The 144,179-nt window shown below is 37.2% G+C and overlaps 1 protein-coding gene across 1 annotated transcript; it reads left to right on the forward strand.

Annotated features, from left to right (window-relative positions):
• Window positions 1–37,541: 37,541 nt before the first annotated feature.
• On the forward strand, window positions 37,542–74,164 carry LOC129247139 (MAP/microtubule affinity-regulating kinase 4). Its single transcript, XM_054886090.1, has 7 exons — window positions 37,542–37,905; window positions 61,279–61,378; window positions 62,735–62,846; window positions 65,955–66,111; window positions 66,393–66,501; window positions 69,955–70,197; window positions 72,312–74,164. The coding sequence occupies exons 3-7, from the start codon at window positions 62,791–62,793 to the stop codon at window positions 73,094–73,096; spliced, it is 1,350 nt and encodes a 449-aa protein (XP_054742065.1). The 5' UTR covers window positions 37,542–37,905; window positions 61,279–61,378; window positions 62,735–62,790; the 3' UTR covers window positions 73,097–74,164.
• Window positions 74,165–144,179: the final 70,015 nt, after the last annotated feature.

The following is a 144,179-nucleotide window of genomic DNA, read 5'->3' on the forward strand; positions in this document are numbered from 1 at the left end:
TTCAGGCCCATTAGCCTAACCTCTTTTTGCTTAAAGGCTTTTGAAAAAGTCTTAGATGAGCAAATCAAAACCCAATTTGATACTAAGTTGATCTCTGAGGCACAACATGCCTACACTAAAGGGAAATCGACTGAAACGGCACTTTATTCACTGGTGCAAACAGTGGAAACTTCCCTTCACAATAAAGAGTACTCTTGTCGCATTTATGGACATAGAAGGTGCTTTTGATAATATTGAACCCAACGCTATTCTGTCTGAAATTGCCAAATTGGGTATTAATTACTCCATCCGAAAGATGATCGAACAAATGCTCCAAAATAGAATAATCACTTCAGAGCTTGGGTTAAGCCGCATGAGAATGTACGCCGTCAAAGGCACTCCTCAAGGCGGAGTACTTTCACCCCTTCTCTGGAATCTCGCTGTAAACAGTTTGCTTCGAAATCTCGAAAAAGCAGGCTGCAAGGTTGTAGCCTAATCAATCAATATTCTGTCAAAATGGTGCACCGAATGCGGACTAAATGCGAATCCAGCAAAGACAGATCTTGTTCTCTTCAATAGGAAACAACAATCTCCTCCACTGCAAACAATAACTTTAAAAGGGGAATCACTGCTCCTATCTGATTCAGCTAAATATCTAGGAGTTATTCTTGATAGAAAGTTGAGTTGGAAATTGAACATCGAAAACAGATGTAAAAAATCTTTAATAGCTCTCTATACTTGTAAGAAAGCTATAGGCAAAACCTGGGGTTTTTCACCTCGGATCATTTATTGGATATATACCTCGATCATCAAACCGATACTCTTCTACGGTGTGGTTGTATGGTGGACAGCACTCGAAAAACGGTGTAGAGTAGCCACAATTGATCGAGTCCAAAGATCAGCCTGCCTCCTGATAACAGGATGCTTAAGTACAACACCTACTAAGGCTCTAAATACGTTGCTTCACTTGTTCCCTATCGATCTGGCTGGCAAAGCGATTGCAGCGAAAGCAGCGACACGCATGAATGCTATATCGAAATGGAATAAGTATCTTGGCCATTCGGCCATACTGAACAGGAACACTGTTATCTCTTCCGACATAGACTATCATGTAAGTCTTCCATCACCACCCTTGCTATTCTCCTGTTCACTCCCAACTAGGGAAGAATGGAAGACAAATCTTACCGAAATCGATGGCCCTCTGATTATATATGTATACAGATGGTTCAAAACAAGACGGTAAAGTGGGATTTGGAATCTTTTCCAATTCCCCTCACATCAATCTATCATTTAGATTACCCGACTACTGTAGCGTATTCCAAGCGGAAGTATGCGCTATCTGGTATGCTGCGAAAACTCTCTTAGAAAATAGAATATCACTAGAGGATATCCGCTTTTTCACCGACAGTCAAGCGGCCGTTCGAGCACTCAGCTCCTCTTATACCCACTCAGATGTGGTTCGATCCTGTCTCTTATCTCTTAACGAGATAAGTATTCAGAATTCTGTCCAAGTTATCTGGATACCGGGTCACAGTGGATTCGAAGGTAACTGCAAAGCTGATGAGCTCGCAAGAGCTGGAGCTGCGCAATCAAATGTTAGTAACTTACCCACAATCCACATTCCGCTCTCAACATGTAAAATGCTCATCGATCGAGAATTTCACAGCATTGCTGATCGGAGGTGGCGAGTGGAAACTACTTGCGTTACGACCAGACAAATCTGGCCATCCTACAATCTGAAACAGACAAAAACCCTTATAAGTCTTTCGAAACACGAGTGAGGGCATATCACCGGCCACTGCCTTTTGGGCACTCACGCACGTCGGCTCGGGGTTCCTCAAAACGACCTGTGCAGATACTACGAGGACGAAGATGAGGAAGTATCGAGCAGACATTTGCTGTGTAGTTGTCCCGGTCTAGCCAGAAGTCGACTCGCTCTTCTAGGCTCTCCAACAATTGACAATCTTTCAGTACTCTCGAACCTGAAAATCGAATCTCTCATCAAATTCTCGAAACGAATTAATATCTTTGACCAAAATCAACAATAAAAATCTCGGTTAGGTGGGGAAATCACATAACATAATGAGCTCTAGGGCAACACAACGGACCTAACTTGCGGTCTATGTGGCACTCCGATGCGGGGTCACCCTTAAACGAACCAATCAACCAAATAAAGAGAAACAATTAAAAAGAAAAATGAAATAAAATAAAAAATTTAATTAAGTTAAATTAAAAAATTAATTAACTTAAATCAAAATAAAATTAAAAAATACAAAAATAAAGTCAAATAAATAATAAAAGAAAATAAAGTAAAGTGAAAAAATTAAAGGAAGAATGAAATAAAATAAGAAATTAAATAAAATAAAATAAAAATTTTTAATTAAAATAAATCAAAATAAATTAAAAAATAATAAAGTAAAACAAAAAATAAAGTACCGCAAAACCGGAATGAAATATTAAATCAAATTAAAAATATAATAAATTAAAAAAAAATTAAATTAAATTAAATCGAAATCAAATAAAATAGAACAAATCAATGCGAAATAAAAAAAATATTAAGTAAATCAAAATACAATAAAATATAAATAAAAGTGAAAGCAATAAAATAAAAAGAAATATAAATAGCATAAACATAAAATTTAATTAAATTAAATCAAAATAAAATAAAATAATAGAAAACATAAATTCAAATAAAAAATAAAGCAAAATGAAGTGAAGTGAAAAAATTAAAAAGAAAATAATTACATTTAACAAATACATAAAAAAATAAAATAAAACAAAAAAAAAATAAATTTAATAAATCAAAGTAAAATACAAAAGAATAAAATAAAGTAATATAGAAAAATTTAATGAAATCACAATACAATAAAAATAAAAAAACTGTGTGTAGCGCAGTACACATAACAGAAGTGAAACTTTCAAGGCAGACAAAGAAAGAGCGAGAGATCCGAGAGAGAAAGGTACAGAGAGAGAGAGAAGGAATATATATGTAACTAAATTAACAACATTTGCAGAGAATACAAATAGACAAAATTTACAAAAAACGGAGAAGGGTTGACCGGTGTAGGTAAACGCCGGACACAAACCGTGGCAATAACGGGCACTATTCCGAGCATTTATCCCCCGCACAAACGCAGCTATTCCAGGACCGCAGCAACGGCACAAATTACCGTAAGGCAATACCAATAAATTCGACGCCGGAATGGATAGCACTTAATAGTACGCACAAGCACTAGCCAGAAAACGGATATAAGCGCCAAAAAGTAGGCACCAAAAAACAACGCCAAAAAAATTGGGACCAAAAACGCCCCAAACAGTAGGCACCAAGGAAATATACCGGCAAAAGTAGCACCAAAAATTTATTTCCTTTATTATTTATTACGTTTGCATATATAGAGCAGGATAGTGACACAGAAGGTGACTGTCCACATTTAGGGGGAAGCCTGGTTTATAAGGTCAAAAAAATCAATTTTTTTTTTTCATTTTAAGCGATTCCTAATATATTTCAGAATATTCACACAAAGTTACAGAGCCTAATTCTTAATATTTCCGTAGATACAAAGCCAAAGGTAGGCGAGCGTTAGGTAGTTACGCTGTGACCGGACAGCTATAGTACACACTTTATCCTTTTTTCTCGACTTTTCATTTTTATGATTTCTTTGAATTGGCGTACATGAATGAAAAGAAAACTAATGAACCTCTTGAAATGAATCTTCTAACAAAATAGATAAAAAAAAATTTTTCAAGATTTTTATACCAAGTTGAAGTGAATTTTTTTTTTATAGAAAGGCATTTTTTTCTTTAAAACCTCCAAAAAGTTGAAATTTTGGAATTTTTCTCAGTTTCCTTAGTTCATCTAGAATAAAAAATCATGATAATTAGAAATCCATTTGAATTTTTTGCTCTAGATAATATGATGGCGAGCTGTATCTTGTACGCCAGTTGGAAACTCCAGCGTTGCAGCGCTTTACTAATTTCTATGTTAAACATTTTTTTGAACTTATTTTAACCAGTACAAACATTTTTTATACTTTTTAAATGTTCATTAAAAGATAGAAAAAATACCAGTCTAACGGTTAGACGCGATAGAAGTGAAACCTTCCGTAAAACAAACTGAGAGAGAATGAGACGAAAGCAGCATTAGGGGCGGGATAATTATAGGTTCATTATAATATTGCTATAAAGTTCATATTTTATTTTCTTCATTTTATTATTATTCATCCTCAATGTTTTCAATTTCAACAAATGATACGAGTGGCTTATGATAGCTAAAATATGATACAAATGCTTTGGTTTCGATGTTGTCAACATATCTTTGAAATACCGCGTCAATTGTTGTTTTTGATCGCGTTGTCGATTCAGTGCGATTGTTACACATTTTTAAATTGAATGTTGTATTGAGAACGTCAATTAAAGGAACCGCTGTGTCCAATGCAAAATTTACGTTAAAATCGCCACTTAAAATCATTGGAACTTTATTGTAATCTTTTCTAAGTATCCGCGATACTTCTGGTGTATACTTTATTAAATTTTCGTGAATGAATTCCGTGATGCTATTTATTGATTTTTTTTCTGTCGATATTCACGACACTTTTCTGCATTATTTTTCGGCATAATTGCGGTAAATATTTAAAAATGAAAATATTTACGAATATAAAAATACACACGCGGTTGCTATTATGAGCGTCCCCAGCAAAACCTGCGTGACCGAAACTCTAACACAATTACATTTTTTTGAATGTTACAAACACATATGCACGCAGGTTTTGCTGGGGCGTGACCGAAACTCTAACACAATTACACATATGCACTCGTATTTGTTTGAAAATCCAATTTTTTTTTTGGTTCTCCGTCACCTTTGGAAAATGTGTAAACAGTAAGCATACTTTATTCAAATATTTTGCCTCATTTTTGCATCAGTAAAATTAAACAAACGCCGTAGCCGAATGGGTTGGTGCGTGACTACTATTCAGAATTCACAGACAGAACGTCAGTTCGAATCTCGGTGAAAACACCAAAATTAAGGAAAACTATTTTTCTAATAGCTCTCACCCCTCAGCAGGCAATGGCAAAACACCGAGTGTATTTCTGCCATGAGAAAAAGCTCCTCATAAACATATCATAAAATAAAATAAAATAACTGTATAAAAAAAATTTTTTTCTTGTGATTCGAAACAAGGATTTTGGATCGGAAGCTCACATTGCTAGTCGCTCGGCTACCGCGCCATGCTGTCGGCGCTGGCCTAAAAGTTATTTAGTTCGTCGCTACGTTTATATCAACATATAATATAACGCTTCGTAGCCAAGAGTGTCGCTTTTTTCGTTTCACTTTTTCTCAAATCACTCCCAACGATTCTAAAGAAGTTTTCACTTCAAAAATTTTGCAGTGCTAAATTAATTTTTTCCTTAAAAAAAGAAAATCGCAAAGAGATGCAATTTTTAAACCTCATAAACCAGGCTCCCACCTCTCTGAGCGTGACAATCTATAAGACAGTGCCCCGTTATAACCGAAATCAGTGTGCTAAAGCTATGCTTATTTGGCTTCGCAGAGTTTCTATGCGATTAGCATTGAGAGTTGCTTAAAATTGTCGGCCGATTCTGCAGATGTGCTCGTTACGCAATTTTTTATTAACTTTTCTTCAAATTTATCTATACTAATATTATAAAGAGGAAAACTTTGTTTGTTTGTAATGAATAGGCTCAAAAACTACTGGACCGATTTTAAAAATTCTTTCACCAGTCGAAAGCTACATCATCCACGAGTAACATGGATTATATTTTATTTTGGAATAGGGCTCGAGATATAAGTCAAAACGTGGACCCGGGTAACCTTCGGATGTGTATGTACAATATGGGTATAAAATAGAAGCTGTTGGTGAATGCTTTAGTTACAAATAAATAACTTACACGTTTGTGGGCGCATACCAATACCATTTTAAATATTATCGTTAGGGAGTGTGGTGTCGAATCTCGCTAGTTCAACGGCCCTACACTTTCCCCCGATGGCACAATGGTCAGGAGTCCATGTTACGTTTGTGCGAAATTACTCAGGCATCTCGTTAAAAGATGTGCGGCATTTCATAGTTATTTTGAAGATTGCAGACTAATGTAACCGCTATTTATAAAATACAATCCTGTTCATGTACTTTCCACAGTAGTGAATCCAATTTTTCAATACTTTGTGGCTATATTCCACGCATGGCTTAGTCGACATTTGTTTTAAGGACCTAAATCATTTCTGAATTGCTTGATTAACGTAATCACATCTTTCAGAGTACTCCACAGAAATCGCTGTTCCGTGCTGTCCCTTGATATCGTCAAGATGACTGATAAAATTATAACTTCATTTAGCGCATAATGGATCTCTGAAACATTGTGAGGAATTTTATTAAGACCACTTAGAGACTAATTATCAAACCTATTTTTTTCAATTTCGGCCTAAAAATAATTGGTAGACATAGCTTTTTCTTGCTAATTGTTGATCAAAAAGTCAATTTCACTACTTTAAAATCTGCATCAAACTGTCACTCTAGGACAATTTTAGATTAGATTAGATTATTAGATTTAGATTATAATACAATATTAAAACAAAAAATTTATAGCTATTGAGTTGAATGGCTACAAAAAAATATAATAATATAATAAAAAAATTAGCAAAATTTTAAGCGATAACGAAATGGATCGCTTTTTGTCCTCAAATACGGAATTAATCAAATCTTTTAATCTATTAGCAAGCCAACTCCATGCAAAATTTTCATCCATCTAGTAAGTGAAGGTTTAAGGGGTTAGGTGGGTTTCAGAGGTTGAAAAAAGAAGATTTTGACTATTTTCTTTTTAGTATAGAAAATCATATATTTTATTTAAACAATTCACTATATCTAAGATACATATATAAACAGTATCTTGTGAAATTTTTGTTTAAAAATTTCGAAAACTCAGCCGTTGGTACCTCATTTTCCTTAACGTCTCAAAAAAATGCTCTTGCCGTGGACAGCATAACTCATTATTGGTTCATCTAAAATCAAAAAACCAAAAGAATTTCGAGGGTACATGGATAAATCTCGTTGCTGTACGAAGGAAAAAAAAATCCAAATTTCAATTTTTTACATGCTTTGAACCAAAAAACACATTTTTTAGTGAAATTTTCGACATACATTGGCTCAAAAAAAATAGATCGGATCGACTTAAAATTTTAGGAGAGTATTTTAAACATACTGTACTATTTAATGAGACAAAAAAACAAAAATCGATTTTTTGAAATTTTCAAACCCACCTAACCCCTTAAGTTGCTGAAATGGATGGCCTGGATTGAGTTCACACTACTGGCAGCAGTAACCAACCACAATATTTATATTTGGGAAGCAACCAGCGCCTACGGAGGACTGTACGTGTTGTCCATCAGCAAAAAAAATCTTATTACATTTTTAAAAAGAAGCTGCGGTCATCACTTTGTAATTTTTTTAGTTCCGCTTTGTCACTTTTTTATATTCAATAAATTAATTTTCCAATATTTTGAATAATATTCGTTGAATGCAATATTTCTAAACTGTTTTCAAGCGCACGACTCAGAATTTTGAACAGGAGAGGCCTATCAGCGTCAAAACAATCTGCGATACATAAACATAATTTTTATTTCGACCACCCTGTATATTTTCGGGCACAAGAAAATGCAGCCCATCAGTGACATTGGTGTCGTGCACTCATTGCTGTTTAAAAAAGGAAAATTTATATTTGCCACATTTCATTTGCCTTCAAAATTTTCCTTCACATCCTTTTGCATGCCTTTTCTACGCAAACTCCTGGGGCAGGATATCACTTCCTTTCGCATGCTGATATTACTTTTTCATTTCCCCCGCATATCTGTATGTCGATCTGTATATGTATGTAAGTACTGAAATTCTTTTTCGTATGCTTGCGCAAACTTTTGTTGCCGCATTCACTTTTTTCCTGACAGCCAATTTGTATAATTTTTACCAAAACAAAATTTTACATGACTGCTGTGGGTAAATTTGTGGCTTCGATTGTTGATGATGCTGTGGGCTGTTCGAAGTGGCACACATACTAACCTATTAATTTAAAATGTGTTTGTGTAAGCACGCACACATTTCTAAAATTCCCAAGCTCAAAGTGACAATGTCATTTGGCTTGAAGCATTCGTCATTCCGCTGTTATTGAAGTGCTGGGGCGGAACTAAATAAATGAGAAACGGCACGTGGCAACTGAATTCACGTATTTTGCTTAAATTCTAAATGAATGATAAATATTTAGCTCGTAAGTAATTTTGTCCTCTTCAATAACTTCTAATTTATTTGAAATGTTCGAGGGTCGTTTTCATATTAAAAATTGGCTGAATTTACGCTCGAATAACTTCAGTTCATTAATTTGGTATATTTTGTTGCGCGAAATGGTTTTCATTATTCGACGAGAATTAACAGTAGCCAACCTATTTTCAAATTCGGATCATATCTGACATCAAAGGGGCTCAGAGGCGGTACTCCATTGTTTTGTTGATAAAGTGAAGTCAGCAGAAATGGTACACCAGATGCGGCAATATGTTGGTGACTAATTTGGCGTAAGCGGCTCGCTAGAATATAGAGAATTGTTAATTGATTGGGAGTAGTATAGCTATGGAATAGTTACCTGAGTTTAGGCCAGTGCACAATTAGAGTGAATAGCGACATTTCAATACTTTTTGTCTTGGAAACTTCCTTAGCTTTTGATATCTTCAAACCCCTGCGACTGGTCAATAAATCTACTTCATTATGTTAATAAGAAATCACTTAGAGAACTCCTTTAGAGTTTGCTTTGAGAAGCCGTCTAGTGTTTCCTACTTAGTGCGCCTCAAGGTTAGACAGACGTAGTGATAGTTAATAATCATTTCTTTACTGTTCTCGATTGGCCAGCTATCCCAGCCAGTGTTGTACGAGAGGTACATTTTTATCCCTCGTTCATCAATTGGTCAATAAACCCCTATTATTAAATATTCCTTATTCCAATATCCATATTCTTAACCTTCTAGTAGTAGGTCCTCAGTTTGGAATTTGTAGATTTGTCACGATGGGTCTGCTGTTTCGTCTTGATTCAAACATTCGCGTGAATGTGAATTGTAAGAGTGTTGAGGGATTCCGTTGCAAATGATCCAAAGAATTTGGGCATTGTCGACAATTTTTATAAAAATATTTTTATTTGTAAGCTACACTAAGAAATAAACTGCGGCTACCAAAGCAACAAAGATTACTGGAATGCTAAGCAATTAATGGCAAACATCGGTGGGCCATCACAGAGCAAAAGAAGGCTAATCATGGCGGCCACAAACTCAATTTTCTTGTACGGCAGCTAAGTATGGAGAGATACACTAAACTGCAAAGCCAAGCGCAAAGCACTGGAAGCTGTGCAAGGAACATCGGCACTCAGAGTTGTTTTAGCCTATCGCAATATCTCTGACATACATAGAGGACGTACTACGAAAAAAATATAGACCTCAACACAATGCAACAAAGCGAAGCCTCACAGACAGAGACACAAGAAGACAAGTCTATAGCATAGAAGCTGGCTACAAATACGGTGGACTTAAATGTGGGTGAATAGAATTTGTCCTTTATGGATGCCGTTACAGGCCCTCTGGAAGTAATGCAGAAGGTAGTTTCTGGAAGAGTATCTCCCCAGAAGGAGAGGAGGGATTGTAGACGACAGTAGGCGACGGTCGCTGTGAGTGCGAAGGAATTTTGAACCTAACTTCACCCACCAAAAAAAAAAACTGTTTCGAATTATTTAAAATTGACTTTGCCACTGGTCAATTCCTTAGTGATTTCGTTACCTTAATGGTGGACGTTTATTTATGTGAGGTGTCTGTTTATTTGCCTTTGAAGCCTAGCATCGATTTTCAATCTCCCACTATTTCATATTTTATGATTGTTGATAACAGCGACAGGAATGCTGCTTGGCTATCCGAAAAGATGCTTGAACTCCACACCCTTTCGCGGTAGTCTTCCAATACTCTACATACCCAGCTGGCACAGTTTTGTATTCCCAAAAAGATAAAAATATATGAGAGGTCAGAGATCGCACCCGTCGTGACGCCATTTTCCATTCTAGACCCATCGCCATAGATAGCAGTGAAATCGTTCTCATTTACCTATCTCTTCTCTAGCCTGTCTTTTTTCTAGCCCTTGATAAAAGAAAACCCACTTGAATGAATCTGACTATCCAATAAGATATTTATTCGGGCCTCATTTATACTTCTGCGGTTTTAGGGCGCGGATTTCAAATGCAACTACCTCCATCTGGAATACATTTCCTGACATCGTTGCATACATATTTTATTAGCTGATTGTGGTTTGCTAAAGCAGCTTAAAGAAATTGGAAGCCACCCTAAGAATGCGACAATCTGCAATGTGCAAATGAAACCACGTGGGCACGTAAGCAATTTTATGTATGCGCATAGGCAGAAGAATGTACAGTTGCCCACGTTGAGATTCGGACGGATAAAAAAGAGAAAAAGTAACTTGAGAAATTTTTGAAAAATTTATTATGTGAACTTTAAACGATAATACAAAACTGAAATATTGTTGGAAGGATTGTTTTTATTATAATCTGGTGGATAATTTCAGGGAATTTATTTTTTGAAAATGATATTTGGTATGTATCCACCGATCAGTCTAATTTTTGACTACTTTTTCTAATAATATATATATATAATTGGCGCGTACATCCTTTTTGGGGGTTTGGCCGAGCTCCTCCTTCTATTTGTGGTGTGCGTCTTGATGTTGTTCCACAAATGGAGGGACCTACCGTTTCAAGCCGACTCCGAACGGCAGATATTTTTATGAGGAGCTTTTTCATGGTAGAAATACACATTGCCTGCCGAGGGGCGACCGCTATTAGAAAAATGTTTTTCTTAATTTTGGTGTTTTCACCGAGATTCGAACCAACGTTCTTTCTGTGAATTCCGAATGGTAGTCACGCACCAACCCATTCGGCTAAAGCGGCTTTTTCTAATAAATCTGAATAAAAAATCTAAATGGCCCTAAACAGCACAAATGCGATGCAAACGATGACCATTTGATTTCAATTCTTGCACAAGCTGAATATCCGAGCTGGTAGGTAATATAGGCAGGTAATCGAAGATCCTTAGGTAAAATTTTCCACGTGTTCGAAGGACAAAGGCCAACAAGTTGAGAATGACCACGAACCGACCACATTTCGCCGTTTCCTCAACACTTCGCTCTATGAATATCATGAACAGATTTTTTTTTTTCAAACTAAATTTACACAATTTGGAAACGCTGCTTTGGCGTTGAACGATTCCTGATAAGTTGCCAAACCTTACTGAACAGAAATATGAACACAGTTTGCTGTATTCAGCTGTCAAACCATAGCTATCGATATCGATGGTTTTCATGCAGCTAAAAAAACACCCGATAGTTATTTGTTTTACAAAGTATGAGTAAAAAAAGATAAATCATAGAACTGAACAAAATAGAAAAGTGAAGTAGAAAAGTTGAGTATCTACATAAATGATTAGCACTAAAGTTATATTCAAGTTTGATATCCGATATCTAACAAAAAAGTACTGGGAGCCGTATTTCTTATAAGCAAACCAAGCTCAAGATTTATGAAAACGACTAATTCAAAGAAGGTCTTAAGAGGTTTCATACGTCCAGCAGCGCCAAAAATGCGCTAAAGGGAAAACTGTTTTTAGAAGGGATAACAATAGGAATAAATATAAAAAAATTGGATATTAATACTTGAACTTTATAAAAAAAATTTATTTTAAATCTTTCTTTACAAAAATTGGTATATACAATAAAAATCACGCGACCCAAAGTACAATGAAAAAAAGTTGCTCCACGGTCCGCATCACTTCTCCTTGAAATGTTGACGGATCTGTAAAAAGTAAAGAAAATTCTTATAAAATGAAGTTGTGGTTAAAGTCTGTCGAGCCGGATTTTTTAATTTCGAAAAATTTTCCAATTTACGGCATTTTAGAAAAGTATGCGTTTTACTTCATAGATGTCACAATTTAATTATGTTTAGAAATTTTTTTCTTAAAAATATCGAAAATCAAATCTTTAGAGAAAACACTCTCGAATATTAAAAACAAACCGCATAAAGAAATATTGAAAACTGTTTGAGTTATCTTGCAGACCGTTCCGGAAAAAGTAGTTTTACTTTCAAGTGTATTTTCGCTGCCTCAAACCAAGGACAGCTACTTGTTTGCATCAAACTCTCGTCGGGCAGTTATATCTTCTACCATAACTTTGTATCTGTGGGGAATTTTTACAATCGACTTCCACAGAAATACATCTAGAACTATACAGAATAAAAATTTGTAAAAAAAATCGATTTTTTCAAAATTCTGGATGTATGTAACCCCTTAATAGGAGATCATATCACTGTACACTGGATCTTATCAAATCCTCTTTCAGTTGTCTGGATTTCTCTTTAAGCTACTGTATATACACTTTAGTGCGCACAAATATTAAACGCGCCTCAAGTTTGCGTTTCTCAGTTGGCGTGCCACAGTTACCCAGGGGTTTTGCCATTGCTGCACATTTCGCAGTTCATCGTTACTTATCTACAGCACATTTTGAGTGTAATAGATGTATGCACGAGTACATAAGTATATTAGTATGTGTAGGTATACATTGAATATTTCATGCTTACATCCTTAGTGTTAAGTTTTTGGCCCACCTTTTCCTACGCCATGTGGTGTACGCCTTAAAGCTTGTTTTATAAATGGAGAGCCATAAAGTTGTATGCCGTGTCCGAATAGTAGGGGGTGCTTTAAGAGTAGCTTTCTTATGGTAAAGATACACACAAAGATTTACAGAAATTTGCCATTGCCTTCAGAAAGACTACCAGCAACTTTTTCTATGTTTTTTTTTTTTTTTTAATTTTATATATCCGCACTGTGCGCCAAACGCGGAACCCAAGCAATGGTAGTTAGGCACAAGCCAACTTGGCTACTTCTCATACTCAAGTGTATGTATGTATTTGTATACATTTTGTAGTACTACACATACATATGTACATATTCCGTTGCTTGAGTAAATGTAAGCATGTGTGTCAAGAACGGGGTCACATTTGGCGATAAGCTTTTTAGCGTGCTGATATTTGCAATAAAATGCTTTTAAGTGACAGCAGTCGCTGATATGAAATATTTTTCAATGTCTCAGATATTTCTTTGAAATATTCATTTGATTGCATTTTTATTACTAAATTCAAAGTCGAGAGCAAAGGACATATTGCCAGTTTTTGATGTTCCTTTACTGTTTCCTAGTAAACTGTGCTTTGCGTTTACGTAAATGTGTCCACAGTCATATAAAATATTCCAATTTTAAGCTGAATATTTATAATTTTAAGGGTTTGAGGCAACTAACTCAGTATTTGTTTAAATTTTTCATTTTTGACATCATCTTTCTTGTGTAGCTGATTCAATTTTTTATAATTTTATGTGTTAAATTGTTAATTTTTGTTTATTTTTTACTTGGTTGTTGTCTAGAGAATGCAAGCATCAACAAAATACGCGCCACTGATAAATTTGACTTTCTAGAGACTTTTAGTAACAACAAAATACGAGTCATTATAGTTTTTGCTCTACTGCTGTCACCTTATAGATATACCTTGGCTTGAACCTATTTGTAGATTTTCGATGGAATTCAAGTAAGAAAGAGAATAAAATTTTTGCAAAAAAGTTGATGTGTTCACTAATCTAGCACCAGCTTCGATAGCTTAACCTCCTCTGAAGTTTAGGTGAGGTAAGATTAGGTATCAGATCAGCCAGACCTAAATAGATCTCACATAGACCACAATGGTCCGTAGTGTTACCAGTGTTGTTGGAGTCGTGTTAAACAGACTTCGTGATACATGTCTTGGCCAGTTTTAATAAACAGCTTAATCTTTTGTCAGCAATGTCCTTCAGAGATGAAAAGTTTACCGATCCCAGGCAGTTGTAACGAACTCTGTTTAGAGCAGGACAGTGGTAAAGTACCCCAGTGGCAAAGTGAAACAATGTCCCATCAGTACTCTCACCAATATTTCACATTATTTCCTTGGTATTAATAAAATATAGTTGTTTCCTTTCGTGTTGCGACAATCCTGTAGGAGGCCGAGGCTTCCCATATAGACTGTGCTTCCGGAGTTAATTCCTCGTCTAGTTCCATCTTCAAAACTGAGAGTGAGGAATATATGTCCGACGCACTCATCCTAGGCAAGTGGGTGCCTGCCTTAGCAATCTCGTCAACTGTCTAATTTCCCGCTATTCCTTTGTGCCCTGGTACCCAGTAAATTGTGGTCTGTATCTCGGTAAAAGACCAAAAATGAAGAAAAAGTTTTTTCTAAAAGCGGCTGCCCCTCGGCAGGTAATGTATTTCTGCCATGAAAAAGATCCTCATAAAAATAAAAAAATATCTGCCGTTCGGAGTCGGCTGGAAACTGTAGGTCCCTCCATTTAATAGGAGGAGCAGCTCGGCCATACACCAAAATAGCGTGTACGCGTCAATTATTATATATATAGGGTGGGCCATGTAAAATTTGTAAAAAAAAAAAAATTATCAATATTTTTTCAAACTTTTTTTTTATTTTGAAGATTGAACATTGTCATTTACATATGAATAAAAAATAATATCGTTCGAATGACTGCCACGACTGACTTTACAGTAGGCCATTCGATCAATCCAATTTTTAAGCACATTTTCGATTGTTTGGGCTCCAATTTCATGAATGGGAACTTCGATATCGTGTTTTAAAACATCAATCGTCTCTTAATGGTTCGCATAGCATTTGTCCTTAACGGCTCCCCACAATTTTGCTTATTGACGTAGCCACCGATGCGAAAATGAGCTTCATCAGAAAAGATGATTTTTCGGTAAAAATGCTCATCTTCGGTCAAACGATTTCCTGCCCATTGAGCGAACCGAAAACGCATTGGATGGTCATTCGGCTCCAGTTCTTGCACCAATTGAACTTTGTAAGCCTTCATACCGAGGTCTTTATGCAAAATTCTCCTCAAAGAAGTGCGTGAAATGTTCAATTCTTGAGAACGATGACGAGTTGAGGTTGTTGGATGTTCACGCACATTTTAAGTTCGTCCATTTTGGATCTACAATGTTGCAAGCACTCCGAGCTAGTCATTACAACCAATATTGCTTTAATAGCAACTTGACTATCGATGAATATGTTTGTGCCAGTGTCGAGGGAAGTAAATTCCAACGCTAATGCAGCAGCTTTGGTTGCAACATAGATCTCAGCTTGAAATATGCTACAGTGTTTAGGAAGCCTGAAAGACTTTTGGATATCAAACTGCGGGCAGAAGACAGCCACTCCTACGCCTTCCGCCATTTTGGATCCTTCTGTAAAGAAATTGTGTGTATGGTGATCGGATTCTAAGCCCTTCTGCCAGCCACTCTGTTTTATTACAAAACCAAACAAAATTTGTGAGAAATGTCCAGTCATCCTCATTCTTAGTGCAGATGTTTTGGCTGAGTTTCTTACTACTAAGTTGATTGGATGCCAGTCGAGAAGTCTTTCTATTGCCGCTGTTGAAGTTGTGCTCATAGGCCGGTTACACATATTTGCTGATCCCTTCCGAATAATAGAATTTGCCCAAGTATTTATCAGCCATTCGTTTCTGAAATCACCTCCTCGGTTAAATAAAGTCTTTTTCCCGCCAGCCGTTTCTTCAAATTGTGGAACAATTAGTAGTTCGAGGGATTTTAAGGATACAAGTCTGGAGAATAGGAGGCATATAAAATGAACTGGAATCCTATGCAACCACAACTTTGCCACTACTGAGGCGAGAGCTGGTGCGTTGTCGTGATGCCAAAGGACTTTTTTGAAAATCACTCGACTTCTTCGATTCAAAGGAATGCCACACATAAATAAATATACCGATGTGGCTGAAGCTTGGTGTGAGTTCTTCCAAGTGACACTACTAACTAAACATAAACTCGATACATGCGAGTAGTGTCATCCCTCTGACTTTGCATGGACTTTTCAAACGACCGTCGTATGTAAATCAGTTTAAAGACATACCGCACAACCTTTATTATTTCTAAAGTCACATAAATTCTGAAAAAATATAAAAATAAGTTACATCCGTTTTTCCGCTTTTTGGCGTGGTTTACGAGTGTTAAAAATGCATTCAAGAATTTCGTCTTTTATTGAGTCTTTGGCCGAGTTCCTTCGACAAATTGTGTTGTGCGTCTATTGATATTTTTATAGGTACAAATGGAGTGACATATATTTTTATGCCGTCTCCGAAACCCAGATGACTTCGAAGATTTACTATCGACTACCGAGAAACGACCGCAATTAGACAAAATCTTTTGTTTCATTTGATGAGCCATGCCCACCACGAGCTTTTTATCCGAATGGTAGTCATACACATTGGCAGATATTGGCAGGCGCCAATTAGTTTGGATGAAACCCTATTGAAAGGTTATTTTAAGGCCCCACGGAGTGGAGGAGCGGGTTACAATACGCAGGATACATTTTGCCAAACATATTCCAACATACCATTGAGCAATCATGATTTTTTGGCGAATCTAGTCAGCCCTGCCAATGAAACTGTGTCCAGATTATACTGGTTCTCAAACTAATAATCCCTTAGAAAACTGAAACGCATTCTTCGAAGTGTCAAGCGAGTGTACAGTGTTCATCTCCTATATTATCTGATAGTTCCTGCAGAAATCCTTATGCGAGACTCCGAATCTGGTACCAATATGCTTCATTAATCAATATCCACTTTGTGTGCTCGGGAGCCGCCTATGCTTGTTTTTTGGAGACTTAGTCCGTTCTGCGATTTCCGTTCGCCGGAGGCTAGACAAAGTGGCCGCGATGTTCTGCAGTTGGTCAAATTAGTACATCTGTTATTAGTAGTTGATCTGGCATTTTTCTAAAAATGTTGATAAAGCCCAGTGTGACTTGAATGCTTCGACTCACTCTCGTCCACGGCGACCCCAATTGAATTACGTATTTAGTCAAGGGCATGCACATTTATTCTTTCATAAAATGTCGCTATTAATTCGTACATTGTCGAGCGTACACACATATATATATGCGTGAACACATACACATTATATGTCCAAAACGTCGAAGCTGAGTGTGAATAGCTCATAAGCTTAAAAACAAAAATTAAGTAGAAGTAAACAGTTTTACTTGTGGCCAGCAACTTAAAAGCTTAGCATGTGACAGTCTTTAAATTATGAACGCATAGAATTTATGGAGCTAGGCAGATGGCTGTTGCTTGCGGTTGGTTTTGCCACTGTGGGCACAGTGAAGCCGCATAAAATATGCGAAACCGCAAATGGCAAGACGCAAGGAAAATCCTTTAAGCGCCAGAGCGTATAACAGCGAAATGGGTGAAAATGTTGATGAATATATATATTAGGGCGGTTTGATTTAAAAATCGCTCATTGCTCTGTGAAAATCGTATTCTAGGGATCAAAATAAGAAACTTTGCCGAAGCAACCATACCTCTAAAACGAATTCTGATGTCCACCAATTTGGGTCGAACGAAAAATCCCACTTTGACCCATTTAGAGTGCTCCAATTGAGTCCAAATGTATGACCAACCCCCGCTAACTTTGGACGGCCGATCCACCCATGCCAGTGGCACACCCTCTGGAACTCCCCTGGGGGGTTTCCCATGCAATCATTTCAAAATATCACAATTTTTGGCCTTTACATGAGAAAAGAAGCTAAAAAGTTCGACCCAAACTGGGGGACATCAGAATTCGTTTTAGAGGTATGGTTCCTTCGGCAATGTTTCTTATTTTGATCCCTAGAATATGATTTTCGCAGACCAATGTGCGATTTTTTTGCCTCCCCACAAATCGACCCGGCCTAATATATATCCATGTACCGTGATGCTTATATACGTGTGTATGTGTATGCATGTGAATAACGCTAGGGGAGGCTTGAGTAGCCCTATGGGAAAAAACTAAGTAAAGTATATCAATTTTCACTTGGGCACACGATTTATCTTAAGCAGTTATTATTAGCAGATATTGACAAAATCGGCCTTAACATCCGCGCTGTTTGTTCTGACTGGAGAATGGATCTGGCGGTGAGCCTAGGGCAAAACGAAGTATCTCCTGCCATCAAACAAACAGGGTACGCGCACTAGCCTATCGGCACCCACATCACTGTTGGCACTTATGATTTTGTGGTTGTAAGAGACTTCGTTTATCTGGGGACCAGAGCTATAATGTCAGCGATAATAATGTCAACCTTGAAATCGGACGGAGTGTCTCTCTTGCCAAGTAGTGTCACTTTGGACTAAGTAGACAATTGAGTAGTAAAGTCCTCTCTCAACGAACAAAACTAAGACTCTGCAAGGATTTCACCATGCCCATTCTATTGTATAGCGCAGAAACTTGGACGATGACAATATCCGATGAGGCGTCCATTGGAGTGTTTGAGGGAAAAAATCTGTGAAAGATTTTTGTACCTTTGCTCATTGGAGACGGCCAGTATCGAAGACGATGGAATAATGAGCTGTATGGGCTTTACGACTGCATAGACATAATGCAATGTGAGTCGATCACTCATAACAATATCAGACAGAAGACAAGACGATAGTTCGTGAATACTTCGCTATCGCAAATTTTCCGATGTTCCATTTTCTCCAGAACCTCTTTATGAAAACAGTGGATACAGTGCAGTTACCTTGTGGTGCCAATAGACTTAAACGCGGACCCACCTTGATGAACTTCTTACAGTGATCCCAGAGTGGAAATCAGCCGAGGAGGAAGTTATGGTGCTAGTGGGAGCATGCCGACCGTACCACTGGTGCGATAGCGTCTTTGCGATGGGTGGGTCATGTCGTCCGAATGGATATAAACGCTACGGCTATGAAAGTATTCGATGCGGTACCAGCTGGTGGTAACAGAGGAAAAGAAAGACCTCCTCTGTTGTTGTTTTGAACTGGGGCCAGTTAGCACAGGAAAGAAGCGACTGAGAAGAAGAAAAGGAGAGAAATTGACTTAGAAATCTTTCAAAAGCTATTTCATTTGCTCTTTTGCTTTAAGATAGGATGAATATATGTTCCAAGTCGCCTCTTTTCGTCAAATTTTAACGGCTTTGCAAAGGATCAGTTTACTACAATGATTTGTATGTATATCTGTTGTGGTCTGGAATCTCTAAGATGGCAAGCAAAAATATGGAATTCCATATGCAATGTTTTCATTGAATATTATTCACTTTTAGTCTCATGATTAGAATCGAAATCTTTCATTTTTAAACGTCTTCGAGGCAAAACTTGGGGACAAGTAGTCTTAAGAAAATTAATAAACACAGTGAGTTTAGAATAAAGAAACTAAAGCAAAGAATTTTCAAAAATTGGTTCTCAACTTTCATTTCCAGCAGGGCAGCGTATATGCGCCTGTAACTATACTCAATTGCAGTACACAATCCATGTTTGCTCTTTTACTTTGCAGCCACTTTGATTTACTGGTATTTGTAGGATGCTCGAGATTCTCTTGTTTCCATTTACTTTTCCTAAGTTGGTACTTTTTTACTGAAATGCTTTGTTTTGTGTGCAATACCCAAGCACTGAAGTTCAGCTAAAAATAGGAAGTGTCCCTTTTCGCAGTCCTTGACAATAAGTTGAGAGGAAAGAAGAAGAAAATTAAGAGCTTTCGTTCATGTGTCCAGCGTTGTGGCATGCCGTGTAAAAGGATAGAAAATCAAAAATACAAAAAGCCAAAAAAAATGTAATGCTGTCACAGTAAATGTTATATTTAGCACTGAAGTATCACAAATTTAGGGCCTAACAAGAACGTGTTTTGCCATTTGATTGGCATAAGGTAGAAAAACTCGAATGGCATTGGATTTCTAGATGTAAATTCTGGATATTTTTTTTTTGGCGCACAGGACTTTTAGCAGGAATATCTGGCAAGCAATTGTCAAAATAAACATATAACATTGTCACTGCTGTACTACTTTTCATATAATATATTATTATAAATTATTATCATGCAAAGATTTACATCCAAACAGCCTGAATGTACTAAACTCTCTGATTATGTTCCCTTTTAATCGTTCATCTGAGTAGTCGGGCGCACTCTCATAAATAATATGTAATAAGAGATGTGTCTCTGTCTTACTGTTTCGTGTCTGTGTATACTAAAAGTCTTAGCCGTTGTGTCAGTATGAAGTTAGCGTATGTGTCAGTCCGTATCGGCACCTTTCTCAACAACTCTGTCATTGCCCAACAATCATGCAGAAGAATTTTAGGAAAGATCTTTTACTACATTTGCATCCATAGTATACAACTAGTGTAGGTGAACTATACCTGGTCAAGTGATCCAGTGATGCAAGTGCCAAGTGATTTGGAGCAGCCTCGTAAATTTTTCTAAAAATTTGTTTATTTGTAGGCTGCAGTATAATGAGGAGTGAACTGGTACAATTTTGATTAAACCTTTATAATTTTGAGATTTATTCGATGTTAAAAATGCATTTTTTAATTTAAAAAAAACCGCACTATTTCAAAACCGCATAAAAAAAAGCCGACTAAAAACAGAACCTACTGTAATTTTTTTAGGATTAAATGTATTAAAAAAAAAATACCAGTCTAACGGTTAGACGCGATAGAAGTGAAACCTTCCGTAAAACAAACTGAGAGAGAATGAGACGAAAACAGCATTAGGGGCGGGATAATTATAGGTTCATTATAATATTGATATAAAGTTCATATTTTATTTTCTTCATTTTATTATTATTCATCCTCAATGTTTTCAATTTCAACAAATGATACGAGTGGCTTATGATAGCTAAAATATGATACAAATGCTTTGGTTTCGATGTTGTCAACATATCTTTGAAATACCGCGTCAATTGTTGTTTTTGATCGTGTTGTCGATTCAGTGCGATTGTTACACATTTTTAAATTGAATGTTGTATTGAGAAAGTCAATTGAAGGAACCGCTGTGTCCAATGCAAAATTTACGTTGAAATCACCTCTTAAAATCATTGGAACTTTATCGTATCCGCGATACTTCTGGTGTATACTTTATTAAATTTTCGTGAATGAATTCCGTGATGCTATTTATTGATTTTGGTTCTCCGTCACCTTTGGAAAATGTGTAAACAGTAAGCAAACTTTATTCAAATATTTTCCCTCATTTTTGCATCAGTAAAATTAAACAAACGCCGTAGCCGAATGGGTTGGTGCGTGACTACTATTCAGAATTCACAGAGAGAACGTCAGTTCGAATCTCGGTGAAAACACCAAAATTAAGAAAAACATTTTTCTAATAGCGCTCACCCCTCAGCAGGCAATGGCAAAACACCGAGTGTATTTCTGCCATGAAAAAAAGCTCCTCATAAACATATCATAAAAAAAAAAAATAACTGTATAAAAAAATTTTTTTTCTTGTGATTCGAACCAAGGATTTTGGATCGGAAGCTCACATTGCTAGTCGCTCGGCTACCGCGCCATGCTGTCGGCGCTGGCCTAAAAGTTATTTAGTTCGTCGCTACGTTTATATCAACATATAATATAACGCTTCGTAGCTAAATAACTTTTAGGCCAGCGCCGACAGCATGGCGCGGTAGCCGAGCGACTAGCAATGTGAGCTTCCGATCCAAAATCCTTGGTTCGAATCACAAGAAAAAATAAAAGTTATTTAGTTCGTCGCTACGTTTATATCAACATATAATATAACGCTTCGTAGCCAAGAGGGTCGCTATTTCCGTTTCACTTTTTCTCAAATCACTCCCAACGATTCTAAAGAAGTTTTCACTTCAAAAGTGCGTGTAGCGTAGTACACAAGTAAAACTTTCAAAGTAGACAAAGAAAGAGGGAGAGACCCGAGAGAGATTGAGAGAGAGAAGGAATATACATCTAAATAAATTCGCAACATTTGCAGAGAATACAAATAGAAAAAATTTACAAAAAATGGAGAAGGGTCGACCGGTGTAGGTAAACGCCCAACACAAACCGTGGCAACAACGCGTACTACAGCGAGCGTTTGTCACCCGCACAAACGCAGCGATTCTAGCGCCGCAGCAACGGCACAAATACCGTAAGGCAATACCAATAAATTCGACGCCGGAATGGATAGCACTTAATAGTACGCACAAGCACTAGCCAGGAAACGGAAATAAGCGCCAAAAAGTAGACACCCAAAAAAAACGCCAAAAAAATTGGGACCAAATAACACCCTAAACAGTAGGCACTAAGGAAATATAACGCCAAAAAGTAGGCACCAAAAATATATTTCCTACAAGTTTGCGCCAACAAACAAGCGCCAAAAAGTAGGCAGTGTTATATCTCACTAGAAATTAGCAACCACAAGGAAAAACTAAAATGTATCTCGCCCATCGACGCCTAAGAAGTTTCACTTCAAACATTTTTTTGAAAAGGAGATTTTTTACTTTTCTTGAAAATTTTTAGAAAGAAATTTATTTTTGTCATTTGTGAAAGACAGCCTCAATTAATTTTTTTTTTAATTCTTGTCATTAATAACTGAGACTATGCTCAATAGTCACTGAAAGTTTCATGGTAGGATTCCCATATCTTCTCGATAAAATAAGAAAAAAAGAAAAAAATAAAAAATAAAATGTACCAAAAATGTTTAATAAAAATAAAAAACTCATTTAAAAAAACAAAATTTTTGGTTCACAAATCATGGGAAAAATTTAAATAAAAAAGTATACCAAAAAGTATAGCAATGGGATCGTTGTAACCACTGATTTGGAGTTGCATTCGATAAAGTATTGAGTCTATAAACAGCACAAATATTTTTAGACGCCTGCTCTTGATATTTCATGAAAAATGTGTCGAATTTTCTCTTTTTTACCTCCATTATGGTGGCAACACTCTAATACACAACTGGCAGCATCAAACAAAAATACACACAAAAATGGTTGCATCAGCTTTAAATCGCCATATAAACCGATACAATCTATGTATACATCGTGAGCTATGCCTCACTCAAACAACTTCTTACAGAAGGCGCCCACACATACGAACATCGCATACGTACTTGGTTTATCAATACAATAGAACTGCTTTTTCCATAACATCGAAATGATTTTCTGTCATTGGCGAAAATTTTACATTCGTACATTTATTATCATGAGCCCAAACTGCCTTGCTTCGTAAAGGGCATCTTGAATATCAAAGAAGCTGAATTATTTCCTTTCACTAGAAACATTCACTACTGGAATACAATGCGTTTAGTCTATTTTTAGTTCTATTGTTGTGTTGATTAACTTACGTAGGTATAAAAATATCGTTTTCTATGAGCTTCATTAGTATTTGCAAAGGGTAACCAAAGAAGAATGATAGAAAAAAATTAAATTAAATAAAATAGCAACGGTTTGAGATACGAATTTGGAGACTGCAATGAGGTCAATATGTATGGTATAGGGCCTCTTGCAAATTACCATCTCAGCTCCATATGCAGTACTGCATTCGCTGAGCTCAATATTTTAACCATTGACCTAATAATAGTTAGCTGCTGGCAATAGTTTCTCGAATGTTGGCCTCAAGCTCGTCTAAAGTGAATAGCCTCTTGACTATAAATCAAGCACTTCTTGCTTTGGCCCCAAAGAAAGTTTTTAAAAACGGCTAATTCTTCTGACTATAAATCAAGTATTTCTTGCCTTGACACCAAAGAAAGTTTTCGAGCACGGCGAAGTCTCATGACCGCGGCAGCCAATTGACAAAGTCGCTTTGCGGGATGATACAGTAGAAAAAGTTCTCCTTCAACAAGTTGGTTGTAGCCATTAAGGGGTTAGGAGTAGTCGAAATTTTCAGATTTTTTTTGCATTTTCTTAAAGTATAATATCTTTAGGTGTCTTTTGGTGTCTGAAAATTTGAAGTGAATCCGACAAATACTTTTCGAGTTATTCAACAATTAACAAAGGGTCCTTGGGCACTCCGGAGCGTTCGAGAGCAAGTAGCTAGCAGCAGCTGCCAGCAACCGACGTATGAAATCCGAATTGAAATGTCAATAATATTGTATTTTTAGAGGATTATTTTTTAATGATTCCCAAACCTCCGGAAAGTACGAAACGAAGCATAACCTAAAGCATCACTGATATGATGGTCACTGTTGGCAGAAATATTCGGCAATACTCACAGGAAAGCTTCTATACATTCTTAATGTGAAAAAAAAAAATGCTAGAGTCGTTTGTATCCTTTGTTGTATTTCCTTCATTTTTTATTGTCAGATTTATAAAAGACAAATTGCTTTACTATCACAAACTTTCATTTTTGCTGAAGACATTTGTAGAAGTATTAGACTTCTTTGCTGTAGGCAACGAAGTAAGTGTTCAACACATTTGATAAATCATAACTGGTAGAATTTTAGTCACAGTTGACTAATCAAACTTGATGTAAATTTCCTTTACATATAAATAAAATTAAACAATTCTATCGGAAAATTAAACAATTTTATTTTTCCCCTTAGTTTTCTTAAAATTCTAAGTAATCATTTTTATTTCCAAAAATCGATTCCAATGGGATTTTACCCAAAAATCTTCCATGCAGAAATACATTCCATTGATATACTTGTATGTGTGAAGGATTGCATCAGCAGGAAAATGGGAGGAACCCAAATTTATGTACATACTTTCAGTTAGTTAATAATGGTATGTGACTGCCTGAGCCCTCATAACATATTAGGGAACTTCAAGCCAGTATTATTTTTTGGGTTGTGTATTTATTGTTGGGTTTGGACATGAGGGATATGAGGGAAATGAAATGGCTATGGACATTTCAAGAGCCCAAAGGAAAATTCTGGAGGCGAATGCAAACACAAATAAAGCAAGAGGAAGACTAAGATCGTGGTGGATAGGTTAAGTCGAACAGCTTAATCTAAGGAACTGGAAGGAAGTGACAACGAACAGAGCAGCATGGAGGTGTACAGTTCAGCAGGCCAAAGCTCACTAGAAGCTATAGCTGCAAACGATGATAATGATGATGATCGTCTAGCTAAAAAAGAACCAAACATGCCTCTACTCGGTCGTGAGTCTTTCTGTGGACTTACAAAACGCAACATTAACGAATTTCTCAGAAAGGGGTAGCAGAAGAAATTCGTTGAACACTGGCGGAATTCTCTCGGTTAGCGAGAAGCGAAATCACTCCTAATGCCGGAGAGAGGAGTTTTTGAATAGCTGGTTTCGCTCAAAAGAGTAGACTTTTAGTAAGAGTTTTAACTGGTTTCTTTACGATATAACTTAAACAAAATTGGTCTCTCTGCGGTCATCCTCTGCCACTAGGCAGTAAAAGACTTCAAAAGGCTTGGTGCGATTGCCGAGCATCCAAATAAATTATGGGACAATAAATAACAGAAAATGCTAACATTTTTAAAAAGCCTTAGAATATATCGTTCCCTTAGTATTAAAATAGCCTATACATTTTTTGATGTTTTGAGAAAATGAATTTCACACTTTTTGTCGAAAGTGGCTCTCACTCAAATCTCGTTATGTCTGTAAATATTTATTATTTTTTGACTGACGTTTTGACCCACTTTGTGGAACTAGAATTTGACAAAATTTTGACCACATATAAAATCGACGATGGAGAATCCAAAAATTCAATAAAAAAAATAATAGCCTATGAGCACATAGGCTATTGTTATACTAAGGGGACGATATGGCACCTCAGTAGGTTTTGCACAGTAGATCTCTTTTGGTCTCCTTATAGTAATAATAATAAAATTTCATAAATAATAAACTTGTATTTGAGTGTTCTACTTTTCGGATGGTCACCTTGCATTTACGAATTCAGCGAACTTATCAGCGAACTAAAAAATTTAGTTTTTAATAATTTTTCTTAGACATAAACACTCATAAGGCTCTAAAATACCAAGATCAATTTCCAATTCTGAGGGCACACGCGCGGTTTTAGGCTGCATGAATAATTATCTATTTTGAGTTCTGGCCTTATTAGATTCTTTTTTGTTGGGACAGACTAGCAAGAGCAGCACACAGACACAATTAAATCCATTGTACTGCACTTGGATCCCCTTTTTAATTTTCTTTAAATCTACTTGACTTCCGAAGAAATCTGAAATTTGAGTAGATCTTGTGGTGCCAAGGAGCTAAGGTGGTACCTTTTTAACACAACAGTGCCAAAGACCTCAAGCCTACTTCGCGCGAAGGCGGGGCAGACGCACAGAAAGTGGTCCACCGTCTCATCCTCCTCTCCACATGCTGGGCAGAGTTCACTGTCTGAGATGTCCACCTTTTCCATGTACTCTACGCATAGAAAGTGGCCCGTCATCAGTCCAACCAGCTTCCTACAGTCCTCTCTGCTTAGTGACAAAAGGAACTGCGACAGTCGGTCGGACATGACAGGTAACATCAGTTTTGTCCATCTCCAGCCTCTCTCAGCCTGCCAAATAGCTTGGGGGTTAGAGTAACCCGTTTGTTACGAATTAATCTTCAAAAAACCCCTCTATAAGCTGCAATTTGCTTAACAACAAGGGAAATCCACCGTCACATCACTGCACACACTCGTTGTCAATATAGAAAAGGCTTTAAATCAAAAAGAAATAGCCCTCTGTTCCTTTATGGACATAGAGGGAGCCTTCGACAACGCAAATTACAAATCCACGGAAACAGCACTCGAGAAAAGAGGTGCAAACCCTGTATTAACACATTGGATAAGGCCAAGCTGAACTTAATGTAACAACAGTAAAGGGATGTTCGCAAGGAGGAGTTCTTTCTCCACTGCTATGGTCTCTACTAGTTGATGACTTGGTGCAGCACCTAAACAATAAGGGATTTATAACCGTTGGTTATGCAGATGGCATATCTGTTATAATAAAAGGCAACCATGAAAGGACACTAACAGACTTAATGCAAAATGCCTTGAACGCAACATGGGAATGGTGTAAAAAGGAGGGGCTGTCGATCAACCCTAACAAAACCACAATTATCCCCTTCACAAGAAAAAAAAAATGGAGTTTCCTGTATTGAAAATAAATGAAACAGTGACAGAACTAATGGAAGAGGCCAAGTATCTAGGTTTAACCTTAGATAAAAAACTCACTTGGGAATCACTTATAAATAATATAACAAAAAAAGGCACGAAATCCTTGTGGACAACCAAACAATTACTAAGGAGATCCTGGGGCCTCAGCCCTAGTATGGCCCTCTGGATATACGCCCAAATGGTTAGACCATTCATACTGCATGGGGCACTAGTAAGGTGGAGCAAATCTATCCAAAAAACAGCGATAACCAAACTGTGAAAAGTACAAAGGCTTGCTTGCCTATGCGTCACAGGGTCTATGAGAGCTACCCCAACAGCTGGCATGGAAGCACTTCTTAATCTCCCACCACTTCATATAGCAATCCAAGAGGAAGCAGCTACGCAAGCACTCATGCTACACATGAAAGAAAATTTCAAATTAGGCAACCTCACCGGTCACCTAAGTATCCTAAATAAAATCAAAAACACCATAAGCATGGCTCAAGTTTCAGATCACATTGACCCAACCCTCCGTTTCACAAAAAAATACACAGTTACCTTTCCTGAGAGGATCGAGTGCAAAACAAACCCAAAATGGATGAATGATCATTCACAAAAATGGTATACTGATGGATCAAAAACACCTTATGGTGTAGGAGTAGGAGTAGTGTGGCCCAGAATCCACAAATCATTCACTCTCACCAGGGACACCAGCATCTTCCAAGCGGAATTATACGCAATAATGGAAGCAGCAAACATCATGCAACATAGAAACCTGAAGAGAGTAAAGATTAGAATACTCTCGGAAAGCCAATCAGTTATAAAAGCTTTAGATAGCTATACCTACAACTCAAAAACTCTCTTAGAATGCCACAAGGCACTCAATAACGTGGACATGAGGGATATGACGGCAACGAAAAGGCAGACTTTCAAGCCAAAAAAGGGGCAGATGTAAATTTCATCGGACCTAGTCCCATGTTTGGATTTAATAAAAACAGCCTAAAACAAAAAGTAAAATACTGGGCCAAAACTCTATTAAATCAGCATTGGAACAACGTAGAGGGTCTTAGACACTCCAAAAAGTTCCTAAGTTTCAACGCTAAAAGAGCTAACATGGCCCTCACGTTAAACAAAAAGAGCATTCGCACTCTCACAGACGCACTCACGGGTCACTTCACCTGCCACAAACACTTACATAAATTAAGCATAACTAACACCAGCACCTGCAGATTTTGCTGCGAAGATGAGGAGTCTATAAAACATCTCATCGTCGAATGTCCGGGGTTGACGCATAGAAGGAAAAAGTTTTGAAACAAGTTGATGCTTACAGATGAAGACCTTCAATCATTCCCTCAGAAGAAGCTGGTACAATTCATAAGCATACTTAGCAGTCAATAGACAGCATAGGGCGCACAATAGATCAATATGGTAGCAGTGCTAAAGTCCCTTACATTAACCCTTTACTACCATTAACCATTAACCCGTTTGCTAACCGTGGCTTTGATGGCTGCAGAAGGGAGTGCCAGAACGGGCTCCGGCCCAAAAAAGTTGGCCTCAGAGCCCAGCCCGGCTAAAGAGTCAGAGATCTCATTTCCCGCGATATCCACGTGTCCCGGAACCCATGTTAGCATCAGGCTATTATGTCTACCGACATAGGTCAGCCTGGATTTACAGGACTCGACTACCCTGGTTGGGGGGCTGTCTAAGGCCATGAGCGCAGCTTGGATGTCGCTGCAGACACATATAGATCTGCCTCTCCATCTGTTTCCGACAACAAAGTTCATCGCTACTTGAACAGCATACACCTGCGCTTGAAACACTGACGCATGCATTCCAAGAGCAAAGTGCAGTTTTGTCCCGCTTGGATTCACTCATTCATATATAATATTGTATATTTATTAAATTCCAGAAAAAGAGCCACAGGGTCCTTTTTGCGCTAGTTTATATCCAAAGCAAAAGTATTGAAAGCATTTGCATATGTATTAGTTCAAAAATGTTGTTTGCATTAGTTTCCATAGTCCAATTCTTGTTGGGTAATGAAATGAAAGTTTTAATAGTTCGAAGCCACACGTGCGAATACAGTGGCTGTTATATCGCGGTTGGAAGATATTACAAAACTAATTACTCAATCCTTATATATTATTTGCACATGCACATGTGAGTTTATATGTATGTATATGTAATCAATAACATGGAAATGTGTCAATCACCAACGAACATTTTCCGAATAAAAAATAAATTAAGTGCAATTATGATGAAGGAGGAAAAGTCTGTACAATAAATGAGGGTCACTTCGCAGTTGTTTTTTATTTTTATTTTTATTTTTTGTTGTTGTTACGCGAGCAAAACAATAAGTGGTTTGTATTTGTTCGAACAATAAATTGCGAGTTTTCGTCGAAATGGCGAATTTCAAGAGCATTAGTTGAAGTGGATGAAAGTGGAAGTAAATAATAAAACAATTCGTGTGGATGTCAAGCTGCAATTGGTATTTCAAATAGCATTCCAGTGCTTCAGATCGTCGTAAATAAAAAATACCTGCTTCTGTGGTTGATTAAATAAAATTAAATGGGGAATAAAGCAATGAGTCGAAAACAAACGCACAATATTTTTGTTTATTTATAATTTATTTCTCTCTAACAAAGTTTAATTGCCCTATATACGAAAATATAAAATACAAAATTCCATAAAGTTCATTTCTTGAATTTCTTTAATATTTCCTGAATTGCTTTAAAATTTGAGAAAATTAATTTAATTTGCTGCCGCAATACAAAATACATTTTTAAATTCTTCACATTATACTTCCTTGAATACGGCCAATTCCATCAGAAATAAGTTGTATATAAATCTGCTTCTCTACTCAGTTGCTCAGTCAATTGTAAAAATTTAGCTCTAAAATTTTGCAGGCAGACCTTGGAAGTCTTTGCCGTCCATTCGTAACAAAACTTCAGCCACGTCTGTATGTATGCATGTTTGCGTATGTGGGTTTTAGAGCAAAGTTTATGTAATGGAAATTTTAATAAAATTAAACGCATTCGTATGTGAAAGTATACAGTGCGTCGCTAAAAATTAGAAACAGTGAAGACTTAGGAGTATATCTTCGGAATGAAAGGGAAAATATAAAGTAAAAACATCGTTGCCGGTGGTTTGAAACATAACCGTTATCTAAATTTGTTTTGTATGACAGTCCATTTGTTCAGGCTAATCTCTGGCAGAATCGATTTTACTGAGACACTTTAACGCCGACAGGTAGAAGACTCTTGAGGAGCATTTTTAAGGCTATTTTTATTAGCCGTTTAGTAGAGCGGATGTAGAGCTCTTTTAAAAAACCACGTGAATGGTCTGGCTTATATCCAGCCCTATAGCACCTACTAGCAATTATTCAGAGTTAAATCAATAACCAAGCGGCAGGCGTGGCCTTAGTGCGATGGAAATTGGTGATGCCCGACTTTGCTTTCAGCTGCTTCAATCAAGGTTATATTGGATACCAGGCCACAGCGCACAGTGCGGCCGATTCCCGAAAAGCTGGCCAAAACTCAAAAAATTAAGTAATTGATTCAAAATTTCTTACTCGGGGGTTGTCGGGGTCGCTGATTACGAATTTGATCTTAAAATTTTGAAAATCCACCCCCTTCCACCTCTATTGGCCACCCCCTCACGTGAAATAGCGTATATTCTAGAACATAATCAAGATGCATATAAATTTATATGTTTTCGGGGTCGCTGATTACGAATTTAATCTTAAAATTTGTATAGAAACCTACGTTACTTATACACGCAGATCCCCTCTTGAAAGTATAGTCTTTCACTGTTTTCTCTCATTCTCTCTTCGTATTTATTTCTTGTGCACAAAAAATAGCATAAAAGCCAAGGTAGCAAGTGGTAGCAGCTGAATCTTGTTTTATTCAGTAACCATTACTTTTTTGAGTAACCCTTAATAGGTTTCAAAGCAGCATATGACGGCGTTGTATTACTATACAGTTTGAAAACTCAAATTTTATAAAAAAAATTGCAAAAAATGTATCTACGTATTGCTGCAGCTAAAAATTTTGTGTCGAGGTATTGATATGTACTAAAGATTTCTCGTATTTTACTAACCTTCCGAAGATGATTCCATTTGGTTTTGTTCAATTTACTCCATTACAAAATCTTTCAAATGTGTACAACTTTCACTATTCATCGACAGTAATACGATGCTCAAACGAAGGCCACGTTGCGACTGAAAATACAGAGGATACTTAGGGTACAGGACGTTGCTATGAACGGTTTTCACTACTCAAGGCATTACTGTAGCCAACCCAAAGACAAAAAAACTCTATCTAGAAACTTTTTTTTCGACTTTTGGCCAGCTTTTTCGGAATCGGCCGCACTGTGCAGCGGTTCTACAGGAAATTACAGCTGGCAAGGCAGAGTACACTTCAGCTAACATCTCGGTCACCGCGAGGGATACCTAAAATCAGCTTTCTGGATACCTAAAATCAGCTCAGGAATGGTTCTCGTGACAACTCAGCGAAAGCTGTCCGAAAACATTGAAATGCAGGGTTTGTAAGGCCTTTCGGATACAGATCGATCGAAGGTGATTGAGTGGTCTTAAATCCATGGATAATAAAGCCACATCTCTCGTTAGTGGTGGAAGTCTTAACCAGACAGATTAAACTCTATTGGAAATCATGCGGCCAGACTCTACGCAATTTCGAGTCTCTTTTTCGAAAGCTGTATGGAGGATGTTAAAGTGAAATCGTTACAGCATTTATTATTATTATTTCTTGCCGCACAGGCTGGGGGTGCAAAGAACCGATAGAAATAAATTCCATGTTTATCGATTTTCAGCTTTTGACTTCATCTGCGGCCAAGTCCATTTCCATATTCGTTTGCGTATTTTAATCTCAACCGACCTTTGTTCGCTTCGAGTAAGGAGCTCGTCATTAGAATGTCCAGCTATTCATACATCCGTACTGACTTCACATTCGAATTTAAAATCCTTTGCTTTTGTTCCGGCAACTAGCTACTAAGAATACCACAAGCTTTTACGCATAGGGAAGGATGGTCTGGCTTTCGTTATTCTGTACTCAATGACAGTTTTAGCGCCGCCGTCACGATTGATTCGGCTACCAAAGTAGACAATTTTTTTACAATTTCGATGGGTTGTCCATACATTGTGACTGCGCCAGATTGAGTGCCATTAATGCCCATATACTTCATCTCTCAATGTTAATACGTAACCAAACGCGATCTGCGTAGTTAGCCACTTCGTCTAGTTTGAGTTGCATATGTCCCCGTTATTGTGACAATAGAGCAATGTCATCAGCATAATCGATATCATCTAGATTGGGTTCCAGAGGATGCCTCTACCAAGGGGAGCGTCAAAGGCATGGCTTAGCACATCATTGATTACGATTATAAACACGAGTGGCGACAGAATGCAGCCTTCTCTCACTCCTGCAACTGGTTCAATTGGGTCGAATAACGCACCACATTGGGTGCCACATTCACACTAACAATGGAACAAAAACACATTCAAATGCGACTCTCTCAGCAACATTTAGAGCGTTTTCGAAAGAATAAAGTGGCTTTTGTGCGCCTAATTCATCACTTTGGATGAGACTGGGGTCTAGCACCACGATCCTTAATCAAAATAAGATTCTTAAGACCTGCTGAAGGGAAACACTTCGTGAAAAAATACCCAGTTTGTAAAAGAAAAGAATTTTTTTCATCAGGACAATGCAGCGTGCTACAAGAGCATTTTGACAATGGCTAAAATCCATCAATTATAGTTCGAATTGTTAGAGCATCCACCATATTCACCAGATTTGGCCCCTAACGACTTCCATCTGTTTCCAGACCTAAAAAATACATGCGAGGAAAGCACTTTTCATTAAATCATGAGGTCTTAATAGCTATGGAAGCGTACTTTGCTGCCCTTCCCGATGCTCACGTCGGGAATTGAACTCATAAATTAGAATCTCGTTGGAACAAGTGCATTGATGTTCAAGGAGACTATACTGAATAATATTTAAAGTGTATTTCAAACTATAAAATTGTGTTTTTCTTATCGAACCGCAAAACTTATTCAACATTCAGTATAACATTAGACACTTTTCTTCGCAATTGGACCAATTTTTGACTTTCGTGCAAGTGTGCCGTCTTTATGGGCAACCATTTCAACGTAACTAACCTTCGTGATTTTCGAAGTATGCCCACTCCTTTTTCTATAGGACAGACATGTAAGTAAAACTTTAAGTTAAAAGTTCTTCGCGTATACAAAAATCAGTTTCACCTAGACTTAGACTCCTCTACATTTACGATTTATTTTACTAATATCCTATTTTTATAGTACTTACGAGTACATAAATAGGTTCCACAATCCGCACGTATACTCACATATATGTATTTGAGCATATACATATTTACACGTACATATGTATGTATGTCTTTTTATAAAATTATTTCAATAAGGTTTTATGCCACTTTTTTCCATATTTAGATAGCTGCCATTCGCCGCTGGTGGTCAACCTATTTTTAGTTACACTCTTGAGTAAAGCTCTCGTATTATCATTCCCATTCCAGTCGATTTCGATGCGCTTGCACTTTTCTACAACTCAACGCTCAGCTAAAACAAAAAACAAGTGCGCACAAACTTTAGCAGAAGCTTTACACATACCAATACAAGTATATTTTACCATACAGATGCATGCAGTTAGATGGTCGCTGAAAATAGAATCCATGTTTCACAAAATTATAAATAGTAAAATCAAATTTATGTGGCTCACATAAATTATTCTAACGAGCGCAATTCATAACCACAACAACTGGTTGGTGCTTACACCGCATCCCTTACGACTATACAGTTGTGCTGCGCTCGCTGACTGTCTGTTCGCAATGTTGGTTGTTTGCCTGCCTCCCTGACTTTACTGGTTGGCACTGGCATCTTTTCGCTCTCATCTTTATTGTCCTTGATCGACTTACAGGCAAGATTATGCCACAGCTTTAGTGCCTACTCAATTTTCCGGGATTCAATTTCCGTCCACTCCACTCTGACCTCGTCTACGCATTTGCCTGCACCACTCGTTTTTCACTCGCTAGTCAATGTTTATTATTCATATTCATGCAATTTATCCAGCTATTGCGTGTGTAATATCTTCTAACGCCGGCGTACAAAAAATCGAATTTTCTTAGTAATACAGAGAATGGGGTGCAATTTTGCTAACGTTTTTTGTGGGTGAAGAGTTAAAAAAATTTCGTTTGCATAGACGCATAGCTTTTTCACCTGTCACACTGCAATAGCGTTTTAACTTTTTTAATTCATTGGCGCTTTTTTAATTCATTTTAGTTCCCTACGAGGCGTCGCAATGGGCTATGAGTCTGAGTGGACAACAGCTTCAACCTAACCTAATCTAATTCATTAGCATTCATCAATGCCTTTGTGCCACAACGGAATAGGTTCTTTACTATTTTCTATGAAATAAATTCAATCTAATACTTTGGAATTGTTAAAAATATTTTATACACTTGGAAAGAAAAAAAGCATTTTCGATTATTCAGTTATTTTTATGTATGGAAATTTGTTCTTAATCGAAGCCAATTACCGGAAAACACGAACGGATTTTATTAAATTTCAATTCAATTTGGTTGTGCGAAGTGCACATTTTCTGCAAAGCTTATAAAAGTAAGCGCACATATGGTGCTAATGGTGCTAAATGGTGGAAGAAGACCAAAACATGTTAAACTGCCTTTTCATGTCTGATGAGGCCCATTTCGATTTAAACGGCAATGTGAACAAACAAAATTGTCGAATATGGAGTACTTCTAACCCACAGATACTCCACGAGACGGAATTGCGTCCTCTTCGCGTGACAGTGTGGTGTGCGGTTTCTTCACGCTGTATTGTCGGGCCTTATTTTTTTGAAGAAAATGGTCACACCGTTACGATTACTGGAGACCGTTATTTGAAAATGCTGAAAGAATTTTTCTATCCAGAACTACGCCGAAAGAGAATTCCTTTCAACTCTGTGTGGTTTCAACAAGATGGGGCAACGTCTCACATAGCCCAGACTGTTATGACAGAGTTGCGACGAAAATTTCCCAATAAACTGATTTCAAGAAACTCCGAATTTCGTTGGCCCCCCAGGTCGCCTGACCTTACTGCACCTGACTTTTTCTTGTGGGGTTTATGTAAACAAGAAGTTTATAAAACAAAGCCAACAAATTTGGATGAACTAAAACAATCCATTCGGGCAACAATTGCGGCTATTCCTGTCGCAACTCTCAAAGCAGCAATGAACAACTTTTTACTAAGATGCCGCACTTGTGTCAACGAGCATGGGGGGCATTTAAATTCAATTATTTTTAAAACTAGTTAAGCTACATTTAATAAAATTTAATGACCTGCAACTTGAAAAAAAAATAAATGAATTCCATACCCTAAAAAAAAAGTTATTTGAGTTTCTTAATGTAGCAAAATTCATCAGCCACCCTGTATAAAGAAGACGGCAACCATGAGTGCATTTAGGTTAAATGAAGCGGTTCGCTGAAAAGAAAAAAATTATGGTCCGCTAGTCTATTGTTGCGACAAGCTCAGTTAATCTCGGTGAGGACTGACTACATCGTCCCAACGGTAACTTTCAATAGGAATTTTCCCACTCTCTTCTCAACTTCGACACTACAGTCTATACGGATGGCAGTAAAATGGATTGTGGTGTTGGAGCTGTATATATTCTCACAGACTTGGAATTGAAAAATCTGTGCGTCTCCCTAATACCAGCAGCGTCTTCCAAGCGGAAGTACTAGCAATTGGGGAAGCCTGTAGGTTACTAATCGCAGATTTCTCTTTTAAGGGCAATATCGCTATTCTTTCGGATAGCCAAGCTGCAATTCAGGCACTGGAATCGGCTACAACAACCTCTAAAGTGGTGGAGCAAAGCAGGAATAGCCTCACCACTTTGAGTGAAAACCATAAAGTAACCTCAATTTGAGTCCCGGGATACCGGTACATAGAAGGTAACGAAAAAGCCGATGAACTGTCAAGAGGGGGATCTGCCATGAATAACGTTCTTGCAGAATCGGTACTCACTCCATTCGGTGCAGCCAAGAATGCAATTTCCCTAAAATACCTTCGAATCGCAGATTGTAGATCGAGCGACCAGACGAAATGCAAAATCAGCAGAACGTTATGGCCCACCTACAACTTCAAGCAATCGTCGTCATTGATAAACATGAAACGACGGGATGCCTGTAGACTAACGGCAGTCTTAACTGGTTTCTGGTATATCGGAGAACAAGCCGCAAAAATGGGCATCCCTCACAACACATACTGTCATAGTTGTAAACAACCGCAGAAAGAGGAAATAATCTTCCATTTCCTCTGTGAATGGGTTGCCCTATGGAAGGACAGAATGCTTACCCTGGGCAAACCGCTATTCGAGAGTCTCGAGCAACTATCTGGCATAGGCGTCAACAGCCTAATAAGCTTCCTAAACCGCACAGACTGGATATAGTCCTGCTGCAAATAACTGCTAAACAAGTTGGTAACGAGGATGTGGCAACAAAATGGTGCGGAAGCGCTACTTGGATTCTGGATGAATCACCACTCTAACCAACCAACCAACCAAGCGCACATATCTTACCAAATGAAAAAAAAAAATAATTTTCCCAAAAATGTTTAACCAAAAAAAATATTGTTTTTCCCAAAATCTTAAACAAACAAATTAAATTGTTTTCCAAATATTAAAAAAAAACAAAAAACAAAAAAAAGCGGTCGCCGTAGCCGAGTGGGTTGGTGGGAATCTCAGTAAAACACCAAAATAAAAAAATAAAATAAAATATCTTATAGCAGTCGCCCCTCGGCAGACAATGGCAAACCTCCGAGTGTATTTCTGTCATGAAAAAGCTCCTCATAAAAAATATCTGCCGTTCGGAGTCGGCTTAAAGCTGTAGGTCCCTCCATTTGTGGAACAACATCCAGACGCATACCACAAATAGGAGGAGGAGCTCGGTGTCATTTACAACCCAATTACCAGTATAGCTTCTTCTTCTTCGTGAAGCTTAGCTAGTATATAAAATTAAATTATTTGCATCAAACACTCTATTATATGCTAGAATTCCATTGACGTATTTTTAATTGATTTTTCTTATTTCTTTTCAGTTCATCAGAAGTGAAGTAAAGAAGAACCACATATAACTTTTCACACCAGAAGTGTAAGGGTGTAGAGGATATGTATCTGAAAACGGAGCAGCGCCTCAGCCATGCAAGAAACTTGGTATTTTACCAGCGTCCAACTCACAAAGTAAACGACCAACCGTAAAAAGCATAGAACTCGCTGAGCTGTGGTAATGACTTGCCGAAAACGTCAAAGGACTACCCGCAGAAAATTGTTTGTCGTACGAGAGACATTGAGCCAAATTGAAATTAACCGCTAGCCGTTGAACGTCAACAAGTCCAACGACGAAACTGTCAGTGAAAAGGAATGCGGCGAAATTGTCAAATAAAAATCGCCAAATTATTCTAAGTCAACAACAACAGTCAACAGTGACAACGCAAAAATAAACAAAAACAAAATAAAACAAATAGCAGCCAAACAACTACAAAGTAATGCAAAAACGCCTGTAATAAAAAAGGACCATTGTAGCGATACTTAGCAACAACATTAAGGAAGTCAACAAGCAATTTACATCAACGTCCGAAGCGCATAGACACACAGGCGACCTTCCTTGCCAACAACAAAAAAAGCCAACTTGTTATTCTTTGTCTGCTGCGCGCTTATCCGCTTAGAAGAGTTTTTTCATCTCGCTCAACGCATTCCGTTAGACGGTATCTTGGTTTTTGTATTGATATTGTGTATTTTGGTGTAAAAGGTGCCATCAACAAAACAGCAGTCGTGGATACCACCGGTGATTATCAGGAGTCAGTGCTAGTGCCGCCGCCTTGTCCACCCGCCACACCGCCCTACCAAAGGCTAACGAAAGCGCTGCAGTGCGATCCAAGATGCGGGCACGAGGTAATTATTAAGCGCCATAAATGGGTGGGAATGAGCAGAAGAAATTGTTAGCGGAAGTGGGATGAGTAAATTTGGGATAAATTTGAATTTGAAGTGCGCCAGTGGGTGAGGTTTTATGCTTGGTGAACCATCAGGTGTGGCAAAGCAATTTTCTGTTTAAGTTTGCCTCAACCCTTGTAAATAATTTATTTTCTAAGTCAAGTGAAATTTAATGAGATTAGTATAAAAAGAGAGATGATAAACAGGCAAGGATATGGGACGGCTACAAAGGATAGAGCCATTAATCAGTTTTTTAGCTATTAGTCAGTTTTTTGGGGCTTAAATGTGCCAGCAAAGCAATCAATTCATATTTTCCCAAATATTTCGCCTGGTCTATGGAAAGATGACTTAGGTATCAAAAAATCATTTTTGACTTTTTTGTGAATTCGGATGGAGTTTGAAATGCTCTTTCGCATGGTGAAAACCAGAAATTCATAATTTGTGGCAAAGTAAACTAAAAGGAATGAAAAGGAAGGAAAAGAAGAAGAATAGGAAGAAATGAAACGAATTACTTATCTTGAACACTTCGTTGGGCAGTCGGGCCTGGACAGACCTTTTTCGACTTTGGCCGTGAATTTGACATATCTCTATTATAGCTAATGATTTGAGTTGTCAGGTAGCTTTCTAAAATTTAATTTTCTATCGATTTATTAATATATAACCTTTTAAAAAGGGTCCTCGAATAGGTTGAGAAAAAGAATTTGAAAAGTTACATTTTCGGGTGGCACCTCAGGTCTGGCATTTATATGAGATTAAGTCGCAAATGCGCCACATTTATAATTAATTTTTAAGTATTGCAAGCATATATTTTTAATTTCTTACCTTTTTAATTGAGCTACCTACAGAAATAGTCGCTGAAAATATATTGATTTGTAAAAAAAAAGGAATTTTTTTTTTATCTTTATTTTGGCTCATTTCGATGAAGGTTGAATAAAAAAAGTTCATTACAATGAAATATATGGTAAAATGTCGACATACTGAATTATTGCACACAATACAATAGAAAAGAGTTTCACGACGAAGTTTTTCGCCTCATTGTAGGCAAAGGCGACAATCTCTCTTCATTGTGAGTGTTTCGGCTCCGGTTGGTTGGTTGATGACAGTACAGGGTTGCCCCTATTCGACGGACCCATGTGTTTTTTTTTTTAAATCAAAGAAAAACACAATTTTTTGTTTTTTGATGTTGACGATAATAATCATTTTATTTGGTTCAAGTAGATTTATTGACATTACTTTTTGAATATGATATCTCTCAAATGGCCGCCTTGAGCCTGTACGGCGTATTGTGCCCGTTTTGCAGCATTTGCCATAGTTTTAGCTAAGATTTCGGCTGGAATAGCGGCTATTTCCTCACGGATGTTGTTCTTGAGCTCTTCTATGGTCTTTGGCTTATTAATATAAACCTTTGATTTTAAATATACCCACAAGAAGAAGTCAGGTGGCGTTAAATTGGTCGAACGCGGTGGCCAGTCAAAATCGCCATTTTTCGGCATCAAACGACGAGGAAACAATTTCTTCAAAAAATCGATTGTGTGCGGTGGAGCGCCGTCTTGTTGAAACCAGAACTGCCTCATACACTTTCGACGAATAATTGGCATCACAAAAGTGGTTATCATATCGCGATAACGCTCCTGATTGACGGTAATAGCTTGACCATCTTCATTTCCGAAGAAAAACGGCCCAATAATCGTTTTCGCACTAACGCCGCACCAAACAGTGACTTTTTCGTCGTAAAGAGGTACCTCTTGAATTTCGTGAGGATTTTTAGTGGCGTAATTACGGCAATTTTGCTTGTTTACCGTCCCATTCAATAAGAAATGAGCCTCATTGGACATGATGATTTTGTTCTTCTTCTTTTGACTTCTTTTGTTGAATGTAAATTTTAACAATTTGGGAGCGCTCGCGTGGCGTGTACCGTTCCATGGTAAAAATCTGCTTGGACTGACGCTTCCAACGCGGTATGTCATTAAGCGATCTGACGTCTCTGTCAAAAGATACAGGGTTGCCAAATGGGTCCGTCGAATATGGGCAACCCTGTATTCCCAGGGATAGTAACTGGTTTGTTGAAAAATTATTCCATAGTCAAATGAATAGACAATTGAGAAATAACGGCTGGATTATTTGCAACGGATATGTTGCAAAAGAAATGAAAGGTCCATTCATTCTTAGGTCCCACTAGGTACACTCTAGTCAAAACGGGAAAGCTATCGACTGTTACACTACATAATCTTGTTTGCAAGATTTCAACCCACTTCTTTATTCAAGCAAGCCACTATAGACTTGATGCTTGCTACCCGTGGCCACAATGTACCTCCTTTAGTGCATCCAAATAGAGAATTTCTCTGTGATAAAGGGATCAAATAATTTTTTTCTTATGAAAGCCGATGCATCATCCCGATTGTTGTCATCATCAAAAATAATATATACGCTAAAAAGAACCAAACTTCATCATAAATAACATTTTCCGATATATAATTGGGGTTTCCCTGAGAACTTGTAATCTTGGCCTAGTGCGCAAACGTGCAAAGTCGCGAGATCCTTCGGGACATGGGTAGATCGGTGGCTCTCGAGACAACTTCTAAGGTTATTAAAGCCGCAGATCAGGAATTTGATGGGCATCCTTACCGGACGTTGTCCGTTAGGTGTTCATGTGGGGAGACTTGGGATTGCTTCAGATTGATTTCTGCAGAAGATGTCTGCTCTTGTCGAGCAAAGATTAAGACATCTCACAGAATGATTTCCAGCCCATTTATTTCGGTTATCAATCCACTTTCGGCCAAGAAGAAAAATTAACGAACTTAATGAACCATTTCGATCCCTATGACAATCTTTTAAATCTCATTCTGGCACATTTGATATATCGGACCCACTTTTTACTATCAAGTAAGCAGTACTGTCTTCTCTCTATATATGAATGAGGATGGTATGTCTCTAGGTTTTTATTCAGCTGATCAATTTTTTTTTTCTGTAGCTGAAGATTTTCAGATCTCGACATTTAACAAACTTCTGCCTTTCTTGGCCCATCACCAAAACTAAAGTTATCCCTATGTGCACTCCACTCACGGAACATCGAAGAACGGGTAAGGAAAACAGAAATTGCTCTGTATGCCTGCAAAACGTATGCTTGGAAGAAGATGGGGTATTCAACCTAAGTATATTTTATGGTTGTATAAGGCAGTTATACGACCAATTTATCATACGGATCGATAGTTGGGTGGAGAGCTCTTGGAAGGGATTACAAAATCAAACAGAATACAAATGTCAGCCTGTTCAATACCGGTCGGTGTAATTATATCGTGTTATAGGGAGGCCCTTACTGCTCTGGCACATGTTTTTCCGGTAGATCTCCATATCAAGAAGATGGCAACCATGAGTGCATTTAGGTTAAATGAAGTAGGTCGCTGGAAATAAGAAACTTTTGGTCATGCCAGTCTTCTATTGCGACAAACTCAGTTCAAATCTGGGACGACTGATTACATCATCCCAACGGTGACATTCAACAGTAATTTTCCCATCTCGGGAGGAATGGAGTAAGGGACTTTTATGATACTAAATAACTTCAACCCTACAGTCTATACAGATAGCTCTAAAATGGATTGTGGGGGTAGAGCAGGTATATATTCTCATACACTCATGGACTTAGATCGGGAAAACCTGTGCGTCTACCTAATATTAGCAGTGTCTTCCAGAGAAACTTGTAGCTTACTAATAGCAGACTTCTCTTTTAAAGGCAATATCGTTATCCTTTCGGATAGCGAAAATGTAATCCAGACACTGGATTTGACTACAACAACTTCTAAACTAGTGGAACAAAGCAGAAATAGCCTAGCCAACTTGCGTGAAAACCATAACTTTACTTTAAACTGAGATGCCTCGGAAATCCGAACATTGAAGTAAACGCAAAAGTGGACGAACTGGCAAGTAGTGGCTCTGCGGATAATCGATATTCACACCACTGGGTAAATCAATAATACAATTTCCTCAAAAATCTACGAATTGCGAATTGCAAGGTCAACAGAACGTTATGGCTCACCTAAAACCACAAGCAAACGTCAACATTGACAAATTTGAAACGAAGGGATGTCTGCAGACTTACACAGTGATAACTGGCTTCTGGTCCATAGGAAAGCAGGCAACCAAAATGGGTATCCCTTGCAATATATACTGCCATAGTTGTGATCAACCTGAGCAAAAGGAAACTAGACTCCACTTCTTCTGCGAACTCCCTGCCCTATAGGAGGAGCAAGGATGTTAATCCTAAATCACCACTTCAACCAACTAAACATCATTTTTTTTAATTTCATCGAAAGTGCCACATGGCGCTTTTTTGTACTAAAAAAATTATTCCCTTTAACCTGCTCCGAAAATTCCTCATCTACCTGTGCTAGTCTTGTCAAAATTCAGTTCATCCGTTTCGGAGATGAGCGTGTTCAAATAGATAGCCAAAGTTTTTAAAGATTTTCTTAAAATTCTGCTGCATTCCCTACTTCTTCCACAATCTTTATTTCTTATATACTATATATCTAATAAACGGAAACGGCAGTCCTACAATTTTAGTATAAGGAGTATTGGTGTTTTACCAATTTCAGGAATTTTAAAACTTTTTTTTAATTTTTTTAGTTTTCTAATTATTTTTTTAGAAATTTCCCCTCCACTTCGCAACAATAATCGTTCATACAGAGTTATCGCCGGTACATAGAAAGTTATCGTCAAGGGATATTTTATAAAATTTTCGAAAATTTCCACAGCACCAATATCGTCCACCTATTCCATTTATTTACATACAAAGGGACTAAAGAGATAATCTGGTAAACAACGATAATCTTGCATAAACTTATTATGAAACCACAACCACCGGTTTTTTATTTCCACACCCTTAATTCTTTCACAGAAGCGCATGCAAAAACATTTCTTGCCCGTTTGCGCAATTTCTATTGCCGCTATTACATTTTGTGGCGCCTATTCGCTTTTACCAGGGCAATAACCAAATGTGTTTACAAAGCATACACACCTACATGGACCTGTGGAAAAAGGGTTTATGAACTTAATAGACGGAACTTGTGTACATAGGTAATGATCCGTAATGGCGACGACCGCCACGAAAAGTGTTGCCCGCCTAATCGCTCACGCCCTTTGCTCGTGCATATGCAACATTGAACTTGGACTTGGAGCGTGCATGCCTACGAACTTGTAGGGCTTGCTTAGTTAAAGGGTGCACTGTGTGGAAAAAATAGAAAATATTCAAGCAAATGCTTAGGTTATTTATTTGTAGTACACCAAAAATCCAATTGCGGCAATCGGCGGCAAAAATAAAGCATAAGATTAAAATATGTTATTTGAGCCAATTTGTAAAGAATTCATGCGCATGCAAATCGACAGTGTGCCTCATATATTCTATTTATATTATTATGGCATATTGTATTTTCTTAAATGAAAACGCGAACTCTTGTTTAGCATTAACCTAATTGCTCTTTTACTGCAAAAAATGTTTATTATATCCAAAATAGATAAACAGAAAACCCGAATAAGTCATTATTTCCACAAGCAGGTAATCAGCAAACTAAATTGATTGATCTCAATACCAAATAGCTTTCGATGTGTACTTACATGATTGAGCTTCCAAAAGCTAAATCGATCTGCTGAAAATTACGCAAAGCCAAGAGGTCGTGAACACATCGGTGTGGGTATATTGGTAATCTGCCAATTTGGTAGATGCTATGAATATTCATTGCAAAGGAACTCTAATTTACATACCACCAGAGTGCAAACTGAAGCTCAAGTGTATAACCATGTACGTAGAAGCATAGACCGGTGCTCATCTGCTCTTCGCTGGTTTCCCACTAGGAAATTGAAGCTTTAAGGAATAATTTATGCATACTTGTACAAAAGGCCCGTGTAGGTAAAAAGGATTTTAGGTGGTTTTAATTTATTGATATCCTATTCAGCTACCCACTGTGACAATGAATATGAAATCATAGCAAACTTTTGATTCTTATTCTTCTTGATTGCCGCGATAAGCGATTTTTCCGAGCTTAACAAAGCTAGTCGTGCTAACCGGCGCCAGTTGGACACACCAAGTGAAGCCAAGCCCTTCTTCACCTGATCTTTCCAACGCAAAGGAGGTCCTCCTCTTTCTCTGCTACCAGCAGCTGGTACGGCATCGATTACTTTAAGAGCCGGAGCGTTTGTATCCATTCGGACGCTACGTCTATGTCGTCGTAAAGCTTATACGTCGCATTGTTCTATCACCTACGATACTCGCCGTCGCCAACGTGCAAAGGTCCAAAAATTTCCGCAGAATCTTTACTGCAAAGGACGCCTCATCGGATATTGCCGTCCAAGCGTCTGCGCAATGCAATGAGATGATGAGAGACCTATAAATGATTTGGTTTTAATAAATAAAAATAGATTCTCCATGAAATAGTTGCTTCAGTAATATTTTTGTTCTAGCAAGCGAATCCATGTCAACGGATTTAAATATTTTGGACATTGTCGTCAATTTTCCTAAAAATTAGTATATTTGTATTTGTAAGAAGTCAACTTGAAAAATTGATAAAAAAAATTTGGAAAAAACTTTATCATTTAGAGAGTTATTTTCTGGATTCACAAATTTTGGTATAGAGTTTTTTGAAGTGGTAACTTTTTCGGTTATTTTTTAAATTTTCATACACATATTTCTTTTTAATTTTTCAGTATAAAATATATTAAAAAAAAAAAGTTTTGGGGAAAAAAATGTCCTATTTTTGGCCCATATTTTTGGGAAAGCCTTTTCTTGTTATGCGTTGTTTTTCTTATTTTGGTCATTAGTAGCTGTTATTTTTCGGTTTGTTTATTTTTAACATTTTCCTAGAGTTTTTTATTGTATTTTTTAATACAAAATATACTTTTGAAACAAAAAATGTTTGGAGAAAGAACGAGCTCTTTTTGGCCCATATTTTTTTATTTTCTTGTCCCTTCAGAAAGGCCAACAAATTTGGGAAAAACCTTTTTTTTTTGTTTTGTGGCCCCCTCAGATATTTTTCATAATTTTTATTATTAATAGCTTAGTAATCACTGCAAATATAAGTTGGATTCCCAAAACGTTTCGAGTTATATTTAAATACATACAGCGATCCAGTGAAGAATCAATAAATGAACCAATTTTTAAAATTGTAAGAATTGACGGCAAAGTCCAAAGACAAAAGTTTTGATATTTTTGACATGGGATCAATTTAGTATTAAACCTCATAAATGTGTGCCGTTACATCACCAAAACAGTTCTAAATGTATGTACTAATAATAGTTTATGAGAAACATCAAAACCCACACCACAAATTGAGGGAAGAGCTCGGCGAAACACCCAAAAATGATGTAAGCGCCAATTATATATATATGGTAAATATAAAAATGAAGCGGCAACACAGAAAGGTTAGGTTAGGTTAGCCTGGTTGGCAATAAGCCACGCATAAGCCTTTTGTCCCTAGCGATACCAGATGGAGACCGACCTCTATGAATACAGAAAGTAGACATCATGTAGAATGTCAGCGCTTTAGGCGAATTTAAGCAGCGCTGGAAGATCCGCTTTTGAGACGTCCTCCAGACCCTCAACCAAAAGGGCTCCCAGGCATTTAAGCGCGTTTTTCATAATGCCGGACAGACGCACAGAAGGTGTTCTAAAGTTTCCTTAACGTACTCCCTGCGTTTTCTGCATTTTTCCGTGTTAGCAATACCTATCTTGTACGCATGTCCAGCTAATAGATTATGACCTGTTAGCATACCTATAATAGTTCTGCAGTCCTTTCTCGAGAGCGTAAGTACGAATTGAGTCAGCTTTTTGTCGTTAGTTCTACACATAACTTTTGCTGTTTTGCATTTGGTCAAATTAGTCCACTCCACTTGCTTTTTCATGCAGTCGGCCATTTCGATGTATATAGTATGTAGCGGTATGTTTAAATGGTAGTCTAACAGCACTTTTTGCTATCTCATCTACTATTTAGTTCCTTATAATGCCTTTGTGACCAGGTACCCAATAGATATGCAGCCTACTGTTTGCGGCTAGGCTTTCTATGGCCTCCGTGCTCCGTTGAACATTTTTGGACTTAATAGAATATGAGCTTATTGCTTTTATTGCTGCTTGACTGTCCACGTCTATATATATTAGTGGTTGAGTTCTTTCTTGCTCTTATATAGGCTAGCTCCGCGGCTTTCCCCACAGCAAAAACTTCCGCGTGGAAAATACTGCTGTGGTCTGGCAGCTTGATAGGCTGGTTTAGCCCTAGTTTTGAGCAGTAAATGCCAGTTCCCACTCCGTCCAAAGTTTTAGAGCCATCTTTATAGATGTGAAAAGTTCTATGGCCAGGCTTCATGCCTTTGTGCCATCCCTTCTCTTCAATTGTACTACATGGTCCAATAAGTTCATAAGGTAGTACGAAACCTTCTCTCCCAATTAAAATACGGAGTCATGTAGTCCGTGCCACCTGAGCTCCACTATCCTATTGAGCTGTGACCGAAGGTTCTGCAGGTGAATACCCCCGCAGCCATTAGCCTCCTCGCGGATTTCGCTGCCAGGTTTTCCGCCATAGGTGGACATTGTGCTTTCACAGCAATTTACTGTCTAGTATTACTCCGAGGTACCTCACATGATCTTTGAGAAGTAGTTCGTTGTTCCCTATCTTCGGAAGGTTCTACGCCGGGACCTTGTACTTCGTGGTAAAAACACAGAAAAATATGGATTATTTTAAAGTTTTCATAATAATCTTTTGTGGGATTGCTACTACTTATTACATAGTTCAAGTGCCATTTTTGCTTTTGTCAGGTGGTGGCGCCATGCACAAATTTAAAATATAAATTAAGTGGCAACGCTGTAATATTTTTTTTGTATAATATTTTTTTTTTTTTTGATTACAACATATTGAACTTTTTATCAATTATACATTTTTAGCTAAGTTCTATTTTTCTACAAAATATTATATGGCAACACCACTCAAAAATAATTTTTTAAACTTGTCTTAAATATATTTCGTCAATTTGTGCAAATTTCCTGAATTCTTTTTTTTTGTAATAACAATTAGGTGGCAATCGAAAATGTTTCGTTTTTTTTTTGCATTTAAGTACATACATTTCATTTGGTATCCATATAATAGTTTGAAAATGAATGTTATAACATATTTTTATCATTAAAAACTAGGTGGCATTGTTCTTTCACAAATGGGTTTTAAGCTCCTTTGTGTAGTAGCTACGTATATCTTGGTCCTAAAATCTAATGTGTGGCAAGCTCAATCAAAATTAAGTGGCAACGCTATATAACAGCTTTATTGAATAATTTCGTTTGCCATTCACATCTTAATACTTAAGTCGATTTCAAAGTTAATTTTTATTTTTATATTAAATATTAGATGGTTTTTCCTTTACAAACTTTTTTCAACGCCTTTTGTCTAGTATTCAAATCATACAATAGTATTTATTTCAAATTCTAAATTCCTAATTTTCTTTCTTTACAAAGACAATTAGGTGGCAATGCTTTCGTTTTTTTTTTTTGTTTTTGTTTGTATTTATGTAAATTCCCTTCATTTGGTACCCATATAATAATTTTCAAGTGAATTTGTTAATAATCTTTTTTCGCTAAAAGCTAGGTGGCAACGCCCTTCGACAAAAAATGTTTTTTTTACAAACTGCTTTTAAACACCTTTCGTCCACTCAATATCATGATATTCATTTCTAATATATAGTATGCACCTATTATTACAATCAATATTAGGTGGCAACGCTATCAATTTAATTTTTATAAAAGCTTTCTTAAATATCTTTCGTTTTTTATCAAAGTCATATTGTTTTAGGTAAATTTCTTCATTAATTTAAATTTTTCCATCAACCCTCCATCGGACACACCTTTTTCAAAACCTTCGGTCTTTGAAATACAAATTGAGTGGCAATGGCTTAAAATTTGGTTTTGCATTCAAGTTTTTGTAAATACTTTTTTTTGTATTCGTGTAATAGTTTTAAAGTAAATCTCGTAATAAATATCCATCTTTGCATTAAAAATTAGGTGGCAACGCTAACAAAAAACTTATTTTCTACGAAGGTTTCTTGCTTATTTCCCTTTTTAATAAACTACTGTAAAAAATTCGTCTCATTGGCCAGAGGGTTGAAATATTCACCCAAAGCACCACCTTCTAACGAATTAAAAAAAAAACTCTCCAACCCTAAATAATAATACATTGAAACTTATTTTTCCTGCCAGCCACTCCACCCCAAGGCTGCCAGTGTGCGCGCACGCTTCACATCAAACACATGCATACCCTTAACAGAGCTTTAACAGCAATCAACTATTCCTGGCTTTTATACTTTAAGCCAAGGCTGTGTGTGGTACTATAACAAAAGTGTTCGGAAATTCTCCGAAACGCCAATAAAGCGGCAAGTCAAGTTGCTTGTTAATGAACGCAGAGCGCTGAAACGTAAGGACTACGAATTTTAGCTAAAGCTCCTACAGCAATAAACAAACACATGCACAGGTATGCGTTTATAGTAGAATACGTGTCCCTATGAATAAAGAGAAGTAAAGATTATGTGAGTGCCATGGGAAGTGGCTGTCTCAAATGTATTCATAGTTTGATCCTTGCGGCACTTAAAGCACTCACTCTGTGTGTATTCATTCAGGCATTCCGCTTTGCTATTTGAAAAGTTGTAGTTACTTTGAACTTACGAATTGATTGATATATGTACATATGTATATATGTATTTCCTTATATTTTTAATTAAATGTAAAACAGGCATATCATTTATGAGTTGTTTTACCGAGCTTCGGCTGTGCATCTTGATGTTGTTCTACAAATGGAGGGACCTTCAGTTTTATGACCATTCCAAATGGCAGATGGTTTTTATGAGAAGCTTTGCCTATGCGAAATTGTACTCGGTGGTTTTCCATCACCTGCAATGCCCACCTACTAACGCAAATATTGTTGTATCGACATTCGACGTATCTGGTCTCATACAGCCAACAACAGCAAATTGCATGAAAGACGAAATATTTCCAGATGACCACTTGCTTGTTTGACATATCACTCGCCTGGCACACCTGATGACATTTCTGCTTGCAGGCACGACTTACCTTTACTGCAAGTGAAACTCAATATACGAAAAATGGCGACTAAAGCAATTAAGGCCACAGGCAACTAGTGACTACACACAGAACAAAGAAAACCGGTGTAATAGCTACAAGCAACGAATATTCCACAAAATATGGTTGAAAAGGGAATGTGGCAATAAGCAATAACAATCAAAGGAAAGCAGCATGCTGAAGGTGGTAACACCTGCTTTATTGACAGCCTTCGGAAGGTAGATTGCAAGTACCAATGATTTCGAAATGCGAAATATAAATTCAGTGCACCCACAATACAGGTACAATTTGTGACCAAAGTAGGAGAAGTATTTAGTGTAAATGTGCACTATAATGAAAATTGGGGCGACCTCACAAAAACACCAGTCCAGTAGTGTTATTTTCAAACTGATGTTAAACTTAGTGGGGTTTTGTAAATTAGTTAAGTAAGTAAATTTATTGCCGTACCACCCTGAGTCTAGTTATGATCTTTCACTTATGTGTATACAGAAGCAAAAAGCTTATAAAATTTTAAAACTAAAAAAATAATAAAACTTTCTTCTGATGTTCGGAAAATTTTAGCTGCAACCGAACCCAATCCAAGCTGAAGTTTTTCGATCCAAGTGGGGATTTTTTCTTTGACACATTTTGTTCAAAAATGGCACCAGAATCCAATCTTTGATCAATTTTAATAATCTTTTTTCTTACAAAAATGCTCATAAATGATTTTGCTAGAGATTTTCTAAGGCTGAATTTCAATATAATAGGACTATGAATAAGTTCGTGCGGTTTTACAACAGATGGCGTAACTTGATTATTATTCCATCGATCCACATTTCCAAACATTCATTGGAGAGCTACTGTCGTAAGGCACAAACGTCAGTATAAGTTTTTTATTTGAAGCGTAAACAACAATATTTTTACCACACTTGAAAATGTCGAATTTCGTGCCAAATAATGTGTTTTTGCGGGGAAATTTTTTAATATGAAGAAAAAAGCAGCCGAAAGTCATCGTATCTTGGTGGAAGTTTATGGTGAGCATGCTCTAGCTGAGCGAACGTGCCAGAAGTGGTTTGCACGCTTTAAAAGTGGTGATTTTGGCTTGGAAGACGAAGAACGCGAGGGTGCGCCGCCAAAGTTCATGGATACCGAATTGGAGGAATTGCTCGATCAAGATCCGGCTCAAACGCAAGAAGAGGTTGCAAAAACTTTGGGAGTTGATCAATCAACCATTTCCAAACGTTTAAAAGCCATGGGAATGATCCGAAAGGTAGGCCATTGGGTGCCGTATGAATTGAAGCCAAGAGACGTTGAACGCCGTTTTATGGCATGCGAACAACTGCTTCAACGGCACAAAAGAAAGGGTTTTTTGCATCGAATTGTGACTGGCGATGAAAAGTGGGTCCATTACGACAATCCAAAACGTCGGGCAACGTATGGATACCCTGGCCATGCTTCAACATCGACGTCGGCGCAGAATATTCATGGCCTGAAGGTTATGCTGTGTATCTGGTGGGACCAGCTGGGTGTTGTGTATTATGAGCTACTGAAACCGAATGAAACGATTACGGGGGATGTCTACCGACGACAATTGATGCGTTTGAGCCGAGCACTGCGAGAAAAACGGCCGCAATACGCCGATAGACACGACAAAGTTATTTTGCAACATGACAATGCTCGGCCACATGTTGCACAAGTGGTCAAAACATACTTAGAAACGCTCAAATGGGATGTCCTACCCCACCCGCCGTATAGTCCAGACCTTGCGCCATCCGATTACTATCTCTTCCGATCGATGCAACATGGCCTGGCTGACCAGCACTTCCGTAATTACGATGAAGTCAAAAAATGGATCGATTGGTGGATTGTGGCAAAACCGACCGAATTTTTCACAAAGGGAATCCGTGAATTGCCAGAAAGATGGGAAAAAGTAGTAGTAAGCGATGGACAATACTTTGAATATTAAATTTGTAACCATTTTACGTCAATAAAGTTTCAAATTTCGAAAAAACCCGCACGAACTTATTAATACTAGGAAACCCGGCCCCCTTCGCTGGGCACACTAAAATAGAATAGATATGGTTTAGAACAGAAAATATATGATTTTCATATTATTTATTTCTTTATTCTTTATTCAAGCGCTTTGGCATAAACAATATTTTTTGTTTTTCTATTTGTTTTTGAGTAAATATAAAATATAAATTGAAAATCAGGAAAAAAGAAGATTGTTTTTAAATTTCAAATCAACGCATATGAATAAACAATTGTCTTTTTTCCTGATCATCCATGAATTTTTCGTTTCAATTTATATGTTTTATTAAGCATTGGAGCTTTTTTAACCATTATCCATTTATATTTTTCAAAAAAAAAAACGAAAAAAATTTTTTTTTCCACGAACACATAATTTCATTCGGATTTCACATTAAATTCTCAAATTTCGTAAGAAATTATTCCCTGTTCCAAAATCCACTCCAAAAAAATTCACAAACAATTTTTACATATTGCACTTACGTTTTTTCCTTATGGCATCCAAATCAGAAAGAAATATTGACACATTGTAACTCACACTGTCAATTTGACAGTTCAGTTCCGCCCCAAGCGTTAAAAAAGTAAGCGACATTATGGCTGGTTCAAAAGAACGCTGTACCCGTTGCCGGTGCTCCGAATTACAACCAAACTTTACGAAACCCATTTTCAATACTTACTTAACAATGTGCATAAGTTTGGTTTAATTCGGTGCAAAGACACGGCGGGTCCACGTTTTGGCATATATTTCGAGACCCTAGTCATCAATAGGTATGAAAATTACCCCGTATTAAAGCACTTATCAACAGCTTTCATTTGATACCCATATTGTACATACACAACCAAAGGTTACCCGGGTCCACATTTTGACCTATATCTCGAGACCCCAGTCATGGAGTGGCATGAAAAATACTCTGTACTAAAGCATTCACCAACAGCTTCAATTTTATATCCATATTGTACAAACACATTCTAGGGTCCACGTTTATGTCTCTATCTCTTTAAAATCGGTCCAGTAGTTTTTGAGCCTATTCATTACAAACAAACAAAGTTTTCCTCTTTATTATAATAGGACTATGAATAAGTTCGTGCGGTTTTTTTCGAAATTTGAAACTTTATTGACGTAAAATGGTTACAAATTTAATATTCATAGTATTGTCCATCGCTTGCTACTACTTTTTCCCATCTTTCTGGCAATTCACGGATTCCCTTTGTGAAAAATTCGGTCGGTTTTGCCTCAATCCACGAATCGATCCATTTTTTGACTTCATCGTAATTACGGAAGTGCTGGTCAGCCAGGCCATGTTGCATCGATCGGAAGAGATAGTAATCGGATGGCGCAAGGTCTGGACTATACAGCGGGTGGGGTAGGACATCCCATTTGAGCGTTTCTAAGTATGTTTTGACCACTTGTGCAACATGTGGCCGAGCATTGTCATGTTGCAAAATAACTTTGTCGTGTCTATCGGCGTATTGCGGCCGTTTTTCTCGCAGTGCTCGGCTCAAACGCATCAATTGTCGTCGGTAGACATCCCCCGTAATCGTTTCATTCGGTTTCAGTAGCTCATAATACACAACACCCAGCTGGTCCCACCAGATACACAGCATAACCTTCAGGCCATGAATATTCTGCGCCGACGTCGATGTTGAAGCATGGCCAGGGTATCCATACGTTGCTCGACGTTTTGGATTGTCGTAATGGACCCACTTTTCATCGCCAGTCACAATTCGATGCAAAAAACCCTTTCTTTTGTGCCGTTGAAGCAGTTGTTCGCATGCCATAAAACGGCGTTCAACGTCTCTTGGCTGCAATTCATACGGCACCCAATGGCCTACCTTTCGGATCATTCCCATGGCTTTTAAACGTTTGGAAATGGTTGATTGATCAACTCCCAAAGTTTTTGCAACCTCTTCTTGCGTTTGAGCCGGATCTTGATCGAGCAATTCCTCCAATTCGGTATCCATGAACTTTGGCGGCGCACCCTCGCGTTCTTCGTCTTCCAAGCCAAAATCACCACTTTTAAAGCGTGCAAACCACTTCTGGCACGTTCGCTCAGCTAGAGCATGCTCACCATAAACTTCCACCAAGATACGATGACTTTCGGCTGCTTTTTTCTTCATATTAAAAAATTTCCCCGCAAAAACACATTATTTGGCACGAAATTCGACATTTTCAAGTGTGGTAAAAATATTGTTGTTTACGCTTCAAATAAAAAACTTATACTGACGTTTGTGCCTTACGACAGTAGCTCTCCAATGAATGTTTGGAAATGTGGATCGATGGAATAATAATCAAGTTACGCCATCTGTTGTAAAACCGCACGAACTTATCGATAGACCTATTATTAAGTATAGATATCAAAACACCCATCCTTGAATATGGGCATCTTTATGAAAAATACAGAAAAATTTTAAAAAATAAAAGTTTGTATGTAGTCAAATTCGGTTTGGCATTTTTTATTGTAGTTCTAATCAATGTTAATATATTCCGGCAAGGATGCAAATTTCCAATCACCTATAAGAGGTGAAATCATCCCCCGGGTTAGGTTAGTCAAGTTGCTTGTTTAAGACAAACACTCGGTGGCCCTAAACCCCATTGTGATACCTTTATTTGTTTTCCTTCCCCTAACTAAGCTGCTTAAGCCACTTAGATCCTTTCAAGAAGGTAACTAATCCCTCCAGTGTGACATTTTGCAATTTACCTAGATCTTCAAAGAAATAAACGCCAATGTATCTGGCACGGCTTCTTTGAAGTGCAGGATATTCACAGAGGCGGTGTTGTACCGAGTCAATTTCTTCCTCATCTCCACAGCTCCTGCAAAAGACAATGCGAGGTACACCCATTCTACTGGCTAGGATGCCAATAGTGCAGTGACCCGTTATAATACCTGTAAGGGCGCTGGTAGTTGATCTGTTCAATCAAAGCAGACATTTTGTACTTTTAAGATTCCGTTGTGGGCAGAGCGCTTTGGAGACCCTACAGTTAGTAGCCATAGTTCACCTCCTATTGGTTTCCGCGATTACGCTCAGGTCAATCGCAGTGTATAACTCGTTTAATTAACATCAAAAAAATCATCCCCTGGCTACGTGAATATAAACTTAAAATCTAATTTTTTTAAGTACAACCTAGAATGTTCACTGGAAAATTTTCAAAAAATTTATATATACTCGTATGCTTTTGGGGTAGCTAAGTCTGCATTCGCTATCCATTTGGCCTTGCGTGATCAAATTGAAGGTCAGCTCAAGGTTAAACATATAATATTCACCGGAAGAGTTAAAAAAAAGATTGATATCTATTCTTGTGAGATTACTGAGTGCGAATTCGTTGCCAGTTTGTTTTTGTGAGGTCAAATTGAAGGATAGTTTAAGGTCAAACACAAAATATTCACCGGAAATATAAAAAAGGTGATGCTTGTGTTTTTGAGGTTGCTGAATTAGAATTCGCTGTGCCTTTGTTTCTTCGACGCCAATCCTAGCTCTATATCCAAGGTAATCAATGGCCTTGACATCGGGGAAAACACTCCTGAATTAGAGTGAAAGCAAAGCAAACTAAAAATTCCCGGAAATATATGGGAAATATTTATGCTGCTACAACAACAACGACAACATTCGAGTTCGCAACGTTGAACTTGTATGAACTTGCATATACATATGTGAATTGCGTATTTTTTATAATTAATATTTAAGTGCATATAAGTCCATATGCAGATGAATGTATGATAATTTTCGGCAAATACCCTTTCGCCTGCAAGAAACATGAGCTCACTACTCGTGTTAACTATTTGATATTCTGAAGCTTCCAGCAGCTGAAGATTAATGGCAATAAGATGAACGTGCGCCATTCTATCGATTTAACATGTGCCATTTGGGGTGACAGTGGTGCGTATGAGTGACATTGACATTGGCATAGATTTGCATGTTGTTGCATGTGTGTTAGGGATGTACATTTTCGGGATTTCCCTGACCCCGGGGTTTTCAGCATATTATTTTGTATTCTCGTGTGCTCCCTGGTCTGCACTGAAGTTAAGAAGATTTTAAAGTTTATTATTATACAACAATGATATCCAGTTTTTAGTAACTCATATATTTTATAAGACAGTATGTAAATCTTATTTATAAATACCAAACAAATATATAGTGCTACAAATTTAAATCTGCAGTAATTTATAACAAAGTTTTTCCACCTCAAGCACAAATAGATTTCGTACAACAGCAGCTGCCTATATAAAAAGTAATTTAAGTCACAAGTCGAGATTGATATCAACCTTTGGGCACGTATTTTTTTGATTTTTGTTGCCCATATTTTTTATTTCCGTTTATTTCCGTCAGTTGAGCAAAATCGAATACGAAATTGGAACAAAACACCACATTTTGTTACATTCAATATGGAAAGGCTGTAAATATACACAGCTGCTGCGCGTATCGGTAATTTTTGACTGTTATTTTTACGCTTTACATGCTTTTTTATGAAAAGGGTTTCCAACTCTTAAAACTCTAGCAACATTGCACGAAAAGGTTTGCGTTTTGTTAAAATGGGGACTTGTGGATTGAAAATTTAACTAATTGCATCTGATATTAAAAACCTATTCTCAATAATCTTGTGAATCATCGTTAAAATGGACTAGTCCCGACATATTCGGAATTCGAAAATGTTTCAAAGTCCCGGGATCGACATCCACTAATCCATGCACATATGTGGATTTCGCTCAGTAAATGTAGATGATAATCAGTAGTTACACACCTAAATACTATTGAAACATCAACTTACACATACACATTCACGTACACACATATGCAATATATTTCCACAACAACCACTCATAAATTCTCACTTAAGCTTGAATTTCAGGCAATCTGCTGCAGCTAAAATTCAATTAGTTCAGCAAAGTTGCAGCAAAGTTACTAATTATCAAATTTTGTAGATGTGTTGATAAATGAATTAACTTAATAACTGGTAATTGGAGTTATAATGAAATTGTCCAAGCATTTGCTGGTTAAATGAGCCAACAAAGTGATTAACATGTGAGACATATGAATATGTGTATGTACCGGTATATGTGCAGGTATATGTAAGTATTTATGTACGTAGTTAGGTGCTTCTATTTATTTGGTATTTGGTTACTTTGCAACTGATGCAATTCTATTCCCAGCGCTAGTGCTCGACTAACATCCATTGTGTTCTAGTTCTTCTCAATGTGATTGGCCGTAAACTGAAAGCTAAAGCAATTGCTAGCAGCGGAGTTGGCGTGCGTGAACACGATCTTACAGCGGCTATAAAAGATGACATGAAAGAATTATATAAACCCATCAGTTCCCCTGTAGAAGATGAAAATGACAGGTTGACAACGGCTAAAGAAGAACAAATTGAAATATGGAAAAGAAGCTTTGAGAGAACTTTGAATATAGTGCAGGGTATCCCAGATTTCATAGCGCGTAGACAATTGAACCCAAACCAGTGAATAAACACCACTATGTCAACAGAAGAGAAAATAGGGTCTGCAATAACAACCATGAAAAATTAAGAAGCAGCAGGAAATGGCCGACTGCCTGCTGAATGCTTTAACGCCGACTCGAGGAAGACGAAGAGAGAGAAAATATTTAACAAAATTATTTTAGAGAGGCTATGAAACACCTCAATCGCCGGTATGCAAGCAGCCCTCTGACCTCGACAATATTGTGTCGACCAAATTAACACTGTGCGAAAAAGCTTCCGATGTTCTCAAGGCATGCAAAAGGAATGCCTACGAAAATTATGAGTATTCTTATGATTAATTATGATGGAATAAAATTCCGAGTGTTACATGGCGGCGAGCTAAGCCATAGCTTTGATTTCCATAGCGGAGTTCGCCAAAGATGTGTTTTCGCTTTTTATCACCGTTCCAGAAGTGCTAGATGAGAACGCAATCGGCTTGAATTGCAAGCTTAATCAAAAACTAGCGCATTCTAACGATATTGTACTTCTAGCTAACAAGCATTCAGAAATGCCGACCGCCATCAGCAAACTCAGTGCAGAATCAAGAAAAGTCGGCTTGAACATTAATAGAGCGATGGCAAAGACAATTAGAGTAAATGCTAGCAATGAAACTAGCCTGTGCATTGAGGGTAATGTTAATGCTCTAGAAGAGATAGAGAACTTTGAATATCTAGGAAACAATGACGGCTTTGACGAAAGAACTGCAACGCCTCAGAAAGACCAAAAATGTATTTGCGCAACTAGGTAAAGATGGGTGGAGGTCAAACTCAGTATTCTTGACCACAAAGCTCCAGGTTTTTAATGCTTGATGGAGAGAGAAATCAAAGAAGAAGAAGAGAAAGTATGGTTGGCTGGGCCATACGTAAAGAGCACTGATGTGGTGCCACATCACGCAGAGCTTGAATGGAATTCACAAGGACAACGAAAAAAAGGACGGCCAAAGATACTTTCCCATAAATGATATTCTGTCTCCTAACGATGGCATTCTTCATTTAAGAAATGCACTCGGAAATTTCTTAATTATTAGTTGCTAAAAAATGAACTTCTGTATGAATTACAACATTTGTCGAGAAGTTTGGATCCGAACTCATGTCCATTTCTTTACTAGCTGCATTGCCTGCAATACTTAAATTTTGATAGGAAATAACAAAACCTGCATATTTCTTAAAATTGCCTTCTGAAATGCCTTGCTGCCTTCTCAGCGTGCGTGGCACTATTCCTTTGCCTTTGCATAAAGTACACATTTAGGCGTTAGAATTACTTATGCACACAGTTTGATAAGCACTGTTGTTATTTAGTGCATATAAAACAATCAAATTGCGTTTGCGGTTAAGGGAGAACACCACTGTGACAACTTCAAAAAACCGATTTTTTGAAAACCATCTAGAAAAATCTAGAATACATTTAAGAATAGAATGCCGTTTGTCCCAGGTCGAAAAAATAATTATTTTCGGAGATATTAAATATTTTGTGGAGCGGTGCAGCGCAATTTATCGCATAACTTCAAACTTTGAACACGTTTTTCTCAAAACCACTTTTTTGAGTGCGGCACGCAGTAGAACTCGAGCAATTCTTATCCGATCGACTTCAAATTTGGACTGCATCGATAAAACTAGATTATCTAAAGAAGTACATAGGGTTTTTTCGATATCTAAAAAAAAAAAAAATTATAGCCTTTTTTCGAAGAGAAATTTTGCTCGAAAATCGACCTTAAATTTGAAAAGCGTTCCAATTTTTTAAAAATCCATATTTTTTCAAATCCCTATGTACTTCTCTTCAAAATATCATATTATTAACGAAAACACTCGGTATTTTTTTTCAGATCGACTTTGAAGACAGTTCTGCTGCGTGCCGCGGATCACTGCAGAAGCCACAGCACCTGACGCGGGAGCTTCCCCAGCGCCACCATCGGGGTTGAAAATTTTGAAAAAGTTTGTTATGTATCTTTAATAAACAACAAACAAAACAAAACAAAAAAATTTGAAATATCTCTTTTTTTTCCCACAAAAAAAATTCTTGAAAAACGGCATAAAAAACAGGGGGTCACAGTGGTGTTCTCCCTTAATAAATAAGTAGCCGCCACACTGGAAACTATGAAGGCACTCAAAGTGCTCTAAATTATCAATTTGATAGGCGTGCAGTAATTAAGATACAATACCCTCATAAGCTATTATCAATTAATAACACAATTCAGTAAATTGATTCTATCTACTGAGTAATTAGATACAATAGGTGGCTTATTAGTGACTCTTAGCTTATTAGTAACAACCAATGAATGCTGCAGGTCTGAGCTTTTTTGCTGACATTTTTAGCCACAATTATTGTTGCAGGGAATTGTTTAATATTTTTAAGTTTAGAGTTAATAATAAAATTTATAATTTTTTTTAAGTAATTAAATTATTATATAAGGATAAGCATATTTTGTTATTTTGTTTTTTTTAAGTTAAAGGTTTAAAAATATAAAAAAATATTAGAAAATTAAAATTATTTTATTGAAAACTACACCAGACTTATCTACTCTCAATGATTAGAGTATAGCGAGTAAAGACTAATGCCTACATTCCGATATTAGTATGGCGCAAATCTACAAGGGGCGCAAAATTAATCATTTTTCAATTTTGTTTTTGAATAACTATTTTACTAAATAAACAAAATGATTTTAAGTCATAGAAATCTTCGTTTTGCTGCATTGCTTATCTGTTTGTATACTGCTGCTGATAGAGTGATTAATTTTGCGCCACCTTACACGAGCAAGTCCATACAGGCATTATTCTGGACTTAATATTTTACAGAGCGTGTTGAACAGAGAGTAGTAGTTGAGCCGCTGAATTTATTTTTTTCTATTACAGAGAGTATGTAGAACTTAAACATAAACATATTAACAACAACAACATATTAAACATTCTGAGCAGCTGTAAAAGAGCATTAGGGGGCTGCAGCAACTGCATTTTGAATGCACTCAATATTAGCCACCCTAACTGCTTTGCATACACATAACCACGCATAGTGAAAGTAGCTGTGATTTTTTGTTCTCGTCTGAGTTGCATTGCAAAACGCTTTGTTCGCGATTGCTTTTTGTCAGACATTCATGTATGTGTAATTTGCCTTCAGATTCGAGTCCAGCATGGCAGATTAATAGTGGCCGCTTTTTGGCTTTGCAATAATTAGCCAATTTAATAATTTAATTATAACAGCAGACGCAGTGGAGTTGCTCTGCTTATGCAGTCGAAAGGCGGAGGCGCTGGCATATTGAGAGTATGACACAGGCTACCAAAAATATTAGCAATATTCTCACCATCCCTGTGCAGCAAGCCGTTGTTGATGAGATCGGTGGAGATGGCTTGATTTTGGCACTCATCCAGCTGAGTCTTCAGTAGCGCGATTTCACCCTATAGTTGAACATTCAGTTGAATTTTTGCCTCAGCTTTCCCCACACGTTCTTCCAATATTGTCATGGCAGATGCGCCATCTCAGCCGCTATTTCGCCAAAACGTTGCATTACTCGCTCTTCAGAAGTTTTCACTCGTTCGGAAATCTCTTCGATGATACTCCTTCTCTGCAACTCGAGTTGTTCCTCTATCCCCTTAAGCCAGATAGGAGGTGGCGAGCTCCCTTTTTTCTCCGCTTTAATTAGAATGCTCGCGCTGCTTTTCGGAGTGGACACCGTTTGGTGTGTAATTTTTCCTCTTGTCGTCATTTTTGCTTGTTAATAAAAAAACACGTATTTTCTGAATTACTCTAAACTGAATATTTACTTATTGATTTTGACTTTCTAGAAGCTAAAAATGAAACTAACGTGCATTGCTTTTGCTGTTTTTGCTCTACTTTTACAATTTTATTTTTTTATGTTATAACACAGTGCAACAAAATTAAAAAAACTGTAATCCCTGCAGTCTCATAGAATTATTCTCATTTTTTGTCAAATAAGAATAAGTAATTATATTATTTTTTTTAATTGGTCGCCCCAGTATTCATTTTATAGGCAATAGTGAGTTATTATAGTAGAAACCACGTCTGAAATTCTCCAAAACTAGTTTAAACATTTTTAATTAAATTTTGAATTCTTGCTTATGCCTTTACTTTCAATATGAACTGTAAAAATCTGCTAAATAGTTTTTGTTATATAAGCAAAACTGTAAAAGTTTGGTTATTTCTATGAATAAATTATTAATATATAATTTTTACGATTTTTTTCACTTTGTTGCACAGTGTTATATATCAATATTTTTTAATTAATTACACCAATTCTTCTGAGTGTAATTTATAATAAAACTATAAAAAATAACTAATTTTTCTAAAAAATTCGGAAAACTGCTCCGGCGCAAAATTAATCATCCGATTTCGTTTTTCAACTACAATACTTTTTTAACAAAAAAATAATAAATCACTTGCATTTCTTAGAAATTCAAAAAATTTCACTTGCGCAGAAATTATCATCCAATTTCGTTTTTGAATAACTTTTTTATTAAATAAGAAAAAAGGTTTTGAATAATATAAATCTTATTTTGACCTATTGCTTGTCTGTTTGTATACTGCAACTGCTTATTTCACAAAAATTATAAATCCTCCGATGGGGTGTTTCATTTTGCGCTACCTTGTCTAGACTCAAAGGTTATGCGCTCAGCGAAAATTTTATTTGTAAGTAGTTGAATAAATAAAAATTCTAAATACCCTAAATAAATTCATTTAATCACTAAAATTAAAATTAGTTTTCCATTTCTGCAAAACTTTCCTTAAAATTTTTTAATCTGCTTATTTTCAGGTAACCATCGGCCGACGCATCGGTCTTTACAGATTTTGTGGCGATATTGGACGTGGAAATTTTTCCAAAGTCAAATTAGCTGTTCACCAATTAACGCGCGGTAAGTGCTTACCTTAATATTCTGAAAAATAATAATTACGAAAAGGTGACAAGGTCAAGTGATAGCAATAAATAAAAAATTAAAGAATTGACGCGTATACTTCTGTTAGGTGCTTGATCGAGCTCCTCGTCCTATTTGTGGTGTTCGATTTAATGTTTTTTCGCAAATATAAGAACCTAAGCCGACTTCGAACGGCAAATGGTTTTTCATGAGGAGTTTTTTCGTAGCAGAAATACACTTGAAGGTTTGCCATTGTCTGCCGCGACAGCACCAAGACTTACAGCAGAAAATGTAGAAGAATTTTGTCCTCCACACCCATTTGCTATTATTCCAGCTATCATAAAGAAAATGCTTAATAGCTGAAGAAGCCTCAGTAATATGAGAAATATCCCTGCTAGACACGACGCCAAGTAAACTACTTTTATGGCATAGAGAAAATTCGTGGCAGAATACAGAAACTCCTAACTTTCCCGTATAGCTCCAATTTATGAGTTATGGAATTTATTGGTTCCCATATAAGTTTTGAATATCAAACCCAGCCCAAGACGGAAGTATTTTTAATGGTGTATATTTTCAGAAATACGTCAAATGTACGCTTGGAGCCGAAACAGGCACAAAACAATTTTGAGCAATAAATAGAGTCATCTCTATAGACATCTCATCTGTGCAATCTCTCAGAGAGATACTTAAAGTGACATTCCATACTTCAAACCACACTGTAAGCTTCAACAGAGTGCATGCCATAGAACTCCACCTATATCTCCATAGGAAATAACTGTACGTACTCACTTCAATGACTTTTGCTGTTAACAACAGAACACTCTGCTGGAATACAATTCAAACTATTGCTTCATACCAGAAATGATATCATACAAGATTACCCCTTCCCCTGTGTCATAAAGTTAATACAGCAACTAAACAGGCAAAAAGTAGTGGAAGAGCCAAACGAATATATGTAGAATAAATCGTAAACACATACATCTGCACGTGTACACAAGTGCACAAAAAGACTTGTTTTTTTTTTGCCTGTATTGACGGCACTCAATTGTCAAATTCGCCAAAAATGAAGTAGCGGTTTCCTGAGGCGCCACCTTCTGTATTCTCTGCATCGTGACTTCATGCAGCTGGCGCTGTTATATACATGAAAGCCTATTTGTACACACTTTTATACACAGCAATCCACAGAATCGTATTTGTATTAACTTCAATGGCATTCATGTGGAAGAAAAAGCCACTGCAATCAATTGTTGTTCGAGAGTCTGTAAAAAATATCCTCTTTACTAACTTTTGACTTTGTTCACAATACATTTCGCTCTCTTATTTTCGATCACTTTCATTACCATTTCCTTTTCACAGACAAAGTGGCCATCAAAGTAGTTGACCGTGGTGGTTTGGATGCGAAGGCGCTGCGTATGCTCTCCAGTGAAATAGCGACACTCGAATGTGTGCATCATCCCAATATATTAAGGTAAGGGACGGGTAAAAGAGGGGAAATTCAGGCATAATACTAAATGGCCTATGAAGAGTGGAATACAACTGAATCTATTTACACACATTCACACATTCATGCATGCAAACATGCATATATTCTGTGTAATAAGTTCCGGCATCAATGAACTAAGAGCAAAAGTCATCCTTTCGAATGAATGAACAGTGAGTAATTTTAATACTTGGAGCTGAATTCAAGTTCTGTAACAGGAAAAGCTTTATCGGACGGATTGTTCGATGTAATTAATTAATAATAACTGGAAATATTCATTTCGCCTACTCAATACAAGTACTTATTTCTCATAATGTGTGTGTGTTGCAGTATTTCGATACATCCATGTGTTTAAAGCAAAAAAGGAGTACAGGGTGAATACAGGGTAAATACAATGTGTTTTTGGAGAAATAAGAGAAATGGAGAAAACGAAATAAAATAAGTTAATCAAAAATGCATAAATGAAAATTAAAAAATAAAAACAAAAATGTGGAAAAAATTAATAAAAGTAAAAAAAACGTCAAATAAACATAAAATAAAACAATAAAATAAAGAAATAATATAAATCAAAATCAAATAAAATAAAACGCAAAACCACAAAAAATCCTAAAATGATAATAATAAATAATAAAGTAAAATAAATTGGAACTAGCATATATACATATATTTTCTTTATTTTATGTAATTAAATGGGATCCAATTAAATAACACAAAATAAAATAAAATGAAAGTAAAAATACATAAAGTAAAAGCCGGAATAATGTAAAATAAAATTCATATAAAATAAGATACCTACAGTATATTCAAGAAAGAAATTATATATATTAAATTAAATTAAGGTAAATTAAATAAATAAAATGAAAGAAAATACAAATAGCAAAGCAAATTTAAACAAAATAAAAATGAAATAAAGTAAAACCAAATAAAATAACACAAAAACATGAAATAAAAATAATAAAGCAAAATAAAATTACACAAAAAAAAAATTGAAAAACTAAAATAAAATAACAAAAAAAAACAACAATTAAAATAAAGTATAATAAAACTTAACAAATAAATAAAGCACTACATTAAATAATACATAATAAAATAAAATACTGAAAGAAAATAAAACAAAGATAAAATAAAAAATTTAAGGCAATAGAATAAAATAAAATAAAAGAATTAAGAAATTTTCATTTAAATTACATTTAAAAAAAATAAACTCAGAGAAAATCAAAGATTACCAAAATTAAATCAAATACAAATAAAACAAATAAGCTAAAAACTAAAATAAAATCAAATAAAATAATTTACCTAAAATATATACAAAGAACTAAAAAAATTAAATTAAATTCACTAAATAATATTAAATGAATTAAATAAAATAAATTGGAATAAACTAAAAAAAAAATGTCAACAAAATAAAATGAAATAATCCAAACTAAAAAATAAACAAAATGAAATTACAATAAATAAAAATTTTAATTAAATGAGGGAAACAAGTGAGATTAAAAAACAGAAAATAGTAATAAAAAGTAAAGTAAAAAAAATTAAGCAAAAAAAAACATAAAAATAAATAATATAAAAGACGATTTTGTATAAAATAAAAAAAGTTAAAAAACTTAAAATAAAATAAAATAAAATTAAACAAAAAATAAAAAACTAATCTAGAACTAAATAAGATACGGAAAGTAAATAATTATAAAACAAAACAAAATAACTCAAAAAATTTTGTAATTTGTAAAATAAAATAAAAACTAAACTAAACTAAAAAAATAAATAAACAATTAAACAAAATAATTTATGATAAAATAAAATACTGAAAGAAATACAGATAAAAAAAGTACGTGTAGCATAGGACACAAAACAGAAGTGAAACTTTCAAGGCAGATAAAGAAAGAGAGAGAGACCCCAGGGATAATGAGAGATAGAGAGAGAAAGACTATATATCTAAATAAATTCACAACATTTGCAGAGAATACAAATAGACAAAATTTACAAAAAACGGAGAAGGGTCGACCTGTGTAGGTAAACGCCCAACACAAACCGTGGCAACAACGCGCACTACTCCGAGCGTTTGTCACCCGCACAAACGCAGCGATTCTAGCACCGCAGCAACGGCACAAATTACCGTAAGGCAATACCAATAAATTCGACGCCGGAATGGATAGCACTTTATAGTGCGCACAAGCACTAGCCAGGAAACGGAAATAAGCGCCAAAAAGTAGACACCCAAAAAAAAACGCCAAAAAAATTTGGACCAAATAACGCCCCAAACAGTAGGCACTAAGGAAATATAACGCCAAAAAGTAGGTACCAAAAATATATTTCCTACAAGTTTGCGCCAACAAACAAGCGCCAAAAAGTAGGTAGTGCTATTTCTCACTAGAAATTACAACCACAAAGAAAAACTCAGGAAAAATAGCCTAAAGTGTATCTAAGATATATATAAGGTATAGCTCTCTCTCTCCCTTTCCTCTACGTTAGATCTTTTTTCTATCTCGCGGTACGAAAATGCCCAAAACGTTGCATGGCCTTGAAATTTTACTCTCTATTCTCGCTCGTCCATCGACGCGTAAGAAGTTTCACTTCAAAAATTTTTAAAATTGAATAAAATAATAAAATAAAGTAAATTACTAAATATAATATTGTAATTTCCACCATATAAAATATGGGATGTAACTGAAATAGGGAATATTCCCTACAGCTAAGAGCTTTCGGTGCTGAAATAAACTACGATTTAAAAAGAGACTTTTATATGGATCACCCATTACAAATGCTTTTCATTGCATATGTGCAACGCAAAATATGCATGTGTGTGTGATTGTTTGTATACTCACATTTGTATACCATTTTCAATCCATTGCAAGCCACAGCATCAAGTACTTAAGTTAAAAAACAAAAACAAAAATGGAAAATACCAAAGTAACAGCAAAGTGGCACCAAGCATAAAAGCTTGACTCTGACTTTGCCACTTTGCTGTTTCCGCCGTTTTTTGCCAATTTGATACCATATCACTTTGCTCTCAACCACTGCTGTTACATTCTTGTTGTTCTTTTTTTTTTTAACTTTTATTTTTACTTTACTTGTTTTCCTTTTTATGCGTCGGAGCAGACTCTTCGAAGTGGTGGAGACACTGGGACGTGTTTATCTGGTCACCGAATGGATACGCGGCGGCGAACTTTACAATCACATCACCCAGGGTGGTCCGCTGCGGGAGATACACGCCGCACCCTTGTACAAGCAGCTGTTGCTGGCCGTAAAACACATGGTAAGCAGTTGGCAATTACATTGCACTTTATGCGCAGGCCGGTTGAGCACAGACAACAGCCGCCCAGCCGGCGGCGACGACGAAAAAGGACACTCTCCGAATGCATGGCAAAGTGGCAGTGTTGTCGACTGCCGTTGTCCATTAAATTGCGATTTGTGTGTTCTGACACTGCACTTATTGTCCTGCCTACTGGCGCTTCTTTACTCACTTACACTCACATGCATACCTATGAAATACATGTTTTACTTTGTTTTCTTTTTTTCACTCCCTCTCTGTAACAGCATAACTTGGGCTTTGTACATCGGGATATTAAGGCTGAAAATGTGCTACTGCTGTCAGAGGATCGCTTGAAGCTGGCTGATTTCGGTTTTAGCACACAACTTATCAATGGTAAGTGGCAATGGTTATGGCTACATGCGTTTGTGTGTGCGTATGGAGACGCTTGTGTACAAAGTTGTATAAAATATGGCGGAATGTTTAGGAGGAAATGAAGCGTTGCTAAGGGTTACAATTTTTGAAATATTTTATAAAGTTTCGCGGTTGCGAATATTTCATTTAAAATGCAGAAATATTCAGTGGGCGGTATTAAAAAATATTGTAAATTAATTATTTTCTGCATGCACCCAAGGGCATTTTGGCAATCATTAAACGGTAGTACTTTAAGGAATTCAATAAACCAAAACCTCTTTACTTCTTTAGGTAGACCAATTTTAGGGTACGCATCAATGGTGTACAGCCTTAAGTATCAAATGGTGGACTAGCATCTGTGTGAAAGCAATTCCTGTTATTCGCTCTGTTGTCTGTACAAAAACGGTTTGAGGCTTCTAAACTCGTTTATTTCGTATGCCGTTTATGCTTGACACTTGCTGAGTGGGTTGGTTAAGAGTCCCCCTCTACTTGTTTACTATGCAATTAGTCGCATCAGTAAGGGGGTGATGAGTCATTTGATGTTACATTTCATTACGAATTTCATAATATAGGGTTTTTCAGTAAGAGCGCTTCAACTTTTGAACTTTTTTGAATAAAACACAAACGGTTTGACTTTTTTAACTAATTTTTTTTATTATCGAGTTTGAACATATAATATACATTTAAGTATGAAATTTGATTTCTTTTGCATGACCACCGCGTGCACGTTTTACCAAGTCCAATCGTTGAACCCAATTTTCGACCACTCTTTCGCATAAATCGACCGAAATTCCAGCAATTTCGCGTTCAATATTGGCTCTGAGCTCACAAATCGTCGCCGGCTTGTTACTGTAGACCAATGACTTCACATAACCCCAAAACGGGACGGCTTGTTAAATGGACCGTAAAATGGCCGTAATGCTCTTAAAGTAGCAGCAACAGAACGATTATTTTCATAAAAAATTTGCACGATTTGCAATCGTTGCACAAGTGTGTAGCGTTCCATGATGAAATGTATACTAATGAAGTTTACAAATGACAAGCGAAAAATAAAAAATATTGCGTCGTTCGCCCTCCCTATCGGAAAAAAGTTGAAGCGCACCTATTGCAAAACCCTATAGTAGAAAGTAGTAGAAGTGCTTTATATTGCAAAGTTTTGACTATTAATTTTTTCCATTTTCCATAAAAATATAGATTGTACTACAAGAAAAATTATAAAATTAAAAGTCTCGAGTTTTGCAGAAAATTAAAAAAAAAATCATCACATTTTTAACAAACTTGCAAACTCTTTAAGCAGAATTTTTAGAAAAAAATGCATTTTATAGCCCATTAAAATTTGGTATAAGACAGTGCAAATTTGAAGTAACTCAAAAATCGCGTTGATTTAAAAAAAGTTTTTTTTTTGTTGGTGTGAATTTTCTGCATATAAAAAATATCTCGAGCTTCCGTTATATGGACGAAAATGCATAATACATTTACTTAAGTGGTCCAGAGCTCGAAAATTTAAGGTATTTTCAGGATTTTTTTTTTACAATAAAAAAAAATGAAAAACATTATTAAAATTTTTTAGGCTTTTTATTTAACTTTTTTTTTTTAATTTTAATAATTTTAAAAATTACGCTGCAGCTGACTCTCTCCAAAAATTGTACCTGGACGGTGTGGTCCATTTTGGCTCTTCTATTTATCTGAAACACAAAAACCCAAAAAACATTATTAATCAGTATGACTATGTCTCGTACTATAATAAAAAAAATTGACAAAAAATTGATTTTTTAATAAAAAAAAATACGAAATAATTGGAATAATATTATGATTCTAGTACGGGCGATAGCCATTGATGTTTTGAACAACAAATTAAAATTTCAGACGATTCGGTTAAATAGTTTTTTTTTTGACAGCATCAGGCCGAAAAAAGTCGTTTCGAAATAAATGAGTTTAAAGTTTGAGGTACAGAAGCGCGCGAACCGCTCTCTACCCAGTTAATGGGCTGTAGAAGCTATAATATTGAGAATTTTCGCACCAAAATTTCACAGTATATTCTTAAAATACTATACTTTCGAAATATCGAAAAAGCAAAAAATTGATTTTTTTTAATTTTTAGACCAGCCCAGGTCTCCTTAACTGCAAAACTGGATAATCAGAATCTTTCTGAAGATTCTAGCAAAAAAGTTTGAGATTTGAGATCGAAATTTTTAGAATTTCATTTTTTAATTTTTACAAAGTTTGAATCTTTCATTTATATGGTTTTTGCTGTGGTATGAAATAAATTAAACAAAAAAGTAAAAAGAAAAAAATTGCTTAAAATATATAAATAGCCAAAACTTTAAGCTGCTATTATTGCAAATGGAAGTGTATGTAGTACTGAAAAACCTTTCAGCAGTAACCGTACTATTTACCCGGATACCAATTTTGTTGGAAATTTTAGAAATTTGATAAAAATTTGAAGGTGTACTCGTTTCAATTGGTCTAAAAAAATGCGAAAAATTCAATAGGGGTATTCGTCGGCGACCGCCGTAGCCAAATGGGTTGGTGCGTGACTACCATTCGGAATTTCGAGAGATATTGTCGGTTCGAATCTCGGTAAAAGATCAAAATTATGAAAAATCTTTTTCTAGTTGCGGTCGACCCTCGGGAGGCAATGGCAAGCCTCCGAGTGTATTTCTGCCATGAAAAAGCTCCTCATAAAAAAATATATCTGCTATTCAGAGTCGAGTGTAAGCGCCAATTACATATATATAAAGTGCTGAACAGTCTTTAATGATCGTAGCATAGTACAGACGTATCCTATTGCACTATAGATGTGGTTATTCCTAGTCAGAGTTCTGTTAAAAATTATTCCAATCTTCTTTGCAGAGTCCACAATTTTTTATACCAGAATTGTTAAGTTTTACTTTATTGTAGTCGTCAAGTTAAAACGTATTTTTGTAAATAACGATACACTGTGATTTGTGATCATTAACATACAATTCCAACAAAAGTGGGCCAGGAATCATCAATATGGTAATACATCTCTGTTATCATTGAAGAAAAATTCCAACACTAGGCTTACAAAAAATTTCAAAACCGTTCGGTGATATGCCCACTTTTAGGTAAATGCGAGTATCTCGATGACGACTTAATTGAATTCGTCAAGACTTGGATGAAAGCCATGCCCACCTTTTATACTTGCATATTAAAACTAAATTTCGGCCGTTCCTTAGTTAATAACTCTTATAGAATATGCGTTTGTTTGAATCAAAAAATTAACAACTAGCTCACATTAAATGTTCCTAAAATGTGCGCGAGTATACGAAGTTGAGTCCAAACCAAATTTATCAAAGTTAGACTTAATTGTATTTAATAAAAGTTATGTCGTATAAAAAATGGTTAATTTTTCCTCGCAAATTTTACTTAATATTGTAGTTGCTCATTTTTTTTATTTATCTCTGTTTTTAGGTGCCAATCAGAAGCTGGACACATTCTGTGGTTCCCCGCCTTATGCAGCGCCCGAACTCTTTTCGGATGATCATTACATCGGCGCGCCAGTGGATATTTGGGCGCTCGGCATATTGCTTTACTTTATGGTTGTCGGCAATATGCCATTTCGAGCGCCCACAATACCTGGATTGAAGGCGGCCATTTTAAAAGGTGACTACCTGCTGCCTGGACAATTGAGTTTGCCCTGCATAAGACTTATACGTAAGTAGTTGGCAAATTAATTATTTACTAATATCTACAAGTGTATATACAGTCTATGTCAGAAGAAAGGAACCGCGATTATTTATGAAGTATATTATAAAAGATATATATTTAAAAAATTTTGACATGAAAGTATGTACAAAAGTCGCAATTACTCAATAAGCCGTGTAGTCTTCATCGTTGTCGAGTATAGCCTGGATTTTCTGCATAGTTCGTCGACAAAGAGGACCAGATTTTGCGAACTTGACAAACGAGTTGCTTTAAACCATGGACTGGCCTTCCGGCAAAATGTGTTTTCATAGTTTCCCACACACTTTCAATGGGGTTGGCGTCTGAGGACTGGGAAGGCCAGTCCACTACTGTGACGCCATTTTCTTCTCTTGTTATTTCTCAATGTGTTTTTGTGAGAGCAGTGGTTTTGATGATGTGGGGCGGTAGGATATGTTCGCCTCCTTCAGTCGAGGTTCAATGGTGTTGATACTCACATCTATTCCCCTTTTAACAAGATGGGTCCCACTTAAATAGTTGGTCAATCACTTTATCTTGCTTTTTTGGCGTTACTCGCTTCAAGCAGCGCTCGAAAAAGTCATCAACGTTTTGTACACCTTATACCGCTAAATCCACATCCCAACAAACTTTTTTGATTTTTTAATTACTTTTGCAGCCGCGGCGTAAGATAATTTCGGCCCTTTCGAATGTGTGCATAAAAATATCGCCTCAAAACGCTTCGCGTACTTCTCACTCATTTTTGTTTATTTACGTTTACGGGAAAGTTTCGAACGACACTAACCTGAGTTAGCACTGGCGTCAAAAATCCAGTTATTTTCTTCTGCCATAGACTGTAAATATCTGCGATTTGAAGATATATTAGCAATTATATAAATCGCTTGAGAGCCAAAAAAAATTAATACAGACTAGCTTTATTTATATGACTATTTGTTTAGCTTTTTATTTTTCAAACCCGTCGCTCGCGCATTTTATTTAATTTTTCATGGAAATCGCATGTGAGTGATAATATTAAAATAATAAATATAAACATTTCGAGCTGTTCACGATTTTAAATTTAAAATTCATTTCCCTTCACTTTTTATCATCACAAAAGATGGTGCGCGATGGTCTTGTTTGTCTCTCAAACTTTTCCAAATTCCTGGCATTAGGGCTATTTACATATAAATTCCATGTTGTACTTCAAGCATAATTTCATTAAAAGAAAAAACATCATAAAAAGGCGTTACGTGCATTTGAGTCAGTTGGGATTAGACTTTAAATTTGCGAGTTTTATTTTTTCACACAAAATTCTCCTTTCCTGCTCAAATTGTGAATTTTCTCATTCAACTAAGTTTTTTCTTCCTCTCACACTTTTTTTTCTTGTTCACTCCTCTAGGGAGCATAGGGCCTCGACAAGACTTAGTCTTGCGTTGGTTTCGTTAATCTATTTGATATCTGACAGGTTAGGTGATTAGCCTGCCGCTACCAGTCCTAAATAGTGGGAATTCCCACCTGTCATTGCTTAGGAACAAGGCCTTATTATTGCTTGCAGCGCCGTCTGCGTTTCCCATTTTTCTGCCAGAAGGATCGCACAGATGGTTGAGAATTTCGCTAAAGTGGTTGTTGCTGCTTGTTTTAGCAGCCACAATGCAAATAATGCGCTGACTATTGTACGGGAGTAAGGATGGAAAGAATGGAAAGGATAATTTTTTTTTGGGTTTGAGGAATGAAACAGGGAAAGAGGTAAATTTGGAAAAGTGCGAGGACCGAGCTTTTCGTGGGATTGCATTTTTTTACAGTTTGCGAATCTCAGTTTTTGATTTGGATATTTGAGTTAATCGAATTTAATTTTTGATTCCGGATTTTAATTTTTTTCACACACAATTTTCTTTTTGCATTCAACTACGATTTTTTTTTCTTGCTTTTATCTCGTTTTTTTTATTGTTTCTAACTGTCTGCGAGTCTCAGTCTTTAATATTTGAGTCAATTGAGTTTATTTATTACTTCATTTTAGTTTTGATTTATTATACCTATGTTTCACATTGTATTTCTACTTCTCAGTACGTGGCGTATAGATTCAAAATATCTATTTTTTTAAATTTTTCTACCATTTTTTATTCTTTCAGAACGCATTCTCATCCACATACCCGCACGTCGCCCCACCATCGATGACATGCTCAACAGTCAATTCGTTTGCTATCCGAAGCTCAGCGCCGAACTGATGCAGTACGAGATCAATTTGCGTACGAAACCCGTCAAACGTTCCGGTTTCTGGGTGCGCTCCAAATCACGACGCATGCGCAAATCGTATTCACTGCGCGAACGTTACATGGAGGTGACCAACAAGCCGCCCATCAACATGAATACCCGCAAAAGTGATGGGGTATTCGTAGATAATTTCTTACATCCGATCGAAATCAATCGTGATCTGCCCAACGAGCTCACCAAAGAGCCATCGAAGCCCAACACACCGAAGCGTTCGTTCTTCTGTGGCACGCTGAAAAAGAAAGTCAGCCCAATGGAGTTGGAGAAGGAGCGACAACTGGCCAATGGCCATGGTTGTGAGAATCGCCAATGGAATTTGGATGTGGCTATCGATTGTCCGCTTTTCAAGAACTACGATGTGGAGACGGGAGATTTTGTTATGCTGCCAACAGATACCGATGATTTGACATTGGTGAAACCGCTCGAGTACGAAGCACGTCAACTGCTCGACGAACTGGGCATCAACTCGGAAATGCTACGTGAAGCGCTACAAAATGGGCCACGTAGCGATATAATTGGCGCATATCGGATTATTGTGAATCGCTTGCAAAAACAGTCGTGGCTGGCGCGAAAACACGTCGAGCTGGCGCTACAAGAGATGCCAAAGATCGAGAAGAAAATGGAACGCTCCTGTTGTATACTCTAAGGCGTACAACGTGGAAGCGTGCCGGCAATTCTCGCCCTTTCACTATACAAACACGCAATTCTTGCTACTCGTAACTTAACAACTTCCATAAACTCTCTGTCTCTCTCTCCATGTCTGACTTTCTGTCTCTAACTCTCTACATAGTTACTACAACACATATATACACACACATACATGCATGTAACTCTGCCTATCTAAGTAGTTGTATTTATTAATGAATTGTAACAAGTGACAAGTGGCAAATGACAAGTGACTACGTGTATTTATGTAGGTGTAGTTAAATTACAATTATATAAAGTATCGTAGATGTGTAAGTAGTGGTTTTGATCTCTGATCTTGAAGAAGCAGAATACTACTCAAGAATTGCATTAAGCAAGAAAATGCACGAAAATGTAAGAAAGTGAAGATGTGTAATACTTTAGTCGAATTTCATAGTTGTAGTTGTAATGTAATAAATAATGAAATGATAGTCAAATTGATAAATATTTGTTAGCTGAATAAACTGTTCGCCCCATATAAACTCCAAAAGGCGAATGTTCACCCAGAGTTATGTACTCGAAAAACTAAAACAAAATAAGAAAACACACACACACACACAAATATATTTATTACAATTAGACACAAGCGAATGTGTTTAAATTTTGTTATATTTTGTAATTTTCTAATTTCTAAAATTTTAGTATTAATTGACAACAAAAAAAAACAAAAAACGCTGTACTATTTTAGTTATGAACTGTGACAAGTGTATCTTATAAAAAGTGAAATCCAAAGAAACAAAAAAAATCTTTTAACATTGTTGGTCCATTTTTACTCACAAATTCGCGCCGACGAGAAAAAATATATTAAATAACAATTTCAAAAAACAAAAAAAACGAAAAAGGCAGCATGAATTTTGCATATTTGAATTGTCTCCCATGGAGTCATTTACATATAAACAAACAGATAACATACATGAAAGCCCTTTGTGTATTATTTGAATAAGTTTCGATTTGATTTACTACGATGACGAATGCAATTAATTAAGTCCAATAAATAAATAGTGAAAATATTATGAATATTAGTTACGAATACGAGTTTCATTTTCTTCGGGCAGGAAATCGTTGTGGAATATGCGGATCTGCGAGGAGCTTACATGTTTAGTAAAAATATTTGTCATAGGTGGGCACACTGCATTATAAATTTACTGCATTACAAATAGCAGTAATCAGTAAAATTTTACTGATAATGAAGTTTAATTTGCATTACCAGTAAACTTTTACTGATTATTGAAAGAAATTTGCAGTAAAAATATTTTTTTTACTGATTACTGAAAAAAATTGCAGTAAAAATATTTTTTACTCATTACTGAAAAAAATTGCAGTAAAAATTATTTTTTTGCTGATTACTGAAAAAAATTGCAGTAAAAATATTTTTTTACTGATTACTGAAAAAAATTGCAGTAAAAATATTTTTTTACTGATTACTGAAAAAAATTGCAGTAAAAATATTTTTTTACTGATTACTGAAAAAAATTGCAGTAAAATTACTGATAATATAATTTGATTTGCATTATCAGTATAATATTTACTGTTTATGGGAAGTCAACATGTAATACACTCTCATCACGAAATTCAATCATTTATGTACTCAATAATTCTTTCTTTTTTTTGTTTCTCTTATTTTCCTAAATAACAAAATAATAACCCCATAACTGTAACTGTCGTACAATCCAAACCATTCTCAGTGGTGAGCTTGAGTACTTAGAGGAATACGTAAAGCTTATGAGACCTATTGCAGAAGCAATAGATATTAGCATACAATGTGGTTCCACTGCCTCGGAAAATTATCTTCAAGAAACGCTCTTATACCTGGCCGAACGACAAGAAACAACAAGGCTATTAAAAACGTATTTTTAAAATATAATACCCCATTACCGTCATCTGCACCTGTAGAACGGTTGTTTTTATTCGCTGGAATTGTAAATCGGTCCAGAAGGCAAAAACTCAGCGATGCAAATTTTGAAATGCTTGTGTTAAGAAAGGCTAATAGCTAATAGCAAATCAAATTATATTAACAGTATTTTTACTGCAATCAGTAATCAGTAAAAAAATATTTTTACTGCAATTTTTTTCAGTAATCAGTAAAAAAATATTTTTACTGCAATTTTTTTCAGTAATCAGTAAAAAAATATTTTTACTGCAATTTTTTTCAGTAATCAGCAAAAGAATATTTTTTTCAGTAATCAGTAAAAGTTTACTGGTAATGAAAATTAAATTGCAATATCAGTAAAATATTATATTTACTGCATTTTTACTGTTACTGCAAAGTGCCCACCTATGATATTCGTTTGAGCCTTTTTGAAACATAAATGTGAAACTTACTTACCTCCTTTGATGGCATGTCGTCGACAAAGTCAAGGAAATGGTGCTGAAAAACCATCACTTAAGTTTGAGGGAGGTAGCTCGTGATTTTAGCGTGTCTAACGAATCAATTTGCAATCATATTTTACACCATCAATTGGGCATGCGACGCGTGGCTGCTGGGCTCGTTCCGAGAGAGTTGAGTTTCTTTAAAAAAATTCATCGGAAGAAGGTGGCTGAAGACATGCTTGAGCAAGTCAATTCGGACCCAGCGTTAATCCAGCGCATCATAACAGGTGATGAGACATAGGTACATAAGTTTGGCATGCAAACCTGTCAACAGGCGGCTGAATGGCGCTATCCACATGAGCCGAAATCCAAAAAACCACATCAAAGTCGGTCAAAAGTGAAAGTGCTGCTACTCGTTTTCTTTGATTATCATGGTGTTGTGCACTCCGTGTAAGATTGAGCAACCTGGGGGCCCAGAATATCTCACCGCACGGCTTCTCAGTTTGTTAGGTAAGAAATCACGCAGTATCGCTAAGGTCTCTCTGGCCGTGTGCGGTGTGGCGCCATGTTCCTGAAGCCATATCCCTATACTGAAAAAAGGATGTCCTCTCATTATTAGCTGAAAAATCATTCGGCATGCGCCGATATGAAACACCGTCCACAGAAATTGCTTGCCCTCAATGATTTAAAAAAAATATGCTTGACTATGCTCTCTAAGTAGTCACTTTTTATTTATTTATTTACTTTTAGTACAGGGTTCGGCACTCGAAATGTAACCAATTATAAAGTCCATAAATTTAGTTTGAAAAATTACTTTTATACAATTCAAAGTAAAAATTGTGCGAAAATAATGCAAAATTAAGAATCACTTCACTTTGGCTTGATACGACCACTTTTTGCCTTGACTATGGCCTTGAAGCGGTCCAGAAACGAATCGCAAGCTGCCCGAATATGACTTGCAGCTATTAAGGCCCTCTCGCGGACAATGGCTCTTTCAGCGCCTCAAGACTGGTGAATATTTTGGTTCGGACTTTACTCTCGAAAATGGCCCAACGAGAATAATTCATCGGGTTCGCGTCTGGTGAAGTTGAGAGCCATTATGTGGACGTTATGAAGTTCGCAATGTTGGTTTTTAGCCATTCTTGATTCACTCGAGCTTTGTGAGACAGTGCCGAGTCCTATTCAAACGTCCATGGTCTGCCACCGAAATATTTATCCGCCCACGACTTCAAAGCAAACACCATAATACTTTCCCGATAATATTTCGCACTTGCCTTGACGCCTTGACGGCTCTATATCCCTGGCAACGTTCCCTCTCTATATCCCTGGCAACGCTCTCTTATATTGTGCAAGCCCGTCCGGACTTCTTAATATATATATAATTGGACTTCTATATATATATAATTGGCGCGTACACCCTTTTTGGGTATTTGGTCGAGCTCCTCCTTCTAATTTGTGGTGTGCGACTTGATGTTGTTCCACAAATGGAGGGGCCTACAGTTTCAAGCCGACTCCGAAAGGCAGATATTTTTTATGAGGAGCTTTTCCATGACAGAGATACACTCGGAGGTTTGCCATTGCCTGCCGGGGGGCGACCGCTATTAGAAAAAACTTTTTCTTAATTTTGATCTTTCACCGAGATTCGAAACGACGTTCTCTCTCTGAATTCTGAATGGTAGTCACGCACCAACCCATTCGGCTACGGCGGCCGCCTTAACGTACTTAGAAAATTTAAAAAAGCAAAAATTGATTTTTTGAAAATAAGTTCATAAAGTTCGTTAAAAAGTTTCCTTTGTTTGAAGTTTCCCTAACTAGACAAAAGTCAAATACCTCCGTAGGTGTAAGGTCGCAACATTGTACAATACTAATTTAGAAAAGAAAACCCAGTAATTTATTTATTAATGGATCTAAAATTAAATATTCTTTTTCCATTTTCGTCACCTACAGTAGCCAAGAACACGAATGCACATTTTGGTTTTACACGGAGGAGATGCGCAACACCGTAAAGGGGGAAAAGTGATCAAAAATCAACGAGAATTCCGAGCCACTCGAAACTTACACTTTGTTACAAGCAAATTTAATGCGTCATAAAACTGCGAACTCAATTTTTTTTTGAAAATTCTGATTGAAAAATTTTAAATTTAGATCAAAATTTTGGGAATTTTTATAATTCATTTACAAAATGTTTTTTGGTTGTAGAATATACTATGTTTTTATAAAAAAATAGTTAAAATAAAAGAAAAAATTAAATAAAAAAGCAGTAAAAACAAATCAAAATATTGTGGCCGCTGCCGAATCCGAATGGGAATGGGAAAATGCTCCTCATAAAAATATCTGCCGTTTGGAGTCGACTTAAACCTGTAGGTCCCTCCACATGTATAAAAACATCAAAACGCACACCACAATTAGGAGGAGAAGCTCGGCCAAACACTAACAAAAGTGTAAGCGCCAATTATTTGTTTATTTTTTATTTTAATCAGAATGTTTTGTTACTATAATGTTTTCACCGGCTGCACCAACTAAGTTCAATGGTGTAAATCGAACAGTTTTTCGCATATTTTTATACAAATGTGAGTTATGGCAACACAAAAACTGGAAAGTGCTCCATCAAAAGGAATGACAGCAGCAGCACTTAAGATTGCATTGCATTTGTAAAGAAGCGTACTTGTGTGTGTGTGCACACAAACACTTATGCAATGCACGTGTTTACATAAGTGGAGAGCAATGAATACAAAGCTTACCCACACCAGCTGCAGTGCCAACGAGCACAGAAACATTTGCTAATAGTAGCAATCAAAAGATAAGCCCATCAAAGAAAAAAAAACGAAAAACGAAAAATTGTCAGCAAGCCGAGACAAAGCACTCACAAGTCTATGGCTGGGAGGCAGGCTGTCGCAGGCAATGAAATCAAATGAAAATGACTACACGTTTACGGAAATCTGCCAAACATCATTAATTTTGAATTTGACTTCCTGTGGCCTCGTTGGCTTCGCTGCACATCGGGTCAGGTCGGTCACCTGTGCACCCAAGCTAAGCTCAGCGCGTACGGGACATGTGTGCGATTGAATAAAGGAAGCCAGTCACAGAGTGGCACTTGCGTACACTTCGACAAACGAGTACATATGTATGCGTGTATGTATTTGTAAGTGCTTATACGGATTGCCCAGTCTCTCCATTTTCCGCTCTTTGAGCTCGTAATTCCTGCTGTTACCTGTCAACACAAACGCACAAAATGGCTGTAGGCAAATGTCAGTTACAAGCAAAATGCGAACAAACTACATCGCTGTGTATGTACGAGTATTGAGCATACAAATTTATGTGTGGACATACTTATGTTTTAGAAAAATTGTCAAAAACCATGTAGGAAAATAAACTATTCTAAAATTAAGTGCGCTGGTAATGTGGTAAGGTAACGATTAATTTTCCAATAACTTCGATGGGTTTGTTATGAAGTGCACTGGTGGTTTGTAAGGTGTGAAAATCTCACCTCGACAGTCGGTTCTACGTTATCGGGATGACTAGGATTTATATTCGGCCAAGCACGCATCACTCCAGCACTATTCCCCATACATGTAAGGGGAGTGTTTATGCTGCTACAACAACAACAACAACAACAATAATAATAATTTGTGCCAATGAACTCGCTTATTGTTTGGAATTGCAGCTAAAAATAAGGAAATTTTGGGAAATTTCTCCAACATATTCAGTATGCAAGATCTCCAAGTCCAATGCCTCCGAAACTTAGTTTTAGTTTACATAATAATTTTATTCTTATGTAGGCTTTTAATAAACTTAATTATGAAATAAAATACAATAGGGATCATTAGAAGGTGTGAAAAATGTTAGATATTCAAGTGCTTTCAAAAAACCAAAAACAATTCGCTCAAAGAATTTTTCATATTTTCAGCTTACCGAAAGCCTAGATACTTTGTGAGGATTGCACTTCAACCTAAAGCCTAGCATCAACTGATCTGAAATGTATGCTCAAAAGTACACAAAAAATGCTGAACAATCAAAAACTGCATTTGCAACTTCCTGCTCTACTCTTCTTCTTCTTTTCTAAGGCCAAACGCATTCATTCCAAGCTAGTCATCCAGCTTGGGAAACGATTATTTTCTTTCTTGTATCTTACATACTAAGTACAAGCGTTTTTATAGTAATTTTTATCAATGCAAGCCAACAACAATTTTTCGGTGTTTACTTGTGTAATATGATTCTAGCATTCACGCGCCGCGCATAAAATAATTACGTTAGCTATGTTTGCGTTTACTTTCAAGTGTAATGAACCTTTTAAGAAATATGATACTATATTTAAACGGCACAGCACAGTGAATGCATAAGTGGACAATAAAATAAAAGCCAAAACAAAATGTTTATGAATATTAATGTTAAGGCATATCCGACTTATAATCATACTACATTTTTTGAAAAATATTAACTTAGATATAAGATTTGCATACGATTTTTTCTTATATTTTTTGTTCAAAATTATTGGTAAATTTATTTTGCCATTTTGAAAAAAAATGTCGTTTTTTTTAGAGAAAGTATTTTTTTTTGTAAACAAACCAGTTTCTTGTTCAAAACTTTTGTTAAACTTTTGTTTTGTAGTTTTTGAAAAACATCAGATTTTTCTTATATTTTTTGTTCAAATTTTTTTTTTTGTTATATTGAACACTTTTTCTCATTTTGAAAAAAAGCCTATTTTTTTAGAGAGTTTTTGTTTTTGAAAAATATTAACTTTTCTTTTTAAACTATTGGTAATTTTTTTGTCATTTTGAAAAAATGTTATTATTTTTGAGAAAATATATATATATATATATATATTTTGAAACGAAATACTTATTTGTTCAAAACTTTTGATAACATTTTTTTGGTCATTTTTGAAAACATCAGATTTTTTTTATATTTTTTGTTCAATTCTTTTTATCATTTTGAAACATTTCGTTCGTTTTTTCTTAAATAAGGTTTTGTTCAAAACTTTTGATACAATTTTTTCATGCTTTACCTTTTTAGTGATTTTTGTTTTTGATCTGCAAGCCATGGAAGCACAACAAAATTGTATATGAAATCAAAGGCACATATCAGAGTTGTTGATCGCAGCTGTTAGCTTTACACTGTTCCAATTAACAAAAACAATAAATATAAATAAAAGTCTGCAACTAACTTGCTTAGTCCTACAGGGTTATTGCAGCATTTGAGGATAAACATAGAATGTTGCCATTTTCATTGCTTTTCTTGGTTTGGGATTACCTGCACAAACTTGAGCCCGAGTCGCGTAGGGCATCATCGTCGAAAATTCGTGTGTGTTTTGTTGTTATGTGTGGTTTGTGTCCATGGCTATGTGGAACAGAACATAAAACAAACATCGGTGTATCTATGTATGTACGTATGTGTACTCACTCTCCATTGGTATGCAAACTTAAATTACAGCAACCGTAAATACCATAGTGGATTGATGACCGAATTTATTCGCATCGCTATCTGCAAAATGTTAACATAGCAATGTTTATAAATAGCACAACTTTTCGTCAACGATTTTCCTGACTTCGCTTATAACTTGATTGCAATTCTTACTTTCTTGCCTTAATGCTGAGTACATATATTCTGAATACATAAATACTACTGAAGTTGAATTGTGCCAGACTTCGTCGATATAATATTAACCCCATGTTAAGTTAGTTCCTCTTGCTCCCCTTAATTTGGGGGTCAAGTGTTCGTAATTGTCCAAGAATGATATAGTTACTAGGTTTGGCCAATTACAATGGCCAAAGTTGTGAGGGAAGATTCACAATCAGATCACGGGGTGATTCGCCAGCCGAATTCTGCACGATCATTTCACATGTACTCATAAACTCGTCCCATTAGTCGTTATTCAGACGGCAACGAAGGGTAATTGGTTATTTGTTCGTATATCACTAACACAATCATAGTTTTTTTCGTAAACAAACCGCTTCGTGGCCACAGTTATGTCAGCCCCTCAGCTGATTCTGTCACATTCGCTGAGAGCCGAATAACGGTCTGTTATTGGCCACACCTCCTCAATTTTTTTCACCGTGGTAATTGCCTAAGTTTTTTCTCTACGGTGTAGCTAGTACGAAAAGTAATTTTATAAAGTTGTAGTGCCCTCGTATACTGAATATGACACCTCTTCTTCAAATGCTTTGCTAGTCTTAAGATTCTTCAACGCAGAGTAAAAAACATGTCTACATTTGAGCAAACCTTCAAAGCATTGTAGCTATTTTGTTGAATTTAACCCAACTTGAATACGATTTTCTTACCACGAGCCAAATGCCATTTTGCGAATCCATATTTATGTTAAACTATTTTTTTTTTCAGGATATTATATAAATATTTCGGTTACTTTTTTAAAATAAATATAATTTTTTTTTTTGAAATTTTGATAAACAGTTTTGAAAAAAAAAAAATTATTGTTCAAAAGTATTGGTAAAAATTGTTTGTCCTTTTTAAATTTTTTTTCATTTGGAGCAATTTTTAAATTCTTTTGAGAAATTCTTTTTAAATAAATTTTTTTTTCAAAACTTTGGGTAAACATTTTTTTGTCATTTTTGAAAAACACCATATTTTTTTCTTATATTTTTTTATTAATAGTTTGGACTATACTCAATAAGCCCTGCTAGTTTCATAATGCGGTAACTTTTTTTCAAATAGGAGCAGCGAACTAGCGACTCTTAGATCGATTTGCTAACGGGCGTAATATACGAGCATATATTCAAATGTATGCTACCGCTTCGCTAGAGCGCTAGGTAGGGTAGGTAGGTGAGATGGGAAGAGTACACTACAAGTAGCACTTGCGTGCCGTCTTGATACCATAATGTGGACCACAACCTGCGAAAGAATTTAGGGAAGAGAAAACCCTCTATAGCCATCCAGTGCTGTTGATGTAATGGAGGAGAGAAAAGGGATCTAGGTTGGAGAATTTCTTTAAGCCATTCCCAAAGGGCCAGCTAAGGAATCTCAAGCGTCTAGCCGCCAGAGCCAGACATTTGCAGAGAAAGTGTTCAACAGTCTATTTCTCTGCAGGATCCCCACAGCTTCTGCAATAGGGGTTGTACGGCATTCCAAGCTTCTCCGCATGAGTACCGGTCACTCAGTGTCCAGTGAACACGGCAAAGAGTTTGTAAATTAAATGTCGGGGGTTTTCCATCACCTTAAGTGTTCTGTTTATATCGTATTGAGGCCATAGTGTTTTCGAAATAGTACACGATGAGACAGACCTCCATCTGTCTTGCGCTTTTTTAGAAAGAATTGTGTATTTGGGGAGCCCCTTTAAAAACGGTCAAGGGGACACCGATGCCTGAGAAGGGGAAAACTGAAACCGGTTCTGTCGACCACTTCCTGGCGAGCTCATCGGCCATTTCATTTCCGTCTATATTCTGTGTCTAGGAACCCAGACAAGGGAAATGTTTCCTGCACGTTCGAGACGTTTGAGTTCCTCCTTACAGGAGTTTAACCGCCAATCAAGAAGAGAAGTAACTCACAAGTTAATCTTTTTCTTAATTGGCGCTATAACGGCTCATGCGATTTTGGCCGAGTTTAACAAAGCGCGCCAGTCGTTTCTTTCTCGTGCTAACCGGCGCCAAGTTAATAGAGTCTCCTTAATTAACTTAGTATTATATTAAATATCCAAAACCTATTTTTAACAAAGAAATTCTTATTAAGAGTATATTTTATCCCAAAACAAAACAAAAAAATGTGGTATAAAGCTCTTAAAGTGAAAAATCTTCGTCCTTTTTCACTTTTTCCTTTTCTTTACATTTAAATTTGAACTTACGAAATTTTTTTAATTTTTAAAAAGAGCGCAATTTTTTTTTATTTTTTAATAACATTTTTATCTAATGTTCGCTAAAACAAATTTTTAATTTTTAAAATAAACTTTTTCAATTTTTAATGAAAAACAAAAATTTATTATAATTATATTTATTTATATTTTATTGTACTTCGAAAACTCTGTAACCAAATTTTCAGCATTGCATAATCTCGAAATTATTAATTTATTTCAAAGCTTAAAAACAAAAATTCCGCAACAATTTTTAAGAAAAGAATTCTTATTAAAGCTTATAATAGGGCTATGAATAAGTTCGTGCGGTTTTTTTTCGAAATTTGAAACTTTATTGACGTAAAATGGTTACAAATTTAATATTCAAAGTATTGTCCATCGCTTACTACTACTTTTTCCCATCTTTCTGGCAATTCACGGATTCCCTTTGTGAAAAATTCGGTCGGTTTTGCCACAATCCACCAATCGATCCATTTTTTGACTTCATCGTAATTACGGAAGTGCTGGTCAGCCAGGCCATGTTGCATCGATCGGAAGAGATAGTAATCGGATGGCGCAAGGTCTGGACTATACGGCGGGTGGGGTAGGACATCCCATTTGAGCGTTTCTAAGTATGTTTTGACCACTTGTGCAACATGTGGCCGAGCATTGTCATGTTGCAAAATAACTTTGTCGTGTCTATCGGCGTATTGCGGCCGTTTTTCTCGCAGTGCTCGGCTCAAACGCATCAATTGTCGTCGGTAGACATCCCCCGTAATCGTTTCATTCGGTTTCAGTAGCTCATAATACACAACACCCAGCTGGTCCCACCAGATACACAGCATAACCTTCAGGCCATGAATATTCTGCGCCGACGTCGATGTTGAAGCATGGCCAGGGTATCCATACGTTGCCCGACGTTTTGGATTGTCGTAATGGACCCACTTTTCATCGCCAGTCACAATTCGATGCAAAAAACCCTTTCTTTTGTGCCGTTGAAGCAGTTGTTCGCATGCTATAAAACGGCGTTCAACGTCTCTTGGCTTCAATTCATACGGCACCCAATGGCCTACCTTTCGGATCATTCCCATGGCTTTTAAACGTTTGGAAATGGTTGATTGATCAACTCCCAAAGTTTTTGCAACCTCTTCTTGCGTTTGAGCCGGATCTTGATCGAGCAATTCCTCCAATTCGGTATCCATGAACTTTGGCGGCGCACCCTCGCGTTCTTCGTCTTCCAAGCCAAAATCACCACTTTTAAAGCGTGCAAACCACTTCTGGCACGTTCGCTCAGCTAGAGCATGCTCACCATAAACTTCCACCAAGATACGATGACTTTCGGCTGCTTTTTTCTTCATATTAATATAAAATAATGAAGAAGAATTCCCCGCAAAAACACATTATTTGGCACGAAATTCGACATTTTCAAGTGTGGTAAAAATATTGTTGTTTACGCTTCAAATAAAAAACTTATACTGACGTTTGTGCCTTACGACAGTAGCTCTCCAATGAATGTTTGAAAATGTGGATCGATGGAATCAAGTTACGCCATCTGTTGTAAAACCGCACGAACTTATTCATAGTCCGCGTTACACACATTCTGTGCTATGAACCAAATATACTTTTTCGGAAAGGGGATAAAAAATAAAAATACACGTGTATCTTCGTCCTTTTTCACTTTTTCCTTTTCTTTACATTTAAATTTGAACTTACGAAATTTTTTTAATTTTTAAAAAGAGCGCAATTTTTTTTTTATTTTTTAATAACATTTTTATCTAATGTTTGCTAAAACAAATTTTTAATTTTTAAAATAAACGAAAGTTTTTACTTTTTCAATTTTTAATGAAAAACAAAAATTTATTATAATTATATTTATTTATATTTTATTGTACTTCGAAAACTCTGTAACCAAATTTTCAGCATTGCATAATCTCGAAATTATTATATTAATTTATTTCAAAGCTTAAAAACAAAAATTCCGCAACAATTTTTAAGAAAAGAATTCTTATTAAAGCTTATATTTCACCGCGTTACACACATTCTGTGCTATGAACCAAATATACTTTTTCGGAAAGGGGATAAAAAATAAAAATACACGTGTATCGACGATTTTCATGTACACGTCACAATTTTTTTTTTTTTGTATTTTATAACTTTAAACGAACAATTCATGTATGCATATCTGTATAGCCACACGATCTCAGGATTTGCTTAACGGATTTGAATGAAACTGGGCACACAGATAGTGTATCACATTTCTAGACTTTTCACCTAGGTGTTGCCACTGACAATGTTTCACAGGGTTGCCACCTGTTCGAAATTAAAAAAAAAAATTGCATGAGATATGCCGATGTGGGATGTGGGTATCGAAAGAAAGGTATTTCACTCCGCATCACAATAGAGATATAAAACCCCGAATTTTTTTATTAATTTTATTATATTAAAATTAAAAATTGTTACATTAAAAATTGTAATGCTTTTAAAGAAACTTAGGCCTTTTATTTTTGTGTTTGTAAGCATTTGTGTCAGTATCGCGACAAATAGACCAACAGAATTCGCCCAAGCATATGCGTAATGTCTTGTCCTTTAAGGGGGGGTAGGGTCACAAAATCGAAATTTTTTTTCTTCACTCATCTTATAGTAAATCATTTCAAGAATGTTGTGTCAAAATTTTAAGTGGATCGGAGCAGAACTCTCAAAGTTATAGCCTTTGTAGGCACTCTACCTCGAATGCGGAGCATCGATAATTTTTCAGAGTCATTTTTTCAAACGCGTTTTTCCCGAAACGGCTTCTTAAAAGTCGGTGCCAATCACAACTCCGAAACTATTCAACCGATTCTTTTCAAATTTGGCACCACACGTTTTCTAAATCAAAAATACCTCCCCCCCACACTGTTTTTTTTTATTTTTTTTTTAAGGTTGTTTTTCACTTACAAATATGGCGAAATTTTTCGCCAAAAATGCTCGTTTTACGTTTTTTTGCCAGCAAAACTATATTACATAAATGAAAAAAAAAAATTTTATTAATGGGGTGGGGGGGGGGAGCATTACGTCATACTTTAACTGAAAAATTCGACTTTTTTAGTTTCAGATGATTCTACGACGAATGCCGATTGGCACCGCAGAGCACCTCTCGAAAAACATATCTCCAAAAAAACTCTGTCACGGGCTTATTTGTCAATATTTTATTATTAATATTTTTTAAAAACTTATTGAAAAGATGTACAATAACATGTAACTGATTTTATTAAAGTATCTTAAGCCATATTTCTGTAAAAAATTCACAAAAAAAGTGTTTTTTTTTTAGCGCTAAACCCTACCACCCCCTTAAAGCGCTTTTCAATAGCCGCAATGTCCTGATGGAACCTTTCGCCATGTTCATCGCTACAAGCTCCTAAATCACCAGGGAAACAATCTAAATGATTGTGAAGGAAATGGATCTTTAGCGACATTATTATGCCCATTTCGCCATATACCGAAATCATTTCTGCAACAACATTTTTATAATTGTTAGCTCGTTTGTTGCCAAGACACTGCTCAATAACGGCAACTGTGCCTTTCCATGCACGTTGTTCGATAGCATTCAATTTTGATGAAAATTCATAACTTGCAACTATTTTTTCTATCTGCGGACCACTGAAAACACCTTAAATTATACACATCATTAAAAAAAAAAAGTTACTAAAAGCCTTCGTAAAAAAATACCTGCATGAATCATTGCGCCAGTTTCGGAAAAATATTGCGCAAACTTGCAATCGCCTCGCCCTCACGATCCAGTTTTTTAACAAAATTTGATACGACAAAATGATTTGAGATGGCTGCACTAATGGTCGATTTTCTATACTTTCTACGCCTACTTTGTAGCATGTTCGCGGCTTTCACTTAAATTCAGTGTAATGCTGATCTCTTTTGCGACCTTCCCATGTACACAAAAAAAATTCAAGAAAATCTGAAAATTGACAAAATTTTTTTTTTTAATTTTACATAATAAAAACATTTCCACGAGTCTGCCTGCAGAAATTCAGCGTGAAAAAGTATATTTGGTTCATAGGACAGAAAAAAAGTTCCTTTTTGTAACGCAGTGTTTTATCCAAAAAAATTTTGGTATGGAGATCGAAAATATTTTACTTCAAAGACTCCAAACCAAAATTTTTAGCTTTTCATAAATCCCAAAATTATTAATTTTTTTCGAAATTTTTTAGGCCTGCAAATAAAGACATTTTCACAAACAAACTACGACAAAATTCATGGATCACTTGACGTGAAATCGCTTTTATATAAGTATTTCATTTTCAGCGAAGTCTGCATATGTAACTGACCATGGGATCAAAAAAGTGCATCTGTCTTAAATTTTACTTAAATATGAAATACTATAAATAAAACGTTTCTGGTTTAGAGGCGTGAAAACTGAAGGCGTTGAAAATGAAGAAAAACAATCGGTATCAGTTGAAAATCGTTTTTATTCATTTGATCAATTCTTTATTTAATATTTCTTTCAATGACAATAATAAAAAAATTGCTTCCCCTGACGTAACACATGCCACTGGTTTAACTGATTGGGCTGCTCAGGTACGTCTGAGAAAAAGATTCGGTCGATTATTCATCAGGAGATATGTCGCAATGGTGGGTAGCAGATTTACAAAAAAAGTTTTTTCTAGATATTTTATCTGTTTATTGGAAAAACAAAAAAAAAAGGATTTTTTTCACGTTCTCGATCTTAAAAAAAATTGAAAAAATGATTATAAAACTATAAAATTATAATTCTGCTACCCGCGAGAGCCACAAGTCCACTTTCAGAACTTTTTGAGAAATAAAAATTTGCAAATATATTTTTGAAAGTATCATAACATGAAAAAAATCGGTTTTTTCGAAATTCTAGACCAGAAAGGTGTCTTAAATAATAATAACTTAATATAACAATTTTAATATAATAATTGTTTCTTGTAACCGTGAATAAGCTAATTTCCCTTTAGTCAATATCAAAATCATCTACTTTATTTCAGCTGACCAAGGTATCAAAAAACTGTCCTTTCTTAACTTTGAAAGAAATAACGCGCGAAAAAACTTAGATTTGAAGCAAAATTTACTTTTTTCTGGCCATGAATGGGTAAATTGACTTCTTTCCTAGCACTCTTATTATTCATGTTAATCTTACTGTGTTTTGTACAAGAAATAAGGGTTTGTTGTTGTTATTAATTTTCCCCAGAAAATGTAACGATTTGACCTGCTGTCAAGGGTAGCATGCACATATACATACGTAGGTGCATACGCCCATGAATGTTTGTGTGCGTATTTCTTTGCCTATTTGCCCGCCAATTTGTCGGCTTCTATTGTGCCCAAGCGGGCCCGCATTATATTGATATTGATGGATGAGTTGAATATACAAACGTACATACTTTACGTGCTATGATACTCGTTTGTGTGTGTAAATGCGCACAAGCAGCTGAAATTCCAATTTGAAAAACTGTGTAGAACACCTAGTGATGGCTTCACAGCGCATCTTTCACCAGGAGGTCATTCGGCAGGCGCCTATTTTCCACTAATGACTTTGGTTTTTGTCTATTATAAGAGGGATTTCATGTTTATTAATGATGTTATTTGCTTATTTATACATCACAGCGATGTATCAATGTCAACGACAACTGCTGCTAGTATTGAGCCTGATTTGGTCATCATCATTGATTGCCGCGCCAGCTTTTTGATGTAACAAAGCCAGCAATATTGATGTGAAATATAATATATATGAAAAAAAGATATGATTAGAGTACAAGGAAAATTACTGACTAAATAGCTAAAAAGCTGAAATTAAGAGCAATTCTAGAGGCTGGTAAGCAAAATGATTAAAGCGTCCTGCATAGCTTATTATTGTTTGATGTTAATTTGTGCAAGCTAAATTAGCTTGCGGCCGCCGTAGCCGAATGAGTTGGTGCGTGACTACCATTCGCAATTCAGAGAGAGAACGTTGGTTCGAATCTCGGTGAAACACCAAAATTAAGAAAAATATTTTTCTAGTAGCGGTCACCCCTTGGCAGGCAATGGCAAACCTTCTATGAAAAAGCTCCTCATAAAAATATATGCCACTCGGAGTCGGCTTGAAACTGTAGGTCCTTCCATTTGTGGAACAACATCAAGACGCACACCACAAATAAGAGGAGAAGCTCGGCCAAACACCCAAAAAGGGTGTACGCGCCAATTATATATATATATATATATTGAAATTATTGGCATTTTTTGGAAATAGAAGCAAAACTGCTTTGAACAGAAATGCTAAGTATTTGCGCGTAGTGCAAGTCTTACAGCAATACACTTAGGCAAGACTATTTGCAATATAGTCTCCGGTAATCAAATCCAAGCTGCATTCAGTGTCTCAGACAATGTTGGCATCTCTGGAGAACAGACACTTTCTGTATGAACCTGCAGAGCGAGTAGACTGCTCTCTCAGTTACTCCAAACAGAAATTCTCAATTGCACGTTCTATAACCGGCATAAAACAGTTAGTCAAATGTGTATAACAGCCATCAAAATTTGAGCAAAGTATAGCCGGACGAAGACAACAGATCTGCCAAAAATAATAAGAACAAAAAGTTGCTGAGCTACAGCAATTATCTCGATACATTAACTGCACAAACAACATGTTGAGAGAGGAGGACCTCATATAACAGAAAATGCCGTATTTGTAGCCCTAGCAATAGCAAAGAAACTTTTCAACATCTCCTATGCGAATGTCTGGGGTAAGCATTTAAGGAAAAATTAAATACTCAGCGAGTAGGTATGAGGTATGACAATGAACAGACCCATGGAGATTCCAATTATGCGTAGAGTAAATTAATGAGCAAATAAAAACCCTTCCACTAAGGTGAGGCCCTATATTCCACTTAATAGCCAAGGAAAAAAATGTAAATATATATACATATATGTATATATGTATATATAAATTGACTTAAGTAGAAGTAAGCTACGCGAGGCTAATTATAAAATGACGCCTCCACGCTCCATGCCAAAGCTATTTTATTATTTTTTTGTTGTTTCAAAATAGAAAACTTTATCTGTCATTAGAAACTAAAAAAGAATTATAAATAATTTAATATTTTAACAACAATTAATTTAACAAACAAAGAGAATAATGTTTTTCATATACCTCAAAAGTCACTGTATTTATGAAGGACTTTGAACGCGCTTTTCTCTAAGCAACGTTTTTATATTATATATATAACCCTGATCAAAAATATCATGGAAATAATTTAAAAATACTTTAAACTTTTTAATTAAAAATTAGGTAGCACATTTGTTTGCAAAATAGTTGGTAACCCTATTCAAAACAGCATGAAAACATTATAAAAATGTTTAAGAAATTTTAGATTAGAAAGATTAGATAAAAAGTAATAGTAAATTATTGGTAACCATGGTCAAAAATATCCTGGAAAAAGTATAAACATATTTTAAACTTTTTAACTAAAAATTTTAATATAAAGTTTTTAATAAAATAATTGGTAACACCTTTAAAATATTTTAAGAATATTTTAAAAATATTACAGTTTAAACTTTTAACTATAGGTTACACTATTCAAAATATGATGAAAACATTATAGACATATTTAAGTAATGTTAATTATAAAAATTGGATACAAATTTTTTAATAAAATTATTGGTAACCTTGATCAAAAACGTTCTGGAAATATTGTAAAAACAATTTAAACTTTTTAGTCTTAAAATTAGGTATATATTTTTTAATAACATAGTTGGTAACCCTAATCAAAAATATCCAAAAAAAATCTAACAAACTTCATTTCATTTAATAGTAAGTATGCCTTTTAAGCTGTACCAAGACTACTATTAGACATATTTTTAGTACTTTATTTGTGATAACTCCATGACTACCTTATGCAGTAATCAATCAAGCAGACACCCCATTGAGCAAAATTGGCTATAAATAAAAAGTGCAGCCATTAACTCAGACACACCTCATTCTTACGTTTTTTCATTAAAGACAATGAATAGCCACACCCCAACTTTTGTCTTCCCGGCATCGGGAACATCAAATGGTTGGGAGGAAGTTCTTGATATCTCTCTTTCTACAAACTCATCTGCTGTTAGGGTTGAAAATTGGACGGTCTCCCAGAGGAACTCGTTTTCGGACCACAGGTTGATCCTCTACGAAATCGATTTCATTCGGGAGACCTTGCTACCCCGCAGAAACCCTAAACGAACAGACTGGTCTCTTTTCCACAGGGTTTTCTGCAAGAAGCTGAATAGGAGTAAGTTCTTGACTACCACTAAGGAACAACTGGACTCGCAAGTTAGACACTTAGAAGGGTCTTATCAGACTGCCTTCAAAGTGGCCTGCCCAGTATCCTTTAGCAAGAAAGACTTTCCTCCCTGGTGGAGCAAAACGCTGACCGACTTGAAAGAGAAGGTTAGGAGAGTCTTCAACAAATGTTATCAAATAAGGAACTTTCAAGATTACCGGGAAATTTTGAAAGTTTATAAGAAAGCCATTAGAGATGCGAAGCGCAACTCTTGGAAAGAGTACTGCGAATCCATCGAATCCGTAAAAGACTCGGCCAGACTCAGCAGGATCCTATCCAAGGACCACTGCTGTAAAACTCTTGTCAAAAGAGAGAACGGGGAGTGGGCTGAATCTGCAGGCGAATCCTTAAAAATCCTTATTGATGCCCATTTCCCGGAAAACTCTATTGATCCGGTCTGTAACGAAGACCCGAACCGGCAGGAGGGGTTACCTGTGATGTCCCTGACACCGGTCTTGTCCGTCAACAGGATAAACTGGGCAATCGAGAGTTTTTCCCCTTTCAAATCTCCAGGCATCGATGGTATCATGCCAGTAATGCTCCAGAAGACTAAGACCGTGGTGGTGCCCGTTCTTCAAAAGATTTTCTCGGCGTGTATCTCGCTGAACCACGTTCCTGCTAGCTGGAAGAAAACCAAAGTGGTCTTCATTCCTAAGGCAGGAAGGAGGGGCCACGTCCTGGCCAAGGACTTTAGACCTATAAGTCTTACCTCCTTTATTCTCAAGGTGCTTGAAAGAGTGATCGACTGTCACATCCGAGAGCACTGTGAAACCAGACTTTCTCCAGCCCAACACGCCTACCGAAAAGGGAAATCTACCGAGTCAGCCTTACATGAGGTAGTAGGGACTGTAGAGAAATCTCTGGAGGGGAAACAATTCACTTTGGCGGCCTTTATAGACATAGAGGGCGCCTTTAATAACATTACGGCAAAGTCAATTGTCACGGCTCTAAACAGGCTAGGGGTAGAAACACCTATCTACCGCTGGATCTCGTCCCTACTTGGTGGTAGGGAAATAAATGCGGTGGAGGGGCTAGAATCACCAGATTCGTACATAGGGGCACACCGCAGGGCGGCGTCCTCTCGCCCCTCCTTTGGCTAGTAGCTGTAGATGAAGCCTTAACTCGTTTAAACAGGGGGGGGGCTGAAATTTTGGAAGGTGCACTGGCTACACTCAGCAGGTGGGCCGCCAGTAGCGGTCTCAGAGTCAACTCTGACAAAACGGAGTTGATGCTATTCACCAGAAAATACAAGCCCCCACCGTTTAAGCTTCCTAGACTTAACAACCAGTGTCTTACACTTTCATCGGAAGTCAAGTATCTTGGTGTAATACTTGACCCCAAGCTCCACTGGAAGCCGCACATAGAAAATCGAGTTAAGAAGGCTAATATAGCCTTCTATGCCTGCAAATCTATGTTCGGCAAAAAATGGGGCCTCAAGCCACGTGTCGTACTCTGGATGTACAACTTAGTGGTTCTGCCAATTTTGACATACGGTTGCCTAGTTTGGTGGTTAGCTCTTCAGAAGGGCTACAACTTCACTAAATTAGAGAGAGTGCAGAGAACTGCATGTGTGGGCATCACTGGTGCCTGCAGAACATGTCCCACCGCTGCGCTCAACGTTATACTCCACTTAATTCCTGTGGATCTGCAGGTTAAATCCATTACTGCTCAGAGTGCTATCAGACTGAGGGAGTTTGGCCTTTGGAGACAACTCCCTGTTGGGCATAGCAGCATCTTGAAGCAGATCTCCCCTTCCTTCTCTGATATTCGCACCGACCTCTCCATCCGCAAACTGTGCTTTGAGGGTTGTGCTAGAGCTATCTTTCCGAGCAGGCAAGATTGGAAAGAGGGGAGAGTTGTTGCGGATATAGAGGCCTCTGTTTTCACAGACGGATCCAAAATGGAGTCTGGAGTGGGAGCGGGGGTCTACTCCAAATCAGCCAACATCTCGGTCTCCTATAAACTGCCGGAGACAAGCAGCGTCTTTCAAGCAGAGGTCTTCGCGATCCTGCAGGCATGCAAAATGCTTCGGGATCGCTGTTGGGAGGGAGACATAAATATATTTTCCGATAGCCAAGCTGCAATCAAGGCACTGTCGTCGCCGCATTGCAGCTCTCTTCTCGTAAACTCCTGTAAGGAGGAACTTAAACGCCTCGAACGGGCAGGAAACATCTCCCTCATCTGGGTTCCTGGGCACAGGAATATAGAGGGAAATGAAATTGCCGATGAGCTTGCCAGGAAGGGGGCGGCAGAACCGAGTCCAGCTGCCCTCTTCTCAGACATCGGTATCCCCTTGGCCGTCGTTAAAGGGAAACTACACAACTTCTTTCTAAGAAAAGCGCAAGACAGATGGAGGTCTGTCTCATCTCAAACAGAACGCTTAAGGTGATGGGAACCCCCCGCCATTCAATTTCCAAACTCATCGCGGTGATCACTGGCCACTGGGTGATCGGCACTCACGCGGAGAAGCTTGGAATTCCGTACAACCCCCATTGCAGAAGCTGTGGGGATCCTACAGAGAAAGAGACTGTGGAACACTTTCTCTGTAGATGTCCGGCTTTGGCTTACTTGTAGCGTACCTGGGGTACTCTTGCCATCTTACCTACCTACCTATGAATAGCCACGAGAATTGGATATTTTCCGAAAATCTAAACTAATTGAGTGCTTATTTATATTTATTTATATACTCTTCCAATGAAGCATGGGCGCACAAATCTCGTTTAGCATAAGTACTCATATGAGTGGGCGCGTGTGTTGTGAACTCACATATTTATTTATTTACAAATATAGAAAATATGTAAAAGAGTTTGTTATCATATTTCACTTATCCTCAAGCCTTTACGAAGTGGATCGCAACCGTGTTTTGCAAATAATTTTCATCTTGTTGTGGTAACATAACCCCTAGCTTATTATTGCACTTACTAATAAATACCCATGCAAATGTATGTAGTATTAGAGCATAATAAAAAAAGTGGAAAAGCGCAAAAGGCATTCGCATAATAATGACTACTTATATATGTATTATTATATAATGTGTGTATGTATAAGTATATAAAATAATGCTCAAGCAGTCGCCCTTTCAAATATACGCTGATGCGTTTCTCCTCAGTTACGTATACGCCCTGTTGTATATTCGCCGGAAAGTAGCCTTGAGTGACATGAACGATTTTTCTTTGCGCTTATGATAAGCCAACAGCTTGTAATGCTAATACCGTTAGGATGCGTAATGGCTATGTTTTAATAAGAAAATAATTTTATGTCATGCATATTCACGCATATGTAACTGCAAAATACTTCGCAGAACAGCTACAGTGGAACGCTCTTTCAGCACTCTTAGAAGAGCAAAGACTTGGTTCAGAATTACTGTGATGAAATCACGCAGGGCCGTGGAGAGAGTATTCGGGCCCCGGGGGTAACTTGAGATGCGGGCCCCTTCAAATTATGTCTAATTCATATAATTCGAATTACTCTCGAGTCCGGTCCCCTCTGAAAACTCCGGGCCCGGGGGAAAAAGTACCCGATCCCCCCCCCCCCCCCCCTTGTCGTCGGGCCTGAAATCACGCTTAAATATAGTTTCTAAAAATAACAAATATAATAAATATTTTTCTTTTTAACATTTTTTGTTGCGGTTGCTGAAAATGAAGCAAAATTAAAGATCTACAAAAACTTTCCCACCCCTTTCCACCCTTTGTACTTAACTGTATGCACTCTTGCAGATAAATTTGCACTAATTTGAATGACTCTTTCTTGAAAGTGGGGAAAAAGTGGAATAGTTATTCAGCTCAGGCATTTTGAAACATACATTTAAATTTGAAACATTTTGAAATTTCATTTAAGTTTTTAATATATAATTGGCGCGTACACTCTTTGCTTACACTGAGCTCGTTCTCCTAAATTGCAATGTGTGTCTTGTTATTTTTACACAAATAGAGGGACGTATAGTTTCTAATAAAAAAGTTGGTAACCCTATTCAAAACGGTTAAAGTTTTTAATTAAAATATTTGCTATAAATTGCCTCCGAACGGCAGACGATTTTTCTATGAAAAGCTTTTTATGACAGAGATATACTAGAAGGTTTACTATATTTTATCGAGGAACAGCCGATACTAGAAAGAACCTCTTCTAAAATTTTAGTGTTTTGTACCCACAGTGAAATTTTATAGCACGTTTTATGGCAAAAAAAAAACACTCCAATCTGTGGAGTTTTTTTCGATTTAAAGCGAGTTCAAAATTATTTAGGTATATGATTTTTTAACCCTTTTTCACGTTAGACTCTTTGGTAAATACCAAAAATTTATGTTGTATAAAACCTTGCAGAAGAGGTTAGTTTCAAATTTCAAAAAACCCAGTGAAATTCAGAGCTTTGTGCACAGTTATGCAGTTATTAACGTGTAAACATATAAGATATAGAGATATAACGTTATAATAATAAAATTAAAAAAAAAAAGTAGTTTTATATCCACTTGAAGCAAAATTATGTTTATTATTGTGTGTGGGAATAAGTTTCCGCCCTCGTAAAAGAGGTGTCACTGCTGATACTATTTTTGTGCTCGCTCTATTACTATACTGGCGATTTGAAGGTGTATAAGTGAGGACTCGTTCGCAGTAGTTGACATTCATTTGAAGCGTAAAGGTCATTGTTTATCTAACGCCAAAAATATCTACGTTCGTCCCGAAAAAACAGCATTTGCGGGAAGCCATGCTTCATTATTACCTTTCAAAGAAAAGTGCAGCTGAAACGTATCCTATATTGATCACTATTTACGGTAATCACGCACCATCAAATAAAACTTTTAAAGAGTGGTTTTGACGCTTTTAAAGTGGCAATTTCGACGTGAGTGATAAAGATCGCAAAAGGCCATCGAAAAAATTGGACGATACTCAACTACAACAATTATTGGATGGAGACGTATGTCGAACCCTTGATGATATGTCTAAAGAGTTGGATGTTGATAAATCAACCGTCGATAAACCTTTACTCGCGATGGGAATGGTCCAGAGTGCAGGTAACTGGGTGTCACTTCAATTGAAGGAGATTACGTGTGAGATGCTTCTTGAACGGCAGAAAATAAAAGGATTTCTGCATCGCATCGTCACTGGTGATGAAAAATGGATCTATTATGATAACCTTAAGCGTCGAAAATGTTAGAGCCTGCCAGATGAACCAGGTCCATCGACAGCGAATTTATGCTTCAAAGGTTATGTTGTGCATCTGGTGGGATCAGAAGGGTGGCATCTATTATGAACTTCTTTAAGCATCTAAAACCGTCACTGGCGATCGCTACCGTCTGCAGCTAATGCGTTTGCATCGAGCTCTCAAAGAAAAGCGGCCACAAGGGTATGGTAGACATGACAAACTGATTTTACTTCATTACAATGCCAAGCCATACGTTGTTAAACCGATCTAGGAATATTTAGAGGCAGTTATTTGGGAAATCTTACAAATCATTGCACCTTCGGAATACCATCTCTTTCGATTACCGATCAATGCAGCCAGCACTTATTGGAGAGCGGTTCACGTCTTACGAGAGCATGACAAACTGGCTCAATGAATGGATCAAGTCAAAAGAACTCGAATTTTTCGACAGAGCAGTCGTATGCTGCCTGAAAGATGGAGTAAGGTTGTAGCCTCCATAATATCAGGTATTATTTAATTGTTGGAGCGGCCGCCGTAGCCGAATGGGTTGGTGCGTGACTACCATTCGGAATTCACAGAGAGAACGTAGGTTCAAGTATCCGTGAAACACCAAAATTAAGAAAAACATTTTTCTAATAGCGGTCACCCCTCGGCAGGCAATAGCAAACCTCCGAGTGTATTTCTGCCATGAAAAAGCTCCTCATAAAAATATCTGCCGTTCAGAGTCGGCTTAAAACTGTAGGTCCCTCCATTTATGGAACAACATCAAGACGCACACCACAAATAGGACGACGAGCTCGGCCAAACACCTTGAAAGGGTATACGCACCAACTATATACCTATATATATATATATTTAATTGTTTGACGGAAACTTATTCCCATACCCAATATCAAAAACGAGAATTTGTTTGCCTTTTGAGGTGGTTATTTAACTACTAAATGCAAAAACTGTATAAATTACTGAGCACCAGAAAAAATTGCGCATGCCACATAATACAATTTTTTCTCAAATAAATGCAATTCACATGCAAGCGCATTTTCTTAATGTTACAGTTATGGCGTGTGGCAAATACTTTTAAGCAAATTTCACTGCCTCTAAATTGTATAATTTCAACATTTCCATGCACATAAAGCCAGATGAGCGCGCAAAGTGTCGGCAGGTTTAGAGAGAAAAATGATATGAATGCGAATGATATGCAAAGCAAGAATACTTTGAATTATAAATGCAAATGAAAAATAAACAACTTAGAAATATTAGTTTAAGAAAGGAAGTTAAATTTTCATACCCAATGTGTATGTATACTTCTAACGTACTCAATTTGGCTCAAGGGGTAGTAAAAAAAGAAAAAAATGTATAGATCAGCGCGGAGTTTCACTAAAAATAATTATTCCTCCTTTCAAAACCTTTCTACCATTGAGCATTGGGTGCAAGGCATTGAGCTGCATACACGCACTGATGTTGAGCTTTCCCACCGCACGGTATGCCCCTCCTCTACTTCCTTCAACACCTACACGGTCTCTTAGTTAATAAGACGCTGCCCGTTTACTGCACTGCAAGTCAACTGCTGTGTTGACCCTGCACAGCAACAGGTCAACATCTAAGCTTTGACCAGCGTCAACCAGTTGGTTTTTCGTTTACAAAATTCCACACTCCTCCCAAAGCATTTCGTTACTTGACGGACTGTAATTAAATTGCAGTGAACCAAGCAAAAAAGATGTTAGCAGTTGACAACAACAAACTAACAGGATTCCTATGGAAATTAGAAGACGGAGCAGAAAATTACTGCATTTTATTATAATTTGCATAAATTACTTTATGACCGCCATTAACGGAGCTAGCGTAGAAAATTCCCATAACTGAAGAGAAACAAGGGACGAGAAGAATGTAAAACAAAACAAATAATAGAATATTTTGCCTTCCCTTCGACAATTCTGATGTGAAAATTATGCATTCACAGCCAATGCCACGGAAAGATTTGCATTTACATTTATGGATTCATTTCCACCTACAAACGTACCCACATCTTTACATACATCCATCAGTATACATATTTACGTTTATGACACAAAAACTTTTCACGTGTAGCACTTTTGATTTCACATTTCCATTTGTTACTTAAATTTGCATTTGAGTTTAAGGTTCCTTTTTGACGTAATTTCTCAACTTGAACCCTGCTCCAATTCATTTCGTGTTAATCATACGACCTGGTGTTCCAGTTAGAGTTCCAACTGACATAGTTTTCATATGTATTAGGTAAATTTATATGGACATAATACAAAGCTGCCGTAGTCGAATGAGTTGGTGCGTGACTACGATTCGGAAGTGCTCAGGTTCTAGGCCCCGGGCAGGAAACACCATTTTATAGAAAAAGTTTTTTCTAATGCGGTTTCTTCTCAGCAGATAGTGCGAAACCTCCGTGTGTATTTTTATCTATTCCATCTACAATTCGGTTGCAATATTTTTTAAATTGAAACTTTTGGCTCCAACAAGTCGGCGGATGACGCTATTTATGGTACAGCCCGTGAAGCAATGGATTTATTGCGTCGTCGTTTCGGTGAGCAATTTAGCTCTTGTCTCGAACCAGTGGATTGGCCTCCAAGACCGTGTCTTCATCACCCCATTGGACTTTTATTTGCGGCCGCCGTAGCCGAATGGGTTGGTGCGTGACTACCATTCGCAATTCACAGAGAGAACGTGAAATCCCAAAATTAAGAAAACCATTATTCTAATAGCGGTCACCCCTCGACAAGCAATGGCAAACCTCCGAGTGTATTTCTGCCATGAAAAAGCGCCTCATAAAAATATTTACCACTCGGAGTCGGCTTGAAACTGTAGGTCTCTTCATTTGTGGAACAACATCAAGACGCACGCCACAAATAGGAGGAGAAGCTCGGTCAAACACCCAAAAAGGGTGTACGTACCAATTATATATATATATATATATGTAACGTCTAAATGTTTTGTGGATAAACCAACCTCGATTGAGGCAGTGGAAGCCAATATTCAGCCAACTCAAGTTGTTCACGAAATACCGATCGAAGTCCTCCAGTGAGGAATTCAAAATTGGTGCTTAGGGATGACCGAGTGACGGCGCAGTTGCTGCCAATAGCCACCATTTGAGAGGGATTATCTTTAAAAAATAAATATCTTGAATGGTTCTACAAAAATATAATAAAGATTGTCCAAACAGTTTGAATTTTCTTTGTTTTATTTCAATTTAAGTTCCGATGCCTCTCAATCGATCACCCTTTACATACATGCGCGCAAACTGAACTCAATTCAACACACGACCTGGTTGTGAATGGCTTGACTTGACTAACTGAAGCAACTTCGAAAAAGAGGCAGGCAGCCATCTAAGTTATGCGGGCTCAGTGGGATCTAATTAATTTTAACCAATATTTCATTTCTTCATAGCATTGCACTTGGACTCTTTTTTCTGTTTTTTTTTTTTTTGTTTTTTGTAATTTTTAAGTCAACTCTTCTACAGCTCATTAATTTTATTGCCAGCCACACACAAATGCTCCAATTTTTCTCGCGCAGGCTTTTTAAAAAATACGAAAAATTTTAAACGCAAATCGGTTTGTATGCCACAAATTGCATTAAGTTTTCAAATCAAGGCGAAAAAAAGCATCCGCACAATTTTCCCCAAATTTAAAACTCATTTCACTGCTGACAGCGATTTATTGCAGTTTTAACTTAAACAAAATATTCAACACCGAACTCAACACTGAGTATTTTTCATTGTTGTGGCATAGAAGATGAAAAGAGGGTCGAAAAAAAGCCGAGAGATGTGAAAACCAAAGATTGGAAAATCCTCAGGCAGCACCAAGGGAAGTGAAGCGCAGCGCTATAGGCAAATGCACTGCGTTGAGACAAATTGAAGCTGTTGAAAACAAACAAACCAAAAAACGCATGCGTTTAACAAATTTTCTCAACTAAACGCACCACAATTGCCAGAATAAGTAATTTGTTAGTTGTTGTACTAGCTGTTGTTTATAGTCCAGACAGTTTAATATGTTGCTTTTGCTCAACTCCACTCCACTCACTTTGAAAACCAGCACACATTTTTGTGAAATATTCCATGTGTACGCAAACGACAGCGAACACAATCCTGTCCTTGCCAGCGCATGGCCACTGGGTTTATGCAATCAAATATGCGCACAAAGTGGCACATTTATGTACAAAGAGTACGACTACCAAACTAGACTTCAGCAAAAACAGATTTTATCTGTGAGTTATGTTGTTGTCCGGCTGCAAGAGAAATCAGTGCAAAACTATTATTTGATATAAATTTTTTGGCAACATCTGCTGGCGACAAATGAACAAACAAAAGTAAAAGTACTAGTTTAATGGGGTGAGTAAATGTATGTGTGTGCGTATGTGTGAAGAACCACACATCCTACAAGTCGAGCTCTGCTGACCGACATACCGTTATTATGTGCAAGCCATAGACTTTATAGACAAACAGACTCATGGACTCAACCAACAAATGCTGAGTAAGTAGACTAAATAAGTATAAATTCGTTGCATAAGTGCATACCAGAAGTAAAGAACATACATACATACATACATACATACGTGAATGGCAAAATGCCACATTGCACACAAAAAAAAAGAACAAAAAACAAGCATTGCAATGTCCTACGTCACACTCTGAGCGCACTTATAACAGTCAAACAGAGAAGTGCTTAACTGGTTGGCACCCGCAAAGAGACCACAACTCAGGCGAATAATGGCAAAATACGAGCATATATGCACGATACTGAATGTATGTGTGTGTGCGTGTGTGTATGTAAATTCATATAAGGGTCTGTATGCAAGTACCTGTTTACGGCCAGCAGGACTATCTCCACTTGAGGCTACCCCAAAAGATTTATGCTGTCGTTTTGCCATTTTGCCAAATTCCACCAAATGGACTTTACAAAGGACATGTGCGCTTAACATACACATACATACTTACATATACACACACATGTGTGCTCACGTGTTTCTTTGTATCCATACAAATTTTCATACATCAGCTTGTGTGGATTTTTGAACCCAATAAGCGCCCAAATAAAACTTGTTTCACTTTAATTTTGCTTATCATATCATCAGACCCAACAAGTGCGGGCGCCTTTGACATTTCGTCTCCGGTCTGTAGTTCTGAAAGGACAAAATTCATGAAAATTAATTGAAATACTAAAAATCTCAAGCTAATATCCCTAGGGGGGAAAACACTTTAGAGTAACAGAAAGGGCTAAATATCTAGGCCTTGTACAGGATAGGAAGCTAAGTTGGTACCTCGCAGTGGCGGATCGAGTACGCAAAGCTATGACGGCGCTGTACTCCTGCGGAAGGAGAAATAAGGGGAGTTGGTACCCAGAATGTTACATTAGCTCTAGACAGCAGTGCTTAGGCCAATACTTTACTATTGTATTTGTTGTATGGTAGCATGAGCTTGAAAAGGGAGTGAACATCAAAAGAGTTGACAAGGTTCAAAGACTCACATCTATTCTTATAACCGGTGCTATGTCAACCACATCATCAAAAGCATTATATGCGACATTAAACTCCCTTCCGGTAGATCCGCAGGGAAGATAGATCGCGCGCAGTGCATCAAAAAGGCCGAACACTTTAAGTAAGTAGTCAAACTCGGACTACGGTCACGGTAAAAACCTGGCTGGCATTTTGGCGCTTCCCGGACTGGTGAACTATGCACTCCCCCTTACACTTACCATTACAACGTTTCGACGCTCCAAGTCCATCCATGTATACACAAATGGCTCAAAGCTCGTGGGTAGCGTGGATGGAGGTGTATATTCCGAACATCTGGGGAGCTCTTTAAGCTTTCGGCTCCCAAGTGTGGTAAAAGTGCAAGGGAAATTTACTAATTGCTGACTTAATATTTCGAGAATGTTTGTTAACCGCAATCGTTTTTCCCAAATGTCTGAAGTGACAGGCAGGAAAAGAAGTGAGCGTCCTCGGGTGGTTCGAACCAGTGCAGCCCTAAACGCCGTTCGAGAATGAATTCGCAAAAATTTCCTTAGCAGGCAGAAAATCATGTCCAGGGAAATTAATGTATCGACCACATCCATGTCAAGACTAATAAGAGATGATCTCCATATGAAAGCCTCCGCCACTCAACTGGTCATCTTTTGACAACGCGGCGCTTGAAGAAAATCATACTCGACAGATACAAGCAGCTTCTTCGGTGACACGTGATCAACGGCCATGAAATAGGTATGAAAAAATGTACACTGTCGAAGAAGTTTTTAATAAGCAAAACGACAAAATCTACGCCAAAACTTCTAAAGGCGTAAAAAATCTTATTCCAAGGGTTCAAGACCTCACAGAAATTTAAAGAGAGTCTCAAACAATCTTCGTTTCGACCAGCAACGTCAATATCCATGGAAACCGTGCTTGTTGAAATGCAATTTAAGGTATTTTCATAAAGAAAAACCAACGCGAAAATTAATTATTTATGTTTGACTAAAAATTATATAGGACGTATGCAGATTCCTGCTGCATACACGAAAAAAAGTTTTTTTGTCATCCTGTATCGGTTACTGTTCGTTTTGCTTTAATTATTATCGAATTTAATTACTCTTCAATCATTATTTATGCTTTAAAATATATTAGGATTTGTCTGCAAGTCTGTTAAGCGTTCAATAGAGTTAATTATAGCCAATTTGCTTATTACTTATGTTTCTATAGCCAGTAAGTATGCAATTCTCAGTAATGAGTTGCGCTGTTTGCTAATTGCTTCACTCGCCTAACAACAATCTGCGCCTGCCTTATGAAATGGTAGGTGTATTGAAAGGGTACACAGTATATACATACATACATCCATACTTTACTTTCCAAGATTACATTTCCGCATTATCTACAAACCACATCATAAACCGCAAATTCATTAGTCTGCCCTGATATATCCAACTCTTATATCAAGCATACATATGAAAGAAATTCATTGCTGACTTGATGTGTGCCTGTTAGCCATAAGGGCTCATCTGTGCTCAATATCTGCAGGCTACAAAAGGGTAACCAATTTCAATTACTCACCGCTCTCTCTCAATCTCCACTCTACAACTCGACCAACCTATTCCCCTTAGTCAGCTAATCATTATTCATTCTTCCTGCTATTTGCGAGAGAGAGAGAGCTGCTCACTTAAAATATTCCATACATTTTTAACACTATAAAACAGGCGTGTTTAACGGAATCTAATATATTTATATACATGTTTTACAAGTATGCACACATTACAAGTATATATTTTACAAGCACGAGTATATAAATCAAAGTGTTTGGCTGTTTGTTGTAAGAGGCGTGCTATCCCTCACAGAAAACTTCGATATATACGAGTACTCATTGGGTCAATTCAATTTTTTTGTTTATTTTGTTTTTACATAATGAGACAGGCGCTGGTTGAGTTCAACAAAAAAATGTTCATGGGAAGATTTGTAATCGCAACCCTAGGAGCTTCAAAGATTAGGAAACAAGTCAGTAGGGGAACACCTCATAGCGGTGTGCTCTTTTCTCTCCTCTGGGTGCTGGCAATAAACTTCTTTCTAAAAAGTCTAGAGGACAGAGAACATCATATACTAGCATATGCGGATGATGTTGCTATTGCAGTAAGAGGGAAATTTCTCAATACACTTTTAGAAATTATGCAAGATGATGTGCTAGGTGGTACGGCACTTTCGTGATGAAGTCCGCAAATGGTAGTCCGATGGTGCAAAGTCAGGGCTATATGGTGGATGCATCAAAACTTCCCAGCCAAGCTCTCCCAGTTTTTGCGGAGTCATCAAAGATGTGTGTGGCCTAGCGTTGTCCTGATGGAAGACGACGCCCTTTCTGCTAATCAGTTCTAATCGTTTTTTTTCGATTGCTTGCTTCAATTTCATCAGTTGTTGACAGTAAAGTGTAGAATCAATCGTTCGAGCAGGCTGGAGCAGCTCATAGTGGATGATTCCTTTCCAATCCCACCAAACACACAGCATAATCTTTCGAGGCGTCAATCCTGGCTTTGCGACCATTTGTTGAGCTTCACCACCCTTGCACCATGATCTTTTTCACACATTATTGTCGTATTTGATCCACTTTTCGTCTCCTGTTACCATTCGCTTCAGAAATGGTTCGATTTCATTTCGTTTCAGCAAAGAATCGCAGATGTTAATTCGGTCCATTAAATTTTTCACAGACAGTTAATGTGGTACCCAAACATCGAGCTTCTTTTTGTAACCAGCCTTTTTTAAATGGTTCAAAACCGTTTGATGATGAATATTTAGTGCTTTGGCGATGTCTTGGCAGCTTATGTGACGGTCTTGGTCAATCTTTTCCATAATTTCATCGACTTTTTCAACGATAGGACGACCAGAGCGAGGTGCATCTTTCACATCGAAATTTCCAGAACGGAAGCGAGCGAACCATTGTTGTGCTACACGAACTGATACAGCATCGTCTCCGAAAACTTCACGAATTTCATTGGTGGCTTGCATGGCATACTTCCCTTTTTTATACAAAAATTTCAAAATATAGCGAATTTCTTCATTATTTTCACTCATTTTCGAACTTTTTTTCAACTTCTCCGAATTTAATTTTTTTTGGTTAAATGAAGCTTAAAATGTCACCTTTCTCACACAATATGATATGGCACAATGTGATTGGTAGCACTGGAGATAGATGACTCCAACGACATCTATTGACAAAATACGAAAAGACTTTTTCGACTACCCAATATATTTTTGAAATATCGAAAAAAAACAAAAACTCGATTTTTTGAAATTTCTAGAGAGTCCGCTTAAAAGAAATTGATCTACTCAGAACGAACCATAGAGAGCACTCGTCTCGCATAGAGATGAATCGACGCATTTTGGCAACACTTAACAATTTCTATAAAAATTATCTCTAATAGTAACTTGCCAGTAACTTACATAATTCCGATAACTCGCGCTCAAAGAGAAAAATATCAAAAGAAGTATATCAACGCAAAACCAGTAACAATTTGCAAGTTTTGCGAACAGCTGATTAAACTGTTGGCAGGAAAAACACAAAATTTTAAATTATTTTCATTAAATTAAATTTAAATTAAAAAAAAACAGTAAAGCAAATAAAATGCAAAATAGCGAGCTTAGCTTCACATAATTTAATTTTTTCCACAAAAGTTTGAAAAGTTTGTATTTCATCATCGCTTCCACATAAAAAGCATTCCATTATCAATCGTATTGTTGTGGCAAACACAGCTTTCTTCATATTTGCCTTGCTTCTATGTTTATGCGTGTATGTACATATATACAGGGTTGGCCATATTAAACTGACCCATTGAGTAACCCTATAACTTTTTACTGTAATTTCAGATCAGCTAATGACATACCGCGTTGGAAGCGTCAGTCGAAGGAGATTTATACCATGAAACAGTACACCCCAATAGAATGCGCTGAAATTGTTCAGCTGTACATTCAAAATTCCTTCTCGATTGTAAAAACGCAACGTGCGTGGAGAAAAAAAAATAAAGTGAAAAGTGCGCCGTCAAAGAACGCAATCAAGCAAATGCACAAAAGATTTTTGTCTTCCGGCACCGTGGCTAATACCCGACGTCCAAATAAAAAGCGGCCAAGACGATCTAACGAAAATATCGCGGCCGTACGAGCCAGTATCGAGTCATCGCCGCGAACGTCAGGTAATCGTCGTTCTGCTCAGTTGGACATCCCTCGGACCACTCTACGACGTATCATTCGTTTGGATTTGGGGATATTCCCGTACAAAATACAACTAAATCAACAACTGTTGCCGGCCGATAAGCCTCGTCGCTTGGAATATGCCAATTTTGTCGTCCGAATGGCCCAAACTGATGAGGATTTTTGGCATCAAATCATTATGAGTGATGAGGCCCATTTCTCCTTGAACGGAACCGTAAATAAGCAAAATTGCCGTTTCTACGCCACTGAAAACCCTCAAATTATTGAAGAGGTACCTCTCCACGACCAAAAAGTTACAGTCTGGTGTGGCATTTGCGCTGATATGGTCATTGGGCCGTTCTTCTTTGAAAATGGTCAACACCAACCATTGACGGTCAATCAAGAGCGTTATCGGGCCATGATAACCGATTTTGTGATGCCGATTGTTCGTGAAAATGGTATGGAGCACTTCTGGTTTCAGCAAGATGGCGCACCACCACACACAGCACGAGACACCGTCAACTTATTGAAGACTTTGTTCCCTGGCCGTTTGATATCAAAAAGCGGCGATTTTGACTGGCCGCCACGATCACCGGATTTGACGCCACCGGACTTTTTTCTTTGGGGCTATTTGAAATCTAAGGTTTACGTCAACAAGCCAAAGACACTAGGCGCACTTAAGGCCAATATCCGACGGGAAATAGCCGCCATATCGGCCGAGACGCTGGCCAAAATTATGGAAAACGCCGAAAAACGGGCACATTACGCTATACGAGCTAAGGGCGACCACTTGCGCGATATCATATTCAAAAAGTGATGTAAACGAATCTCCTTGAACTAAATTAAATGTTTTTCACAATGAAACACAAAAAAATGTTTCTTTTTCCATATTTTTTTAATAATCACATGGGTCAGTTTAATATGGCCAACCCTGTACTTATGTAGGTATATATAATACTTATATACATACATAGCCAAATTAGTTAATAACGAAGAAGTACAAGCATAAAACAGAAAAGATACCTTGAATGCTCTCGATTTACTGCAGCAACGGTGACTTGAGGCTGTGGTTCAGTAGTGCATTCCTCTACATCATTGCCGATTCCATTTAATATGAGACTTCAAATTAATTCTATACATTTCATCTAAAATTTAGTTACTTCCATTCTCCATATTAATCACAATTTTTATTCAAATTTAGAACTTTGATTCAATTCGCAAATTTTAATTCATGTTTATTTTTACTTTGCAATCAAGTTTTTTTCTCACTTGCAAGCTCTTACAAGTAAAAATCTATCCAATAAGAACTTATAACTTCCCCTCAAAACTAAATGTCATTTTTTTCTCTCACTTCCCCAACTTTGCAAGTTTTTGAGATACAGGAACACCAAAGCTTGATAATTTGTAACAATGGTGAATTGAGCAATGCTCGCATCTCTTTTCGATAATCTATACTATAAAGGTGAATGTCTGTATGTTGTCCGCGCATCACTACGAAACGACAACACCAAATGACGTAAAATTTTTTATACATTCATATTTTCACCCAATGAAGGTTATAGGCATGTTTTTATGATAGATAGGCATGTTTTTGGGATAGAAAAATTTTTTTTTTCAATTTTCGACGAAAAGGTCGCATAGTAGGTACAACTCTTTAGCTTTAAAACCCATTTTTTAAATTATTGTACGATTTTTTAAAAAAAAGTTATGACATTTTGAAATTAACAGTTTCAGTTACGCCAATAGACGCTATACCCAACGTATACGTAACTGAAACTGTTAATTTCAAAATGTCATAACTTTTTTTTTTTAAATCGTACAATAATTTTAAAAAATGGGTTTTAAAGCTAAAGAGTTGTACCTACTATGCGACCTTTTCGTCGAAAATTGAAAAAAAAAATTTCCTTTTAGGATTCATTTACCAAAAATCCTGACGTGATGGAGCATTTTGAAGGTCAGATTCGTTTTCAGCGCATAAAAAACTACAAGAAACAAGTACAGCCATTCTAGAAACTCACTCTCGCAGGACTGTGTAATCGAATATTTGCTTAAATTTAATCTAAAAAATCTTAGTTTTTCCTATTTGTCACTATTTATAGCTCACTCTAGACTTCATAATACGCATAAGCTGTTCAACTATGACCCAAATGCAAAGTTCAAAAATGATTTGAGATAGAAAATTAATAAAAATAATTTTGCTTGATATTTTTCAGATTGGTTGTTTTGATTTTATTCAACGAGGCATAGCAACGGGTATTGTAATATTAAGGTTATTAATAAAAATTTATTTTCTATGAAATTATTGTTTGTAATTCTTGTATATACATATCCTAAATCCATCAAAACTACTCAAACGCGAGCGGGGCCGCGGGTTAAAGCTAGTCAAAACTTAATATGAACGAGTTCAAATTAAAGTGTTCGTAATTTTAGTTTAAAGAAAGTATTTAAAATTGCAACATTACTTTTGATCAAGAATAACCTTAAAAGCTCAGCTATATTAAAGTACGATTTCCACACCTTAACTGTATGCTTGAGAATACCAACACTGGTATGTGTGTCAAAGGCATAGCTTTACGATTGGCGAGGTCATGGCCAACTACTCTACTTTGACTACGTATATAGGTATATGTGTGTAAAAATGTACATATGTTTATTTATGGCGTAACTACAAATGCCGGTATTTCAGGGCTTAAATGAATACGGTTTTCAATGACTTTCGAAAGAAGGAAGAATTTTAATTGGTGCTTGCGCATTCAAATGTATGCCAATCCAAATTGAAATGAATTGGCGAAAATAAGCTCACTTTAACATGGCCATAAAAACATATGATATGCAACTAAAGCTTGTTGCCGTTCAACAATCAAAATCTGCATGGACATGTGCACAGACAAAAAAAGATGGCCAAAAGCGTATGAAAAACGAGATAAATATTTTCTCTTAATTTTTTAATTTATTATTTTTTTAATTCTTTTTTTTTCTTTTAAGAGTTTAAGTAAATCACATTGTAAGCGTTTTTTTTAATGTTTAACATTTTTTTTTGTTTTTTTTTTATTTTTTTAAGGGTTTAAGGGGGGAGCCTGGTTTATAAGGTCAAAAAAATCATTTTTTTTCATTTTAAGCGATTTCTAATACATTTCAGAATATTCACACAAAGTTACAGAGCCTAATTCTTAATATTTCCGTAGATACAAAGCCATTTTCATTTTTATGATTTCTTTGAATTGGCGTACATGAATGAAAAAAAACTAATGAACCTTTTGAAATGAATCATAGCTTGTTCCCTTCAGTATTAAATTCTCTTCTATTTGAACTAACAAAATAGATGAAAAAAAAAATTTCAAGATTTTTATACCAAGTTGAAGTGAATTTTTTTTTATAGAAAGGCATTTTTTTCTTTATAATAAAACCTCCAAAAAGTTGAAATTTTGGAATTTCTCTCAGTTTTCTCAGTTCATCTAGAATAAAAAATCATGATAATTAGAAATCCATTTGAATTTTTTGCTTTAGATAATAATTACGAGCTGTATCTTATACGCCATTTGGAAACTCCAGCGTTGCAGCGCTCTACTAATTTCTATGTTAAACATTTTTTTTTCAACTTATTTTAACCAGTACAAAAATTTTTTATACTTTTTTAATATTCATTAAAAGATAAAAAAAACTTTGCAGTGCTAAATTAATTTTTTCCTTAAAAAAACAATCGCAAAGAGATGCAATTTTTAGACCTCATAAACCAGGCTCCCCCCTTAAATAGATTAAGCTGTAAGCATTTTTTTTTTTTTAATTTTTAACATTTTTGTTTTGGTTTTTTACTTTTTTTTTAAAGGTTTAAATAAACCAAGCTGTAAACATTTTTTTTTTTTATTTAAAAAATTTTTTTTTTTAATTTATTTTATTTTTTTTTAAGGGTTTAAATAAGCATTTTTTTAATTTTTAAAATTTTTTTGGTTTTTGTTTTTTATACCAAATTTACGGAAAAGTGAACTTTTCCATGGGAATTCAATGGCCATTTTCAAAGCACTGTAGGCACAAGCAAATTTAAATAAAAAATTAAAATAACTAAAAATATACCATTCTAATAGACATATTTACTTAAAGTGAGCTTCCTAATAAAAATCATCTGTCATATGGAGGCGGTATACAACTGTAGGTCCCTCCATTTGTAGAAAAACATTAAGAGATGCACACCAAAAATAGGTGGATGAGCTCAGGCAAACACCCGAAAAATGTGTAAGAGCCAATTATATTAGTTGGGAGAAAAATAAATCCATTATTTTTGTGAAAAATTCTAAACTTTATTTAAGATGTTTCGGGTTATCCGATTTGAGTCAAAAAATGTATTGCCCTTTTAAAGATAGCTTCATAATGACTCTCTCATAGAAATCGTGGTTCTTATTAGCGAAAAACTCTCTTTCTTTCTCTTAGCGTCACAGTCTGTGGTGGAATAGCTTCATCAACAAACCTCCTCCAATTCAGTCTCTCTCTTGCCCCATTTCCCGTTCATCGCTTTTAAATCTGCTTCGACGTCATCAAGCCATCCTTTTCTTGGTCGGCCTCTCTTTTTTCCTCCAATTGGACGCAAAGTAAACAGCCTTTTTTGGATTCTTTCATTGGGATTTTTAAGATGTGGTCAATCCATCTAGTCCGCTGCGCTTTAATAAAACGTATTACATTTTCACCACCAAAAAGGTTTTCAATTTCGTTGTTGTAACGGATGAGATACGTGCCGTTTTCAAGCCGGCTGGGACCGTAGATTTTTTTCCTAAGGGGTTATATACCTTGTGGGCCCAAAAAATGGACGATTGTCATATTTTTTTTACATATATTTTAGAACTTTTATTCAAATTCAAATGAGGCATATATCATACTGAAGGGTAAGTCTTATATTTTTAAGATGATGTACTTTTAGAAACTTTTTCGTTTTTTAGTCCAACACATATACCTTGTATACCCCTTAAGTGGGGAGCCTGGTTTATGCGGTCTAAAAATTGCATCTCTTTGCGATTTTTTTTTTTTAAGGAAAAAATTAATTTAGCACTGCAAAGTTTTTTCTATCTTTTAATGAACATTTAAAAAGTATAAAAAATTTGTGTACTGGTTAAAATAAGTTGAAAAAAATGTTTAACATAGAAATTAGTAGAGCGCTGCTACGCTGGAGTTTCCAACTGGCGTACAAGATACAGCTCGTAATTATTATCTAAAGCAAAAAATTCAAATGGATTTCTAATTATCATGATTTTTTATTCTAGATGAACTAAGAAAACTGAGAGAAATTCCGAAATTTCAACTTTTTGGAGGTTTTAAAGAATAAAATGCCTTTCTATGAAAAAAAAATCACTTCAACTTGGTATAAAAATCTTGAAAATTTTTTTTTAATCTATTTTGTTAGTTCAAATAGAAGAGAATTTAATACTGAAGGGAACAAGCTATGATTCATTTCAAAAGGTTCATTAGTTTTTTTTCATTCATGTACGCCAATTCAAAGAAATCATAAAAATGAAAAGTCGAGAAAAGAAGATAAAGTGTGTACTATAGCTGTCCGGTCACAGCGTAACTACCTAACGCTCGCCTACCTTTGGCTTTGTATCTAGGGAAATATTGAGAATTAGGCTCTGTAACTTTGTGTGAATATTCTGAAATATATTAGGAATCGCTTAAAACGAAAAAAAAAAATGATTTTTTTACCTTATAAACCAGGCTCACCCCTTAAGCAACAAACTCTAGTAATCGATTTTCACAATCTTCTCTTGATACCAATTTCTTATCACTCGGGAAGTTTTGCAATGAGGGAAAAAAGTGGTAATCGCTTGGAGGCAGGTCCAGACTATATGGTGCATTAAAACTTCGCAATGAAGCTCCGAGTCGCTACCGACGTGTGTGACCTTGCGTTACCCTGTTGGAGTGCAAAACCTCTTCTGTTAGCCAATTCTACCCATTTGTGGTGAATCGCTAGCTTCAAACGGGGCAGTTGTTGACAGTACAGATCTGAATTTAGTGTTTGGCCATGCGAAAGCAACTCATAATTATTGATTCCTTTCAAGTTCCTTTCAAATACACAGCAGAATCTTCCTGGCCATTAGTCCTGGTTTGACCCCCGATTGAGCTGCTTCATCACGCTTTGAGCACTTACGTTTTCACACAATAGTGTCGTATGTAACCCATTTTTATCTTCATCTTAAGAAATGGGTCGATTTCATTTCGTTTGGTCAAGGCTTCGTAGATGGAAATTCGATCTCTCAAGTTTTTTCGTGTTAGCTTCTTTGTTCGAGCTTTTTTTTGAATCCAGCTTTGCGCTATGGCTTAAAACTGTTTAGCTCCTCCTATTGTTCGAAGATTTTTCTCTTCACCCGTAGCGTTATATTCTTTATTTACCATCCGGCCTTTTGAATGCCGACACTCCTTTTAAAAAAGCCTTTTAAATGATAAATCTGGACTGGGCACCAAATTTCTTTAGATCGAACTGCAAACCTCCTTTTGTTCTATACGAATGAAAAATTTCCTGATACATATTTCACAGGGTATATCTACTTGCACGCTTCCAACATTTTCGGCATTGAACGCCAAATCCCAACATTTACATTTTGCCATTTATGGCATTTAAACGTTGTCATAATAATTAACTATTTTATGTGTACTGGCATTGCTCAGCAGTTAAGTGCACTCGACAACTCCCTTGGCAGTTGGAAAATGTAAAACTGCATAAGGAAATTGAATGCCTTGCATGCATTAAAAAAAATGAGAAACCAAAAAATTGCAAATTCTTAATGGCTGTTATTATTTCGAACTTGCAAACAGCGTACAGCGCCAAATGCACAGCAGACGTGCCCAGAACCTAAACCCATTAGCGAATATGACGGCCAAAAACGAAAGCACAGCCAATACATGCATGCAAGAACATATGCACATACCGCAGTACAAACAGAAATAAAAGCGCAAGGAAATTATTCGGACGTTTATGACCGTTCAATCTAGTGCTTGGGTGCGCCAATTGTGGGTGTGGCATGACCTCTCGCACAGTGTGCAATGCGTGGGTAAAGTGCAATTGAAGGAGTATACAAATGATTTTGAAAAATTGAACTGGAAGTTCTTTTATCGGCACAAATTTAATATTCAATGGTGAGATGATAACATTTTTTTCTACAATGGTATTTTTGCCTTTGGCATGACATGGAAATGTGGCGCATGACATTGAAAATGCGTTAAGTCATTTGATTGATTTTCCTTTGAATTTTGGTGCTGAGAGCAGTAAGCGAGGCGAAAGATACCATTAGAATATTTCAATAGTGGAAAAGTGATATGAAGTGTTTTGGGCTGAAGAGGTTTAAGGGGTAATACCATCACAAATATTTTTTTTAGAATACGTAGAAAATACATAAATTGCAAAAACAAAAAACAATTTAATGCACCAAAAATAATTGGCGTTGCGTGAGAAGTTTTCCCGGAACTCTCCTCATAGAGGGCGTGATAATTGCGTTGAAGGAAGTAAATGAAGACTTTCGAAAACTTGATAAATTACCTACAGCATCACTTGACCGTTTCTGAAAAAAAATAAAATATACCGAAAAAAGCACTTGCAAAAAATAGAAATAAGAGGAAATAATTAACCGATTGAGCCATTTGATCTTTAATCTAGAATAAAAATACGTTTAAACAAAAAATTAATACAAGTGAAATAGAGACTTTAGGTACAAAAACTGCTTTCAAAGGTTTTACTCGGATTTGGTTGAAGGCTCGCAGTATATAAAGGGTTTTCAATTAAGAGGTGTTATTTTGATATTCAAAGAAAAATTCTATTTTTTAATATAAATGATCGAATGTTTATTTCATTGCAAAGAGGAAGGTATACCGTTAGTAGTGGAAAATAACATCAGGCAAATGACCATCACGACCACGCTTACAGGACAATATCCTTTTCGAGAAATTTTCCATAACCGAATTGCAAAGTGGCTACCCTATGTCTTCGTTAATCTCACGAATTCCATCGTTGAGGTCTTGAATCGACCCTGGGCTATTGGCGTAGACCTTCTCTTTCACGTGGCCCCAAAGAAAAAAGTCACAAGGTGTTAAATCACGCGATTTCGGAGGCCAATTGCTGTCACCTCTTCGAGAGATAACACGGTCCGGAAACTTTTCCCGTAAAAGATCAATGGTTTCGTTGCTTGACACGTAGGGCCGTCTGGTTGAAAATAAACATAGACCAGATCAATACCATCCAATTCCGGCCATAAAAAATCGTTAGTCATCTCTCGATAGCGCAATCCATTTATTCATAACATCTGTTATTGGAAAACCCTTATAAGTAATATTAGTTTGGGGCAAAAGAAATCCATTATTTTCTCGGTAGATGGCAGTAGTGATGGATATCTCGCAAAGTATCGATCAAAGTATTTAAAGTTTATGGCCGTTGTCAAGGTGACATTTCACACTAAAAAAATTATTTCGCTGTTTTTTGTTTGTGCCATTCAGTTGTGGCTTACAGGGTGTTAACAATGGAACAAAGAGAAAATTCGACATATTTTACAGGTTTTCATTGATAAAGGCGAAAATGCAGGCTAGGCCGCTGAAATTGTGAACGGTATTTATGGTGCCGATACAGTAACAGCTAATTATGTGCAATTTTAGTTTTGTCGATTCCGTTAATTTTTGATGTGAAAGAAAATGTTGATAAAATCTCAGAAATAATGGAGCATCGTCCAGGAGCTAAGTATCGACCATAAAAGAGTCTTAAGGGGGGACCCTCATTTAGACGGTCGAAAAATGCATCATTTTTGGGAATTTTTTTCTCAGGTAAAATAACTTCAAACGTTTTGTAATTCATAAAGTACTTTAATAAATGTCTTGACTGTCTACAAAAATTTTCGGAGAAGAAAAAAAACATTTTAAGTATGGAAATATACACCTCGTCCATGGCACCTATCTGCGTACATTCTAGCGCTCTGAATTTTTTTCTGAAATAAAAAAACCAAATTTTTTTTAAAACTTTAGGATAATACCTTCGATGTGACATTTTGATTTAAAAAAAAATGTCGAAATTGATATTTTTTACCCAGTTTTATGTTAAAAGTGATTTTTCATGCATAAAAACTGACTTTAAAATTACAAAAAAATATGAAAATCTTTTTTTTAAAAAAAACACTTAATGTCACATTGAAAACAATTTAATTATCTTTAAAATGAGCTATTGTAAAGCCTGATTGGTTCAATACAGCGTTCTCAATTGTGTACACAAAATCGAAAAATGATGTTTCGAGAAAAAAGCGTTTAAAGTTTTGGATACAGGCGATCAGGCCACCCGTCGCGTCCTGTTAAAAATTTTGTCACTCCTTCAAAAATACAGATATCGACTTGAAATTTTGAAAGTATATTCTTAAATAGTTGTAGAATAGATTAAAATTATTTCCAAAAAATCGATTTTTTTGACCCGATAAATGAGGGTCCCCCCTTAAACCATTTGCGGAAAAATATTATGCGAAAATAATGAACTTTTTTTCCTCAGACTAATCTTATACCAGAAAAGGCCTACTTTGTGCATGAATTTAATGCAAAGATGAGTGGTAGAGGGACGTGCGAGTAAATGACAATTTTGATTTCCCACACATGTACCTGTTTATAAATAATTTGAATAGTAAGAGCCAAGCCTATTCTTATAATTTTTATAGAAATATTTCTAATTTACTGAAGTACTGAGGCACATGGTCTTGATTTCAACCCATCTCTTTTAGCAAATTAACTAAATTATTTATTTACTTAGTCGTCACTGGCATGGCGAAAGAGTGAGCCACTGCTTACAGGCCACGTTTAACGGGCACATCTCAACGCTGAACCATTGAATTTGCTCCAGCCAAGTACTCATCGTCGGGGGCTTAAGCATTTAGAGTTTTACAATTTTAGACCAGATGGGCATCCAGTAGCATCTGTACTTTATATATTTACGAGGTGTGTTCAAAAATTATCGCGAATTTTGAATTTTCGCAGATTACGTATATTCGAATTTCAATTTTTTGTGGTGATATGTTGGTACTCATGTCTCTCACTCATGCCGACGAGTTCGGCCATTTCTAATGCTCAGTTAATTCCTGACAGCTGCTTCACTTGCACGTGTTTCGGCTCATCTTCGATTTTTACCTATTGAAAAAGAACCTGTATCAAATTTTGTGTGAAAATGTTGACTGTGTCATACGGAGAAGGTACTTTGGACCAAAGCAATGTTTATCGGTGGTACAAAATGTTCTCAGAAGGCCGAGGAGATGTGAACGACGAAAAGCGTGACGGACGCCCGAGCACTTCAACAACAGACGAAAAAAATGATGAAGTGAAGAAAATAGTATTGGCCAATCGTCGAATCACCGTTTGAGAAGTTGCTGAGGACCTAGACATATCGATTGGCTCTTACCATTCGATTTTTTCAAATGATTTGGGCATGAGGTGGGTCGCCGCAAAATTCGTAGCAAAACTGCTCAATTTCGACCAAAATCAACATCGCATGAACGTTGCTAATGAGATGTTGGACTCTGTCCGCGACAACCCAAATTTGCTCCAGAGGGTCATAACTGGTGACGAATCGTGGGTTTATGGTTATGACGTGGAAACCGAAGCTCGATCAGCTCAATGGAAGCTGCCGCACGAACCAAGACCGAAAAAAGCGCGCCAAGTTCGGTCGAATATAAAAGTTTTGCTTACCATTTTCTTCGATTGTATGGGCGTTGTGCATCATGAATTCTTGCCACAGGGTAAAACGGTCAATAAGGAATATTACCTGCAAGTTATGCGCAATTTGCGCGAAGCAATCCGCCAGAAACGCCCGGATTTGTGGAAGAACAAAAATTGGCTCTTGCATTACGATAACGCCCCTGCTCACACATCGTTGCTTGTACGCGACTTTTTGTCCTAAAACAACCCGCTACTGATGCCACAGCCACCGTATTCCCCAGATCGGACGCCCTGTGACCTTTTCTTGTTCCCGAAACTGAAGAGGCCCATGAAAGGACGACGCTACGCTACGATTGACGAGCTAAAGACGGCATCGAAGGAGGAGCTGAACAAGATAAAAAAATGATTTTTTGAAGTGCTTCGAAGATTGGAAAAAACGTTGGCACAAGTGAATAACATCTCTCCTCCATCCCTTATAACGGAAATCAGTGTTCTAAGTCTATGCTTATTCCGGCTTAGCAGAGCTTCTGTGCGTTTAGCATTGAGAGTCAGCCACCATTGACGGGCGATTCTGCAGGTGGTTTCATTACACCATCTTGCGTTCGCTGCTCTTACAATTTCCTCAAAAATAAGAATTCAATCTGTTTTGAAAACTTAGCCGTCATTATGATTATTAGGCCAAAATGCACTACGACTTCTGATGTGGTCTATTGTGCTTGACTATAAACACACAATTGGAGGCTTCTAATGAATTTAAGTACCCCTTCAGGCTTTTTGTTGCATACCACCAAAGGATTTAGAGTTCCACCACCAAGGTGTACGAGCCTTCGTCTTACGAGAGCTACACAGTCGCAGAAAATGAGCTCTGGAATTGTATCGTCCAGTTTGGAAAAACAGCTGATGCTCGTTTCTATTAATTCTAAATTCCTGAAATGATAATTGAGACTACAATATCCCGTATATTCAGTGAGCGTTCGTAAACCCACTCTATGCAGGCTTCGATTAAATTAGATTAGATTAGGTTAATGGGGATTTGGACAAGTCTAGGCACTCAGTCAGGAAGACCATTGTACTGCACCCGAATATATTACAGTGGAAAGACGGAATAGATGCAATATGGTTGGTAAGACGGAAGAGGAGAAGTATGCACCTTATTCATACTCAGTACATCCCAACCCAACAGCTTAAGTCTGATTGTAGGAAACGCTGTACAGCTACAAAGAAATTGATTTGCAGTGCCCTCATTCACTGGACAGGATAACCATATTGGGTCGCCAAAAATTGCCATGGTAGCAGGAGGCTTAGCACCCTATGTGATGCTTAAATAAATAAATAATTGGCGCGTACACTTCTGTTAGGTGGATGCCGAGGTCCTCCTCCTATTTGTGGTGTACGTCTTGATGTTGTTCCACAAATGTAGGGACCTACAGTTTTACGCCGACTCCGAATGGTAGATATTTTTTATGAGGAGCTTTTTCATGGCCGAAGTACACTAGGAGGTTTGTAATTGCCTGCCGAAGGGCGACCGCTATTAGAAACAACTTTTTCTATCATTTTGGTGTTTCATACACGGAGATTCGAATCTACGCACTTCCGAATGGTAGTCCCGCACAAATCCATTCGGCTACGGCGGATATATAATGCTTATCTATACTAATATACTGCTTAATTCAATTTAAAAATTAAAACTATGCTTTCCCTAAATTTTCTTCTAGCATTTTAACCTCTCGAATTAAGCAACTAAAACACTGATAGCTCTCTCCCTTTCACTTATGAATGCATGAATGAGCAGCGTCAGGCGGTGCATGTGGGTTTTGGCAAACCTAATGCAAAAGCCATTATCATACACCCTGCACATCTGTATAAATATTTCGATTGTTTTGTTTGCCTTGCCTGCTCGCCTGCTTGCTTGCTTGCTTACGTGATTGCCTGAATTACTTGAATTTTCAGCAAAATTCATGAATGGCATTTTATTGTTCCGCTACAAACGCTTTGCATCGCAAATATATCCTTACAACCGAATTCCACACTGCACTTATTCCGCCTCAGTTGGTGCAAGTTTCCTGTTGTTTGCATTTTGCTTTTTCATTGCAGCTGCGCTGAGTTTGCTTGTGTTACCTATAATTTCATTGTTTTGCATTTTTGTTCGTAGTGTTGTGATGTTGTTGTTGCGACGATTTTGTTTATTTTTCGGCTGACAGGATAACAATCGCAAAATGCCAGCAACAGGAATTGCAAATATGATTTGTGTATGTTTGGCAATAATTTATGAGTGCATTATGGCGATATGATATAGTACTTACACACACATACCCACATACACACATGCACATATACATAAGCGTGTGCTCGGTCTTCATTGTTTGTTTGCTCATTTGCGGAGCGTTAGAAGAGCAGGCGCCGGTAATGAATGGGTGTTCAGCGCAGGAGTGCAAGTGCTTGTGCACCGAAGCATAGAGACAAGGAGAATTTGTGCAAAAATATTTAACATTTTGCAGGAATCTTGGAAAAAGGAAACGTGCGCCCATGTCGTAATTTGCATTGCTCAAAGTTATTTTAGAATTTCATTGAGTTGTGTTTTATTTGGTTGTTGTAACCTAATTCCCCAAGTGAGCCTTTGATGATGCTTTCGGTTGCGTATTCGCTTAGTAGAATGTACTTATTTATTTAAACGTCTTTATTAATTAAAATAATTCTATTAGAAAAGTACCAGGAATTTGTCAAGGAAACACAAGATTTTTATTATTCAATCGAGTTATTGCATCGCCTTCAAAGTACACCCCTTCAGGAATACTTAAACTTAAAAAAATTCTTTAACTCAAGTGGTTAGGGGTAGTCAGAATTTTCAAAAAATTTGATTTTTTTTTCATTTTCTTAAAGTATAATGTCTTACAAATATTGTATGAAAATTTGAAATGAATCCGACAAATACTTTTCGAGTTATTCAACAATTAACAAAGGGCGGTCGGGCGCTCTGGAGCCTTCGAGAGCAAATACCAAAATTTTAAATGCGTTTTTCTCAAAACTATGTTTTTTGAACTGTTGATTACAGATTGATTAAAAACTGCTTGGTGGATTTCAATAAAATGTAAACTACTTTTGAAAAATATAAAAAACTATTGCTAGATCAAAGGATTTTTTTCCAAAAATTTCGATTTTTTGTTTTTAATTAATTGTCGGTTTTTTCTTGAAATTCTGAAAAATATTTCCTGAGGCCGCCATGTTGTTAATTTTGAAGAAAAAAAAGTTTCGAACTAATTTCGCTTGTCGGATTGTTTTTATATGAATCTCAAAGGAATTGAGCACCGCAAAGAACTTCTGGAGAAACGGACTCCACACAAACAGCGATAATTTTTACAATTCTTAATTTTTTTTAATTTTGTATTAATGCTATGTTTTTATTTTTGTAAAATAAAGCAATTGACTAGCAAACCAAAATTATTGAAAATCATAATTCTTCGGGCCTCAGATTACCCCTGACCCCTGAAACGTTCCCACGACAGCCGTTTCTACAGGGTGAGCCATGTAGCGTTTGCTTTTTGAACCACCTATTTTCTTGAGAATGGTAACACAAATGACATGTGGAATGTGTTTATAATTTACTTAAAGGTTTGACATTTACGAATTGGGCCGCTTTACGCTTGAACAAAATTGGGAAATATTGAAAACCTATTTCCAAAGTGGTGAGTCTTCTTCTTCTTTTCTGATGTGCACATCGGTGGCTACGTCAATGAGCAAAATTTTCGGATTTGGGGCTCAGAAAATCCACACGTTACTGTAGAGAAGCAAATGCATCCACAACGAGTCACTGTTTGGTGCGGTTTTTCGTCTGGCGGCATCATCGGGCCATTTTTTATCGGTTACAGTAAATGGTGAGCGTTACCGTGACATGCTCAACGAGTTTTTGTCTCCAAAAATTAAAGAGGATGACATGGACGACATTTGGTTTCAACAGGACGGTCACACTGCCAAAGTTACACTCGAACTTTTGGCTACCGTTTTTGAAAACCGAATAATCAGCCAAAATTCCGATATCAATTGACCGCCTCGGAGCTGTTATTTAAGCCCGTTGGACTATTTTTTGTGAGGAGCCGTTAAGGACAAATGCTATGCGAACCATCTAGAGACGATTGATGCTTTAAAATACGAAATCGAAGTTGCCATTCATGAAATTGGAGCCCAAACAATCGAAAATGTGCTTAAAAATTGGGTTGATCGAATGGCCTACTGTAAAGCCAGTCGTGGCAGTCATTTGAGCGATATTATTTTTTATTCATAAATGACAAATGACAATCTTCAAAATAAAAAAAAAGTTTTCGTTTTTTTTTTTTATAGCCGATTCAAAAATCAAATTTTGCATGGCCCACCCTTAACGTAACCGAAACGACCCGGTTTTATATTCGGCCAAGGATTGTCACTTCAGGAGCATTTCGCGTGCATGTATGGGGAATGTTTATGATGCTACAACAACAAAAACTTTAAATTTATTTAATTAAAAAACGACAAATAATTCAATCATCAAAAAACTTTTCAAACGAATTTTTGGGAGTTAACGTCACCCTATGCCGCTTCATTCGCTCGAAAGTGAAAAAGTCAGCTGGAACCATATCCGCAGTCACTCAATGATATTTATTCAGTCCTTTGCCAGAAATTTATTTTGAATGGTAGCTTTGTAATGAGTTTTTTTCACAAATCTGCTTTTTCTCTCTTATGTAAATAGTTTCGATACTATTACTTGTTACTGGTGTCAGAACAAATAATCGAGTACTGAATAAATATCAATAAATATTGGGTTGGCAACTAAGTAATTGCGGATTTCACTCATAGATCGCTTCAATTGAATTTTTAGGTTTGCAGACGTAGTACAGGGCGGCCGCCGTAGCCGAATGGGTTGGTGCGTGATCACCATTCGGAATTCACTGAGAGGTCGTTGGTTCGAATCTCGGTGAAAGCAAAATTAATAAAAACATTTTTCTAATAGCGGTCGCCCCTCGGCAGGCAATGGCAAACCTTCGAGTGTATTTCTGCCATGAAAAAGCTCCTCATAAAAATATCTGCCGTTCGGAGTCGGCTTGAAACTGTAGGTCCCTCCATTTGTGGAACAACACCAAGACGCACACCACAAATAGGAGGAGGAGCTCGGCCAAACACCTAACAGAAGTGTACGCGCCAACTATTTATTTTTTTTTTTTTAGACGTAGTACAAATATAAAACACATTTTGTTATTTGATAATTGGCAATTCGGCTGTCAATCAGTAAAAAAAGTTTTTTGATCGGTTGCGTAGTTTTCGTTTGGCGTTCATTGAAAAATGGAAAATCAAAAGAACCATTTTCGTCATATTTTGCTTCTTTATTTCCGCAAAGGGAAAACTGCATCGCAGGCTCATAAAAAGTTATGTACTGTTTATGGTGACGAAGCCTTAAAAGAACGGCATTGTCAAAATTGGTTTGCAAAATTTCGTTCTGGTTATTTTTTACTCAAAGATGGTCGTCCAAGTTGATGACGCTCTAATCAAAGCAATAATCGATTCGGATCGTCACAGTTCAACACGTGAGATTGCAGAGAAGTTTCATGTATCACATACATGCATTGAAAATCACTTAAAAGAACTTTGTCATGTTCAAAAACTCGATACATGGGTTCCTTACGAACTGAAACATAATCAAAATAAACCATTTTTAAAACGGCTGATAACTGGCGATGAAAAATGGGTTGTTTACAACAATATCAAGCGCAAAAGATCGTGGTGCAGGCCAGGTGAACCAACTCAAACAACATCAAATGCTGATATTCATCAAAAGTAGGTTTTATTATCAGTTTGGTGGAATTACAAAGGAATTGTCTACTTTGAACTCCTACCACCCAACCGAACGATCAAACGAACTACTAACGAAATTAAACAATGCAGTTGAAGAAAAGTGGCCCGAATTGACAAATCGAAAAAGTATTGTATTCCATCATGACAATGCAAGGCAACACACATCTTAGGCCACTCGGCAAAAATTATTGGAGCTTGGTTGGGATGTTTTGCCACATCCACTATACAGTCCTAACCTTGCACCTGCTAATTACTTTTTGTTTCGATCTTTACAAAACTCCTTGAATGGTAAAAATTTCAATACTGATGATGATGTCAAATCGTACCTGATTCAGGTGTTTAATATTAAAAATTTTAGGAACGTGGGATTAAGATGCTGCCTAAAATATGGTAAAAGATCATTGATCACAATGGGCAATACATTACAGAATAGTTATTTAGTTCCATGAAAAGATTGTCTTTCCTAAAAATAGTACGCAATTACTTAGCTGCCAACCCAATATAATAAAAAAAATTAAATTTTGTTCGACAAAATGGCGGTTTCTAAAAAAAAAATCGATTTTTGACCAAAATTTCGGCCTTAAATTGTTAATAAAAAAAATATTTATCGGCGAGAAAAAATCTTCGATTAATTACAATAAAAAAATATATATTTAAGAAGCTCGTGTTAAAATTTGAGACTAATCGCCATTTAGCCATTTTTAAGTAATGTTGGTCACCGACTTTGAGAACACCATTTTGAGACAAACGCGTTTAAAGTTTACTACTTCACATAGGATAGGAAACGCCTTTTCAAATTTGCGTGTAACTTCGAAAATACTCAACGATATTAAATTTTCTGTGTGTATTCTTATATACTATGTTATATGTAAAGGGTCCGCCATATAACTTTACGGAATTAAAAATGCTATAAAAAAGAAACTGCTCAATATTTTTCCAAACTGTTTTTTTTTTTATTTTGAAGTACAATCCTTCCGGTTAATGATGGAACACAACTTCATTCATATGGCTGCCTCGGCTAGTCAATTTTTCAACACATTTTCGATTGTATGCGGCTGTATTTCAGCTATGACATCGCGTATGTTGATCTTCAGTGCATCAATTGTTGCTGGTTTGTTGGCATAACACTGGTCTTTGACGGCACCCCAAAGATAATAATCCAACAGCGTCAAATCGCAGCTCCGAGGCGGCCAAACGATATCAGAATTTCGGCTGATAATGCGATCTTCGAAGACAGTGCGCAAAAGATTGATCGTAGCATTCGCTGTGTGGCAAGTAGCGCCATCTTGTTGGAACCAAATGCCACCAATATCTTCCTCTTCAATTTCTCGGTACAAAAATTCGTTCAACATGGCCCGGTAACGCTCTCCATTGACGGTTACGGCCACTCCTCGCTCATTTTCGAAGAAAAATGGACCAATGATGCCTCTCGACCAAAATCCGCACCAAACAGTGACTCGTTGTGAATGCAACGGCTTTTCTTCGAGTGCGTGCGGGTTTTCTGAGCCCCAAATTCGGCAATTTTGCTTGTTAACATACCCGCCGAGATGGAAATGAGCTTCATCTGAGATGGAAATGAGCCGTACGTAATTTTCGTACACATTCTGCAACATTACCAAGATTTTCAAAGTAATGTCGCAATATTTCCCAGCGTTCTTTGAGCGTATACACAACCATTTTCGTTCAGCGGAAGAATAAAACTAATTTTCTGTCAAATCAGATGACAGCTAAGTGTTATCATTCTTCATATAATACCTAGTTCAAATCCGTAACGATAGATGGCGGGCCCTGTACATTAAAAAACAAAAAATAAAAAAAATCGATTTTTTGAAAATTCTAACTGTATATAACCCCTTAAAATTAAATGGAAAATCGATCGAAAGCCTTAGAAAAGTCACTATAAACGGTATCAACCTGGTACCCTGATTGGAAGGTAGCAGTTCATCCGAGAAGACAGCTAAATTCGAGACTGTTGGGCGTTCCAGAAAGAAGCCATGCTGGTCCGGACGTACCATGTTCTTCACAGTAAAAATTGATTTGTCCTGGATGATGCATTCAAAAGGTTTTGCCGTCGCAGCCGAGCTCTTGCTCCTATTTGTGGCGTACGACTTGATATTGTTCCAGAAATGGAGGGACATACAGTTTTAAGCCGACTCCGAACGGCAAATGGCTTTTTATGAGGAGCTTTTTCATGGCAGAAATATACTCGGAGGTTTTCCAATACCTACCGAGGGGCGACCGCTATTAGAAAAAACTTTTTCTTCATTTTGTTCTTTCACCGTATGGTAGTCAGTGTTCTTTCACCGTATGGTAGTAGTGGTGGTAATGCAACCCATTCGGCTAGCGCTCTTAAAAATAGACGAAATAAAAGCCAATTTCCAGACATCAGTGAAAGTACCCGAAATTAGTGATTTGTAAAAAAATGAACAAGAAAACCATAGACAAACCATCAACATCAGGGTATGAGGAGGTCACTGAAGAGGTTTTCGAAATTGTTGCTTGTATATCGAAAGAAACATGCATATCATCACTGCCGGAGGCAGATGCAAAAGAGGACTTAAAGAACTCGGCACAAGGATTAGCAGCCTCAACAGGAGTATAAGTAGCTTTGCCTCCGATAGGCGGTTTCTTCGCTATGCAAATATATTTCCTACTTTCCAGAAAACTCTTTCGCAAGGGACAGAGGATGCCACGACTATAAATATAGTTTTTTCCCCACTCCTCTAATGCATTTACTTTTAAATTAGAAATTTTACAATTCAGATAGCGGCTCACTTCATCAATATTACATGACCTACAAATTTACATGGCCTACTTTGATATGATGCAACGTGTTTGTGATGAATGATAGTTGCAGTGTTGCCATATGGCAAACTCTACGTCAATTACATTTGTCCCAAATGGAGCATAAGGCCTGGCGGTTTCAGTTGTAGAACTAATACCGTATAAACACAAATTCTGCACCTCCAAATCCGAAGTGCGTACTGCCGTAGCAAGTGGATTTACCACATTTCTATGGGTACTAATTGGAGGCTGTATTTCTCGCGGGTTTAAATTCATATTTTTATATCTGCAGTAGTGGGGTATATCCATAATTTACTAGCCTAAGGAAGATCTGTTGAGTTCCTCGGGCAAGATAACAAGATACCCAATAACATGAATAACCTGGAAAACAGACGCCCTTTTGCAGCCGCTCGCTCCGAGACAGACGCTGAGAATTTCGGCAGGCCTTTAAATTGTATGTGTCAAAGTTGTCTGAAGGACTTAATCAACTGATCATCTCGTCAACTAAATGGAAAATGGCGCAGCTGTAAAGAAAAGTTTCGGAGAATCAAATTATTTATCGTTCATAGAACGCATTCCCCTCCTCTACTGCATGTATCAATAAACAGATAATGAATTCTCAACCAAAACTTCCAAGCTGGAGCAGATTAAAGCAAATATGGACTTGAAACGAGGGGAAAGTCTGCTGCGAAGCTGGTATCTGACGACTCACTGACGGCTCCAATCGGGAGTCGGAGCAGGAGTTTTCTCTGAATTAGCCATTTTTTCAAGCAGAAGTCTTTACGATCCTGCAGTCTTTACGCAGCTTGCAAAATGCTTAGAAAACATGGAAGCGAAGGAGATATTGACATTCTTTCCGACAGTCAAGCCGCAATTAAGGAACTGACGACGCCATGGTGCAGATCCAAACTACTTAACTACTTTAAGGAGGTAGTGAAATCTCTTGGGTGTGCAGTTAACATTTCTTTGATCTGGATTCCAGGTCATAGGAACATAGAGAGAAATGAAATTGCTGACTGGCTGGCCAGGAAGGGGACTGAATTGGTCTCAGAGACCTCCTACCCGGTCATTGGCATCCCCCTGACAGTTGCTCAAGGCGAACTGCACACATTATTTCGCAGGAAAGCGCAGAAAAGATGGAGCTCCATATCTTCATGCGCTATTTCAAAAACCCTATGGCCCCAGTGCAATAGACGGAGGACTCAGAAGGACTACAGAACATTCAATTTCAAACTCATTCAAACTCGTAGCTGTGTTTACCGGTCACTGGACGATCGGCACACATAAGGAAAAGCTAAGTTTACCATTTAACCCCCATTGCAGAAACTAGGTCCCACAGCCCACAGTCCCACAGAGAATGAGACTCGTGAGAACTTTCTCTGTAAATTTTCGGGTTTTGCAGTTAGACGATTAAGGTCACTCGGTGGTATTTCCTTCCACAGCCTGGAGCAGTGCGGTAACCTAAATCCCATCAATCTTCTCCATTACAACAGCAGCTCCGGCTGGCTGTAGATATCTGTAGATATCTGCCTGTGGAGGTCTCATAATGGTATCAAAACAGCGCTTTAGTGCTACCTAGGGAGTGCCAGACTGGTACCTCAACCATTTGACCTACCTACCTACCTGGATATACCCATACATAAATTCTCATAATTGCCTGCATCTATGCAATTCCCGCAAAACCCCATAGAAAGCTTAGCCAAAGAGAGTCCATGAGATTGCATACACATCTACATCTAACTCCAATAGTATATGAACATTTATTAAATTTACCATAAACATCCGTTCTTCTCAACAGCGGAAATTGTGGCATCCTTATGCGCAGTAGTGCAGGTGTGTCGAAATTGATAAATTAGCTTAAGCGCTCGCTCAAGCACGCACACGTACACAGACACAAACAGTGTGTATTAGCCAACAAGTGCACATAATGAGCTACATCCAAGTATTTGGGTACACACAAACGACCAACCAACCCAAGTTGCGTTCACCGCCACCCATTTGTAACGGATGCAATTTCGAAATCCAGTCAACCGCAACTGTTACAAGCGCGTACTTGGAGCAAAGTTTGCACAGGAGTGGGGAAAGAAGGCACAGACTGTAGGCAAAAAGCTGGAAGCAGTAAGCCATTGCTGTGTCATGCCGGCGCTAATTCGATTTTTTCAGCAAACAACGTCGACGTCATTGCCGTGGCATAAAAAAACTCAACACAACCGCCTGTTCTCGTTAAAGTAGAATTAAAGTGGAAATTGAGAGAAGATTGGCAATGCGGTGGTGATGAAGGGAAAAATAAAGGAAGAGTACAGTAGGCAAGGAAGGGAGGCAATGCCAACTTGGTGTGTCATAAACAACCGACTTACGCTTGTAGTGAATCAGAGTTTACAAGTGCAATTAAATTTGTTTAGGCATTCAAAGGCCAACTAATACACACCTTCATACGCGTATATTTGTTGGTATAAATGTATGTGTATAGTGATCAGATTAATATTGTGCATGCATTAACTCCTATCGACTGCCGTAGCCAAATGGGTTGGTGCGTGACTACCATTCAGTAGCGCCCGTGGTTCGAGACCTACAGTGGGCATAAAGCACCAAATGAAGGAAAAGCGTTCTACCCTCGGAGGCAGCTTTTTCATGGCAGAAATATACTCGGAAGTTTGGCATTGCCTCCCGAGGGGCGACCGCTATTAGAAAAAACCGTTCAACAATCATTTTGATGTTGGAATGAAACAATCGCATAAAAGAACTGGTCCATATATGGCACTTCGTAAGTATATTCCAACTAAGCCAATGTAGGTGTTCGAGTATTGTACAGCATTTGTTTATGGGAGCCAATGAAATCGAAATATGTAAGCACAAATATTTTTTTCCTAAGTATATTCTGTGACTGGATCCTAATGGTATCGAGATCGTTTCCTTCAGTCATGACTGAGAGTTTGGAAAGGTCCACTGGCTCTACTCAGTCGCTGAGCTGCCACTTGTGACTTCCGAGTTAACTCTGACAAAACGGAGCTGGTGCTGTTTACCAGAAAATATAAACCTCTACCCTTTGGACTTCCCTAATTAAACAACCACATTCTCCCGCTCTCATCGGAATTTAGGTATCCTGGAGTGATGCTTGACTCCAAACTTCAGTGGAAGCTACACATTGAAAATCGGGTAAAGAAGGCCCTCTATTCGTGCAAATCTATGTTCGGTAAGAAATGGGGACTCAAGCCACAGGTCGTGCTGTAAATGTACAATGCAGTGGTTGTGCCAATTTCAACGCATGAATGCCTGATTTCATGGAAAGCTCTTCGGAAGGGCTGTAATATCGCCAAACTCGGGAGAGGGCAAATGACTGCATGTATTAGCATCACCGGAGCATGTACAACTCGCCCCAGTACTGCCCTGAATGTCGTTTTGTACTTACTTCTCGACTTTTACATTATTTCCGTCGCTACTGAAAGTGCAATCAGGTGAAAGGAGGTTGGCCTCTGGAGGTAATCTCCCAAGAGATATGGTAGCATTTTCTGGCAGTTAACACCGTATTTCTCTGAACAGATCTCCTTACCCGCAATCTGTGCAATCTTTACAAATAGGCAGGAAGCTGCACCGAAGCTGGTACCTCTGTCTTCACTGACGGCTCCAAGATAGAATCGGGTTTTCTCTGAATTTGCCAATTTATCTATCTTCTTAAAATTGCCCAATACTGCAAATGTATTTCAGGCAGAAGTCTTTGCGATGCTGCAGGCATGCAAAATGCGTGGAAAACGTGGGAGCGACGGAGATATTAACATTTTTTTTTCAATAGTCCAGCCATCGCGGCTCCGACGACGCCATGGTGCAGAACGAAACTAGTAAACTCCTATAAGGAGGATATAAAATCTCTTGGGTGTACCCTGGGTTCTAGGACATAGGAACATAGAGTGAAATGAAATTGCTGATGAGCTTGCCAGGAAGGAGGCTGAATTGACCTCAGAGAGCTCCTACCCGGACATCGGCATCCCCCTGACAGTTGCTCAAGGGGAACTGCACACATTATTTCTCAGGAAAGCACAGAAAAGATGGTGCTCCATTTCTACATGTGCTATTTCGAAAGCCCTTTGGCCCCATAACAATGGAAGGAAGAAGACTCAAGAAGTACTGAGGACTCCACGCCATTCAATTTCCAAACTCGTAGCTGTGTTTATCAGCCACTGGACAAACGGCACACACCCGGAAAAGCTAGGGTTACCATTTAACCCCCATTGCAGAAGCTGTGGGGACCTTTCAGAGAAGAAGACTCTTGAGCACTTTCTATGTAAATGTACGGATTTGGAAGCTAGGCGATTACGGTCACTGAGTGCTCCTTTCTTCGACAGCCTGGGGCAGTCCGCCAACCTAAATCCAATCATTCTCCTCCATTGTATCAAGAGCTTTGGCTGGCTGTGGATATCTGCCTATTGGAGGTCTCATAATGATATCAAAACGTCGCACTTCAACCATTTCACCTACCTACCGTATTCTGTGGCCAACAAACAATTTTTTTTATATACTTATTCCCTCCGCTCGGGAGCATAGGGCCTCGACAACACTATTCCATCCTACCCGGTTCTGGGCTGTTGTTTTTACACCATCGTTATGTTATGTTATGTCGGCATCTGCTAGCTCGCGCAACATCGACTTTCTCCAAGTAATATTCGGCCGACCGCGACCTCTGCTCGCTTGTCCAGTGCCATCCGTGATGCTATTTGGTGGTTTTCTAAGCGCGTGACGTATCCATCGCTCCACTGTGCGTCGTTGCTAATGGTGTTCGGCCAGAATATTTTACATATGATGCGAAGGCATTTGTTGACAAAAGATTGTAGTATCTGTGTCGCTTCCGTACAGCAATACTGACTTTACACATGAGCTAAATATTCGCATTTTAGTGCGCCTGGAGATTTGTTAACTCGCGCATACTTTATGGATTTGCTCGAAAGCCGCTCTTGTTTTGTTTAGCCTGCAGTTGGCATCTTTATCTGTTCCGCCGTCTGTGATAGTGAAGCCGTGGTAACAGAAGCTTTCGACAAATTCCATCATACACCCGTCAACCATGATAGATCTTGCTTTATTGTGGTTGACTCTCATAACCTTCATCTTGGCGATGTTGTCCTCCAATCCAACAGTGCGTGCCAGCGTGACTAGACTGTTCGTCTTCGCTTGCATGTCAGTGAGTTTGTGAGAGAGGAGGGAGATATCATCGGCGAAGTCCAGGTCCCCAAGATGCCTCGTAAAACTTCATGCGATGCCTCTTTTGAACAGTGTCAATTAGCTCATAACGTTGTCTAGGGCGATGGCGAGGAGATGAGGCGGCAAGTGACAACCTTGCCTTATGCCTGCGTTGGTGAATGAGTCGCTGATGATGCGGTTGTGAAGCAATGCCAGGTCGGAGTTCTCGCAAAGGACTTTGATGAGGCGGATTATCTTAGCGGGAACTCCCTTTCTACTCAACACCAGCCATATTGGGTCTCGTTAGATTGTGTCCAAGAGCTTTTACAGCGGAGACCGCCACTCAACTGATTGTTCTAGTACTATGCGATGAGTGTTGGCATGGTCAGGACAGCTTCATTGAGAGCGAAATCCACCTTGCTCGTCCCTTAACTTAGTCATCTAAATTTTTATTTTTATACCCGCGCACTTATGCCCAGTGCTATTATGATTTTGCCCACATAACGAATGCATATAACATCATAGAGGAATCAAGATAGATATCGGACATAGCATAACACAGCCATCGGTCATTCGGCCAGAAACAACCCATAACATCCCAAACGCTTCAGTACTGCGTACGAGTACTATACCGGAACGACTATTTGTGAAAACTCAATGTTTACTGCATCCCCGATGTTGTGTTTGTAATTATGAAATAACATCCCGCAGAGAGTTTACCGTTATAATTTTGAAATTTATACGCTGAAGTTTGGTCATTCCACATTCGTAAGTGGTACGCAACAAAATACGCAGATAAACCCATCAACACACCAGAGCTCTTCCACTTCATTTCTGTTTTTGATTACTCTAGAATTTCGAGCATAAATCAAATGAAATTGGCGTCAAGGTCAATTCATGGTACCGCGCTGTACCATTGGGAAATTACTAAATATTGGAGTGGAAGGAAGTGCGCAGAAAAATCAAAAATTTATTTGTGCGCAAACGAAGTGGGAAAGATTTACCAAATAAAGCAATAGTAACGAGATCTAATATCCAAAATTTCCAAAGCAATGAACAAATAAATAGACAAACAAACAAAGGCAGAGGCAGCCATCAAATGGGCACGTTTCCAAGTACCTTCAAATGGCTGCATTGCTCTGAGCATGCGATGTTACACAATTTGAATACATACAGCCGTACAAATAGACAAAATGAGTGATTGCAAATCATAAAGAATTTTCACGAATGTTATAGCAACGCGTAATATTTTCTAATTAGTTTGTTTACGAGAGTTCATAGACACACTAATTGGAGCGTTTAACAAATCATTGTTCGTTGTTTGTAGTTCATTTTAAATTTTCCATAATTACGCACGTCATTTAATTCAACTCCGAATAATGGAAAAAATTCAATTTCAGGGTAAGTATGCCTTAGTCACTGTACAGATCCGTAAGTAAAACCAAATCAAAAATTGCTCACAGCTGAGAGCACCTGTTGTAAAAACGCATTTTCATGTAAAATCTATATATATAAAAATCAATTGCTGTTCGTTAGTCTCGCTAAAACTCGAGAACGGCTGAACGGATTTATCTTATCTTGATCTTGAAATGTCCGTGAAGCTCTAGGGAAGGTTTAAAAGGTGAGAAAAATTCGAATAATTGCCGGGAAAACCCTAAAAAAACCTTTTTCTTCTTCCCATATAAACGTTTTCTAAATAAAATTTAGAGTCGATTTGAACTTTATTGATATTTAATAAAGTTCTTATTAAATTATATTCACTCACTGTGTTCATCGGACCTCATATTACAGCTAAGAAACGGACAAACTTTTTACCGCACCTAAAAATATTTGACAAACAAGTGATAATCTTTAAGATATCAAATGTTTGACCATAATATTTGACATTAGATTTGACAACCAACTACTATGCCAATCCATCCTGTCGCAATTTAGAGCACGGAAAGAAGTATTACGATAGTATGCTACGATATCTATGAGTGAGCGAGAACTTTCTTTACTTTGGCAATCCTTTGTGATAGTGACATTCCACGTAATGTACTTTTTCCCCCGGGCCCGGAGTTTTCAGAGGGGCCCGGACTCGAGGGTAATACGCATTTTGATAAATAAAAAAAATTTGAAGGGGCCCGCATCTCAAGTTTCCCCCGGGGCCCGAATACTCTCTCCACGGCCCTAAATACACGCATGAATCTACTGCATTTTGTTGTGCAGTTGTTAGACATTGGAAATAATAAAGTTGCAGTGGATACCTCAACCGGATTCATCACGTTACCCACAGATTTCTGTCAAATCACAGACTCAAAAGAAGAGCTTATTCAGCGTGTTTTTCCAGATATAGCGCAAAAATTCAATAACCATCATTGGCTGGATGAACGAGCAATATTGACAGCGAAAAATAAAGATGTCGAGGATCTCAATGCGACCATTCAAAATTTTCTTCCAGAACAGTTGGTTTCCTTTAAATCAGTCGACACCGTTATGAACCTGGATGACGTAGTCTATTATCCCACGGAGTTTTTAAATTCGCTGGAATTGTCTGGTTTACCACCTCACAATTTGCAGACATAAATAGGGTCAGTTGTCTTCACGCTGTGCAATGGAACAAGACTGGCTGTGAAAAAGCTGAGGAATAACGTCATTGAGGCAACAATCATAAAAGGAAAATACAAAGGAGAGGATGTCTTGATCTCGCGGATACCGATGATTTCAACGGATTTACCATTCGATTTTAAACGCTTACAACTTCCAGTACGTCTAGCCTTTGCGATGACCATAAATAAATCGCAAGGTTAGGCGTTAGAAGTTTGCGGAATCAACTTGGTGTTTCCTGTTTCTCCCATGGACAATTATACGTCGCGTGTTCGCACGTCGGAAAACCGTATTCTTTGTTTATTTACGCACCACAAAACAAAATAAAAAAAATAGTTTATGAGAAACCTTTAAATTGATTAACAAACTGTATCATAGCACTGTGTGTCTGTCAATATCAAATTTAAACCTTATATTTAGCCAGCATCTCAGGAAACCCCTATTTTATAATTTAGCAACATGATGTGTCGAAAATAATAATAAAACTTCATGCTTAATTCAAAATATAATTTTTTATTAAAAACGGATTCGTTTTGTTTGTTTTAAAATTATTTGATATAAAAGTTTAGGTCTTTTATTTATCGATTGAGGCAGTATGAAGTCTGCCGGGTTAGCTAGTGGTTTTATAAAAAATGGTTAAATTTTATAGAAAATCGTATCAAAAAGTCCTAAAAAATATCATACAAATTTAGATATTTGTCAGTAAAAAAGCAATATTATAGCTAAGAAATATATTAAAAATATCTGTTAGATATTACTTTGTATTTTTTTTGTTTGTCAATTTTCTATTGATTTTAATGCTACCATAAAATTTCTAAATATGCATAGCTGCCTCGCCATGTGGGAGCACTACCGGGAGCTAAGAAAGGAAGAGAGATGTATTATCAGTCAGAAAAAACGAGAGTCCGAAATACGTGAGTGCGAGGAGTTTGAGATGCTGGCCAATAGGAACAACGCCCGAACATTCTACCAGAAAGACCGGGGCGTTTTCCTGTAAGAACAAAGACGGCGATCTGGTCACTGATATTCAGGGCGTACTTAAATTATGGAGGGAACACTTCTTGAAAATGTTAAACAGTGACAGTTGCGCATGTCACAGATAATGTGAAGATCCCGATACCCCAATCGTTGACGACGGAATTGTCGTTCCGCTACCCGATCATGACGAGGTGAGAATAGCGATAACGCGGCTAAAGAACAACAAAACCGCGGGCGCCGACATACTGCTGGCTGAGCTATTCAAACATGGCGGCGAGGAGCTGGTAAAGTGCATGCATCAGCTTCTATGCAAAATATGGTCGGATAAAAGCATGCCTGCCGATTGGAATTTAAGTGTGCTCTACCCAATCCACGCAGGGTGATCCTGCGATCTGTGCCAATTACCGCGGGATGAGTCTTCTAAATATGGCCTATAAGGTTCTAGCAAGCGTATTGTGTGAAAGGCTGAAGCCCACCATCAACCAACTGATTGGACCTTATTAGTGTGGCTTTAGACCTGGAAAATCCACAATCGACCAAATATTCACAATACGCCAAATTTTGGAAAAATCTCATGAATGAAAAATCGACACACACCATCTTTTCATTAACTTCAAAGCTGTATTCGACAGTACGAAAATGAGTTACTTGCATGCCGCGATGTCTGAATTTGGTATCCCCGCAAAACTAATACGGCTTTGCAAGATGACGTTGCTCAATACCAGCAGCGCCATCAGAATTGGGAAGGACCACTCCGAGCCGTTTGATAACAAACGAGGTTTCAGACAGGGTGGCTCGCTGTCATGTGACTTCTTTAACCTGATGTTGGAGAGGATCGTACGAGCCGCAGAACTTAATCGCTCAAGCTCAATATTTTATAAGAGCGTACAATTGTTGGCGTATGCAGAGAATTTTGACATCATCGGCCTTAATAACCGCGTTATTAGTTCTGCCTTTTTCAAACTGGATAAAGAAGTAAAGCGAGTGGGTCTGGTGGTGATCGAGGATGAAACGAAGTACCTACTCACAGCCCGGCAAGCCAAAGGAAAGCTGGAAAAGAACTGTGGATTGCGAGACGGCTCAACTCGTGCTAAGCTGGAAGCAAGTGAACGCGTTATTCAGTAATCGGACGAGATGGCGTGGGTGTTGTTGGTTACCCCATTTCCCGCTAGGAATTCAAGGACACAATGATTTTGATGATGGACCCTGCCTGAAACGAGAGCGTAATAACTTATGTGGCAATTTTGAAGAAAATCGAATACTACGATGTGATTAAACTCCCTACAAAACAAGGAAAAGGTCAGAAACACATTCTCGACCAAATAGCGGCTATATAATTTTCTACAACTTACAGGTAGTCAAGTGAAATTTTAAAGGAACAGGGAGAATAATGAAGATGATCCTCACTCATTCGGACCCGTTTCTGTCGCTGCAGAAGGAAATGTGAAAAAAGTTGAAAAACTTGTACTGTAGAATGCCTGAATGAAGGTTGAATTTATAGCACACTAGCAAACCCGGCCCCCTTCGCTGGGCACATTAAAATAGAATAGATATGGTTTAGAACAGAAAATATATGGTTTTCATATTATTTATTTCTTTATTCTTTATTAAAGCGCTTTGGCATAAACAATATTTTTTGTTTTTCTATTTGTTTTTGAGTAAAGGAAAAAGAAGATTGTTTTTAAATTTCAAATCAACGCATATGAATAAACAATCGTCTTTTTTCCTGATCATCCAGAATTTTTCGTTTCAATTTATATGTTTTATTAAGCATTGGAGCTTTTTTAACCATTATCCACTTATATTTTTCAAAAAAAAAAAACGACAAAAATTGTTTTTTCCACGAACACATAATTTCATTCGGATTTCACATTAAATTCTCAAATTTCGTAAGAAATTATTCACTGTTCCAAAATCCGCTCCAAAAAAATTCACAAACAATTTTTACATGTTGCACTTACGTTTTTTCCTTATGGCATCCAAATCAGAAAGAAATATTGACACATTGTAACTCACACTGTCAATTTGACAGTTCAGTTCCGCCCCAAGCGTTAAAAAAGTAAGCGACATTATGGCTGGCTCAAAAGAACGCTGTACCCGTTGCCACTGCTCCGAATTACAACCAAACTTTACGAAACCCATTTTCAATACTTACTTAACAATGTGCATAAGTTTGGTTTAATTCGGTGCAAAGACACGGCGGGTCCACGTTTTGGCATATATTTCCATACCCTAGTCATCAATAGGTATGAAAATTACCCCGTATTAAAGCACTTATCAACAGCTTTCATTTGATATCCATATTGTACATACACAACCAAAGGTTACCCGGGTCCACGTTTTGACCTATATCTCGAGACCCCAGTCACGTAGCGGCATGAAAAATACTCTGTGCTAAAGCATTCACCAACAGCTTCAATTTGATACCCATATTGTACATACACATCCGAAGGTTACCCGGGTCCACGTTTTGACCTATATCTCGAGACCCCAGTCACGTAGCGGCATGAAAAATACTCTGTGCTAAAGCATTCACCAACAGCTTCAATTTGATACCCATATTGTACATACACATCCGAAGGTTACCCGGGTCCACGTTTTGACCTATATCTCGAGACCCCAGTCACGTAGCGGCATGAAAAATACTCTGTACTAAGGCATTCACCAACAGCTTCAATTTGATATCCATATTGTACAAACACATTCTAGGGTCCACGTTTTGGTCTCTATCTCGAGACCCTAGTCGGAGCGGCATGAAAAATACTCTGAACTAAAGCATTCACCAACAGCTTCCATTTGATACCCATATTGTACATACACATCCGAAGGTTACCAGGGTCCACGTTTTGACCTATATCTCGAGACCCCAGTCACGTAGCGGCATGAAAATACTCTGTACTAAGGCATTCACCAACAGCTTCAATTTGATATCCATATTGTACAAACACATTCTAGGGTCCACGTTTTGGTCTCTATCTCGAGACCCTAGTCGGAGCGGCATGAAAAATACTCTGAACTAAAGCATTCACCAACAGCTTCCATTTGATACCCATATTGTACATACACATCCGAAGGTTACCCGGGTCCACGTTTTGACCTATATCTCGAGACCCCAGTCACGTAGCGGCATGAAAAATACTCTGTACTAAGGCATTCACCAACAGCTTCAATTTGATATCCATATTGTACAAACACATTCTAGGGTCCACGTTTTGGTCTCTATCTCGAGACCCTAGTCGGAGCGGCATGAAAAATACTCTGAACTTAAGCATTCACCAACAGCTTCCATTTGATACCCATATTGTACATACACATCCGAATGTTACCCGGGTCCACGTTTTGACCTATATCTCGAGCCCTATCCACCAATAGGTATTCAAACTATACGGAAACCATCTTCAATACCTTCTTAACAATGTGTGTAAGTTTGATTTAATTCGGTGCAGACACGGCCGGTTAGCGAATACACACAAAAAGTTGACTTTATTTTATATATACGATTTTTTTCAGTTTGTGTCGGAAAAATCCAAATATCTTACGGAACCCTATTTTTTCCAAAATAAAATGTAATCCATGTTACTCGTGGATAATGTAGTTTTCGAATGGTGAAAGAATTTTTAAAATCGGTCCAGTAGTTTTTGAGCCTATTCGATACAAACAAACAAACAAACAAACAAACAAAGTTTTCCTCTTTATAATATTAGTATAGATAAGACTAATCTAACCATTGGTGCCAAGCACACTATTCTTCAGGAACTTCTTAATCTTTCGCAAGTTGGATACCGCGATTGCCCACGGCTACTGTCGGTGTGTTGCATCTGCACGACAACGCTCCGGTTCTCTCAACGGATATATCGATGGTCTGTGATTGTTACTTTGTTGTATCTTTATTAGGGCAAATTTTTACGTGGCGGGTCCCAAATCCAAATCTATATAATAAAAGTTATTGTAATTATGCATTACTACAAATTTTGGTGCAAAAATATTTTGTCCATCAACTCCTACGCGCATATATTTATACCAGTTTGGTAGTACATTTAAGCTGATCGCATGCAAAATTAAAATTTCTCTTAATGTATGAGTGTAAATATTTCATTTTTTGATGTCCACCACAGAGTGAGGCACACACCAGCTCAGCTGAGTGAATAAATTACAAAAGCAATAGACGGAACGCCTGAATGTACACACCGCATTATTTATTCACTTGTTGGTACAAGTACAACATACCACATACACATACATACATACATACATGAATGCATATGTGGTATTGTGGATATTTGTGTGAAAATTTATTGCATTCAAAATTTCTCATGCGAGTGAAAGGAGCGGCAAATGGAGCGGTAGTCATCGTAGACATAAAAACGTAAGCGATTATATCAACGAGGCAATAGCGGTCAGTCACGCGCCCTGAGTAAATGGAAAGCACAACGAGACTCGTGCATTTGTCCTGGCTTTTATAACACGATTTGCTACACAGATGCTACACCAGATAGGGGCCCACTAATAGTTGTTGTTCAATGTGTTGAGTGCAAGGCATACATATGACCTGTGGATATACTTGCATGTGTGTGTATGTATATGTAAATAAATAAAATAAAGAGGGCGTGAATATGTGAATGTGTGTATTATATTTCTGTGTATGAAACCATATGCAGCTACAATTATGTATGTTTGCATGTGAGCTTAAATGAAATCAAGACAAAGCTGGATTTTTTCTTACACATAAACAACTCTTGAATTCTCTAAACGAGTACGAGAACTTATTTCAATTTAATTCACCCGAATAAAGGTATTTCACGCTGATTTGTTTTCTAATCGCATTTTCCTTTGTTTACGTACTATTAAGTGCGTGCGTGCGTGCGTGCGTAGGGGCATAAGCGATTCTATTTATACCCTTCAATAGTACGTTAAACGTCTGCCATTGCGTGAGTAAACACATACACATATAGAGTATGTATGGATGTGCATAGCAACTGCACATGCGGGTGGCACGCGCTTGTAAACACAAAAGTGCAAGAGATAGCAGGGCATTACTTACATACTTACGCTGGGTTTGGCACTTGAGTGGCAGATAGTGGCACTTGACTGATATCTAAGACACCTGTTACCTACTCAGTTCGTAATTATTACGAGCACTACGTCCGCCTGAAGTTGCGCATTTCCGCTGTTGATTTGTTTGATTACCTTTCTAAGTGAAATTCTATAAATATTTGCTTTGCAATGGATACACCGGTCGATGATATATTCCACTTACATATTAATGTATACAGGGTGCGTACGGTATTAGACTATACTTTGGCTTTTATTTTGAACAAAATTTAATGAAACTTCATTACTTTTTTTACGCCACATTAACCTATTAACTATCTATAAAATCGTTCAATAAAAATTCCATTTTCTGCAATAACCTCCTCGATCCGGGCTCAGAAACAATTGCATGCCCGAATCAAATTATCCTTATTCATATATTTCTCTCCTTATTCTCATTATTCAATTAGACAGGAGTGTTCTACTGTTTCTTCCTCTTCCTAGCATCTATAGGGTGGGCCATGTAAAATTCGCTTTTTGAATCGGCTATAAAAAAAAAACTCATCAATATTTTTTCAAACTTTTTTTTTTATTTTGAAGATTGAACATTGTCATTTATGAATAAAAAATAATATCGTTCAAATGACTGCCACGGCTGGCTTTACAGTAGGCCATTCGATCAACCCAATTTTTAAGCATATTTTCGATTGTTTGGGATCCAATTTCATGAATGGCAACTTCGATTTCCTATTTTAAAGCATCAATCGTTTCTGGATGGTTCGCATAGTATTTGTCCTTAACGGCTTCCCACAAAAAAATAGTCCAACGGGATTAAATCACAGCTCCGAGACGGCCAATTGATATCGGAATTTCGGCTGATTATTCGGTTTTCAAAAACGGTGGCCAAAAGTTCGAGTTTAACTTTGGCAGTGTGACAAGTTGCACCGTCTTGTTGAAACCAAATGTCGTCCATGTATCCTCTTCAATTTTTGGAAACAAAAACTCGTTGAGCATGGCACGGTAACGCTCGTCATTTACTGTAACTGCGCCTCCTCGCTCATTTTCGAAAAAAAATGGCCCGATGATGCCGCCAGACCAAAAACCGCACCAAACAGTGACTCGTTGTGGATGCATTTGCTTCTTTACAGTAACGTGTGGATTTTCTGTGCCCCAAATCCGACAATTTTGCTTATTGACGTAGCCACCGATGGGAAAATGAGCTCCATTAGAAAAGATGATTTTTAAGTAAATTATGAACACATTTGACATGTCATTTGTGTTACCATTCACAAAAAAATAGTTGGTTCAAAAAGCAAACGCTATATGGCCCACCCTTTACATCTTTTGCAGTACTCATGAGAAAACACACCTATTCTAGAAGAGTGCCTATCTGCGCGACCTTCGACATGTTCTCTCTCCAGAAACTGGAGACCTTTTTCTGATTGTAACACAAATATTTTCGTCTCTCCATGACCTATTCGCCCCCTGAAGAATATTAGTTTTTATCCTTACTTTGCAATTTGCCATTGGAATTGCAATAATTTCGCTTATCGGCCTTGCAATTTCCTTCAATATCTGTATGTCCCGGAACCCATATAAGGCTGACCTTGAAGACGCTGGTAATATCATGCCTTCAGTGATTTGATGGCCAACAGGCTTCTCCCCCCTTCTCCATGGCCTTGGAGTTTTCCACTGCCTCACAACGCCTAAAACCACAAAAGTGGCTGGAAACTTCGTGTGCATGATAACAGGAACCTCTGTAGGATTATAACATAACCATCTGTTATTTCAGCGGTTAGTCTTTTAGTCTTGGTCAACATTTTTTACGTCAGAAAAAACCCATAATATCTTAGGAGCTTGAAGGTGCTTAAAATTGTTTAGAAGGCATTTTGAATGGATAACTCCTTGTTTTCGTGTTAACTCCGTCATAAGCTCTCTTCTGCGCATAACGTGTGATTTATACAGGAGATTCTAATGAACAACTCAACGAATAAGACCCTCGGAAATATTGAGCTCCCTCGCAAGAGACCTCATTGATTTTAAAGAGTCCGCTTGAATGATCAGTTGCACTTGTTGAATCAACTCTGCAGATCGCACAGTGTCAAAACTTTTTCCGTGTGTTTTGCGTTTTGCAACAGATTCTGCATCGCTTCCCGATGATTCTTATTAACGGCGAACCTTCTGAACGAATGAACGAGGCCACTTCAAAAAAATTTGTGAATTTTAGATCGGTGTGATTGGCGCGTATAACGAGGATATCTGCATGTATCTTCTTTACTTGAGTTAAGTTGTGATCCTTCATGCCTTATCTGAAAAAGAGCAAGAAGAAAAATATATGCATGACCTCAACTACCGTATGCACCCTGTATATATGTGAAAGTGAACGCCGGCTGACAAAGCTGCAAGATTTTGTGCGTCCTTACAAACTTTTCCATCTTGGAAGGATATGACAAATCTACTTTGTCTACTTAGTCTACTACGACAGATCAGCAAGCGCCTTTCGGCAATGAAATAAAAACTGTGCACCTTTCGATGCGACATAAAACTGTCTGCCGTTCCTATCTGATGTAAATCTATAGACGGATCTTTATGCGGGAAGATTGGCTATGCACCTAATAAAAAGATATATGAGCTATAACACCTACCTCTTGCGAGGGTTTGGTCACCAAATGCTCGTCCCAAACAGTGACTTTTTTAACTTTTAATAGGATCATCGATCGCTCTTTTTCGCCATCATTCTGAATGAGGTCATGTGCCAACTGACAACGCGCCCCAGAGGCACTACATAGTTTCTCACCAAGCCACTGGAGGAATTTGACTTTGCTGACGATATTTGCCTGGATATTCAACACATGTGTCAAGTGGACGCTGCTATATGGAAGTGAAACTTGGCTTGTTTCGAAAACGATTACGCAGAAACTTCAATGATTCACCAACAATTGCGTGACGATAATATGTAAAATATTCTGGTTCAACATAATAAGTAACGTAGAACTCTGGATACAAACGAACGAGAAGTCCATGCAGGAAATGGAGTTGAAGAGGCCAAGCTCTTAGAAAACCACCCCACAGCATCACAAGAATTGCCCTACATTGGAATGCTCAGGGACGCAGACGTTGCGACCGGTCCAAGAACACCTAGATAAGATACATCTTGTATGACTTATCCTCCATAAACACAACCTGGGACAATGCCAAGATAAGAGCATCTAACCGCGTACGTTGGACAAGCCTTCTAGAGACCCTATGCTCTTCAAAGGAGTAACCAGGAGAAGAAAAAAATAGGTTGCTCGATAGCCTTGCGATAATTTGTCTCACTTCAAAATTTATGAAACTTATACTGTTTTCTCACATTAATTTGAGTCACAAATGGCAAGAAATGATTTCGCGGTGAAAATCCAGTTCAACTTTCAGTTAATTTTCAGGTCATTCTCCGAACCGGATGATACAAATGTTACTCCAGTGGGCTCAAACTTATGCTCCATAAAATGAATGGCTGATATCACCGCCACCTAAGAAACGCAAATGACGCGACAAGATCAGAAGGCTGTGACTTACTATACCTGCTTTGTAATCGAGCGCAAATTCAGTGTCAGATTTGTGATAGGAGAAACACCTCACCATTAATTACACAGGTCAACAACGTTTTGTTCTATAAAAGTGTTGGGTCATTTTCGAAGTAATTTTTTGCGTAGAATCCGAATCCGGAGTTTAAATTGCTCTATCACGTCAAGATTTTGAGATATCCTAACCTAAAAGTGCAAAAAACGCTGTTTTTGCCCATTTTTGAGGTTATGTAGCTACGAAGATTTTGCTCTTGATAAAAAAGTGGACATGGTATTTTAAATTATAAGTCTTCCTCTTTTAAATGCCGTTGAGTTTGCTCAAATATCTTAATTTTTCACTGAGATATCGCATTTTGAAGTTTCATGCTGGGTTATTTCAGTGCCAGGGGCGGTTTCATAGCCGTAAAATTTCCCTCAATGACGTTACCTCTCCTGGCACACAGAAGATGCCGAATTCACAATCAACCAAACAGAAAGAAGAAAGAAGATTTCCTGTTAATTTTCGTCAATTTAAGCATAAAAAGTAAATAAGCTCAAAAATGTATAGCATGAAACTACTTTTGGCAAGATATTATCGTGGGTTATGTAGCTTAGCGGAACGGCTGAAGAAGTTATATAAAAAATTTAATTTTTTATACAAATGAAGGTTCATCTTCAACAAATTCTCATCCGAAAAGGAAAGCATTTATTTCATCTTCTTCTGCACTAAAGTTTATATTATTAATATTTTTCCAACGTTTTGTGGCAACAAATTTTGTTCTACCGTAAATTTATCTACCCCGCTCCACAATATACCCTATGACGAAAAAGTACCGGGAATGTTTAAATAAAACATAACAGAGTTAAATTTCAGGCAAATTCATTTTATCTTCTTCAAAATAAGATCCAACTGAAGCAGCAGACATGTGCATTCCTGGTAGGCCGACGAAGGGATGGTTTTCAGCTTCTCCGTCGCATTCTCTTTGATCTCCTCTATCGACTGAAATCTCATTCCACGAAGTGGTAACTTCAACTTCGGAAACAAAAAAAGTCGCATGGGGCCATATCAAGTGTATACGGCCTTGCACGATGGCATTTACTTGGTGTTTGGTCAAATAATCCTGCACAATTTGGGTTCGGTGCGATGGCGCGTTATCATCATCCAAAATGCAAGATTTGTTTGCCCACATTTCCGGCCGTTTGCGACGTACAGCATCTCTCAAACGCTTCAAAACGGATAAATGGTGGCAGCTGTGTGTCTTACAGTCTCACCAACATAAAAAAAC

The sequence above is a fragment of the Anastrepha obliqua genome, chromosome 5 (assembly GCF_027943255.1).
Source record: "Anastrepha obliqua isolate idAnaObli1 chromosome 5, idAnaObli1_1.0, whole genome shotgun sequence".
Classification (NCBI taxonomy): Eukaryota; Metazoa; Arthropoda; class Insecta; order Diptera; family Tephritidae; genus Anastrepha; species Anastrepha obliqua.

Coding starts and splice junctions, on each gene's coding strand:
- LOC129247139 (XM_054886090.1), top strand. CDS start 62,791: ATGCTCTCCAGTGAAATAGCGACACTCGAATGTGTGCATCATCCCAAT. Junction 62,847..65,954: donor CATCATCCCAATATATTAAG/GTAAGGGACGGG, acceptor GCGTCGGAGCAG/ACTCTTCGAAGTGGTGGAGA. Junction 66,502..69,954: donor TAGCACACAACTTATCAATG/GTAAGTGGCAAT, acceptor CTCTGTTTTTAG/GTGCCAATCAGAAGCTGGAC.